Raw genomic sequence first — 131434 nt, forward strand, 5'->3', positions numbered from 1 at the left:
CTGGCAAAACACAGTAGTATTCCTTTCTTGTTGACCTCATTTTCCCTTTCCTTCTAGCAGAGTTGTGTGAAAATGTTTCTGATCTGAAGGCACCTTTTGAACTCCCGTTGCTGTCACCACTCTAAAGGAGGCAGAAATCAATGAAGCAGAGAAAGTACTGTGGGCACAGCAATCAGCAGCCACATTCTCCATTACACCCATGCTTTTTGCAGGCTTGTCCCTCAAGCACAGAATGTTGCACCATGTTCTTACCAGGTTTTCATGAAATAATGGTAGAAAGGGGTGTCCATCAAGAAAAAGCCTCTATGAAGAAGGCAAATGATACATAGCTGACATGTGAATCATATTTCCTGGCTGCAGAGCTATAGATTTTCTGATGTGCAGCCAGGTCCATGTCCATCTTCTCTGTAACTCCTGTTTCACCCCAGACATCCTGTCTGCTCTTTCCTGTCTCCAAGGACGACAACAGTTCTCTTGGATTTCAGAGATTTCATATGCTAACTGGACGTAATGATTTCCTCTGTGAATTCTGGCACACATGAATGTTAATTAGTTGCAAACTTTGTAAATATACTCTTAAAAGTAAATGATTGTAGTCAGCATAAAAGACATCAAGAACTTAGGGGAAATTTTCCATATATAATCAACAAAAGAATGATTTTATGGTTGTGGAACTAGAGAAAGGCTCAGACGCTGGTTTAGGCTCCAGCTTTGCTGCTGGCTCCCTGTTCAACCTTAGCTGAGTAATTCACTGTCTTTCACTGCAGAATTACTGCTTTTTTCTTTCCTTTTCACTCTCCTGTTTTGTCCTGATTTCTCATATTAGAAAAACCTTAACTTTATAATTGTTTTAATGCGCGTTTGTAAAGCTTGAATGTGAGAGGACGCTGAGGTGCAGCTGTGTTACCCATAATTACTTTGTCAGTCTTATGCTTCACTTGACAAGAAAGACAGTGCTGCAGAGCACCCAGTTAGGCTCTGGTTTGATTTGGGTTATTTTTAGCTCTTCAACAGGCTTGGAATAGCAAGAGTCAGCAGAAGCATGTAAGCAAGAAGAAAAAAACTTTCTGAGGATGTCTGCCCACCTTGTCTGCTGCAACAAAAAGATCATAGCTTCAAGGGGAAGTTGTGTTTGACCACTTGACAAACTGCTACGATGAGATGAGTGGCTTGTTAGGAGGGGCACAGAGCAGTGGATGTTGCCAACTTAGACTTCAGTAGGGTTTCTGATACCGTCTGGATCTACAGACAGGGAGGTGGATTGAAAATTGCCTGAACTGCTCTGGTTGGAGCCAGAGGGTGGTGACCAGTGGGAGAAAAGTCTAGCAGGAGGCAAATAACTAGTGTTGTGACTAATGGTATAACCCAGAGAACAACAGTGGGGTGTATATTTTCTTAACATTTCCATTAATGATCTGGATGGTGGAGCAGAGCGTACTCTCAGGTTTGCAGATTGCACCAAACTAGGAGAAGTGACTGATAAATTGCCTTTTCTGCCATCCAGAGGAACCTTGACAGGCTGGAGTGTTAGACTAGCAATGACCTCATGAAGTTCAACAAGAAGTGCCAAGTACTGCACTTGGGGAGGGACAACCCCAGGTACCAACCTATGATGGGGACCAGACAGCTGGAAAGCAGTTTGGGAGAATAAGACCTGGGGATGCTGGCAGACACCAGGTTGAACATGAGCCAGAATGGGCCTTCTCAGCAAGGAAACCTGATGTCCTGGGCTGCCTTGGGCAGAGCACTGTCAGCAGGTCACAGGAGGGGATCCTTTCCCTCCACTCAGTCCTGGTGAGGCCACACCTGCAGTGCTGAGTCCCATGCTGGGCACCCCAGTACAAGAGAGACAGGGAGTTACTGGAGAGAGCCCAACAAGGGGCCACAAAGGTGATGAAGGGATGGAAGCATCTCTTCCGGCAGGAAAGGCTGAGAGAGCTGGCATTGCTCAGCCTGGAGAAGGCTCTGAGGGATTTTATCAATACATATGAGTAGCATAAGGGAAAGTACAAAGCAGATGGAGCCAGAGTCCTCCCAGGGACAAAAGAGGCAACAGGCACAAATTGAAACACAGAAGTTTTCTCCAGACATTGGGAAGCACGTTTTTTTACTGTGAGGATGATTGAGCACTGACGCAGGCTGCTGAGAGGGGTTATGAGGTTTCCATCAGGTGGAGATTTTCAACAGTCATCTGGGAAAGGTTTTGGGCAATCAGCTCTAGCTGTCCCTGCTGGAGGAGGAGGAGGTTGAACCAGGTGGTCTCTGGAGGTCACTTCAAACCTTTCTGTGACTGTGAAAGGCTGTGAAACAGAACAATCTCTGACAATGCTTATATCATCTATCAGCAAAGATCCTGTAACAACAAAGTCAGAGAATCTGCTTTGTTGTTGACAAAAGCAGAGCCTTCTTTCAAAAACCAAAAACACAGTTACAAGAAAGGGTTAATGCAGGAATGGTGACATGTTCTTATTTATGAACCTGAAGCTCTGGAAATGGAAGAAACTTTTGCACTTTGTCACTGCAGTGTTGTTCCCCATAAGACACTCCACCATGGTACACCTCTTCCAAATTTAAATCTTCTGGTTCATATACTTCTAAACCATTTATTACAAAACTATTTTACATCACAAGTCACTAAGATTTTTTTTTTGTCACTTTTTATCTTAATCAATGTACTTTAAACCTGTGAAACCAATAATGTCCTGGTTCCAGTGATACACAGGGGCATGGGAGGCCAGTCTTGGGAACAATCTTTATAGCAACTTTCAGTTAAAGTCTGGTTATTAAGGAGCAAGGTGAGGAGATGAGCAGTGCAGATTCCTGCTTCAGAAATCTGAGGAATAAGGGTGGTGCAGGGCAGAGGGGAGGCATGACAGTGTTGTTTGGGGTGGCAGAAGGCAGAGGAAATCATAGCAATGTTTTTGTGCTTCCAGACAGGACTTCCACACAGCTTAAAAGGCCATCCAGAGAAATTCTGCCCCCAATTTTATTGTTAAATAAGTTTACCTGGCTGCTGGGTATTTGAGTTAAATGAGTGCTTCCCACTGATACTCCCACTACCCCCTGCCTGCCAGGAACTACAGACCTTTCCTAGGCCTATGAATTAAACTAGGGAAGAAATGAACTGAATTAGTGATGTAAAGCAGGATCTATTCAGCAAATCAGCTCTGTGATCTGGAGCAAAAGATCTGAGGTGGCTCGACAAACTGGCCTCCACTTTGGTAACCATATAACCATGATTTCTGAGTGATGGTAAAGCCCTGGAATGCCTCACCATGTTCTCTTCAGGTACAATTCTTTCTGACTGTCTTGAACACCAGAAATATTATGTAATAAATGTACCTGGAATACTGCATGGACAGTTGAAGATGTGTCAAAACTGACGTATTTTCAGACTTTTCCTCTACCATTTTGGCATGAAACGATGTCTATCACTCAAGAAAATTATATTTAAATAACCATTAGAAATAATTTTAGAAAGGAAATGCAGTTAACTTTTGTATTTACATTTTAAAAAACAGATCTTGAATTAACTTTTAAAAAAGAAGTTAGCATAATAACCAAGTTTAGTTTTCACTTGAGCTCAGACATGCAGGTGGATACTGACTTTTCAGGGGATAAATCTTCATGTCCTGAAAAGACACCTGTTCTCAGCAAAACCATCTGGAAATACCTGCACTTATTTTAACTTCAATTTTTCCTAGTTATCTAAAAAGATCACACTGTACTTGCTTAAACAAAACATTGAAAAATGCAGTTGTCATCCATTCTATTCCTCCTGTAGCTGAACACTTTGTTTTATAATAAATGGTGACATTAGTTCATATCATGTGATTAAAAAGGATTCATCACACATTAGAGCCCATAATCACAGCCTATAGTCTCATTTTAACATTTCTCACTGGCATATCCTACTTGACCCTGCTTACTGCAGCACTTCTATTATGCTGTCTAAAAGGACAAGAGGACTGAACAGAAACAAAAATGCAGGGGTGAACATTGCTTTCACACTCACAGCTATGTGTTCAGTACTGTTATAGCTCTCAATGAATAGAAGAAATCTGGAGTCTGGCCAACGCCGCTCGATAGAAATCTCCATCTTCCAAAAAAAATGTCCTGATGTGTTTAAAATAAAGTGACCAGCTAAACCAGTGAGCAAGAACTTTCTTTCACAGAACTACAGGACACCACTGAAGAAAACCTGGTTTAATATTGTATCAGCTTCATGCTTTATGCCCTATCACTGTTTAGTAGTGTATTTATTTTCTTGGCACACCGGTAAAGTATGATGAGGATAAATCTCAAAAGGCTGAAGGTTACTGATTAAGTCTTTCTGTCTAGGTTTGTAGTAATGCAACATTGATGTATTGCTTAGGGGACAAATCAAGATACAATAAAGCAAAAATGCACCTTTGTGGGTCAATTTTGTAACAGATGGTAACAAATAACAACATGAAAATCGTTTTCATGTTTTCAGTGATACGAACAACTAAACCAGATCTTTCTTGGTTTAGCTCTTTCTTTTTGCTATCTTTCAAGAGATCGGCATATCAAACCAATGTGAAAATAAAAGGCAGTGCGGTGCTGTCTGAAGCTGAGAAAAGAGTTTAGCTAGAGCTGAACCATGGGCAGGTTTGTGCTGAGGGTGCCTGGGGTGGGCAGAGGGGCAGAGAGGCTGCTGCTGGCACTGGAGCTCTCCCTGCTGTGGGACAGGGAAGGAGGGTTTTCCTCCAGCCCACAGGATTGGTGCCACAGCCTGTTTGCCTTGTGTTGCACCAAGAGCTTCCAGATGGAAGTATGGTGAGGAAGCCCAAGCTCAAAAGAGATCCCAGCCTGAGGTTTAGCTTGGACATTTTTGCTTCTCTGCTACTTTCACTTAGTTATCATTATTTGTCATGTCCACACTGCTTTGCTGTGGGCTCTGCCACCCACCTGCTTGAGATGGGGCTGGCTTGGGGCACTGTGGGCACTGTTTTCCTGGTGCCTCAGGGCTGGGGATTTTGTCTTGATTTGTTTTATTTAGCATATTTAGAATAGCCTTACAGCAGCAGGTCCGAAAGAAAGCTGTAAGCTGAGCACATAGTGTGGCACAGCGGTGAGGCAGCAGACATCCTCCTGCCCTCGTACCCTGCTTCTGGGCATCCCTCTGCACCTTCCTGAGCTACACCTCTGGCTCAGCCAATTCAACTCATCTTCTGAACCAAATCTTCTCCAGCTTTGCTGAAGTTCAGGCGCTCAGTGATGGCCAGTGTCTACCCAATAGCATTTCCCCTTCCTGAGGGAAAAAATCCCAATCAATCTAAATCACAGCACCTCGGTTTCTTCATTTTAAAACTCTATGCCATGGCCTATTGCTCCTCTCTCAATTGTGATTTCTTCTGTGATGAAGAGACAGTCTGTCCTAGCGGCCTCTTTTTCACTTGGCAAAAGCAAGGTAGGCTTGGGCTTTCCCCAGATCTCTCACAGCCATCAAAAAATGTTGTGTACAAACACCCTTGTGTAAAAAAAACCACATGTTTCTCCACATGTTCAAAGTATTTTACATCTCCCATGGGGGAAATTGCTCAGGTTTTCAAATTTAAACAAAATCATATCTCCTCATTTTGCAGAGACTGGTTATCTTGCCAGGGACTTTTTTTCCACATTGTTTAACATATTTTTCATCATATCTTCTAAAGTTCATTTTTCAGGACTGCCTTAGGTGGATCTCTTTTAATCTTCCAGCGTGGCTGATGATATGCTGCCTTTGCATAGTTTTCACAGTCCTCTTTCATTTCAGCTCTCCTCCTGCCTGGATCCAGTCCCTTTGGCTGGTTAGCTGCTGTCCCATTTTGCTCACACCTGGGCCATGGAGCATGCGTGGGGTAACACGTGAATAGGTGTGAGAATCAGCGTGACCATTCCTGCAGCTATCAGAGGTTCCCTTCCCATGGGAAAGGAACCTACTCACCAAACCCAGATCCTTTTGCAGGCTACCACAGAGATCTGCTGTTTCTTCCAGAACCCATCCCCCACTGGTGCTATTTTACCACTGAATCAGCATTTTTTCAGCAAAGGTAATAGTTAAATGCTCATTTCCAGCACTTACAGTGAGGTAATTACTGTACTATCCACCCTCCTTATACCCTGTAGCAGCTAGGTGACTAAGGGGAATTTTGTTACTTTGGTTTTCTGGTTTTGATTTGGTTTGCTCATAGCCATATAGAAAAGCCCCAGTGCAGCCAGCACAGGAAACTCATGCTCACAGGGGCTATGACAGCAACCAGATGAGATACAGCTGTCAACACAGAAATAATCCTCTAACAACCCTCCATGATAGTGGTACTGAACAAGTTATATTGCTTTAAAAAGGAGTCTGTGCAGCAGTGGGAGAAGATGTTGGAAAAACTATTTTAACTTTAGTACAATAGTGTTTGATCCCAATATCTGTGGTTAATGCTTATTTTTGTACCATATAGTGCTTAGTACAAATGCCAGAGATAAATGTGGCTTTGTATTAACTCCCTACATCTGTGACTAATAAGTCCTGTGCCAGTTAGAGCTTCCTTATTTACCTATAACGGTGATTAATATGGACTGGCAGATGATTTAGTTTTGAAAACAAAGATTGTGTGCCAAAGCAAAAAATGATAAGAAAAGTGCAACCTAACCACATATCTGAGATATTCTTAAGGAGAAAAGATTCATTAGAAGATCTGGAACCATGAAAAGGAAATTTAGGGAATGGGATGATCCCAAACAACCACCAAAGACCTTCAAGAGATCCCTACTCATATTCAAGTAAGTCCCCAGATAAAATTAGCATGTATGTATGCATTCAGGAAATGTAATGAATATGTAATAGAAATGCAGAGAATATGTATAGGTTTCATGAATATAACCTGGTCTGTTAGGCTGCTGGGTGTGCATACTAGGTGGAGTGGTGCCCATGCACCAAATGGTCTCCAAGAGGACTTGGTCTCCAAAATGTCTTCTTCCATGCAGAGGGATTCAATGATGAAATCATTGCTGCTTGGTTCAGTCCTCCTCTACACCGAGTACCCACGCACCTGGTGGCTGGGTTTGGCTGCAGGCCTCCTGCAGAGCTCTGCTGCTTCATTTCATTTCTCGCTTGTATGTCAAATTAGAAAGAAAAATGTGCAGTGTAAAATTCCCACCACTCTCCAACTGTTTTTTAATCAGATATTTTTGTTTCAATTTATCTGGTTAACACTGGCTTTGTCTTGCCCTGCTTTATTATAGCACATCAATGTGCCTGGAAACCAGCAGCACTGAAAACAAAGTTCAGGGAAGTAAGAGAGTCGAAATTAGATAATTATTGTCCCCATCATTCTTAAATGAAATAGATTTTTTTTCTTGAAAACTTGCTTGTTAACAGCACTACGTCATTATTGTATCTAATTTCACTTTAATATGAAACTCTCTGGGACCTGCATTGTCCATGTTCCTGAGTTTTCACAGTTAACAAAAATGTGGTTACACCAAGCTTTCATTGTATGTGGTGTCAGTGATGCGCTGCGGGCTTTGTTGGGCACTGGCTGTGCACGCGACCACGTGACTGTCTCAGACACCTCACACAATGGCATAAAAAGGCTCTCGTCTTGTCAGCAACACCAAATTTGTTGAAAAAACTTCAAACAATTGTCTTCTGTTGGAAGAGCACATATTTTACTAAAAGCTCTGATATACCATTTGTCTTTTAATGCTTTTTTTGCCTCAGTGAGAAACATGCAATGGCTGCACTGTGGTCTGCCTTCCTTCATGCATCACCAGCTAATTCAGCTGGCACTGCCAGTGAGATACTTTTACAGCACTGAACAACTAAAAATTATGATTACAATTACTACAAATTATGGGTGAGCATAATATAAACTACCTGCCTGCTGACATATATTGTTTCTTCAGATGACAGACAAACTTCTAACTCAAGACATATGGAAGTCAAACCTGGTAGAGAGTACAGAAGTATACAGCAAACTGTTAATGTTCCCTTTTACAGGGAAAAAACCTGATTTAATTCTTATTGTAACTGAGAAACAGAATCACTGTAATATGCCTGCAGATCTATGTACGAAGCTCATGGAAGACATTGTCACTGTTCTCCTTTCCTGCAGCCACCAGTGGTTCAGGACCTCTCAGCAGCAGGTGATACAGATTAAAAAGGCTAAAAGATATGTAGCATTTTTGTATTTAAGAAATCCATTTTGGCATTGGGAAAAATGTGAGTAGTACACAAAATGCTTAGTTTGAAAACACAACTTTTTTTTAAAAGAAAAAGTTGATTTGTCTCAGGTGTGGTATACATGCTCAGAATTCACTAACAATTGTGATCCCAGTGGGAGAAACTGTTTAGAATCATAGAATCATGGAATAGTTTGGTTGCTCAGAGCCCCACCTAACCCGACTGTGAATCTTTTCAGCAATGAGCTATCATTCACCTCTCTGGGTAACCTGTTCCAGTGTTTCACCACCCCATCATAAAAAATGTCTTCCTTATATCTAATCTGAATCTACTCTCTCTTAAATAAAAAGCATTAGCCTTGTCCTATCACTACAGGCTGCTAAAAAAATTTGTTCCCACCTTTCTAATAAGCCCCCTTACACTCTGCTTAAAAGCCTTCTCTTCTCCAGGCTGAACAACATCAGCTCTCGCAGTCTTTCCTTAAAGGAGAAGTGGTCCAGCCATGAGCATCTTTGTAGTTCTTCTCTGGACTTGCTTCAACAGGTCCATGCCTTTCCTGTGCTGAGGACCCCAGAGATGAATGCAAACCCAGTTGCTCATGGGCGGAAAATGAGGCATGAAAAGATTGGTTTTCTATGTCTGATCTCCCTGCTACACCTAAATAAGGTTGTTCTCAGAAGTTGAAATACTGTCCTGATAAAAACTTTGGGTTCTCTTGAATTGGACCCAATCACCAGGTAGCTTGCTGGGCATCTTGGGTTAACTCCTCCCTTTGACCCTGGCAATTCTTCACCTTTCTTAACCACAGACAGAGAAATTACAGGACCTTTTATAGAGTCCAAACCATGACTTAGTCACTTATAGTCACTGTATAAATTTCCAGAGCCAGTAAAGCTGTTTCAAAGGTCTTCACTTGCGTGTTGGTTACCCCCCTGAAACAGGAAGTTTGGCTCTACTGATTGCTCTAGCAACAGTTCAGCAGCAACCATCATGAAGTAGAAATGATGGGCTATAAATGCCCATCTTCAACACCTTTTCAAAGAAAAAGCAACCCCAGCCCTTGAAGGTTTCCTAGAAATCTCCCTAGTACCTGTTTTCTGAAAGATACAGTTTGGGAAGCTGAAATGCTGATTCCCCCTAGGAAGTTGAGAATGACACAAAAGCAGGTTGCAGCAGAGCTTCCAGAGCTGCATTCAAATGAGCCAGCTTATGCCAAATTCCCTGTCCCTCCCATGCAGGGTCTGCCAGGACCACCACAGTTAGGGCAGCTGGCAGGGTTCTGCCAGAGGCACGAAGACCAGAACTGGTGCAGCTGCCGCTGCCTCACCTCTTGCAACTGGGACATTTCCAGCAGGACATGGGAATTTCTCTATTAATGAGAAACAACAGAAGCCAAACACCAAAGCAAACACTAAACTGGGCTGGTGTTTCCCAGGACAGGCACATCTGGTAGCAGGAGCAGCACCTCAGCCCCCAGCCTCCTCCACCAGACCACCTGCAGCCCCCACTAGTGCATCTCTAGTACGTGGCGGCAGTGAGAATGACAACACTGAGAAATCTTCTTCTTCCTGGTAATTTTCATCTCAGAAGATGACAGCAGCAAGACACAACTCCCCCTTAACTTGGGAACCCGCTTCCCTATGCTGATAACAATTGTGCCTTCAGGAAGGCAGAGCACAAAACAACTCATAGACGATCTTGTTTCCTTGAGGCTCTTTTTGCTCACCTGTTTCTCCCTGCCCTGCAGAAATCTGTCCCAGGATGCTGCTGAAGGAGTAGAAGGAAGAAAGAATACTTGCTTCAAGCAAACAAACAGTTGCTTTCTTGCATTAAAAAAACAAAACAAAAACTACACAATTCTTCTGTGACCATGAAAATTCTGATGCAAAAATACATCCATCCTTATATAGAAGACTTAGCAGTGTTCCTCCTCTCCAAGATCCCATCCTCCCATCCCAATGGATTTCTGCACAGTAACAAAATACTGTAAAGGAGGCATTGCTCTTCTTGTTGGTTTTTATTTCTTTTGCTAAACAGTTTGTTCTAACACCCCTTGCTATTCACTTCCTCCCTACAGAGCTCAAGTAGTCCAAATTGTTCAGCCTTGCCCCCAGAAGATCCTTTTCACACCTTTGCTGTGCTCAGGTCCTTAGTAAATTCAGTAACTTGCACTAGATCTTGTTAAACTGATTGCAGAGCCACCTAGAATTTCAGAAGCACAGAATTTTCTGAGTTAGAAAGGACTCACAAGGTCCATCTTTAAGAGTCCAGCTCTTCAGTGAATGGCCCATACAGAGATCAAACACATGACAATGGCATTATTAGCACCATTCTCTAACCAACTGAGCTAATCCCTGGTATTTCACAGGATTCTCTCTTGTTCTGGCAACACACTGAGACTTAACTCACCACTGGCCTGTAGTTCTAGAGATTTAGATGATGTGAGGAGCTACTTTGAACCTCCTCCTCCCTCACTTTGTGGGACTCTCCAGTTGAAGCTGGAGTAGAAACCACATTGTATCTTGACAAGACACCAAAGATATAAATGAGAATATTCTCCCTTGAGGGTGAGGACACTTTTTAAAAATACTCCAAAATACACGTTGGACATCACCTCTGGGGATGAGGTGGAATTTTATTGTAAGAAATACTTTCTGCCTGAAGGTCCTCAGGGATGACTGCTTCAGTAGGAGCTATCCAAGATACAGGAAGATGTATATGAACAAGTCTGTCCATTGCTAAAGGTGCCTGGGCATCTCTAACCAACCTGAACTGAATGGACACACTAGTAGAGAATTTAAAGGCCTTTTCAATGCCAAAAGATTGCTCTTCCTCCTATTCTTTTTCAAACTTAGTATTTTCTTGTTTATTATGCTTTACAACTTTCACCTTTAATCCCTGTTGGTCACTGATACAGTCAGAACTCATCAGAGGTGAAAGGAACAAAAAAGATTTTTTTTCTTAAATTAACAGAAAACAGATTATAAATCCTCCTGTATTTATTCTTTTTATTGCCACAATAGAGTTGTTACATAATGATGTGGATGTCACATATAGGGCTGGAGAAAAGGCAAACAGAAAATACCTTAAGATATAATAAGGCTGGAAGATTTTTGGAATTAGTTTTTTTCCAGAGGTACTGAGGCTAATGATTTTGCAGTGATGGTGAGCCCTTTCCTGTCTTAGTGACACAGCTTTATCCTGAGCTAAAAAGTTCTCTCTTCACTTCCAAGCAGGGTATTTTAAAAATGTTAATTAAAGATTAGAAATCTGGTATGCAAATATGACACATATTGCCTTGTATAATGCATGCTGAAAGCAGAAATAACCTTCATGACTGGAAGTAATCTTCATGACTTACTCAGCTTACTCAGCTAACTGACTTACTCAGCTAACATAATAAGAAATAAAATAATTTTTTGTATTTTAAGCTGGTAAAGCATTTCCAGCATTTTGGCACAAATGAAATGTCCGCAGTTTGAACTGCACAGATGACAAGGATGTTCCCATTCCTTTGCCTAAAAGAACACAGAGGATTCATGTTTTATGAACCAGAATTTCAGTATAAAAGCAAAATAGAGTAGGTACTTAGAAGTACCTAAGCACAATGTACGTGACACAACCCGCTACTGCTTTGAACACTTCCTTCTCCTGTGATTGTGAACCAGGAACAATTATTTCAATGAATAAATCAACGAACACATTAAATAAAGGAAGAAGATGCTAATAACCCTAACTCTACTTGTACTGGGCAGAAGACCCATCCTTAAGGAGTTCTGAGAGAAACCAAAGCAGTGTGCTCCTGCCTGGGGGAAGACCAAGCCACGAAAACTTTTTTTTTTTTTTTAAATATACCAACTGAAACTCAGGAACAGGTATAACTCAAAGAAGGAGCTGGTTTAATGTTAGGTTTTGTTCTTTCCAGACCTCTCAAGTCCAAACTACTGCCCTTCCTGCTTGGCATCCATGGGCTTTGCCTTCCAAAGCTTTCACCTCCCACAGAGCTGTAGGCACACAGGGACAGAGGGACACACATTTTCAGTATCTGCACTTCTGTCAAACTCTTGCTAATTTGGGCCAAGGCAGACAATACATAGTAAAGATTACACCTGGGAACAGTTCTAGGAGGCTTTCAGCTCTCACATCAGGTAGGAAAACAGCAGCTTTGCTGATGCCTTGACATTGTCCCCTGCCCCAAGGCAGGGTGGCAGCCAGAAATGGTCCTCACGAAGTGCCACACACCACCTCTCCAGGAAACACACATTTCAGAGAAAGCAAAACACAGATCATGTTCATGTCTCACTCACACTCACATTCCTGGAATTTGAAAAAGTAGTTGAGTAAGAAATCAAAATTTAGCTTGACCTTATTTTCTTTTTCTGTTTACTTTTTGTGAGCATCTGCAGAAATTGCTCTGCTCAGAAGTGTTTTCAGGACTGACAGTGGTTTGCCTGGGTAAAACCATGCTTCATGAGGGGAGCAGCAGAATCTGGGCATTCATGTCATAGCTCTTCCAAGCTATAAAAAACAAGAGGGCTACTCAGTGGCTCCTGGCCAGTAGCCACCTCTCACATCCTCCTGCCAGCAACAGAGGAAATGGTTGATGGTGTCCTTGAAGGATTTTTCCAAGAACTCTCTTATCTTCAGAGATTTTCTTCTTTCATTTCACACACCAAGCAAAACAAAACTGAACCAAAACAACTACAAATAAAGGCGGGGGGTGGGGGGAAGCACACTGGAGATAGAAAAACATGTCATGAAACAATCAGTAGAAGCTGCAATACCTCATCAGTACCTGGGTCACAGAGAGTTAACAGCATCCTTCCCTACTCAAATTATGCATTTGCAAATGTGTCATGCACGGCTGCTGTATCTTTATTCCATAAAGACAACCAGTTCTTGGGTGAGGAAACAACTTTCCAGATATATGTACTTGGAAACACCAACACACCGATTTCCTGAAAATAAAACTCACCAGACTAAACCCTTTTAAATACATACCTCTTTTCCACATTCACCACACATACAGGAACTACTGACTGAAAAGCTTTGAGCCAGACTACTGGGGAAGCTGTAACATGTGTACGAAGCTCAGAAGGCCTCATCAGAAAGTACATGTTAAACCTGCAGCTTTTAAACTCTGGTAGTTCTTCGAAGTGGACACAGTCAACCTTTTCTGTCCTGTTTCCCTGTGCCACAAACACCATAAAGCAAAAAAACCTTTTTGAGTTTCACATGCTGATTCCAAGTGCTGTGGCTCATGCGCTGAGGCTTTTGGGTTTCAACACTTCAAATTCAAAAGCAGCCAGAGGAGAGCTTTATTTCTCACTTGAAAAATGGGAAATTGCCACACATAACTGAGCCCTTGGGGATAGCAGGCCATACTTACAACCCTCATGAGACATGAAAACGCTGTGGTTCGGCTCTAATCCTAAACAAAGGGGAGCTGAAAAGTCAATGCTTGTAAAACATCATTAACCTTTGGCATTATCATCCAGAGACTCATTTCACCTATGATGGCCAAATACCCTCTTACATCTCAGTAACCTAAATTCCCATTCCACTTAACTCTGCAACATACTCAGTGCTGCATATAATGTGTATTATATAATGCACAAAATGAGTGCAATGAACTGAGAATGGATGAAAATTTAAACACTGAGGATGTTTAAAAAAAATGGAAATTAAAATATTTAACTGCCATTTCTAACAGTAACAGACAAAATGTGAAAGTGGAACAGAAAAAAACACTCCTATATAATAAAAAAGGTCAGCAAAAATGGGTATGGGATAAGTTCCTACCACTACTCATGCCTTTTTCTCTTCCATCTCACACACTGCCTTCCTTGTGGGACTGCAAAGTTTATGGACCATCTCTCCTGTTTCCCCCACCTACTCATATAGCCTCTCATGAGACAGTATCATAGATACTAGGAAAATAAATTTGGCTGCACTGTAGAGTCCCACTGTGAGTACTTTAAAGGTAATTAATATTGTACACGGTGAAATTATTTCACAACCACAACCTTTTGTTCAATGAAAATCAACTGTTGTAATTTATGCTTAGTTCTCTAATTATAGAAAGCTGCATTACTCTCATTGACTGAACACAGCCACAGATAAAAGAGATGACTAACAAAGTAAACTTATTTTTTGAAAAGTGCATGATTTTTTCACTTTTTCTCACACTGAACTACATTTTCCATGTAATATTCTTACTTCTGCTGTCTATCTTTCTCAGTGTCTTAATGCCATTACTTCACCTGGGAATTGTTCAAAACTTGATCTGACAGCAAGGAGATGCAGAACACATGTTGGCACGACTGGAGAAGTTAAGAAAACCCCGCCAGGACTGGAGTGCAGGGCTGTGTGTGGACAGAGTGGTGTAGTCCCCACATTGCATTTCTCAGGTAATTTCTGCCAGAGCTCACAGGGATGCCCCTCCACAGCCAGGCTGCCACTTCACACCCTCTTAAGGAGGAAAGTGAGGGCAGGTTTCTTAGACACATCACTACCTGAAAGCTGTGTGCCTCTGTGTAGAACAGAGCCTTATATTTTGTCCTGCACAGCATATAATTCCTTGACATCAACCTTAGTCTACTCCAGCTGCTGACAGTTCTGCCAAAGGAGGAAAAAAAAAAAAAAAGGATTTGCCCTGAACTCCTAATTATTATAAAATTGCATATCTTTATTTTTTCAGAACTAATTTTATTGCATTTCGCATCACCATTCAAATTTAGGAATAAAATGCATACATCAAACCATGATGCAGACTTGACTGCAATATCTCTGCAGTTTACAACGTTCAATCTGAACACATGAACCACTCAAAAAACATTATTGCTGATGATGGAATAGCTCCATCTTCTGGAATAAAAGTTATTTTCTTGACAACCATCTTTGTATTTCCAACATGGATCTATATGCAAAAATGTCTATTTCAAAACCCAACTTAGATATTTTTACTGATGGCAGATGAATCTTGGGTAGAAAATTGAAGGAATTTACAACAATAATGTGGTTTCTGATGAAATTTAAGCATTAATTATTCCTCCTGGTGCTGAAAATGTCTACAGATTGTTCAACCTGCCATACTAAAGACTGACCTTACTATTTAAGAAATAGCTGTAAACTTATTTTGAGAACAAGAATTTAAAATCCTTGCTTAACACAAAACACTCAATACATATACTTAACTTTCAGCTTTATATTAAAGGTTTGCAGTTCTACAATAATATGCTTGTGATTAAGCACTGTTACAATCAGGGAACAACTGAAGCCTCTGCTGAAGTCCCCAAAGTCTGAAATACAGAGAAGGGGCTGCAAGAGATCCTTACTGCTATTTATCAAAACACTTCAAGTTATGTTTAAACTAAATATTTCAAAATTCATTTTATGCAGGTAATTAGTAATGAACCCCATATTTAAATTTAACTTATGGTCAAGTCAGGTGTTAAAACAGCTGGAGAGACCAGAACAAAACAATGACTACAATTCCTGATTTCAACCCTTTTATGTATCATGGGCATATTCTATGGCTGCTGTTTGAAAAAAACAAGTGTCAATGAACTAAGTTCTTAAGTATTCACTCACAAAGGGAAAGGTGCATTGAAGCTGTTGGTGATCTACTCACTGGTGCTGTGTTGTACTTCTTGATTTCATAGGGAGGGTAATGCAACCAGAAAGAAATGAAAAATTAAACCTGTACATTTCCATCTCCATTTGGAATAGTGGTATATCTAAAATTAATACATACTCACACACACCAGAATAGCAGAAATTTAAATAAACTTGTTTAACAAAACAAAGCAACTGAAGCTTTATTTATCTATATAGAAAGATGCATCCTTATGTGCATTCTTTTAAGCTAAGGAAAATGAAAAAGCCATGCAGCCCTTGCAAGAAATAAATCCTCAGGTGGTAAGATATATATACATAGAAAATTTCTCCTTTAGCAGATGAATCCTCTCAACAGATAGTTAATGCCATTTAGGAAAGACTTAAGTTTATGAGTACTTTATATAGTAGAATATTCTACTACAATTTTTCAGTACAATAGCAAAACCATTGCTTGAACCACCATATTGTTTGCATCAGTTAAATAAGAGCAAGTAACAAAACTTGAGCAGTTAAACATGTTTCTGGAAATCAGACTACTTAAGTAAAGTAAGCACAAGGAAAAGATATAGAGCAAAGGAAAGGATTTTTTTCTTCGAAAAAAATTATCTTTCAGCTTGTTGCAACTTCACATCTCATATGGCTTTTGAATGGAGGCATTAGTTAAAAGAATATTCCCACCCATAGTCAAGTATTGACTGTATTTAAATACAGCAATGCAAGGACAAACAGAAGTTAAAAATTTAGCATACCATATTACTTCATGTAATATGGCATAGAACCCCTTTCTATAAGGCTACAAAGGACAAATTTACATTAATATGAGGTACTGGCATTAATGATTGGAAAAGTAAAGATGAAAAAAGGATTATTCAGCATTGTCATCAGACATCTCTTTTTTTTTCCCTTTTTCTTTTTTTTTCCTTTTTTATTTTTTTGAGGGGCTTTTGGTTTTTTTAAGTTTTCTTTTTTACAAAATACGTGTCTTGATGACCACATGCTCTAAGCTTATATTCATTTATTTTTACATATATATTTTATTTGTAGGGGCAATTGAGAGAGTCACAAATAACGAAAGGACACTAAGGTTTTAATAAGGGCAACAAAAAATTGTTTTCACCAGAATAGATTCACATTACAGTACACCAATATTGACAGCATTCTCTTTTGTCTATTTTTGGTACATAAGATGGAATCTCTCTACATAACCTTATAAGGCTTCAGTAACTAAAAAGTAAAAAACCTATTAGTTTACAATTCATTTAAAAATTTTGAAAGACACAGCAAGTTCTAAACTTTAGTAGTGCTACCCATACACAACCATCCGGTTCAAGAAGTCATTAAAAGAGCCTCCTCCAAGGGAGCATCCAACAGCAGAGTTGTGCAACATGGATGTATCTTACTACAAGGGGAAAAAAAATTACACATGGCACATTCTCATTTATATTTTGCAATGTAAAAAGTTACAAACATACCTAGTCAAATAAATAATAAAAAAAGAATCTGAAATGTGTTTGTTATGTATCCTAAAACCATTACGCAGAATAATGGAGAATTTCACTCACAAACTATTTACATGGTAATACCCGGGTGAGGGTACACACTGCTACAAAACTCATAAAACGAAGGGTAAACTTGAAATGTTTTCCATAGTAAAGGTCTAGCAGCATGACTATATCTAATGCTGTTTGTTTTCTTGACAGTTTTTGGAAGTTTGTTTTAATCTATGTCTTCATCCAGTTCATAATTGTCTTTATCATAAATATCTTTTACTAAAAGAACCCGTACGAGCATATTTTCCAAAGTGTTGCGGTCCAGTGAAGTGGCAGTGTACCAGATGGGGCTCTCTGCAGACACAGAGCACTCTGGCTGCAGATAGAACATGTCTGTCCTCTGATTCAGATTCTGTGGGCTACAAGGAAGAAAACACAGGGGGTTAGAAACACAGCCTCACAGGACGAAATGGTACATTAGCAGCTCCGAAATCCTGCACAAAAAAATTTCTAACTGTAGCTAGGCAAGTTACAAAAAAACCCCCAAAAACCCACAAAAACAAACAAACAAACAAACAAAACAACCACAAAAAAACCCAAAACGAAAAGAATAATGTGGAGAAATGTGGTCTTGTTGCTAGAAGGAGACATGCCAGGCCTGGCCCAAACCCAGCCAGTCCCACATGCTCAGAGTCCCAGATGTCTGGGACTAAGAAAGCATGCAAGAGACCACAGACTCTTCAAAAATCTTCAGATCCAGGTCTTGCTAAAGGAAGTACTTTCCATGATTTGCAAAGAGGCCCAACACTAATTACAACACCAATTACATCAATAATTGCTCACACAATCATTGGCTGACATGCCTACCTCTGAATGTAGAGCCTGGGGTTCCCTTGAAAAGTCAAGGATGGTAGTTCTGAGATGCACAGAAATGTAAGCAGCTAAAATCCCTCCTCCTGCTATTTTATTTAAAAGGTTGGTTGTTATAAATCTTAATCCCTTAATTCCTTACTCGCTATGTTATGGAGTTAGATGCAGCTCAGAAACATCCTCTAAGAAACTAGAGAAGACTTCTTTCAGGAAATTCTAGCAGTTCATCCATTTAGGCAAGTCTCAGAAGAGAATTATCAATTCTGGATGAGCAAGTGATCACTCAAGCTTCCTCCTTCACAAATACTGCAGACTTCAGAAGTCAACTCTATTTCATCTTTCTTCAGTAAAAATAAGGATTTTTACCAGCTCACCTTTCCAAATTGGTTAGTAAGATTTCACGTGTTGCTCTTCACCTGCTGGGGTGATTGTTGGAATTGTTTTGATCTCATGTAAATCAAACTAAGAGTCAGATAAGTAAGATATGGTTGTTTTAAATAGTCTAATAATTTAAATATTTTAACCTCCTCCCTACTTTGTAGGAACAAGCAAGCACAGAATCACAGAATTAATTAAGTTGGAAAAGACCTCTGGGATCACTGAGTCCAACCTGTGGCCCAACACCCCCATGCCAACCAGACCACAGCACTGAGTGTCTTGTCCAGTCTGAAAACACCTCCAGGGATGGCTACTCCACCACCTCCATGGGCAGCCCATTTCAATGTCTTATCACCCCTCCTATGGAGAAATTCTTCCCTAATGTCCAACCTAAACCCCCATCTGCAGTTTGAGACTATAATGAGACAATAATAAAGTATTCCATAGCTGTGAATGAAAGCATCCTGAAATTTCTGCTACAGCTGTCCACTGGTTGCCAAGTATATTTCAAACAGCTGGCATTACCTAGAATTTTACAATAGTTTTTACAGTGTTAAGTATTCCATTAAAATTATTTCAACAAAGTTAGAAGCAGAACCAGGAGAAAGAGTGTGCTCCTTTAGTTAACAATGGTGACTAAAATCTGCAAGACAGCATGGCTTGAACCTACATCATAACTAATGCTCCAAATAGGTTTAAGAGCATTCTTTTCCCCAAAGTTGAGATGTTTCTCCTAAAGAAAAAAACTTATGTGGCGTCTCCCCCAGTGACTGTGTAACTCAGTCCAAAAATCCAACTTAGACTTTTTTATGACAAATCCTCTCCAAATCATGAAAGCAGAGAAAGTGAAGGGAGAATCTCCCTGCAATGACTAGGATCAACTGAGTTTATGAAAAACAGGTGGTTGCATTAACAGGCCACAAGCTACTCTTTACTTGTTTCTCTCTTTAACACCACATGCTCGTACTTCTGGTGATGCTGTGTGTGAGCTCTTCACCTTTAAGACTATGATGCTGTTTCGTAACACACGCTGAGTCTCATACTTAATTTATTGTGTTGTATATACAAGGTGATTTTACTTCTTTGGTATCACTTGCCCACATTTCCCTTAGAGTTACAAAAAATCTACATTAAAATCAGTCACTTGAATGGCTGTTACAATTAAGGAAAAGTACTTTCCAAGAAATCTTGTTTTCAAGCTTCCAAACTATTTGGGTAGTAAATTAATTTTTTTAAGAGTTGCCTAAGCTTTTTTTTTTTTATGTAATAATATCTGCTTCCTTTCTTCCTGCACAATTAATTGTGGAGATTGGAAAGAAACAAGTTATTTCTAAATAGTGGGCTACTGCCAGTAGTAGTTTTCCTACTACAAAATATTTTAAACATGCTTCCACAGTGGGTACCTCAAAAGTATCTACATTTCAGATGCCTGGTAACTTATAATGAAGCAGATCCATTGTCTTAATTCCCAATTGTGAAGAGATGGGGACCTCACAAATAAAACCCTCAGCAGCAAAACCCACCAGATCCCTTGCTGGCAATTCTCTGCAGAGATGCTTGGTATTCCCAAGTAAGGAAATTGAATTGTATCGTCATTCCCAGATGGAGCCCTTGACAGTTAGCACTGAAGTACTCCACTGCTCCCACACTTTATGCACATCTTGTCCAGATACAGAACTGGAGATTTCAATACTTTCATTTAGATATTTTTCAGAAGATTTCAATCCGTTCCCTTTGCTTGAGCACATTTCATGTTGCATCAAAACAGTTCCTTTCTGGACCTGGCTTACTCTAGACTCCGTGTTACCCTGTATCACACTTACCTTTTAGACAGATAGCATTCAAACATTTTCACAGGGCATCTAGCTGGATCAGATGTGTTTTCAATCTGTTCAAATACTGGCACATCATCTTCATGTTTCCTTTTTCCAGTAGCAATTTTATCTTTAAGAAGAAAATAAACAACATCTAAGCTATAACTTGAAGTTATTTTACATTTTTCAGTAAAATTCCCCATAAGCAGCCCACCAAGTACCACATGGCAGTCACCACAACTGTGCAAACCTGCAAACTGGAAATGCCACCCACAGCAAAATCACAGCATTTCACAAGGAAACTAGTGGGCTCAAATTAACTCGGAGACCCTGCAGTCCCCATGGACCACACTTTCCAATTAGAGTTTTGAGAGCTGAGAGCTGCTAGATTTTGTATGCAAAGGCAGAGCTCTGGCTCCTGGCCAGGTCCCAGATGTCCCTCATCAGTGCCATGTGGATGTTCCTACAACACTAATTTTGAACTGCCATAGTACCTTCATTATCTGCTCTGCACAGGGAAGACACTTGATATCGAAGACAAGCTTTGCTTTCCATTGTTAGAGGATTTTTCTTCCACTGTCTAAAAACAGTGCCAAAAGAAAGTCTTAAGTGCTGCTCCACTGTTTTCAGGCCAAAATATTTAGTGTTAAAGTAGAACAGAGTATTCAAAAGAGCAACAGGTGAATGCGATCCTAGCTGTTTAATCCTCCAAAGATAATCTTCTTCAACTCGAGAGAATATTGATCCTTGGAAAAAAAAGAATAGTAGAGAAAATGCACTGGATTAGCCCATAAACTGTCGAGGTGCAAAAAAAAAAAAAAAATTAATGAGAAAAATGAGAAATGAGAAAATGATCATGACAGAAGCCACTGATGAACTTTATTTGTATGTTCATGCTCCCCAAACCCATGTGTTAAAGACACTCACTGAGACTGTCAATGGGAAATATCAGTACAGGCAATTTCAGAGAGCATACGTTTCTGTTTAATTAAAACAGCATTGCTGACATGCAGCTCTTTCATGCTATTTCATAGAAATTATCATCCAATGGAGTAACCTTAATTCCATCATAAAAGGAATCTTTTTGAGTTCATTTTATTCTGCTCAGGTTAAGGCCTCCAAATATCCTACCTTCTTCTTTCTTATTACTAATGGGTATCTCACTTGGAAAGCACTCCTGGACCATAGCAGGATATAGAAAGGCCCAGCACAGAGGCTCCCTGGGCAGTACTGAGAGAAGCCAACATTGAGAAGAGAAAGGAAAGGGTCTGGCAAGGACAAGCCCTTACTCAAGAAAGGATTGTAAGAAAGATGGAAGAACATTTGATTCTGCAGTTCAGCACCAACATTGGTCTGCTAGGAAAAATTTGCTTTCTCCATGAATTGATGATCCCTCTGAGCAGAAGACTGCCAGTAAAATTCAGGTGAGAAATTCTAAAATACATCACTTGTTAGCCCAACCTACATAATGTGCAATGCCTGTCTCCTTCCATCTGGGAAAAAAAAGGGGCAAAAAGAATAAGTTCAGCTCAGGTAAAAACTACCGGTCAAAGAGCTTTTTTTAACTTTCTCTCCTAAAGATGGATAGTCAATTTTAACAGACAGTGGCAAAAACAACTCTTGTAGCATGGATTAGCCAAAACCAAGACAAATAAAAACAGGCAGTTTTAAACTAAATCTTAGAAGACATCTCTGTAATTCTTCATCAACTACTACTGCAATGCGTAACATGTATATATACATACATACACACACACACACACACACACACACACATACATATATATATATATATATATGCATGCTTAAGAATACATAACTATTAAGAGATGAAAAACATACATGACCAAAAAGAAAATTACCATCTGGAAGTATGCTTGGTTGCCAACTTCGAAGGATTTTATTTAATTCCTGTTCAAACGTCTGGTAGATTGGATCAATAAATATGTTGTCTTTTCGATTACTTCTATATAAATACTACAGAAAAGAGAGAGATACAGTATTTACAATTCCAGATTAGAACAACTCCTGTGCTACAGGTTTCTTTTTTTTTTTTAATTGTGTAAGCATTGTACTGAAAAAAAAGTATCTAAAAATAAAGCTATACTTTCCAATATATAGCAGGTAACAGTTACTTCCAATATAATTGTATGTTGTAAATTTCTAACTGGATATGAATCATAGTTTAATTACAACTAACATTTTTCTCTAATATTTCTTGTGTGCAACATTGTATCTGTGAATGGGGAGCCATTAAAAAAACCTCAAACCACAAAAAACTAATTTATCTTTTCCTCCACCTAGGCCTTCAAAAAAAAAAACCAAAACCAATGCACATGTAGCAAGAGTCTGCCCTTTTAAATATGAACTCCAGACAGTGACAAAACCATCATTAATACAAAAATGGGAGAAAAAATCCCACTCATATATTTGTAATAATAATAATATACAGTGCAAGAAAGATGATAGGATGGTGAAGGTGCTGGCCTATTCTGCAACCTAATCATCTCACCCCTCTTGACCTTACAGACAGAAATTCTTCTGAACCTTTACCAAGAATTAATGGCTGAGGACTACTCTTTGATATTATCCTCCCTGGAGACATTTCTAAGAAAGGAAGGATTGGCTTCATAAATTTTCCACTTCAGCGTTATCTTTGCAAGAACACGCCTGTTAGCGAATACAATAAAAGTGACAGACAAAAACCACTTGCTTCTGGAAATGGCATCTAATTCTGTACCCATGCTTGAAATCACACTGAACACAGCACTCACTTATAAAAGGTGGTCACAGTTCAGTACATCCTGGCTTCCTTATCTTTGCACTTTATTTTATAATAAGGGAATATGAATGAATACACTTCCTACAGGTTTCCAGCAACATTTTCATTTAGATAACAATTTATAAGTTTAACTAGTTCCTCAAAGCACAATATTCCCCCACATATACTTGTTTCTACATACACCAGTTTTGATTTTATACAGCAATTCTAAGTCAGATAATACAGCTTACTATAAGCTTCATGGTGTTCGCCCCTCCATTCCCTGGCACATTTTTCCACTGTGTATTTTTCTCTGGTTCGCATTAAACACTCACACTGAACACTGACAGTGAAAATGAAGACCGAGAACTTGTTCAAAACCAGTCCACACATAAGCCTGTGAGAACTCAACTAAAAATACTTCTTCCTGATTCACAGTAAGTGTTGACTAAACCCTGGCATCCCCAGTAGAAGTCTGAAGCTCCCTAGACCACCAGCACCGCAGAGTCTGTAGAAGGATGACGTTGTGTTGCAGGGCAGACTCCAACCTGTCATCCAAACCTGCAAATCTTCATTCCCAAACTACAATGCCATGCTCTGCTGCTCCATAAACCCTACAGGGGCAGGATGAGCACAAGGCATTCCCACCTGAGATGAACTCTACTGTGCAGCGCACAGGAAGGAACTGGATGTGTCCCTGAATCCCACAGTGGAGGAGAACAGGCTGCATCGCTGCCCACAGCGATTTTGTCTGACCTTCAGACAAACGTCTGCCAAACTCCATCAGCCTGCCCAAACAATCTCATTACCAGACATAAAAAAACCAAGGAAAATCCTCAAACCAGATCCCAATAATACTAATTTAAGAATGAAGGCCATGATGCAACAAAGGAGCACTCACTGCAGGCTAACATCTTCCTTTAGATGAACCCTCTCCACCAGACGCCTGCCTGACCATGCAGCAGTCTTTATTTCTAAGTGTGACAGTCTTCAGGATCACCACTTCAGAGTTACCAAAACCATTATTGAACCACTTTTGTCTGAAAGCAGAACAATTACAGCTGCAAATAAACCTGAACTGAGAAACCGCACCCTCAAACTCAGGGACCAGTTTCCTGGAACAGATTTTACAGTGCTTCCTTTAGGAAAAAGTTATTTTACAAAATTTAAAAAAAAAAACAAACCACCAAGAAAACAACCAGCTGAGGACTTGCAGACTCCTGGGCTCAAACCACATTCTCTCCATGAGGAAAAGCTCCAACCTGCATGTGTATTTAGCCACAATGAGTGCAGTAACGCTGGTGGAAGGGGAATATACTTTTTTACTAGCCTATGGTTTCTACATTCTCTTCCTTTGAAGAGAAACTTACTGTAAGATAGAAAAATATTGATGATCCTTGGCCCAACTGTATCCTTAAATGGCATAATTTATTCTCCTCTGACCTTTCATGCAGTAGCAGACAATTTATTCTCTTTCAGGGTCGCAAACGACTAAGCAAATTCTAGAAGGCAATGCAATTTTATTGCACATTGTGACAACTACATTGCATTTAAGCTTGCTTAAACATGTTTCTTCAGAAGGGTGCTACACCCCCAAATATTTGCCATTAGCACACAGATGATGGCTGCAGCCCTTCACAGGTCATGTTTCTGTCCCTCACTTGCTGCCTGCCTTTGTGAAATGCAAATTCATCAGAACACAGCAGATCTTCCTACCAGTCTAGCCAACAAACCAGGCCTGTTCACATTGCCTGAATTAAATACTGGACACTAAGTATAAGCAGTAAAATTACAGTAAAATGACCACATGTTGCTCCACTAATGTTCCAGCACTGTGTATGTGTACTAGGCCTCATGATAACTGTGGTTGCCATATAAATTATGCTTCTGAAGAGCTGAAAAAAAGATGTTTTATACGTAACTAGCTTTCATGACTGACAAAATAGACCATGTCAAAGGTACAAAGAGAAAGATTAAAACAAATATTATTTGGGTTCCATTTTATAAACACATACTTCCCTCTGTGTACTGTTTATCTACTTAACATGAGCATTTTCAATTCAACAGAAAGGTACAGAGAGACAGTGTATCATGCAAGTGCAGAAGCAGAAAGCTAGCTGAATTTGAAACACGCCTTGTAGCAATATTGACTAAAAAGCCACTGACTAAAATCAATGTTTGCTTCTCAAGTTTCAATGATGAGGCAAAGATAGCAACTAACTTCATTTTTGCACACATGCAACACAGGAAAATTACTATTTCACTATTTATTTTTAAAATATTTCAATTAAAAAAATTTGTTACTTGATTCAAGTCCTCTGCCTAAGCAGAACCGCAAACACTGTGAGCAGCTTTCCACATCATACACATATTTTATTGCCTTTTAACTTGAATGAAATTTTCTGTGCTCTCAGCTCTGAATACTGCTTATTTTACCTATGTTTTGCCTTGTGTAGCAAAAATTAAGACAGCCTTGCCTGCTTAAAAGATAAGCTGTGGAACAGCTTCTCTAGTGAGAGGTTATTGCCTTCAGATACTTTTCATCTAACCTCCTTCCTATCTTACTGTGTGTAAGACAGTCAATATAGCAGTTTCCTGCACTCTATCCTACCTGTCCACAGTCTGCAATACTCAGTAAATTAGATCCTCCCCAAAAGACACATAATTGAGGTTGTTTCCTCTATATGCTAAGGAACTGAATTAGCAAAACGCGTAGAGATCGTGCCTTGTTTCATTCTGTTTTTACACTGAACGTCTTTAGCAAACAAAATGAAGCAGAGCATTTGGAAAGACTGTAGTTTTTGACTGGGTTAATTACTTGCTTTAACCCAGCAAGAAACTTACAATTATTACAATATACCAATTTGTGTCTGAGTTTCCAGGATGGGTCTGCAAGCTCATTTCCTACACAGACAGCTTTCTACAATGTGATTACACAGCAGTCTGATGACAGCCATGTATTGAGAGTAGCTCCTAGCCAGTAAATCCATGTTGTCTCCACTCTTCTACTGAAATGGGTTACAGTCAAATCAGCAGCTCCATTTCCCATCTCTACAGCCTCTACTAACCTCCTGAATTCCAAGACACAGATAATAGATGCTGTCAGGTGCATAGTTCTCTCCATTAGGCCTTCGAATTTCATTGACAAAATGTGTCAACCCATAGTTTAACTCAGCTGAAGTATGTGATAATAGATCTTCCTTTAATTTCACAGACTTTACTGTAAAATAGAGAAGAAATGCTACATTATACAACAGAATTGTCACACAGTGAAGGTGGGATGGGGTATTTTTTGACTGGAAACTGGCTTGATATCCTCTCCATTAACCAATGAATGAGACTAAAATGTACTAAGCAGTTAAAATGTTAAGTCTGTATTAAAACAATCAAGGCTCCCATGGTAAAGTCTAGTTAACCAAACGCAGTAACACCTGCTAACAAATGTACTGTCATGCACAGCTCAGGATGACACAGAGGCAGCCCAAGATGCTGAAGTGAAGCCAGTGGTGTACAGGGACACCTTCAAGGAAAATGGCGGTTTCCAAAGATCCAAGAACACAACACAAGGGCGCTGAGACACGTGTGGGAGCTGAAGAACAGCAGGAGTAGCAGCAATTCCCCTTTTCCCTCACAGTACAAATGTGTACAGAGAGGAGAGCTGCAGGAAGAGCAGAACGGCTCCAGGGGATCAAAGGCCACCTTGTGCCAGAGCTCCACAGCCAGGTGATGCCAGCCTCAGAGGAAGATCTCCTCACAGGACAAAGAGTAGGAGGGTGTCCCTCCTTTGCCATTTAGAAGCCCAGAAATGGTGTGAACTCTGAAGTGAGTTAGAATATGAGGAAAAACAGGTTGCAAATAAAAAATCAAAATGGTCACAGAAAATCAGAATAGCCAAGAAGGTGCTGTCCTAGCTTTCATCAGAAGTGTGAGACCCAGAATTTTGAACCAAACAGGAAAAAAGAGGAAAAAAAAGAGTTTGGCAACTCTGTAGTAAAATAATCTCAGTCAAGAGATCTCAGTCAACATTAAGGACATGAGAAAAATTCTATCAAAAATTCCAGCTGAGAATCACACAAGGATGCCAATTTTCCCTGGCAGGTCAGAATCTGGATGCCAGATTTTTGGAAATACTTACTTGATTTGAGTTCCTCTAACTCTGGAAGCTCCTCATCTAAATACCGAGACTTTACCCAGTGCTTCCACGCATTTACCCCGTAGGCGTATTTGAACGGAAAGCTGCACTCGGAGTTTTCAGAGCTGTCATCGTGCGACTGGTACTCAGACACGGCTTTTCTCTTCACGCCCTGCCATGGGAACACAGAGGTCAACACCACCAGCACTCACACCAGCAGGGACACAGAACCTGGCACAGCCAGCTGCAGGCCCAAGTGCACACTGAACCTCAGTGCACCCCCAGAAAATCAGCGTGTTAACACACGGGGAATTAAAGATGCGACAGATCTGTGTCACTCTGGCAACTCATAGGCTCAAACGAACCCACCAATGGAAAAGCCAGCACTGGTTCCAGATTACAGCATGCCCAGCAGTGGATATGTGGATAATGTCCAGAGGACAATAGCAAAAGCTTAGACTCCAGATTTGATACTAGAAAGACCCATCTATTATTAGAAAGCTTTAGTAGAAGTTGGCTGGTTCTTCGAAAGCTGCAGTATCTACTGCAGTTATTGGAACAAAACCATTTCAGCTTTGTGCCAGGAATAGGAAACTATTTCTTGGTAGTGTACTTCTAAATAAAAGATTATGGCTAATTTGTATCCAATGTCTAAACTAAGACTGACTAAAAATAAAATCTGGGAAAATTACAAGCAAATAAAAAAATTTTTCAACTCTTTTATAAAGGAAATGCTGTGGCTCACATTCAAAACCATGGTAGTGCCAATGTTTTTCCATCTTACCATCAAATTAAATCAAGACACCTTTGTTCAAAGTAGAATTTAAAAGCATTGCTAAGAATACAGTAGGTATATACAGAGTGGTACATTTCATCAACTGTTCTGCCACTCTGAAGCAAAAACAGGACCAGAATTTACAAATCACACTCTTATCAAATCCAACAATTATCTGCAACAAACATACCACTGAAATAATTTTATTACTTGAAATGTATAACTTATGTCATAAAGATAGGATATCAGGTATGAGTAGACAGTAACATGCTGAAAATCAGTATGAGAACGAAAAAAAACCCCGGATATTATTTTCTACATACATTTTATGCTTTTCTTGATATTTTTAATACCATGAAAAAATTACCTTCTTTTTGGACCGAGGCCTTGGCTGTTCCTCATATTCTTCCCCAAAAACAGGAGGTAACAAAAACTCATTTTCTGTATCAAGCTCCTCAGTTGCTGAAAATACATTAACAGAAACTTATTTCTAAACATCTTTTAAGTAACACTGCTTTGAAAAAAAAACCAATTAGCTATATTGGTGTGCCTTAACATAAGCCATCCAAAAGAGCACACAAATAAACATAACCAAACACTGGATTTTGGTACAAGGAAACAAACCTATTTTTATCTTCAAACTGAGACAAAGCTGTCAAACAGTTTAGTTCTAAGTAAGTTTCAGAGGACACAAGGCTCAACATTTCAAGTATTATCTTAAGTTGCTAAGGCAGAATGTCTTACTGTAGACTCTTACATAATGTTTTCTGCCCAGGCTGTCTTTGGTATCAAAAATTCTTAGGTATGAGAATGAGCAGCTATGACTGGAAAAAATACAAATTAACTTAGTACGTGCAGTTTTGTTCATGTATTTAGAGTATTTCTATTCATGTTCTGTTATTTCTTGTACCACATTACACTTGGTTAAAAATATTAAGAATCGGAAAGCAAACTCCTTCAGTGAAACTGGTTTTAGTCTGTATTTACACAAGTGGTGGAGGTGTAGCTCATGATAGATATTACAGTTAAGTTTGGCGAGCAGATGTATGGCAATACATCAAAATATTGTTTATTTAACACTTCAGGGGTATGATTGAGGACTCTACTTCAGGCGACATTGAGGAATGAGAAAATATATGAATGGATTTAATGTTACAAGTCTCACCTACTTTATTGAAGATGGTTCATCCCTCATTTAGCCATCAAAGAATGTTTTCACTCAAAATTGAACGCTCTTCTGATAATCTGATTTCACCACCTTACTTCTCACAACAGCTTTCCAACTGGTGCAGATGAAATAGCACTTACATGTAGAGATTTCAGAACTCTGCCCCAGACTCAAAAGCAGTCCTTTTAATACCACAAAGAATCTTCTCTCAGAAGCACTTTAGTGTAATCAATGTCTCTTACAGACTGCTGCTATTTACTACTCCAATTTGCTTATTTATTTTCTTCTGTGGTTCTTCTTTCTCACGTACCCAGCTTTGCTTACTTGGAGGATTAAAAACCTAGTATGCACCTGACTAGTAACCATCCCAAGATTAAGGTCAGAATAACCCCCAGGCTTTCTCTTTAAATTAGGCATAGAGCAAACTGGGCATCTACTGCAGATGTATCTACAACACAGCACAAAAGGAGCCTGTCAGCTCCTACAGAACCTGCCCAGGTGAGGCATGAGAGTCATGTGTTCAAGAGAAGCTGTGTAACAGGGACAGTAACTACAGCCAGAAGCCTTCTTGGATCTTGGATTGACTGGGGTATGGTGTAAAGAAACAGGCACTGTATCCTGCATTCCGTAGAGTGGTAGAAGTTGTACCATATAGCATCAAGGGTTTCTTTCAAGAAAGGTCTCAAAACAGTGATTTTTTTTCCTGCTAATTCAAATAACGCTACCATTTCAAATGCAGGTACAGACATCACCGAGATATTAAAAGGTAATACAAGTGGTGTGCAGCATGCCAACTTGCAATTTTCTAACAAACTTGAGTGGGAAGTTGACCCTTCAGTGATTTCTTCTCTAAACCATGAAAATACCTGGTGATAGAAGAATGCATTCATTATGTTTTCCATGACATATGCCATCTGAGTCTTTGAGCCTTCAAAATAACTCTCCTAAATCCATGTTCAAAACAAATGATGCAGCCAAGTTCTTTGCAAATGGTTAACTTCCCCTACTCTTTGCACTGTTTTGAATACTGTGCTTAGAAAGATGGAAGAACTCATCCAGAAGTCCCCCATCTTACAAAGGCATGGCAAAGTTTTACCTAATAGTCAGTCAGGTGGATCCTGCAATCAAATAAAGCTCCTCTGAAAGGATGATTAAACAAGGTACAATGGCTGCCCACAATGTCACAGTATTTACTAAAATCACAGAAGGATTACCTCTAGGAAAGTCTATTTCAATATCAAGGTCTGGCTCGTATGGAACATCAGGCAAGCTTGTCCGTGACTCTGAGTTTAGGAGATTTGAGTCAACTATCACACCTGTTTAAAAGAAAGGGAAAAACACATGGATTAGCCAAATGGTGCAGATCTGTAACTGAGAAGAAGCTGAGTTGTTCTAAAACTGATTGCTCTGCTCATTACCATCCTACATTTTCTTGCTCTTGAGATCTCAGATTTACTTCTCCAACCTGATTTCCTTCAAACATGAAAGATTCTTACTAGCCCACTGCTCTTCTCCATGAAGGTGAGTCACCAAAGCACATGTATAGAAAATCAAATACTGGTGAACCTGGATCATATCAACCAATCCCAGAACTCAAACAATCTTGACAAACCTAACTATTTATTTTCCTACCTGATCCTGTCTCAACAGAACAGACTTTCAAGTCTGCTTTTCTAGGATCTGTTTCTCAAATAAGGCATGCAGGCAGGGAGAAACAAAGCTTGAACTCTCTCCAGCTTCTGGCAAACACTGATTGCTCCAAACTCAGTTTTCTGGAAGCGCACAAGCTCTGATCCTGTCTGCTCATTTAGCTAGCTGTACTTCACAAAAGAGAGCAAGGAACTGAAAATGACAACCTTGCAGTGCTACCAGAAATGCGCAGTTTTAGTAGAAGAATGGCAATAGGCTGGAATACAGTAAGCCTCCTTAGACTGCAGCTCCACTGGCCTCCTATATAATGAGGCACAAAGTGTAAGTTGATGTAATTTGTCGACAACCTTTTAGAAATCTGTTGAAAGAGCTTGGAAAAAACCTTCAAAATTTCATCTGAGTGAAGGCAAATTTTTCTGGAAAGATACAGAAGAGACTTGAAGATTTGGGCAAGCAGAGCCAGGAAAGAAGAGCAAAGAGAAGTGGCACTGAGAAACTAAAACTACAAAGTATGTGGGACTTCTTGACCTTCAGATATAAATTTTTAGTATGGGAATAATATGTTGGCTGTTGCCCAGTAGTGCTTACTCTAAATCATGGGCTTTTCAGTTTCCCATGCTTTGCCAGAGTGCACAAGAAGCTGAGAGGGAGCATGTCCAGAACAGATGAGCTGAAGTGTCCAAAGGGGTATCCCCACACCACACAGTGCTCAGTATGTAACCGAGGAAAATTGGCTGGGAACCAGCAATTGCTACTCAGGAACAGGCTGGGCGTGGGTCAGCGGATGGTGAGCACCTGTATGGTGCATCACTTACTTAGTTTTCTTGTGCTTTATTCTTCTCTCTCCTCTCTTTTAATTGTATTTACTAGTATATTTTTTATTCCATTTTATTTTGTTTCAATTACTAAACCATTCTTGTCTCACAAGGTTTACTTTTTTTTCTTCCAAGTCTCTTCCCCACCAGGTGCGAGCGTTAGGGTAAGCAAGTGGCTGTGTGGTACTTAGTTGCAATCTGATGCTAAAGTACAATGCAACTTTAATAACACCTCAATGACAGCATCGAACTTCCCCTAAAATACAAAACAAAACCAAATCCTCCTTGTCACAAACATCCCCCAGCACTCCAAGCAGTCAAAAACTCATCAAGAAACTCACTGGCCACATCAGAAGCTTCAGCTTTTCCAACATGTTCAGGTACCACCCCTGACAAGTTCAGTAGCTCAGCTTCCAGAGGATCTGAGGGGACTTTTCCCCTCAGCTCTTCTATTGCTGCAAGGATTTTCTCAGTGCTATCCAGAGTAGTGGGCAAAAAAACTGGAACTGGTACCTGTGCAGACAAGGAGGCAGAGATAATTAGAAAAGAAAAAAAATGTCACAACAAAGCAACCAACAACCATAAAAAATTTCATATTCTTCTTCTAAAAGACAGGGTTGATACAGATTAGAAGCAAGTCATTCTAATGTGAGCTAACAAAAAATGCTGACAGGTTAAAAATCCAATATGAAGGAGCTGGGAAGAGAAGGGAAAGGAGGAAAGGATACAGGAAAAAAAAAAAAAAAAAAGACAAAATATAGCTGGTCAAAGAAAGAAAATAAGTGCCTTTGGAACTCCAAATCTGTCTGCTTATAACCTCAGACTAACACTTTGGACAAACCAGCATCTTGTTTTAGTGGCTTGTTTTTTCCTGCTGTTTTTCCCACTCCACCCACTCCCACTTTCCCAACACAACCTTTTCAACTTCCTTATTACAAGAATAAAGCTTGCTGTTAAAGGCTTATTCAGCATATTCAGCAAAAGCAGAAGTATCACTCAGAACTGTTCCTAAAAAGCTCAGTGGCACAAGATTTTCACACTGGAAGAAGGCAGACAGGTCCTAAAGAACAATCAGGGAATGCAAGTGCCACTCACTGCCAGATCCTAATGCTTTTTCTATAAGTACTGCTGCAGCACCCTGCAATCCTTTACATGGACCAGAAGGAAAACAACCAGCAACACAAGGTGGTCCCACACAAGCATGTGAATGGATGCCAATTTTAAAATGAAGCTGAAGTCTCACTTACAGGAACAGGAACCGTGGTAGGAACAGGAACGTTTTGACTATACATGTTCATAGGCACCGGAACGTAGACTGGTACAGGAATAGGCACTGGGACATACTCTTTTTTCCACTCATCTTCTATTAAAAAAAAAAGGAAAAAGGCAAATACTGCCAGGTATTTAAATATATTTTACACCTGCCATTTAGTGAAAAAAAAAAAAAAATCAGAATATTTGCAATATGTTAAAAGACAGTAAAAGTTAAGAAAAAGCTGCAATGAGGAAATTAGCTCTAACACGGTTCAGGAGTTACCTGTCTGACAAGATTTTGTCTGCATATGAGGTTTACAGTACGTGGCTTTCGTCATTGTCAAAGGCTTGCAAAGAACTGCCTTGTTCTTCATTTCTCTGTTAGGTGTTGGAGAAGGTGGTGGAGCTGAGCCCTGCAGACACGCAAATACAAGAAGGTGCTGTTATACCACCCTAATTCCAACACAAAGTCCTTGACTTAATGTATCAGCTGACACTTTTCATAAATGAGGTACTGAAGAGGAAGCACACAGAATCACAACACAACAGCACCAACTACTATTCTATAATTGCAAGCTATTCTACATTCCTCATATCAAGCTGCCACTGCCAGGATCATAACAGGAGGGTTAGCACTTCTGGCTCATTTTCCTTTTTTTTTTTTAATTGAAGGTACCATAAAGATTTTTTTTACATGCTTATTTAAGTGAAGGCACCATTTAAGCAATTTTGTAACACAAAAGGTTATTTTAGCTGTAAAAAGAATTCATTATAAGCAGCATGAACACACTTTAGGCTCAAGATATAAACTTCTTGAATTATGCTATAGTCCAAAGATCACTTTTTAAAAAAAAAAAAAAAAACTCTGAATAATAATGCTCTGAACACTTTTTTATTACCTAAAGTATGAACTTCGGGCTCCCCCTGCTGGCTCTACAGCAGTGACAACAAATACCTGGGAACATCCCATAATGTTCAATTGCATTCTTACAGTCAAGAAGTAAAAAACCCTCTTGTTTTCTAGACAAGGTTTTTGTACCCTAGAACCTCTTCTAGAACCTGATTTGAGAAACAAACTCTCAGCTCTATTTGGTCATATGTAGGAAGACTAGCCCCATATGTCCTTTTAGATATGGAAGGAAAGCCCAGTCCAAAGAACAACTCTAACAGGTGCACACTCCCTAAAATGTATAAAAAAAATACTGTCACACATAGCTTTGACACAGTCTTTAAAAATTTATGGACTGAATTAGCATCATGAAACATAAAATACTAAAAGTTTTTAACATGACATCTTAGCTTGTCTGTTGTCTCTAGTAGTTACCTAAACAATTTTCTGTGTTTTTCATAAATATATTTATATTGTCATCAAAATCTTTCACTTAAACCTAGGATTTATCTTTAATGCATATTTGCATTTAAAAGACAAGTCTCTCAGACCTTCCATACAAACAAATCAAAACAAAACTAAGTTTCAAACAAAATACACTAAGCTAACTGAAAACAATATTAATAGTAGTATATTTGACAAGCTAAGAAAAACTGAAACTCAGAATGAAGGCTGCTGCTCCACTGATTATCCCCACCCTTTCAGACAGCAATCCTGCAAAAGGCTATGCTTCCCTACTCTGCAGCAAAGTCAATCAGACCTTGAGCACCTAGAGAATTCTACTCTTGGGAAGGATAAAATTTAAGACCTGAAGATTTATTTTCAGCTTTTTAAAGCTGAGCTACCACCTTAATATTCCAGCAGTGAAATTCTCTTCCTTTTCTATACTCAATAAATTCATCTAATCAGTCTAAACATGTGAATAAGATACACGGTTTGTTGATTAACTTTTAAGCAACATTTATAGGCACTATAGATGGAAAACACATGGTTGATGATTTAATTTCCCAGAAGACACTGAAAAGAAACTATGAATATTTGAAATTTTTATTTCACCTACAGATGTGAAAGAGACTAAAAAGCTTCATGAATTTAGCTTAGGATCATTCAAAGACACTAATTTTTAGTTTTTAATAGCATCCCTCTAATTCACCAGGATATCACATTTTAAGTACATCTAATTATGTTTGTATATATATGTATATATAAATATATATAAAAAGAGAGAGAGAGAGAGAGAGAGAGAGGGAGAGAGGGTTAAATATATCAGTGTGTTAAATATATGTACTTACTGTTACTTTTGTCCGGGGGGTTTGACAGCCCTGATCTAAAAGTACAAAAAAACATTTTTAGAATTTTTTTTCCCTTTTTCAAAATCAAAGCAAATTTCAGTAATCAACTCAAAAGAACACCTGTCACCAATACAACATTAAATCAAGAGAACTCATTAGTACCATATTGCAGGTGAGAACTGCACATAAGTCTTTCTCTTCATGGACATTTCCTTACTGATCTCCCTCAATACTCCAGTATTGACCCTTACACAAAAGCAAATGATAAATCAGTGCTCTAGCCAGATGTGAATACAGCCTCCTTCAGAAAAGTAAACACCAAAATGTCCAACCATGAAAATGGATATACAAAGAAGCTGAGTTGCCATAACTGCATTAATTTAAAAGCTGGTTTGAGTTTTGCCTGACTTGCCATTTAAACCACAAACATGTATTCAGTGCTCATCAGCAAATTTACACACTACCTACTGCCAACAGAAAGGGAAAAAAAAGCAATGTATTCTTCTTATCTAGATACTTTCATTTTATTCTCATTCTCATTTCCATTTCATTTATTTCCTTTAATTCCATTTCTTTTTTTCATTCCTAGTGCATCTGTTCTCTGTAACCAAAAGGCATTTTGAAAAGTGTTTTCACACAGCAAGTAAGGACAAACTGGAGCACAACGAAAGAGGAAAACACTTTCTGTTCCCATGATGATACAGCACTAAAATTACACTTAACCCAGAACAGCTCAATGTCGTCTCTCATGATAACACAGAAAAAAGGATAATCTCTAATGCAGTTTATTACGACAAATAAATAATTCATGCAGCTTTCAATTTTTCATTTAAAAGAAGCATCTGGCTTGACACTTCCCAGCCCTGAAGCAGCACATACCATAGTGCAGGTTCTCAGGTCCTTTCTGGGTGGCCAGATTGGGCTCGTTCTGTTGACAGTAGAAGCGGAGCAAACAGTGCTGATCGCAGAAATGCTTCATCTCGCCGCGCCACTGCACCTTCTCTTTGAGGGCTCCTTGTGACTTACAACAGTCACACCGTACAGCCTTAATGCAAAGGAAGAGGTTCACATTTTTAAACAGGCCTTGGGAAAAAATTATTTCTATACTTTAAAAGGCTACATTTTTAAGAGTATCAAAGATTCAGTACCACTACACAATTAAGTCTCGCTCATGTACAATAGTTAAGCTATCTTCTTTTGTTATGGGTTATGGGTTAGAATCTAGAATAAATCTGGGTTTTTCTATTGATTTTTCACCTTGTAAAAAAAACCAAAAATTGCTCACTTCTAAACAGTCATCAAAAAAAGAATTTTGTTCATTAATTTTAATTACTTTTGTTGAAGCTTTCTACAAAACAAGAGCAGAAAGTGGCAGACTCTTTAATTATATTACTGAACTGAGGACAATACAAATCACCTTTATCACTCCAAACTCTGGGAGGATTTTTTTGTTTTAAAAGGAATCAAAAGTTCTAAAAAGTTTTAAAAAGTCACCAAAAGAATCACTTCTCTAGGTATCAAATGAGCATAATTTTTTTTTATATTCCCATTATTTTAGTTGTTTAGCAACAATTTTAGATTCCAATTCTTTAGTTCATCCAAGTTTCTCTATGATTTATAAACAACAATTTCTCTCAAAAAAAGAGGACTCCCCAAAATTTAGTTAGTACATAACTCAAACATTCAAGTAACCTAACTTTCATGAACCTGCATGTTATTTTCCTAAGGCATCACGAAGACAGACAACACTTTGCTCCAAAATACATTCTACTGCATTTTATCTGCCACGCTATGAATTATTATCTGAACAGTGGTAGCCTCAATTTCACATCTTCAAGTAAGCAAATAATTGTTTGCACTACTGTTTGCCTCGATATTGTTTGCAACCTCCATCCTAAAGCTGACCTAAAAAAAATTAAAAACTTTAAAGATGCTTAGGAATCCAAAATAAGTCAACCTAATAATATAGCCAGGAAAGGAAGAGGGAAGTTATAATATATACAACACAAAACATTAATACATAAAACCATACACAACATTGCAGTTATGCACAAGGCTCTGATGGCTTAAAAAAACAAAACAAAACAAAACAAAGTCCAACTGTAGTTTTTGTGACTCCAAAAAAGTATGAACAGGCCAATTAGCTCAAATTAATTCAAATTTTAAAAATAATTAAATGTTTAGTTTCTTCTCTGTACTTGAACAGTGTGGCACCATTCTCTGGCAGTGTAAGAAATTAAGCTCTCAGTTGTAATTTGCAAGTATTTAAAGATGATACATAGACTAACTTCTAACAGTATAACCAGCTTTAAATTGGGAGCAATTAAAGCTGCAGCTTCAAGATCCCCTCACACTGAGCACCAGGTGGCCCTGGAAGAGCAGGTATTTCTCTTCCCTCTTCTCTGTGCAGGTTAGCAGCAGCAGTGCTTATGCACCTGTAGGGCACACAAGGTCAGAGACCTTACAGAACTGCATTATCCCCAACCTCCCTCAGTTCCTGTTATATTTGTCACTTGGACTTTGCACTGATACTGATCCACAGTTCCTTTTGCAGATCATCTCAGTGGGACAAAAGAGCAAGTAAGTTGTATTCTTAGAAGGGAGTGGGGAAGAAGATAAAATGTAGAGTGTTGCCAAAATAGTGCAGATTTAATCAGTTCAGGAAAGTTGTGAATTCACACCTTTAAGGCAAAAGAAACTTCCAAAGCCACCAAATGACTGAAATACCAGTAGGGAAAAAAAAAAAGTATAATTCACTCTAAATTTAAATCTCAAACCCACCTAACACTGATTAAGAATGACAGCTGACTCACGTACAGAAAAGCCCATCTATTCTGACCTGCTGCATGCTGCTTGACTATCAAAGCACCACTTTCTGCTCATTTTTTTTTCCTTCAAAGAAAGAAAAAGGGGTCAAATCTTGTCAAATCCAGCAACTACAGCCTTCCTACTGCAGGGCCTGTTGTGATAGGACAAGGAGAAATGGTTTTAAATTGGAGGGTCAACTTAGATTACATATAAGAAAGGTCACCTTAGATTAGATAGGAGTAGTTTTTTAGAATGAAGGTGAAACACTGGAACATATTGCCCAGAGAGGTTATAGATAGGTAAGCTTTTACGGTCAGGTTGGATGGGACTTCAAGCAACCTGATCTCACTGAAGAAGTCCCTGCTCATTGCAGAGGCATTGGGACGAACTAGGCAGCCTTTTAAAAGGTCCCCTTCCAACCCAACTATTCTGTGATTCTTCCATTCCTGCAACTGTTCTCTCCCTCTCCTGGTTTTCTTTTTCATTTAGGTTTTTGAGTAAGTGTGTTATTGTCTCTCCTGGATTTCTACTAAATTATTTAGTTATCACTATTCCTAAGGAAACCTAGGATTCTTTTACAGCGATACTTCACTTCTCATCTCTACATTTGCTACACTTTAATTCTACTATTTCCATAATGCTGCTTACAGTCACTGTTATACATGGTTCCATGCACTGAAGTTTCCTGCTAACTGCTTGTTCACCATTTCCCTGACCATCAAATTTATTCAAAGTGAAAATTAATTAACAATTTTTGTGACATTTCATGATTTTTCCTTCCTTCCTTTTTTCTTTTGTTTTCACCTGGGGTACTGGCACTAAATGTTAACTGAATCTCCAAAATACCTGCTTCAAGTCTTCTTATCCGTGTTCCACAAAGCCCATCTCTGCTTGTGATGCTTGCACTGCAAAGTCCTGTGCCAATCACAACTGCTTTTTGGTACATTTCTTTTCCCATTACTTCAACATGTTCAAATGGGCATGGTGATTAGTATAAATCACTAATGTTTACCCCAAATTTGGGTTAAAGAATAAAATTTTCATATGTGGGGCTTTTATTTACATTTTTAATCCCTCCATCACCTGTTCCTAATGTTCTCCAACGGTATGGACTACTATTAACTTGACCTAATCTTAGCTGTCTATTCCAGCTTCAACTGCAGTAAACAGGAAGCAAAAGATGTTCCCAGAGAGTGAGTGATTATAAGAGAAAGGAGATCAACTGTTCTGAAAGAGTACTTACTGGAGGTTGAGGTGTCTAACTAGAGAACGGCTGAATTCTGACAAGAGAAATTCCACAAGGCTGTCTTTGCTGTCTTTACCATTTTGATTAAATGCTGGCTCCACTTTCAGATTTTACCACTGCTGACAATCATTGCTGAGCTCACTGGCCACAGTAATTTTTCTTTTCCTTGGACTGTAGTTCCCCACCTCCTACTTACTCTTTGCTGAAGACACCTGAGCCCCACTGAATACAGAGTCAGCACTGCATGTGCTGAGTCTAATCAATTCTCCACTGTAGCCTTGCATGACCTGTGTGCACTTCAGCTCTAGTACTGTCATCAGTGTTTCTCAGTGTGTATTTAAAGAAACAGATTTCTGTGCTGTTCTCAGAACTGTATACTCTTTTTCAAGGTAATTTCAATGCTCTAATGTAACGCCAAATGACTGAAACTGTCATCGAACATCAGGCTGCTAAATGATCTACATTGACATTTCCCAGGCATTTTCTGGATTAACATCCAATCCATTGCAAGCAAGTTTACAGAAGGAGCTCTAAAAACTTAGGGAGCTAACCTCAAGACACCTAAAATTTTGCCTCTTGTCTCAGAAGTGCACAGAACCCACACTGTAGAAATTCTGGCACCAAATAGTAACTGCAGCTGTTGCCCAACAGATGATCAGGACTAAAACTATTCTTTTACATTTCACTCCCTCATGTTAGGTTTAAAGGACTCTTATCTAGGTAAGTTTAATGAACTGTTAATACTTCTAGATAAGCTGCTGTGCTTCTACCATTGCTAATTTCTTTTGGCTTTCTGAGAAGAGAATTTTGGCATTCAGGGAAGTGCTCCCATAATAATACTTCATTATTTTATAAGGTTACCATGTTTCCAGATAATACTACATGAGAAAGATGTGTCCATAAAAAAAAGTAGACAAAGAAGATGGAGACAAACACTTGTTTAATGAACACAATGATGGTGTTAAAACATTACTATGTTATTACTACTTATTTCTCCTCATGTATACATTCACTGAAACTCCAAAAAAAACCACTGAACATTGCATAAATGAGACAAAGCTCATACATAAGTAACTATTCTTTTAAGAAGCTAACAGACAAAACAGCTAATGAAATACAAATTCAGATAATGGTCCTTATCTATTCTATGTTTCTATGTTTTGATCATTGTGTATTTGGGGTAGGTAACAATATGAGCTAACAAAGCACTACAAAATCCAAGGTATCTGTAGTGACTTCCATGAAGTAGGAGAAGTTACCAGCAAGGATATAAAAAAATAAAAAAAGAAAATTTTAGCAAAAGACCCAATTTTCCAAAACCTATTTTAAGTCTTTCCCATGTAATAAATCTCAAGCTTTTTAAACCAAAACACAATTGTATTAAGGCTTTAAGAAGCACTTGAAAAAAAATACAATCAACAATTCTTCATAAGGAACACAAGTTCCACTAACAAGTGTAAGATTCAAAAAGTCAAAATATCTAACACTTCTACATCATCAAAAGTATCAAAAGTCGCTAGTTACCAGCAAATCTGTTTAAACTGTCTTTTTATGACAGCAGATCTAACATTTCTGTAACACAGTACCAACATCATTTAAGCAGTCTTCATGGGCCAGTTATTACCTTATCCCATGAATCAGGATAATCAGAGGTCTGAGTTTTCAAGTAGTTCTCAAAGCTGAATCACAGTACAAGCTTCCACAGAAGCTCAGCTACATGAAAGTAGTTTGGTATGCACACCTACAGACTATATTCTTTGCTGAATCACCGAAAGATTTCTAAAGCACACCAAAGATTTAAGTTCTCTATTAGAAGGCACTTTTTTCACAGGGATAAATTTCATCCCACACCCCAAGTTTTAAGGCATATAGATAGATTAAATATTATTGTGTAAAGTTAATATTTCAGTTAAGAACTTTGCAGCCAAGCTTTGTCACTCTATTTTCATATGAGACAAAAGAAACACATTGTGGCCTTCAGTAGTTTTCTTTTAGGAATGTCTAACAGGACCCTACATACATTATTCAAAATAAAGAATTTACAATGTTTGGCTGTAACATTTCTGGAATCAGACATTCCAAAATATCAGATATGTCTTCATATTCAGTTCTTTTATGGTGGGTAGATCATCTTGAATTACAGGACTTGTATCTAGCCCTCTAACATTTCAAGTTTTTACTGCCTTCCAGGCTGTGTGCAGAGTTTTGGTACGGTGATGAATTTCGTACTGTCTTTTTTGCAACTGCATCCACAGTGTAGTTCTTGTTTTGAAATTATCAGTGTAGCTTTCCAGGGCGTTCACAACAGAGATCAAATATTTTATCCATGGCACTAATCGCAGGTTAAGCCCAGTCCAATTTCATCTTTTCCTTTCAAAAAATGTAAACAAAAAAGCTCTTATTGTGAAGTCTTTGTTGGTTGTGCTTCACAAGGCAGTTAAGTTTCCAGAGATTTAGAAATAGATGCCATCTGTTTGATTTAAACTTTTATTAGAAATCCACTTGATCTTGCTTTTTCCTTTGGCATCCTTTCCAATGGGAAATACTGAACAACCAAAGCCTCTGCAGTTCAAACTGTGGGAGAAGGGAAAAGGCAAAAAAGGAGGCAAAAACAGGAACAAGAAAAACTCTGCTAATGTCAGTGAACTCAAGGTATCCAGCTGCTAACAGCGTTTTCAACATTCTGAATACACATTTAAGAAGTTTTGACAAGAAACACGTGGTATCAAGTGAGAAAAAACTGGAATTGTAAAGTAACAAATATACAAAGTAACTTTTTTTTCTGTAACTCAAGACTTCCTTGCCAAACAAATTAATAAAATCAGAAAACAGAAATGCTGCTCTAAGTACTATGAAAACTCAAATGATGAAATTAATACATTTGCTAATTCTATAGCAAATGCTTTGCTGAAGTAAGCCATATTTGCTGGACAGTCCTTGATATATCCTCACATGTGCATTTTTGGTTTTTTTAACTGTGGAGCTCTCGTCAAAAATTCTGAGTTACTTGCCTTGTAGTACCAGTCCTGAAATTTTTTACAGCACTCTTCACTGCAGAAATCTCTCACTACACCATCAAGTTCCTTAGTTGCTCCCTTTTTGCACAGCTGTGAGCAGTAATTACAAGTAACACATCTCAGTCCTAACCGTCTTGCAAAGTCTTGTTTATATAGCAGCTTGCAGCCTGGAAACAGATTTTAAACATTAGGAACAAAGTAATTTTTACAGAGAGATAGCACATTTAAGAGTTAAATATCGAAAATTAAATGAATACAACAACAGCTAACAACTGGGGCTTCAGACAAATTCAGGTGGCACAGTAAGGCTATATTTCAAGACATTTTTACCCAAATACCTTCCCTACACAACTCTATGGTATCCTGTCATGCCTGCATCTTTTTCAAAACCCTTCCTGAACCTTTGTTTATCAAAGCCCTGAATAAACAAACAAGAAAAAACCCCGTAATTTTCTTTTAATATAAACCCATGCAAAAGCATTGACTTGGAGTTACATTGCTCAGGTACACATCCTCAAAATGCTAGAGATCCAGACAACACTATCTACTACAGAAATACCTATCTTCATAAATCAACTTAATTTTATTACTACCTTTATTTATATTAATAAAACATGCCACCTAAGATAATTCATTAATATTTAAGAACACTAATATGTACAAGATGACCTAAGAACTGAGGGATTTCTTAAAAAATGTAACTACAAAGCGAGAAATGGTCAGCAGTCAGAATTATGCAATGACAGGAAACTACACATGAAATTTGTTAAGAGTTTGCATGTAATTAATATTTAATTTTATTTTTTTTTCACATTGGGATGGAGGTGTTAGTTGTTTTGGTTGGAGGTTGGTTGTTTTCTGTTGGTTTGGGGTTTTTCTGTTTGTTTGTTTTGGGGTTTTTTTGCTTTGTTTTGTTTTGGGGCGAGGGTTTTTTGGTTTTGTTTTTTCTTTTTCATTTACTATACAGTCATAGTTTCAAGGTTGCCATAATGACAGCTATAGTCTTCCATAATCTGACCTTCCTTGAAGCAAACTAGAAAATATATTCTAACACATCAAATGTGTTAAAGGATGAATACTGTAGCTATTATATAGGCTATTTTCAAAATGTATTTAAATGACCTCAAATCCTGTGCCACTCAGCTGAAGCCTAAATCATATACTGCATACCTCTGTAATTGTCCTGATTTCATGGGAGAGAACAGAATGAGAAGATGAAGTAACTGTCCATATTGAACACTGGAGGGACAAGATAACATTTACACAGACCTTTAATCTAAGGTACTGCACCTGTTTTTATGATCTACCAAATATCACAGTACCACCAAAGACCAGAACTCAAGTCTTCCAAATCTCCACTCTGCTAGGACATATATATAATCTAACAGATGCAGACTTCTGTACCTCTGATAAGTTATGAAACTCAGTATGTAACATACATGCTGTTCTTCCTCTGCCATACAGAATATGAAACTACTGTGATGTATTCAGTAATTTCAATTATGTTACTTCTGCTGTTGTTTATTAGGATAGAATTCATATGTGTGAAACTGAGATACTATTTTTAAATCACTAAAAGCACAAGAATGCAAATGGAAGATGCAGCAAACTGAATCTTCCAAAAACAAAAGGTTATTGAGGAACTTTAACTTGCAATGCAACAAGCTTTGTTAACAAATTGAATTTGCTACTAATGTCAAAACAGTACATTTATAGAATATTGTACAAGTAAGATTCTGTAGGTAATTTGGTTTAAAGTGTTTTTTTGGGCTGTTGTTTTTGTTTGTTCTTTCAGTTTCTTCTTTAACAACAGAATAAAGAACATTATTAGCACAGATGGAAAGTCTCATATCCAGCAACCATCCTTACAGTGCAACTAATTTGGACTTTAAATACATTATTTTGAAGGAAATAACAATCCTAAAGATAACAGAGTGTGCAAGCTATTAGTTAAAAATACCAATTAAAAGCAAAATTTCCTGTTAGTATCTTTTCCTGCTGGCTATATCTCTCATTATTGCATGGAGCATCATATTCTTTCCACTTATTTGAAATTCCAGAGGCATCTTAGCATCACTATGTATCCTCCTCTTCAGCTGTCTCTTACAAAAGCCACCCAATGCTGCATAACCCTTTAAAAACTATAGACAACTAGTACTCCTCTACTACCAACCAGGCAACCTATGTTCACCTGGCTAAATAAGTTTACAAAAAGGAATGGACAAAATTTACATTTTTCTTGGCTGCTGAACTACAGGCAAGAAAGTTGAAGACAATGCTGCTGTTTTATTAAATAAGTTACCAGGTAAGAAATTTTCCACTCTACAGTCAAACATCTCCCACATCTCTGTGACTCATAGAAAATAATGATCAGTGAACATTAAGTAAGGGGAAACAAAAAGTCAAAAATTCCACCCCTTAAGACCTAAATGCCTGGAACACATGGGGTTTTTTATAGATGACTGACTGAAGGGCTTCTTGCTGAAGGAGGCCTCTACAAAAGATAAAAACACATTTTTACAAAACTTTATAGACATTGACAGCAGATTGTTACAACCCTGAAGACTGCTGAAGTAGAATCTTTACAAAGCCTTTCTTTTGCAGCATCTTGAGCAAGATTCTACAGATTTGTCTGAAACTCTTTTATGTGTTTGTACTAGGTAACTTAATCCACAGAGCCAAGGAAAATTTGGTTTAGCTTCAAGATCTTGTGACTTCAAAGAGAGAAACCCAAATGCCTTTCTTAGGTCCTTAGTAGTCTGCAATCCAGGATACATATTCTTATTACAATGCTATGGTTCCGACTGAAAGAGTAAGACTTCTTTGCATGGGAAAAGGTATTTGCCTTTGTCAAAACAGATTCTAAGTTCTAACAACTTGGTCTTCTCTTGCACAAGAGAAATCCTCAATCAGTGTAACAGTAACACCCATGCTGGCTATGTAGACCACGGAATGGGCTTTGTTGGGGATAAGTAATACAAAAAGCACTGAATGTCTGACCTTTCTAATATCAGCACTAAAATCCTGAGGGGTTGTTCAGCCTAGCTCCCCTGGGGACTTAGGGTTCATGAGTATAAGCACTGCCTAAAACAGAGAGCTGACAGTTCCAACATTTTGAACAAAAAAATCTGAGTAAACTCCTATGTACCTCAAGATTTCTCCTACACCACCAGACCCACAAGTTACAGTGTGATCAGATGGAAACCTCTACTGCTTTAAAGTGCCTCTGAGAGAAAGCAACTCCTTGAAAGAAATTATAAGCATGGGTTATTTGGCTCAAGCTACACCAGTCATTAAGTATGGTCATTATTGAAGTTGTAACACCATCCCACACACTGGCTGTCTCAGAAAGACCACTAAGGACCATTTACAGAAGTATCTTGAACTCAAAATCTGAATCAAACAAAAACCAAGTAGGTATCTGCTAACTTAACATACATCCTTAATTACGCTATTGCAATTTTGGCTTCCAAGCAAAGCCCAACAAAAAACCCATCCCTTAAGACCCCTGAATTTTGGTTCCCCACATAAATGGTAGAGAGAAAACAAAGATCTGAGCACATACAAGGGAAGATTGCTGACAATACAACACCCAGGCAATTCCTCAAAACCTTTAATTCAGGGAAGTTCCAGTTTAAGAGAGCTTTCCTTCTCTTGGCAGATCCAAGAACTGCCAGGTTCAGCTGTGCAGAGTTGGCAGAAAACCTGCTTCACTTGACTGACTGCAGACTCCGTACAAGCTACTAAGAACATGATCTTATTCTATCAGCAGTACCCGCTTCAGGTACTGCTGTACATTTCTAGATCAAGTAGTGTGTAAAAAGGAATGCTGAACCAGAAATAATCCCAAGTCCTCAACACCAGTCCCTTTTACCACAGGAACTAATATCTTTATAGAAAGTAATTGTTCTATCCTAAAAAAAATGGTTTTTTACCTCTGAAAGGCTGTCCTTGCTAAACTACCTTTTTCCTTCAAGCAACGTCCAGGACTTGCTGTTCTCCCATCTCATAATAACCTTAACTGTTACCTGTTCTAGAGAAGAATAACAACAGGCATGTAGCATCACAAGCTACGTCTTAGAAGCTTTCTGGAGCTATGTCCCATGCAGATCTTTCTGTTCTATCTCCCTCCATACCGATTCACATACAAAACCTCTTCCATACCCACACTGCTATCACTCGGTGTCTCTGGATTCATAATAAACATTATTATTTTTAGGAAAACAGATGGACGCAATGTATCCAAATTCTGGGTCCTGCTTGGATTACTGTGAAAGTAGACCCTACCCTCTTCTGTGTACAGAGAAGTTGTGTATACCCCTTTGTGATATTAAGTACTATCTCCTTCAATTCTCCTCCCTCCCACTCCAATCCAGTTACTCAGGTTTTGCTTATTCTTAAATCTTTCCAGGTTGATAATTCTTTTATGTAAATTAACATCTTTATAAGTTTCTTTCTTGTGCTCATAATCTCAGCACATTAAATTGCATCACCCTTTATCTGCAAGAGTCAATGTTGCCTTTGCTCAAAGAACTACCTCAAACCTCTTTAAAAGACACAACAGTGGAATTAACATTGAAGAATGAAAATCTAACAAGGACCACTGGTGTCGAACAATGCACAGGATTTCACTTGATGAACTTTACTGTGTTACAAATTATCTCTCCACAAATAAAGACAAAAATTTCAACACTCAATACCTGTACAAAAAAAATAAATTATAGTACTTGAACACTATCAATGTTCTCACTCTACAAAGGGGAAGGAAGATAAACAATCTCTTCCACATACAATAACACTGTCAGAAATATCAAAATCCAGATTAACGATTTAAAACTGTCAAGTAATTTCAGAAGAGATGCATCCAAGAAGGACTAATTGGAAACTATATCTACAATGAGACTCTTCCACAAGTGGAATACCACAAGAAGAAACTGCCCAGCTCTTCCATGTGCATTTGTCTAGGAGGTGCAGAACTATGCTTTCCTTCAGCATATCCAAGAGCCTTCACTTGGTGGATCTGTAGCAAGGGAGCCTGTTAAATACCCCCTAAGTGACTTGTCAGAATTGAGTATCCTGTCCCTTTTACTTTATTTTTAAAAGAAAAAAAGATCATTTTAGCTTTTACAGTAACAAAATTTGTTTGGAATAGTCATCTGTGACTCAAAGATTAAAAACCAGACTACTCAATGAGATGACATGGCCTGAACAGCCATGGCCATGACCATGGCCTCTGGGCCATCAGAGTTCCCTAAAAAACTGTCAAGGCTCAGAGAAATGCCAGGAATGTCCCATTCCAACTTCTATCCATAGCAGTCAAAGGAGATCATAGTGTCTCAGAATAGCTCACGCACCTCTAAATACCTCCAACATTCACTTCTACTTTTCTACTAACCCAGTTTGTAGGAAAGGATTATCTTCCAGTAGTAACAACATGACTCTTGAAATTGTGAATGAGTATTTTTAAAGATCATGCATTTTGCAGTATTTAAGACATGTTCTGCTTTTTACTTGTCCCCTTTTGCCAGAATATCCCAACTCAGCGCCAAACAACGCTTCAAATGAAAGCCACAAGGACACTGACATTTCAGGTTACAATTTATCTCAAGAGGGACACTGCCAAAAGAAGTAGTCATGAGCAAAACCAAACTAGGCACCATAGGAAGATAACAATACTTGCACATGGCAGGCCTCTATCAAGAGCTGTAGAAAGGACTTAACAGCTCTGTGAAGCACAAATCCAAAAGTGTGTAAAAGGGTGATTTCCTACTGTCTTCAAAAATTTCTATATGCTAGACCAAATTCTGTACATTTTATTTTTTAAAGCAGTATTGGTGCCTCTAAAAAAGATAGTTGCTAATGCAAACAATTAAAAAAGCTGTGTTTGAACAGTTCCTGTAGCTCTCACTTTAAAAATAATGAGACTGAACATCAGGAACAAAGAGATTCACACAAGGTTGATGGCAACTCCCTTTGTCTAGGGGAACCCAGCAGCTCAGCACAGCAGGGCCAGTGCACCAACTCTTCCTTGGCCCATCCACCACAGAAGCCCAGCAGCCATAACTATAACCAAGTCTTAGCAACACCTCATATAACACATATTTACATAATTTTTTTGCCATTTCTAACAACAGTAATTGCTATAAATATCAGGTAGTACCCTAATTGATTGTGAAATACTGGCATGTAAGCACCTGTATAAAACTTAACACACTTGTGTTTAGGCTATCTCAGTATCTATAATATTTTCATACAAATCTAAAAATTAATCAACTGATCATTTAATAGTATACTTTACCAAACTATCCACTGTGCAGTACTGGTTGGGAAAATCCCATTTTAAAATCTACAGTGCTTTAACTGAATGCACACCTTTCCTAGAGGAAGGTACAATTACTTAACTTCCTAAATTTATTCTTCCACTTGTTGACTCTACAGTACTTTAAGAGGTTATCTCTACTTAGATGAAACATCAGAGACTTTTTCAGAGAAAACTCAATGTCTGCATTGAGTTTCATTTGCAGAAACTGTAATTCCCAGAAATTTATTCTCAGGCTATCAGGGTGATAGTACATTTGCTAGTTTGACAGCCGTCTTTCATCTGTATTATCCATTTGAAAGTAATTCCCAAGCACCAGATAACTGAGTTACTCCAACAGCTTAATGACCTTCTCCTTCCTAGAAGAAGACTACCAGATACGAATCAGTGTTATTAAAATTTGCATTATAAAATTATTAAGCCTGTGCTGTTTAAGTCATAACACTTAGTTCTACCGGAAAGATTAATTAAATAAGTCTATAAATAAAATTATGGTGATAACATAAAACAGTTTCATTATTGGATTGCCAAAGATTCTCCCAGATTCTCAAAAAGAATATATACTAATAAAAACAAAAAAAACCTACCCCACTCCCAAAATACCCCAAACCCAGTAACTTAAAGATTTCCTCAGGATTAAAAACTTGTACAGCCTATCCTCAATTGTCACTCATTCAACTACAGATTCATAAAAATCCACAAGCTACTTTTTACTTTAGCATACATAATATATATATTTTTTTTAATTTAGATACAGATATTTTGGAATGCAGCATTCTAGTGCCAAAACACCAGGACAGCCTCAGCACCAGTGGAACAGATTAAACTCCTCCATCTAATCTGTTCAGGCTGTAATTCTCCACATAGCATCTGATTTTTGGACAAAGACAGAAGAAACATGCTATATTCCATGAAAGAATTAATAACCATCTTTAGCACAAAATCTAGGCCAGTTTAGTCTATTTCTAGTAGACTAGTAGACTAGTCAGTAGTTTCATCTACTTCCTGCACGTTTTTACGTGTCTCAAGAGAAACATATTAAGAAACAGAGCTGGAATAAAACTGCACATCAGAAATATTGATCCAAGAGAGTTTAATGTGGGTGCCAAGATTTGTGTGTAAATATATATGCATGTGTGAAAAAACCCCTCAGGTATGAAGAATGTGAGCAATGATGACATCTTCAGAACTTCAGCTGGGCAGCTGTAAGCAGTCAAGAGATATCTGTGGTTGGTCTTATGTATGCTTTCCCATCAGTTTGCTTCAAGATGAACAAGTAAGTACAAGTAATTTGCACAAATTTCAACAGGTGTTTAACTTCTGATTTTATCTAGGAGCCTTTCATAAACACTCCCCTGAAAATTCCCCACATTTTCCTTTGAGAGTTCAATTATTCCCAAAAATGCCAGCAGCTTTTGTGACTGAGTATCTCTGGCTCCTCCTTCTCAAACATTGTCTTCTGATGAAGAATAATTGCATGCTCAAAAAAATAATCTGTGTTGGTGAGGTTCCTTGAACAATCTGCAAAATCAAAACCAGGATGGCCTCCACATCCAACAAGTATTTTGTATTTGTACTGGCTTTGTTATTTCACAATCAGTTGGACAGATATCTGAAAATAGGCTTTGAAATTAAGGACAAACCAGTGATGTTTAGGTGCCTGGAAAAGGGGGAAGAAAAATCTATCACATCTGATGATGGAACTTCTATTTGATGACCTCCAAAAGTCCACCAAAAGTCCTATCCCTTTCCAACCCACATCAGACTATTAATTAGTCTATCCACTATTAGTCATTATTATAGTCATCCACTATTCTTGGATTGCACTATTTCTGCAGCCATTGATGACAATTGATGGTTTTCCTTCAAAATAAATGGTCTAGGGTTCCTTCAGAGTTTCTATCCATGTCATTGGTTTATTTGCAACAGGAACACAATCAGCTCTTTGTCATACGCATCACCAAGCAGACCTCAGCTACAGCTGGCAGGTATGCACTGTATTCATTCAAGTTATGATCTACTTAATGGTGATTTTCACTATCCTCTCTCTATTACTCAGTGCCTCAGAGCATCACAGTAAGCTGATAAACTTTGTCTTTATGGGAACATTTTGCACATCCACACTCATAAATATAGCATTTGCTCTCGAGCTGGCAGTCCAGCACCTGCAAACTCAAGACCCACACTAAGACATCTGGCAACAGATTCCCCCCCACTTAGTATCTGTTTTTATACAGGAGAGAATGGTTTTCTTTTTCTCCCTCAAATTTTCTAATAGGAAATACAAGTCCTCACTTATTTCAAGCCTCCTCATACAGAAATAATGACGGCAGTGGTGGCATTATGAATCCTACTAATTTCATTGCAACAGCCACCCGGCTTTAAAATGAGGGAGTCAAATATTCACAGTAACAGAAGCACCTACTTTAATCTCCAGAAGAGTATCTTGCTCGTTTGAATGTATTCTGTGGAATTGTTTCAATCACAGAAATAATTTCTAGCTAGAGGTTGCTGAGCAATGCAATCATACACTGCAAGGCTGGGCCTTAATCTGTTTTTTACTCTCCAGCTATCACTTTGCAGGCCAGAACACCACACTCCATTCTTCAGAAACAAAAGACTGCAGACTCCCAAACTGTAAGGGAATGGCATGGAGGGAAGACTGCCTTCAGCCCTGCATTCCAACCCTCTCCAGCTTAACAGGATCCTCCTACAAGTAAACTCCCATATCTAGTACTTAATCTGCCTGAAAGCAGAGATTTTCCACAGATCTTATCAAATGACATTGGAAGTGCTGCTGTTATAACTAAAGAAAAAAATATTCACCGTATTTGTGACTGACAGCTCATCCAAATTTGTAGCTGAACTTTTAAGATCATGATTAAATACCAGTATCAAAGGAGAGCTCACCAGAAGTGGAAAGGATAGGTCCTTCTTAAAAATCTATTTGGCTATTTCTATTAAAACCATGCTTTAAAGCAACTTAAAAGAATCATAGGCACATAGAGTTCCCTTTTAGTTTGTTTTCTTTTGGAAAATTCAAGTAATCAGTTAAGCAAATTGCAGTGACAGTAATCAACACACAGGAACAGGCATCATTCAAGTTATTGCTTAAGTAACCATTCTAAGCCAACACAGAACTTCTACTGTTGCACTTAATTTAGAACATACTAATCAAAAAGAAAGCTTGGTGTTAATGTTGTACATGCACTACTGCATACATATTTTAAAAAGAATGTATAATGTTTTGTGCATATGTATATGTGCAATGTACACACATATGTGTATGTATTTATATACCCACACACTGAAAAGTGTTACCCTTAACCTGGACTAAGTGGTAAAAAGCTCTAAAGGCAGCTCAGATAAATTAAAAAGTAGCAGCACTAATAATAACAGGTACAGTCACTTCAATAATAGTAATGAAGAGACTTCTGATTTAGCCTCAAGTACAACAGAATGAGTTGTTGCCTTAAATTTTAACGTTATATATAAATAAAGTAAGTCAACCACAGTAGAACAATGACCAGTCCCTCAGGAAAAATACAAATATATACATACCTTCACTGCAAAAGGGTCTTTTGATACCAGAGAAATTCACTGTTTCATGGAGCGTTTTCTCTTCCTGACAGTATTCACAGTATGTAACTATGCAGTGCAGTTTCTTATAATCATCAGAACATGCTCTGCTGCAGAACTGATACACTTTGTTCTAAACGCAAAGTTGCAAAACATTGTGAATAAGGTTAATGGATAAAATCTTAAAGTCTAACTAATGCAACTTGAAATAATAGTTGCCATTAAGACAACTTACAAAGTAAACTGAAATGTGAACATGTAATTTAGAGTATGACTTCTAATGCTAAACATTTACAAATCCCAGTTAAGCTGACAGTGCTACAAATACTAGTAATTTCACATGAAAACACTGAACAGAAAATATGCTACTCAATCTCAGCATATCCTCTTTAGATACTTCCTCAGTTCATAAAGAAGTGTAATAATGTTCTATCATATCTACAATAACTGAAGATGAAACCAGATTTCAGACTTACAGCTGATCTGAGAAAATATTTTTTTTAAAATTCCACAGATACTATTTATGAACAAAGACTTCTGCTTTTATCCATACTGAAATTAAATTATATTCTACAGAACCAGGTAGATTTTAAGTGAACTTTTAATAAGAAGCTGCTTCAATACCTTATAAAATAGCTAGAAAAACCATATTAAAGTTCTAAGTTTAAACTTTTAAACACATCATCATTCTAATAATAACACCAGCATCACCCCTTACCTCCCATTCCAGTACTTCTGGTTTTGAACAGAAAGAACTTTTGCAATAATTACATTTCAACTGAATATCACTGGGAGAGACGAACTGACCATTTGTTGAAGTCTGAACACTGAGAGTCTGAAAAACATAAATACATATACATACATCACTAAAAAAAACAAAGTTACTTTTAAAACATGGGGTTTTTTTCAATTAAGCTTGCAGTGTTTGAGAATTTAGTAGTTTATTTATAAACTCAAGAGCATTTCTGGCAAAAGCACAGCAGGTCAGTTCGTTACCTTAATTCCTTTTCCCTTGTCATCCCAGGTTTTCCAGTTTTGAATCTTTACCCTTACTTCCACCAGAATTACTTTAAATCTCATATTTTTACCTTACCTTTCTTATGCCTTTTATTTAAGGGTAAATACATTTTTTGTAAAAATGAATAAAAAGTATCCCCAAACTGATCACTTTTGTTAATCACAAAACATATCTTTTCAGATAAATACATTCCACAGCTTGTATTATTTTGGTGACAAAGACCAACAAACAAATATTTTCAAAGCCAAACCCCACCAAGGCAGACTATCAACATCTTACGAAAGCATAGCACTTGAAAATACAACTACTAAAATAAAAAGCTTTCAGCCAGAAACCTCACATCCACTCAGATTAAGAAAAAACTAGCTAACAGTCCTTAGTAGTCTCAATCCCATGGCAGAGAGATTTAATTATTCATATAGCCAGCCCCTAAACAATCCAGGTATTTAAAACTGAGAAAAATACTATAGATTGCATGTCTAGGTATGAGAATTTAATTCTGCAACAGAGTAATTTCTTTGATGCACTTCTGAGGCAATCAGTAGATAGGAGGACTCAGTTATACAGTACCTGTATCTTTCAGTATGTCTTATATGTGCCAACAGAATAGAATAGTGTGGTTTTGCATATTCCCTGATTAAGCACAAACTATTGGTGTATTATAAATATAACGTATTATATTGTATTATATTGTATTATATTATATTAATAGATAGATGTGATTATATATATAAATGTGAATCAGCAGTAATCACAGACACTTGAAGACTCCAGGACAAACTTCCTACATCTTTCCTCTCAACAAACTTTCCCACACTATTTGCAGCAAAACAAATATATTTAAAGACAAATCCTCTTTAGACAATTTTGTTACTACCTCTCCACTGTGTAACAGTGAAAATTCAAAACATTTCTGTTACAGGATATTTTTCTTCAGACTCTCATGTTAGTAAGGGTTTACCTACACTAAAAAGTAAATAAAAAACTCTGCTGAGACTTATTGCTGATAGAAACCCTGATCTATGTGGGGTGGTACTGCTGAGTGCTAGATGGCAGTGCAAACAGTATCATTTTATGCAGAGGCATTTATTCTGTGTCAAGACTTGGCAGACATTAAGTAGTCATGCATATTTCCCAATCACAGGCAGGACATGAGAACCAAATGCCAGGCAGCAGGAAGAACACACATGTACTTCCATGGCCCATTGGCCTATAACAACGTTTTATATATAACTTCTACAATTTTTTTTTGATGCCTACACACAATATAATCATATTTCTCCCATTATATCCAGAAAATGTCCCTGTGACTGAGCAAGGTTTGCTTCACTTTGGCTGCTTTAAATAGCTGAAGACTTGCAAGGCTTGACACATGCTGCTGTGTGGCTTACAGAAGCCTTTGAAGCTCTCACCGAAAACAAGAAGAAATCAAGAATATCCAGCACCTCCAGTTCAGGAGTGAAGGAAATGTAAAGAACTAGCAGATGTGTATAGAAATTTCTGTACTTGTACAGAAATACTGAAGACATAGGGAGGAATGAAGATGAAATACACCAAGTGGTCATCAAATGAAAAGCAACCCTTATCTTTCATGCCAGTAGTTATCTTCAGATATAGGATCCAAACACCCTGTTGTGAGGCCTACAAGTTAAAATTAAAACTCAGCTTTTCGTTGTTTTCTGAGTCATAGTCACCTTCTTTTATTTCTTTCAATTACTGTTTACTGGGGTAGAAATTCAGACTCATAAAGTCTATGGGGCTGGTAATGGAAAATAACAAAAAGCTAGAGAAGTGAGAACAACACTGATGTTCAAGACTATTTAAAATCAGAATTTGTTTTAAAGGAAATTTACGCATAACTATAGATTAAACAAATCTAAGTTATTAAGCATTATTGCTTCTAAAAAATAGCCCAAAAGCAATATTTTTTTTATTATGAGCTCCTCTGGTTATTTTTTTTTCAGAAAAATCTGTAAAGAACTGCATTCATATTACTGAAAGTTCTAAACCAAGCAGAATATGGTTTTTAAATCAAGTTAATCACATTTGTTTGTATGCTTCTTTAAAGTTTCAATTATCCTGCTTACAATTAAGGACAGCTTCTGCATAATATTTTGAGCCAAGATGACACACGTGTAGTATTTTCACCATCTTGCTTTGCTTCTAATTTACAACGTACTTAAAAATACCTTTAGGAATTATTTGGGAGCATTATTACACACAAACAGTAATAAAACAAAAAAGATCATAAATCCATTAAAATCCTAAAACCAGTCACCCTGAACACAAACTTTTATCTATGCTATGTCATATCAAAGGCATCTTTGAAGTCATGTACTTATGTTTGTTCTTTTGAGAGCCTGCCCTGAAAAACAAGAGCATGGGAAGTGCAAGCAAAGCAAAAAATAAAAAATAAATAAAAAAAATATATATATATATAATTGTAAAGCCCTTTTCAGCCTTCAGTGCAACCAGCTCAAACTTGCTTTAAGTTGCCAGTTTAATAATGAACACTAGGCAGGCATAGCCCAGGATCTTCTCCAAAGACCACCAGAGCAGCCCAGCTTCTGGCCTGCCCCTGCCATGGCAGCCTATGTGACAGGGGGTTATCCTTGCTCACACCAACATGAAATCAAATTGTGGATACATTTCTGTACCTAAGTGTACATGTGGAAGAGCTAGTAGGCAGCCAGACTGAGGTTAGGTCTTTTTTCCAGCTGAGGAAAAAAAAAACCCCTTTGAAAGAATCAAGTTGTTCTGAATGTGTATGAGAGAAGCACTTATGAGGAATCTTCTACATGCTGTCATTCACCAGGACTGTTCCACAAGCGAAAACAAGGGCACTAAATAAAATAGGGAAGGAAACAAACATTTCCCTTGCACTCATGCACACACACACACCCCTTCCAGTCTGGCCATGAAAGCCTCAAATATTTTTAATATTCTCAAATTTAGAAGAGTATTTGTCTGTGTGCACACATGTGTGCAAAAGAAAGAGAGATGTAATGTATATAGCCAAGAACACTTCCAGGCACCATCACAATGGTGAAAGAGAACAGCATTAGTGAAAAACCAGAGAAGAGTATCCTGCTAAAAACCATTGTAGTTTTAATTCTTACCCATATTGGTCCTACAATTCTCCAGATACATCCATAAATTGGAAGCAAAACCCAAATCAGTTAAAGCTTTAGCATGAATTTTGCACAGACTTGCGTTTTGCCAGATAGCTGGCACTGTCAGACACTTAGGCAGCTGCTAACTTTGGGAAGACACTTGTGTTACAGCCTCCATGTTCACAATAAATAATCAGTAGTTTATTTTTCCCTTAACAGCAAGACCTTCAACTGACCCAGTAAAAGTCCCAGTATTGATACTGATTTAAAACAATACACCTTGGGAACAGCTCATTTTTAACTCTGCAATAACGTCCTCCAAGACAGAGTGTGGAAGACAAGACTCAGTCCCACTGTTCTACCACCAACCACCAAACAAAAACCACATAAAGCAGGCTGTTCTCTCTCTCTTACTTTCTTACAAGATCAAATGCTCTTACAGGCTGGCTGCTCAAAGGAGAATGTAGATATGGACATAAACTGTACAACATGCAGTTCAGCTGAATCTTTCCAATATTTCAATACATTAAAAGAACAACTAGCTAGAAACAAAAGGTTATTTTTAAGACACAATTTTAATCAATTCTGAAGTTCTGTAAAACAAACTTATTTGTTTGTAAACCAAAAGTACCAAAATACTTGCAAGGAGGGAGGAAACACAGACCTGAAATAGCAATTATTCTGTTCTGAGAGGCATAACCCTTAAAGAAAAAAGTCTAGGAAGAACAGGCACAGCACGAAAAAGGGATGAATATGAAGCCAGAAAATTAAAACAAGAGTTATCTCCAATAGTAAACACTGAAAAATATGGTGCACCATAGTAAATCGACTATTTTTTCAATTTAGGTTCAATACCTTACGTGTCATTTAGGTACAAGAGAAGCCTCAAGGGAACACTTACAGTCCACTGCTCACATTGCGGTATACCATCCTTTCCACCTATATAGATGGGTGGAATACTGAATGAATAGAACAAAGAAGCTGTTCTCATACACTGAACTCTAGCCTTATGGTGAATACATTTTATTCTTCTATACATGACTATACAAAAACTATCAAAAGTTAAAATCCAACAGTGCTGGCTGAGCAAACTGTAAGCAAGTGACAACCTACTCATTCTTGGTCTTTACTGAGAACTCAGAGACTGCAAGGCTGCTTCAATTCAACTCCACTGTAAGACTGACAGGAGATCTACATACAGCACTGAGACTGCAATAGAAGCACGAGCACTAGGACTCGGTGAGACCACAAACCCACAACCAGCATTAAATGATCTGGCAGTTCTATTCAATAATGTTGCTTAATGTTGACTTATGTGCAAATCCAAGAAGGCCCAGGTTGAATTTGTCATTACCTGGCTGTACTTGTTCCGAGAGCTCTTGGGGATGCAATTAATTGTAAAATTATATACATTAAAATAGATCTTAAATGAGCTTGCAAGAAGTATTACAGGTCTATCATTACATACTAACAATACACAGTATTTTGTTAATCAGTTCCACTGACAGACACCTACCAAACTGATTGTGATGGAAACACAGACCATGGCTACATGATAGACTCCTACCCAGGGTATATTAAAGAAAACCAATTTGCTGTCCAGTTGACAGAAAACAGCAAAGTTCAATGATAAATGGGAAAACCCTGTGCGGGTGTAACTCTTCAACAACACATGAGGAAACAATTACCAATTATCCATCACAAATCTCAGAAAAATATTTTTACATACAAAAATTGAAACATAGTCTTTAAAAATATCCTTTGATCACCAAGAGACTAATGTCTGTGACACATTTCACTTATGCTTTAACCTTAATTCATACTAATAATATGACATTTTCAACAAGCAGAGCAGCCTCATTCAGAGTGCATGTCATCAGCCCTGCAACCCCAAGTTTCTGGCCATAATTTTAACAGCAAGTTTTGTCCATAAATGAAATGGCTGAGGCTCTAATCTTTGACTTCAGAAGGAATCACTTTTCTCCATGGCAATTCTTTGTTAGTTACACATTGAAAATGAGAATTTTGTTATTGTGTTTAGTACAAAAGAGGCTAAATTTGTTAATCTTCAATGCAAAACAACAAGGCTCGCATCCATGAAGAGGCTAAGGTGGTAAAAATAAGATGAGCAGTGATACAGCTTTGTGTTTTCTAATAAAAAGCAGAAATTGATTATTATCCAATTTTATAAGTTTAAGACAGCTGCTAGTGTTATCATTATGAAACAGCACTTTGATCACTGAAATTGTTATGAGCCAGGAACACCTACTGCATTAATTATAACTCTCAAGCACGTATATACAAGCAAGTTAGTTTAATATTCAAATACTTAACACAAACATAGGCACACAAATATTTAGGGAGGAAAAGATTTAACACAACAGCTAACCTGAAATTTAGCTACACAACTGGAACTGCAAAAGTTGTACAGTTTTCCATCAGGCATTGTGGCTTGATATTGAGGTAAAGAGTTTCGCTTACAAAAGTGGCAAATAATTTCCATACCTAAAAGAAAAATGTAGTTTACAAACAAAATAAACAGAAAATAATAGGAAAAAAATGAGTATTACAGGTGAGCCCTTTTCAGGTTTTAATGTAGAAAACTAAGATTAGTCTGTTTTCCAGTCAGCTTCTACAATTCACACAAAACAAAAGAAATTACAGAAGTTTAGATAAGTACTTTCACTAAAGATTAGTACTAAATATGAAGACACCTTCTTCCATAAAATTCACTGGAGCATTTTCAACTTCAAGTTGAGATCTGCTTTGCATACTGAAGAACACATGTTTCATTTACTGGATCAAAAACTTCACCTAGAGAATATCTATATGCATTCTAACTACCTCCCTCCTTATCCATCTCCTGCTTGACTGGAAAAAAAAAAAAAAAAAAAAATTCCAGGGTGGGATTCACATGAGAATTGAGAGAATATGAATTCATATGCAAAAAACCTGCATTATCATCCTGTGACACATCAGAGCACACTATGCTCTAGCATTTTTTTCACAGGAAGCCTTAAGACAGTTGAAAAGTCTTTCTGATGTCACAAAAAAAGGCCAGTGAGGAAAATTAATCCTCACAGGTCCATTTACTGGTGTTCAACATAAGATGTTTTTGTCTTTTTAATGAAGTTAAAAACTATAAAGTCACATCTGCACAGACTAACTGTAAAATAAACACACCCACCCCCAGTGTTCAAACTTTTTTAAAAGTCTACTCTTAGCAGTGATGAAAACCCATCACCCTTTTCACTTACTTTGTGATTTAGCATATTTTGATTTGTGTGTGTTCATGCATGCAGTTGAGCAGTATGGCTCCATATATCCATTAGGTCCTATGCACTGAGTCATGTGAAAAAAACTGCACTGAGCTCTGCAGCCAGTACAAGATGTTAATTGGCCACATTTCTAAAACGTAAAACAAAGCAAAAGAATGTGTTAGTTAAAACTATGCTTAGCTTTTGACTTAAATTATGGTCAAAAACAAAAAAAAACCCCACCAAAAACCACAAAGAAAACAAAAAAAGTTTTATTTCTGTCATCTGCTTCCTCATCAGATCCTGCCTGTATTAACTCCCCTCATCATCCTCTAAAGAGCATTCAGCACTATGGGCGAGTCTTTTACTCCTGGGAAAAAGCCAGCTAAAACTAACATTCTGTGTAAAGACACACACACACCCCTTCAAAAAACTCCAACCAAAACATCCCAATTCCATCCCAAATCCCACTGTCTGCAAACTGAACTGTGGTAAGAGTATGCAACAAGTAGTGCTGAGTTGAAGAGTTTGAAAAAAAATCTATTCCTCTCTCCTTGTTGATGGGACAATGGTTGTAAGAAAAGGAACAGGAATCTGACATGGCTAATGTGCTTCACAGAATGGGTAAGCTTAGAAAAGACCTTTGGTCCAACTTCCCTGTTCAAGCAGGGTCTTCCTAGAGCACATTGAACAGGACTGCATCCCAGATGGTTCATGAATATCTCCAATGAGGGAGACTCCCTAACTTCTCTGGGCCATCTGTTCCATTGTGCAGTCACCTGCACAGCAAAGAAGTTATGAAGAATTAATAAACTTCGGGGCTATAAAAAAATTGTATCTCCAATCCTCCAGGCAGGAGGAACACACTGCAGAGTTTCTATGCTGAACTGTGACTCCATGAACCTGATAACAGACTCGATTTTGACATCTCTCAACACAGCAGTCAGTCCATCAACAGTTTTCCACAGAATGGAACAAACGTTCTATAAAAAGCACAGAAAGAGCTACACAGAGCAGAAATACCAATGACATCGTCAACATACAAAATCAGTAATTCTGATGTGCTACGTGTATTACATATGCCAGTGTTAAGCAAGTAGCTCAAGCACAATAAAGCAAGTTTCAGAAAAAAATATCTAGACACCTTCTCTGCCCATAGAAATAGTATCATAGTTTCGACAGTGATAAAGAAAATTCCTCATCAAAAATGATGGGCCTCCTACAAGACAGACTCTCACCTTATTAAGTATTAGAAAATCATCACACAGACACTTAACATCTCTTCCCCTCTAAAGAAATTATTTTGGCACTCTCTCCCGCTTTCCCTATTCTCAATGATGCAAAGGGCAAGAAAAGGCAAAGCTTGTTTCATAGGTGCTTCACTTTGCTCGGAGTGAGACAAGCTTCAGAGGGTATCTTTGCTCTTCCCATTTTTCAGTACCCAAATTTGAAGACTAGTTAAATGCAGGCTTACAGACAGCTAGAGAAGAAATTTATGGGTTTATAATGTCATCTTTCCTATACTAAGAGCATCCACACAAAAACATACAAATCCACATGCCTGTGACAGAAATTTAAAGTAGCACCTTGCAGAGACCAGTAAAATTTCTACACAGCTTCAAAATTTCCACATGCTGTTTTCATGAAACCTTTGCTAGGGATTTCCTCCAAAAAGGAGTACCTGTCAAGATATCAAACTCCTACCTAGAAGAGAGTATAAAATACGACTCTGGGATATTTCCTATTATTTTAATTTTTTTCCATTTGCCTTTGAACATGTTACTTGGGACATCATTATCTTCCTAATCAGCCACAATATTGACAAAATTCACATGTAATACAAGACCAAAATGTAGTAGCTATATTGTTCTGTGAGTTGGAGCTACTCCGCTGCTATACATTCATCTCCTCTGGCAGGCTAAGAAACAAAAGCAAAGCATAAAAAAAAAATTCTGAGTTATATTACTAATAATACAGGAGGCTACAATTTACAAAGGACTTGATTTCTTGGAACGTGCTTAATGGATAAACACCATAAAAAAATCTGCTTGCATAAATAGCCTTGGTAGATCCAGAATAAACCAAAATGAAAATCTAGAAGCATTGATGCAAACATGCTGGCTAACAATTGAGAGTATTCAACAATATAATCAGAAAACAATGCACAGGCAAATGAAACTTTCACAAGTTCCATACCCAAAACAGAAATCCAACCAAGGATACAGTGGCTTCAAGAGACAGCAAGATGAAAATTTTAATAAATGAATTTATAGTTTTAATAAATGAATATATAGGGCATTATGGAAAAAAAATTCATTGTCAGCAAACTACATGTTTCTACAAAAATTCCTTGAAAGCAGAAATAGCTTTTGCTAACCAGCATCTCAAATACTTCATCATTTAGGTGTTATCAAGAAAGGACCATACACATAAAGAACAGTGCGACAGCATGTCAATCATTTCTGAATTTCATACATCTTGAAAGTTGTTTAGTGACTTCACCCCATCCCTTCCAGATTTAAAAGCGAGAATTTTTTTTTATTGCTGTCTTGTAATAATTTAGCAAACCTAGATCTAATTTATCAATACTACAAGGAATAAAAATTTCCAAAAAACACACCAACTGTGCAGAAGATTCAGTGGGTAGGAGCAAAGCTGTAATAACAAAACTCTCATTTTATTCTTCTAATAACAACTAAAAAGAATGCTTCAGCATTTCTGCATTATTAGAAATTTAAACATATTGTTACACAAGTGAAGACAGGGCATGGTAGAAGAAAATTAGAAGGCCCAAACCTTCTTTAAATGTATCACTCCTAAAATGTGGCAATCATCATCTCCCTCAAGCTAAACACCTTTCTTGCATTTTTATTACTCTTTCTAGCACTCCCTAAACTTCCAAGTTCAAATATTAAAACCATTCAAAAAACCCCAAGAAGTACCACACTATTATTAAAAAATTAATGCATACCTGAAAGTATTCAACCAGTATTATACATGTGTCTCAAACATTTATTTTTTAACAGTCTAATTCAACGACTTCCTCCATTGACAACATCAACAGAGAGCCTCACTGTATCTCTAATGTTTTTGAATATAATGAACACATAATGCAAACCAAGAATTTTTTTCTGTTCATGTTAAATTTCCAGATGAGACTATCAAGTTTCTCAGCTAACCTACATTACACTACTCTAAAATTCCTCACAACATAATCTCTTTCACCTTTAAGACTCTGCAGTATTAACGTCATTCTCCAGAAAAAAATAACATTTGAGAATCCTTTCTCTCGAAGTACCCTTCTAGCTGCCATAAACAAACAGAAGATTCACTAAAATTAAGGAAAGTTACAGTAATACAGAGGATCAAAGAGCATTCTTATGAGTTAAGGACTTTTGGCCTGGCAACAAGATAGCTTAGGAGAATAATGACAGAACCAAAAATGGTACTATGTAGGGTACTATGGATCAACTGCTCAGTGTATTTTCTAATATTAACAACTATGCAAAATCATATGAATATCAACAAATTTGAAAATAAACGGGAGACAGCTCTTCATGTAATGAACAGCAGAACCTCTTAGCAGAGGTAGTCATGGATGGAAAAACTGTATGCATTCACAAGGAGACTGGACAAGCACTGATTAGAGAGGTTTGCCAAAAATAGCATACAGGAACATTGCATCAAGTTCAAGGGATGCCCTGACCTCTAGAGAGTCAGAAGGTGAGAGAATGCTCAGAGGAAAATATCCTAAATTCCTGCCCTGGTCTTACTCTTCCATGCACACCCACTGACATCACTGCAAGAGTTTCAATCCCTGATGAGAACTGTAACAGCTTTCTCAGGTTCTTACTACAGAACACATTTAATTTAATATTTTAACCATCCTCAAAGGAAGAGTAAGTGTTTAGAAAAGAAATTAAGGAAAACATAAAGCTGTGTCAATGTTGTTGATAGTTTATGGCAGGACACAGATGTTCTTCACTGGCAGAAGAAAACCAGAACAAAATACAAAAATCTTCACTAGTGACCAAGTAAAGAGCAAAAATTGCAAAACTTCCTGAGTCTTTATTTTAAACATCACTCCTTCCTTCTTTGATTAAGAAGAGCAAAATCACAGAATCGTATGGACTGGAGGAGACCTCCGGAGGTCAAGTGCAGCCTCCTGCACAAAGCAGGTCCAAAGGTGTTTGCTTGCTTGGGATCTTGTCCAGTCAAATCTGAGCATCTCCAAGGACAAGCACTCCAAAACCCCTCAGGAGGATTTTACCATCCTTATAGGAGGAAAAAACCAAACCAAAACACACAAAAATCAAACAAACTACAACAATAAAAACCAAAACCAAACCACCTTTGTCCTTATATAAGTTTCCCCTTGTTTTCAAATTGTGTCTCTTGCCTTTATTCCTTCCACTATGCAACTCATCTTAGAGGTCAACTTTGTCTTCTGTCTCCTCCCATTAGATCACTCATCCTCCTTTACGCTTCTCAGGGCTGAACAAAGTAACCACTCCTAAGCCTGTCCTACAATGTCAGGTACTCCAGACATCTAAGTATCTTGATAGCTCTCCACTGAACTTCCATCATTATGACAATGCCTCTCATTCTGTCAAATCCAAAACTGGTCATTGTACTCCAGATGCAGTCTCAAGAACAGAAGGATGGGGAGAAAGCATGGGGCACTAAAATCACCTCCTCTGTCCTGCTGGCTGCAGTCCTGTTAATATAGCAATAGGTCGCCCACACAAGCTGGGGAGTCCCCATCCTTGGGGATATTCAAAAACTCAAATGGGTGTGGTCCTGAAGGGCCTGCTCCAGGTGACCCTCTTTGAGCTGGGGGTGGACAAGATGACCTCCAGAGGTTAGGTATTTTAGGAGACAACACAGCACCCAGCTGGCCATCTCTGCTGCAAGGACACACTCCTAATCCCAGTTCAGTTTCTCCACTAGGACACCAAAGTCTTCTTCTCCAAAGCTGCTTTCCTGGCAATTATCTTCCATTTCAGATAAAGTATTAGCTTCATCTTGTGCTCCCCGTAATATTTCAACAGTAGAGAAAAATGCCTCGACAAAACCTGCCCAGTCAAACTAGCCTCAACTTCAAGTTTCCTCCAAAGATGAAAATAACACAAAACCAATGTGCTAGAGAAATCATCAGTCATTTTCCTCCCATGTGCAAATTCACATCTACAGCATCCTATGCATCTACATGCATTCACGGACTGTAATTTCAAGTAAAATGGAAGTTAAAACACAACCAAATTAGTAAAGAAAGCAGTATCAATTTCTCAATACAAATAAACTAAACTAATCCTGAAGTGAAATTTCAAGAGAATAAAGGCCCAGTGCCCTCTGAGGGGAAGCACAGTAGTCTGACTACACCTCTCCTTCACTACTCCACCTAGAATCTGCACTGAGATAATGTAATTTTAGCTAGATCTCATTGCATGTTTGACCTCTTGCAAAGCCTAAAGTCTATGATTGATAAAGAAACCTGAATATTCCTCTCATTATATTTCATTCTAAACTAATTTATTCTTTCATGACTTGTTTGTACATTACAGACTTAATTCTAGGTCTATTTCATGATAGGTATCTCATGAGAAATAACAGACATTAAACAATGTGATATGAAAACTCTTGCAAGTCACTAGTTCTAGATACATTTCAAATATTCCTTCCGTTCACTAGGATAGTGTTCAACTCAAATGGGCAACTACAAAAGCAGCTATCAAAATGCAAGATGAAGCAGATGAATGTGACATATTCCAGAATTGTTTCAACAAAAATACTAATTCTTGGAAATAAAATTCACTTAGAGGGTTTTTGAGGATTCTTGCCACTAAAAGCAACTATTGTTTTAGAAGGAATCTTGACCTTCCTTTATATCTTACTGAAAGGATCACATAAGCTGAAGTGTACAGCACTTGTTACATATATCATACACCAAGAATAAAAATCAAACTCCAAAATAAATGTCAGAGCAATACCATAACTTCAGGGCATATTAGAATCCTCATTTCTGTTAGCAACTGAAACTAATGAAAGGCTCTGTTCTTCAACCTTCTAGCTGCAAAAGTACTTCAATAAAGCCATTACTGCCTTGAATCTAGGCATCTGTGCTAGACACTTTCATTCCTGACTGAAAAAAAAAGCACTACCATCTGCTTCATCTGCCTTGACGAGGCTAAGAGAGCATTATGAAGGACAAACTCACAGTGTAAGAGAGCATTCTTGCTACAACTTCTCCCATACAAGGGCCAGTTACCAGAAAATATCAGAACAGCAGCTGATTGCTACAATGCTATGTAGTAGCCCAAAGATTTGCTTCCAGTTAAAGGAAATGCTTTGTAGTTAAAACTCCACAGTAAAACAGGTTGTTAAATACTTCTCAATCCAGGCTAACCTTCCTGGTAGCTTTATGGAATAAGAGGTTTGGATTAGAATTAAGAAAAACACCAGGAAATTCCAGGACAGAAACATAGTACTGTGTTCAAAAAGAAAAAAAGAAAGAAGACAACATTTTCTGTAAGCAGAAAAGCAGATACATTTGCTACATGGAATTCTATGATAACAGAGATCCCTAAGGAAGGTAATCAAGAAAACAGTTGCTAAACTACTTCAGATTCATTTGAAAGGATGGCCTGATGAATCCAGAGGCAACATGCATGTCTAAGAAAAGAAACAGGTATCAGCAGAGTCTGTAACAGCAAAGAAAGAAGAAACTGTATAATTTATTTACTCCTAAAATAATGCATCCAAATAACCTCTCCACCATGAGTAACAACTGTAAACTCTTCCTCAAAAGCATTTGCCCAAGTCCTAAAAGCAGAAGATAAAGCTATTGCTTCTGTGGGCCTTGAACAGCAAGTGATTTATGTTTACATTGCATCAGCTGAACTCTACAAACAGTGAGATAGATAACTTGTCCAGTACTTTTCCTTGGCATCTCCAACTGCCAGTGTTGTGTCTTTTTACTGGTTTTGTTTCCACTCTCAAAACACTTGTCTTCCTGTCTCTGAGAAAAGCAGAGCTGAAAATACCTGCCTCAAAATGCAAGTTACTTCTACATTAACTGAATGTTTCAGCTGTTTCTGTTCTGCCTTTTCTCTCTTCCCCTCAACCCCACCCAGGTTATTACTCCAGGTACACCAGTGTATGGATGTGCGTATATCCATCGTAACTATGATACCCAGTCATGCCACCTCCTTGCTTCTTCTTTCCAAGAAGCTCCTGTGCTCCCACAAAAACCATACCTCAGATTGGACTGCCCTGTGTAGTTTTCTTCAGAACTACAAAGCCATTTCTGATGGATCCATCAATTTTTTCTTCTAAAATATCTACATAATAGTATTCTGAACAGTTATGATAAACTATATTCAGATGTCTAAGGCATCTGGTAACACAGTTTTTATTGAAGAGCAGCAAATTCTAAGGTTAGAAAACAGACATTTGAAGAAGAAATGGCAAAATAAATGGTTCCAGAAAGCAGGACTAAATAAACAGCAAAAGAAAAGGTAGAACAGTATAATTTCTAGGACTCAATTTGCATCACAGATCCAAGAAACTTAGTATCGTAACACCAAGAGGTCTCAAAAAAACTCCCCATATAACTAAGCAGGAAGAAAGAAGAAATTATGTCTTGGTTGATAAAGATTTCTTTCTTTTAACCATGTTAAATGGGACAAAAAGCATCTAGCTTTGTAGAACTGTGCACAGTATGAGACAACAGCATTATCAGAGATTACTTAAAACCAAACTGAGTATTACCTGAACTAAACAGAAGTGGTTCACTATATGAGGAAGAAACTCCACTATTAAACCACAGTTTGATCTGTCAGAAACCACAGAACTTCTCCTTAAAAGTGACCACAATTTAAAACAGAAAAAGTATTTCTAACATTTCAATGTAAGTGGGCTGTTCAACTCTAACAATTACTGACTTTGTCAAAGGTATTCACTCTTGAAACAGACACTTGGAAATGAGAGTTTATAAAACAGTAACAACAGCAGGAAGTGGTAGATTTTGTAGTTCATTGTATTATCAAGATAAAAAGGAAGACAGGAAGGACATGCTGTCTTAATAGGAAAGAAGCACAGAAAAAAACCCAGACACTGCATGGGACAAGACAAAGTCAAAAACCCTAGATGCTTCCACTGAAGTGTTAAGTGACAGGACATTCTATCACATTTGTGATATTAAATATCACATTGGTGATATTTAAATCAGTAGATAACAATACACTTTTTGAGGCTAAGTACAAACTCTATGTAAGCAATTAATTGTTAGCGGCAGAACTGATATGCTTATTATTGTATACAGTAAAGGCTCTTAAACCCCTGCAGAGTGATAAAATAGACAAATGAGTTTAAGAGGTTTCACAAAAGCAGTTCCTTGGCAAGGAGCAGAAAGTGAACAAGGAAGCACGAATGCCTAGGGTGTTTTTTTCTATTGCTTGTAAGTGAATAGCTTAGGGACATGGCATAGCCTTGTTAGTCTTGAAGCATGTTCAGTACTAAGTCTTCATCTGATCAACAAATAACCAAATGTACTTTTATTCAGTATTGAAAAATTTTTCATTAGATGATGCAAGCATTGTCTCCAACTAGAAAAACTCGTTTGGCTTGCATTTATTCAGTAGCACTTCAGTCCAGAGCTATCAAAAAGCCTCTGAAGAAATATCTAGAGCTCCTTTCCCACCCCATCCTCCTTTTTGGAAGTAGATGAAGACCACCACTTTAAGAAGCCCCCAAAGCAAGCCAACCCCAGGTCATATTTTAAGAAGAACTTTAGTTACAGAAGCAAAGTAAAAAAAGAAAAGGAACATTTTTAACCAGCAAGGCATTAAATACTTTCTTGGTAGAATCAAGAACACCATGGACTGATCAAGCAAGAAGTAAAACACTTTTTAAAGCAGACACAGACGCTGCATTAGCTTAGTTGGAAAAGCTTGAAATTAAAAGGCGTGGTTGGTTGAACAAGTTAAGTCACAAAGTAATAGGATATTCTACTTGTTTCTTAAAACAAGGTTGTCAAGCCTGTAGCAAAATCCAGCAAACCAGGACACAAACAGGGGAACTACTTTGAAAAGAAAGTTAACTAACTGTGTGGAGACAGAAAACATTCAATAGTAGCAGAAACAAAAATACTGAAATAACCTAGGTATGTGCAGCATGTGATGAACATCTTTATGGCAGGCAAATTTGAGGTTATGTCCAATGTACTGCACAGATAATTTTCAAGTGAATCACTGAAGTAATTTTTTTAATGCCTACATTTTCATTTTAACTGTACAAAATACCTGTTCAAGAAATAAGGTATTTCAGTATTTGTAAAATAAAAGACAATTTTAGCCAGCTCACAGATATAATTTATATATATATGAATATATATATGAATATATATCTCCAGCTATAATTTTATTCTCTTCTACTGTGCTTTTGTTTAGTTTTCTATTTTGTTGTGGGTCATTCTTTAAGTTCCTCTTGACCCTCCATACGTGAAGAGTTTGAACCTCAGTGCAACTGTTAAGAGTGTATAATCTAGCAATAATAGCAATCTTCACGTTTTAAATAGATTAAACACTTCCAATAAGAGTTTTGTTTTCACATTTTACCTAAATTGTCATACTTATTTTTTGTCATACTTAGTTTTTGAGAAATTATTTTATCATTGTTTTATCTTTTATTAAAAACCTTGATTTGCCTTTAGCTGTCTTCACAAATGGCTGTTTTGTCAAAGAAATTAACTTACTCTTGCATATAACTACAGTGAGCATTGGTTAATGTTATTTATAAAAAATGTGCCTAATTATTCTTTTTAACCATTTCAGAAATCATTATTTTTCTTAACTTTTTAATACTAAAAGACACCTAAGCTTTGCAATCACTTCAAGTTTTAGGAAAGAAAGAACAACGTCTCAGAAAATCAAGATACATAATGCAATACTAAAGATTATGTATGTCTCATTTTTAACGCAAGTTCTGAAACTGGTACATAAGACAGTTGAGAAAAAAACTACTCTATCCCAGGAATAACACTTTTTCTTATTCCCAGGACAGTCTAAAGCAGAGGAAAAACACCCTTTGCAGCAGATGGATTACTTGCAGTAATCTAATTACTTGTCGTTTTGAGAGCCACTAATTTTTATTACCCACAATTTAATTTTTTTATTCCAATAAAATATGAAAAAAAGTCCATGATGAGTTTTGAAAAATTAGGTGTTCAAATCAGTGTAACATTTATTTTTAAAAATTGTAATTAAGTATAGAGATAGGTACAAGTAATAAGGAGTTTTCATTTATTACTACTACAGATGTATAGCAATATTGATACGTGTATGACATTTACAATATAAACTGCTTAATACAAAACTCATACCAGCAAGACCTATTTATTTTACAACTCTTTGTAAGAAAACATTTGCTAAAACTCTTGTGTGACACACAATAATCAGTTGTACAACACAATGCAGGAATCAAATAACATTAATTTTTTTGTGTTTATTTCTTTCATTAGGTTTATTTCAGTATGCAATAATGACTCTCCCAAAATCTCTCCTTCCACAGCTCTCCTTTAAAGCAAGATCTAGTCATTTCCAAGGAAACACCGTTACAACTGAACAGAACAACCCATAATTTACCAATAGTGGCCCACCGAGTTGTCAGTGACATTTTCCAGTCTAAACTTCTTTTCTAAAAAAAACGGAACTCCTTGAACTTTCTCAACTCAAAACACCTAAATAAACTTCAAACCTAAATATTATATCAACTAAATATTCTCAAGTATTTGTGTCCTGAGCAACTTTGGACACCTATAGCATACACTAGAAGAACTTCCACTTTTATGGTTTGATTTTCGTATACTCATAGAACCACAGAATGGTCTGGGTTGGAAGATCATCTAGTTTCAAACCCCTTTCCCTCTGTCAGGGACACCTTCCACTAGACCAGGCTGCTCAGGGCACCATTCAACCTGGCCTTGAACACTTCCACAATTTCTCTGGGCAACATGTTCCACTGCCTCACTACCCTGTAAAAATTTTTTCATAATATCTAATCTAAACCTAATATCTTTAAATCTAAACCCATTTCCCCTTGTCCCATCACTATGTGCTCTTGTAAACAATCTTGTCCTGTCATTCCTGTAAGTTCCCTTCAGTTACTGGAAGCTCACAATTAGGTCAGCCTGAAGCCTTCTACTTTCCAGACTGAACAACCCCAACTCTCTCAGTTCTTCCTCATAGGAGAGGTTCTCCCTCCCTCACTGTCCCCCCTCTGTACTAACTCCAGTAGGTCCCCATCCTCCCTGTGCTGGGACCCCAGAGCTGCTGCAGCCCTGCAGGTGGGGTCTGAGCAGAGCAGAGGGTCAGAATCCCCTCCCTGGCCCTGCTGCCCACGCTGCTCTGGATGCAGCCCAGGACACCTTTGGCTTTCTGGGCTGGGAGTGCACACTGACAGCTCATGGCCAGCCTCTCACCCACCAGCACCACCAAGTCCTTCTCTGCTCTCCATCTGTTTAATTCCCCAGCCTTTATAGGAACTGGAGGATGTCCTAAGCTAGGTGCAGCACCTTGCAACTTGGTATTTATCCTTAATCTGGACTTCTCTGAAGCCTTTGAAATGGTTGAGATTCCCATGCAGTCACATCAAGCTTGTCCAGTCCCTCTGGATTGCATCGCATCATTCAGGTGTGCCACTGCATCCTCAGCTTGGTGTCATTTGCAAACTTGATGTGGATGCACTTGGTGCCTTTGTCTGTTCCTTAATGAAGATATGAAAAAAAACCCATACAAATACTGACCCCTGAGGGACACCACTTGTCACCAATGTTTATCAGGACTCTGAACTACTGACCACTGCCATCCGGATGCAACCATCCAACCAATTCCTAATACATCTAACAGTCCACCTGTTGAATCCATCACTTTCAAATTTGGAGAGAAGAACATTGTGGGGGGACCACGTCAAAAGCTTTACAAAACTCCAGATAAACAAAATCTACAGTCCCTGGATAAGGTCCTCTGGTGTGGTTACTCCTTAACAGAAAGCCACTTGGTTGGTCACGCAGGGCTTTCCCTTAAGAGCTTCTCTTAATAATACACGAACTCCTCACGCTCCGTGAATATTTGAAACCTACCAGTTAAGAACTACACTTAATCACCATTCCAAAACAGATGCACACAACACTCAAATTAAGTTTCTCATAGCCTATTATAATTGCACAGTACCACATATTTTGATAATGGAATTAGGAACTGGCTTGTGTAAAATCTGCTGTCAGATGTGAATGAACTGAAACAATGTCTGAATTTTAAAGGTTCTCACAATAATGCGCCAACTTGACACTACTTGTGAAGATCCTTGCTACTGCAAACTGCTCCTCCTCCCTAAATTAAACCAGAACATACAACTTACTTCTCATTTTCAAATACATATCTAAACACAAAATACAACAGTATGCCAGCAAGTATTTTGTCATTAAAGTACAAATTTATCATTCAACCTCAAAATTCCATGTTCATTTCATAAATCCATGTGCAGTGTAAGTTATACTGGATGTGTGGAAATGTCTCATGTTCAAAGTTAATCTCCTGCACACTTTTGTTTCTTCAACATACAGTATTCAACGTTTCTTCCAAGTCTTTCCATGGCTTCTGGGCATGCCTACGTTTTTAGCAGCTTGAAAACCTATCCTGTCCCTTTTGGTACCACTGTGGCAAAAAAATAATGCTTATGTTACGTTTCTAGTTAGACTGTTTGCATACGCACGTTTCCAGCTTTGCTCTTCACACACAGCACATACACAGGAACGGCCATCTCCACAAACATCAGAGCTCAGCATCCAGTGGGAAAATATAAGCACACGATGCAACATTAAAGAAATTTACAACACAGCACTGCAATGCCTCTTCTCTTGGACCACTGCTTTTTTAAAAATGGGAAGAGATGAAGAATGAGCCCCAAGCAATGTGCAGCACTGGGGCCACTCACATACATATTCAAGTGTGCAATTCAAAACAAATTTCTTGCTAGTAGAACAGCACTGTCAGAACACTACCCATAATAAACTCAGGGCAGAACATACCAAGCAAAAGAACCCAAATAATAGAACTCCCCAAATCCCCATATTCTATATCCTCCCCTGAAATATTTAATATTTCAGAGCTATCCTATTATACTATAAATACTATGATTAACATTTAAACCTTCTCGCCAGCATTAGCAAAAGTTCAGAGCTAAGCTGGCTCAGCAAAATGTATGGGACATCAGCATCAGATTTCTTGATTAGGAATTATTTTTAAACACAATTACTATCATCTTAACAGTCTTAAATGAAAAACAAACCGAGTAAATAAAATGAAAGCACAAAATTTAACAGATGGAAGGATGAAAGTAACAATTTTTTTAATCCTGTATTGTGATGATGGAAATGAGACATAGTGCAAGTACACAGCCAAACTGTAAACAGTTAGAGCCTTCTCACAGCAATGTCCAATCTGTATTTTCTGCATATTTTTTAATGTTTCAACTGCATATAAGTGAGCTTTTATATAAAAACCCCCAGTAAACAGTAAAAAGGTCCATTACAGATTTTTTTCTCACTAGCATTAATGTCATTTTTAGAAGTCATTGTTACTTATGTCTTCTTAGGAGAAGTAAACCCATGCTATAAGTAACAGGATAAATTTAGAAACTATTAAGGTTTATTTAATTTTAATTTATAGGTAAAGAAGTCATTACCTGTTTGTATTCACCAACGCAGTTCTGACAGCAGAATCTTTTCTGCTGACCATCAATAGTAAGGACATTGTTTCCAGCTCCTTTACTGGGCAAATACTCCCCACAATGCTCACAGCAATTCATTATTAAACCATTTGCCATCCTGTATCTATTGAAGCAATGATCACTGCACAGCTTATGAGTCATATTTTTAAAGCTAACTTCGTGACGAATCTAAAAAATAAAAATAAAAAAGTATTCTATCACTAGACAATGACAAAGTTGCCTGAAACTAGAAGACCAGCCAGAAGTCTTACATTCAAATAACTATAACCTGAAATGACCATGAAATACACAAACAGAAAGGGATGTTTCTATTGTCTCCAAAGTTCTAGGAAAACTCTTGGACTCATCTACCCTTTAGCCTAGAAGGAGAGACCAGAGGGAAGGATGTAGTAATTGCATATGACAGCAGAAGGCCAATTTATGCGATTTTATAAAATGGTCAATTTACAGGTAAAGAACCTGGCATATGAAGATTGGCCAGACAATATGCTGTGTAAAGCAGTAGCCTGAACTATGCTAGTCTCAGTAATCAAGAAGGCATCAAGAATAAATACATGCATTCACGAGAATTTAAAATTATTCCACAGATCTCTAGAACCATCTGCATTACCTTTCAAAACATACAGTAAAAAAATAGGTAATACGGTGGATTTTGACATTTTTTCATCAGCAATTCTTTTATGTGAGAGATCTGAGTTATAATTACAAAAATCTGTACCTAATAGAACACATTATCAGCAAAAAGCACTTCAGGTTTCTGAAACAAATATCAGCCTCAATATTTTCCAATATCTCCAAATACTTAAGATTTCATATTTTCTTCTTTTCAGTGATTGTATTTCAGTATATAAGCTATTAATATGTCATTTTTGAGAAAGACAAAAAACAGTCAACCAGACCTCAGTTAGTTTACCACAGATTGTGCATCTTGATTTATTCAAGGCTCCTTTAGAGGGATTCTGTTTATCTTCATAGAAGGATAAACATGATGTACTGCAAAACTCCTGGAAAGACTCACTTGAATCTACTTGAGCAACAATGGTACCTTTCATTGTTGTTATATCTCTGAAATACAAAACAAAAACAAAAATGCATGTGCTTATGTATAAATACTAAATAAATATATAAACAATAAAACCTTGTGACATGTGAAGTTCATTCTTTCTTTCAAGGCTTACATTTCAAAGCAGTTTTTTTAGTGTACAGTTGTTAGTCACAGGATGAATACTAAGTCTGATAATATTTTTACAATTACTGTAAGTAAGTCTTTACTGTGTAAACCCCTATTTTTTTTCTTTAGCTTTGAGTTATTTCTTCCCTTTAAATCATTCTAGAGCTAAGCAGTATTAATGCACCATTAGATGTAGTTATGGCAAACTCAATTTTATACAAAATCTAACACAGGAAATTTGAACTAGCAATTTTATAATGGCCTTTCCTTTTACACAAAAGCTATATGTAAGTTCCATATGAAAAATTCAGATTTATAATAAAAAGAAATGGTCTTTATTTATAGGTACCTCCACCATTTCTAGTATTTATCTCAGGACAGGAAGAGAAAAAGTTGTTTTCTCCTATTTCTCAAACCTATAAACAACCAAAAAAGCTTTGAACTCCACTACAAGCATGCCTAGAAATTCTATCAGTCAAAATTTACAAAAGTTAATTCCATCATTCCTTTAAAAAGTTCCAAAGCATCTGAACAGTTCATGCAGTTGCCCATGAAACTGTGCCAATTTAATGTCTTAAACCAGAAAACCACCAATAAAAGTAACATGAAATCCAACAAACCTTGTTCTAATCAGACTTACACTAACCCAAACTAATACACACCATATATTAAAAGAAATAAGGAGAGGAAATAAAAGCCTCCTCTCCTTTGCCTTCCAAGCAAAAAAACCCCACAGAAATCTAAAATGTATTCTTGACATATAGGAAACGCTATTGGGCAGTAGATAGAAAAAAACTGATTAGGCACATCTGAATCACCAGTTGGAAAACACATGCCCCACACACTCATACCTATAAGCTTTAAAACTAAAAAACAAAGGGAAAGCAGGGAAAATGTAAAGTGTCCCTCAACACACTTTCTTGAAAATAAACTTGTACAGCCCCACTACAGACACTTGCAAGTTTGCCTTCTTCCATCAAGTGGAAGTCAGCAGAGTGTGACTTACCCTTTGGAGAACTACTAAGCTTTGTGTCAGGGAGTGCTATCATTCCTGTTCTGCAAAACAAAGGCAGAGCAGAGCTCCTGCCCTGAAGAGCTTGCTATTTATGTAGCTACAGAAGAGCTCAGAGGAATGCAAGAAAAGGGATTCATAATAAGATACCTAGGAATTTTGAGTTTTTCTGTTGGGTTATACAGAAGAACAGTGCCACAGAGGAACAATTTAGTACATATACTAATTTCTGTTTCACTGTGATTGAGTAAAAACTTCATAGTGGTGAAAAAGCAAAGACTAACATCACCTCAAAAATTGTCAAAGGTGACTCCACAAAGATCCTTTTTAACCTCAAAAGCTAGAAATAAGGTGTTTTCCTCATAACTCAAAAACAAAGCCTCTTCATTTAGGACAGTTTTGTACGTAGTCTCTTGCAATACACAGCTTAGCTATCTCCAAAGTGGCAAGTGAGCATGGCTCTAGCCATGATTTCAGTCAGAAAAGATTTGTCTAATCTTCATCTTGACAGATCATACAACTAGCTGAATATGGTAGTCACCAGATTATGTCTACAAACATAATAGTGTATAAACACATAAGCCAATAAAAAAGCAAAGATTACTTTTAACTAGCCCTGTAGACAGGAGGATTCAGAAAATTTGAGCTCTTACACCTATTTTAAAAAAGCTAGAATAATTTACATTTTCTAGGTTTGCAGGATACTAAGGTATGAATATGCAGGATATATCAATGTTTCCTACAGGTTATTTTTACTGAGTCCCAAAGGAAAAAAAAAAGACCAATAGCTTGCATCTGAATTAGCCATTAATCCAGCACACTGGACAGTGATATAAAAGGTTTTTTTCACTGGTTTAAATCTGTGATTGAGCAAAGACCACACTCTCTGGAGCACACACTAACAAAGGCAGTCTTTATTGCAAGCCTTCTTTAGTTCAGCAAAAATTCATCCTTTAACCAGTGTCATTGCAGCATGTACCAGACTGAGAATATGAAAAAGTACAAAAGCTCAGGACACCGTTCACTGAAAGAAAGACAGTACAGTCCGTCTGTACACTTAACATTACAAGAAAACAATTACAGAAGACTTCTCTTTGGCACTTTCAAGTATGGCAAATCATGTAAAACTACAACTTAAACCTAATTAGTAATTTAGAATAAGGCACTTATAGCTATGCTTGTTACTCCCTCTGTACTGCCCACTTATCTTCAGCTACAGAACTGCCAGTTGCCCCACTTACAGGGAAAATCTAAGGCTTTTCCTATCCCCGTATGACCAAGAGTGGAAGAACTCCCATGTTTCTTCCAGCTTCTTGCAAGTATGACTCTCTCATCCTTTTATAGCCTCTTGATTTTACATGTTCATCTATCAAAGTAAGTGCTTTCTATCCAACACATGGTCCACTTTTTTCCATAAAGGACTTCATAGAAGTATATCTTGTCACAAGGTATGCCACAACTTGGACACCTTGTCTTTAAAAAAAAATAGCATCAGTTCTTTCTAATGTATCGGCTTTCAACAAAACAATATCCCATACTCTGTATTCAAAAGCTGGTACTATTTTGTTAGACACAGTGAATTCAACATTTCCAAACACTAAAGCAATATAAAGCACTTCTATAGTCAGATTTTTATATCATTAATGGAGCAACGCTTATGCATGCTTAAGAATCTTAAGTAGCACTGAATTTAGGTGATGGAGTAAAACAAAATAAACTCACTTTCTGCACATGACACAAAGTTTCTTTGGAGTGGGTTTGTGTGAAAACGATGAGAGGCAGCTAGTGGAACAGAAAAGGTGAGCTGATCCTTTCCGCTGATACGCAGTCTGTCCCTTTTGTAAAGGCTTTTTGCAGTTTGCACATGTGACTTTAACCTGCTTAGAAGGCTGCTGCTGGGCAGAAGGCTGGAAAATTTGCTTAGGAAGTGATGCTACAGGTGACAAGGAATCCACACCTGGTTGCTTCTGATTCCTAGGAAAGGAAGCTGACTGGGATATCCAAGAATCTTCAAGACAAAAAATCCAAACAGACAGGTAAATCAAGAGACACATATGTAATGTACAGAACAGTATTCATGGATGTATGACCATGAAATAATTTTTCTGTGGGAATCACCACAGAAGAAAGATATTTTAAATTCAGGTTTATTGTAAAAAATCCTGTTTGATGGTACCACTCTCCATTGCTATAAAGCTTCAAAACATGGACAAATTTCTTGATGGCCCCAACCTACATCTAGTAACAGGATTTGTAGATTTCAATTCACTTGCACTGAAATTGCAAGTTGGCAATCTTATCTTCAGACAAAGAAAACTGCAATTAAAAAAAAAGAGACCAACAGACAACACAGAATTTCTAAATCAATGTTTGAGACAAACTCTGTAAATTTAGATCTGAAATTTTCTTTAGTTATTTTGTTCTAAAGCTTTAACAAGCATAACGTGTGCAGCCTCGGTGATAAACCCTAGAACTGGCTCCTAGTCCAGGCTGCAGCCAGAGAACTATACTGTGTAGCAGTGAACGTACAAAGTCATGAGGGATATGTCTTCCTCAGTAGAAATCAATGAACCTAGAAAACAATATTTTGTTAACTTCTGGCAGTACGTAGATCCATGTCCCCATGTTTCCAACTCCAGTTTTCATTCTGTATTTTTGGAAAATAAACTACCACGGTACAAAGTCATCTTTGCCCAATCTTTTGTAGCACAACCTCCTATATGTGTAACTCACATAACAAGAATATAAGCAGAACATTTTTCCTGAAAGAAATACATCTATAAAGATTGTTTGTTAAATTACATCCTCCTGATCTTGGTCTGGAGCAGAAGATACAGTTCTGGTGGAGGGGGGAAGAAATCCCCAAACAAAATGTCATTTCTATGCTTTTCTCTCGAATTTAAGCTTTCATTTAAAGTGATTGTCGTCAGAATTTAGAAATGTTTACCTTCTGAAGGCTGTCACTTCTAATACATTCCTTAAGCATGAATTAAAACTGAATAGAATCAATTTTGCACTATAAAAAACATTTGCACAAATTTTCAATAGTGTGTGTGGCAGTTATACCAAATACTGTGACAGCACTTGGGACTTACCCAGCCTTGAATGTCCTACTGCAGTGATTCAGAGTATTTCTGGAGTGTTATTACAACCAATACCCAAATATAAGAAAGATTATTTTAAATTCTATGACTTCAGATAACAAAAGCATTAACCTACAGACATGACCATCTGCCCATACCTTATTCTTAAAGGACATTATTTTGGTCCATAATCTTTCATTAAATAGAAGGAACCCTTTCCTCCTATTTTTCTGCATTTCTTTCTTTCCCCAAAGGATTTTATTAACAACATATTCTGATGCATAGCTTTAAAATCCATTTAGGGACAAAGTTCCAAAATCACTTGTTAGTACAAGAAACAACATACATTCCTTAGCAGGTATAAGATAATTTTCTGGTGTGATTTTTTAGCTGTCAAGGATGTCCTACTACTCAGGCATTTAAGACAAGCTAGAAATTTACCTGTTGTAGTGCTTGAGGGTAAATAGAAGAGCTGCAATTAAGAGGTGATGGGAAAAGGACACAAAACAAAACACATTTTTCTTTAAAGCATTGAAGATGTTTCTCTTTAAAGGCATGAATATCCTTACTGACAAACTAAGACAAGCTACCAGAGTGTTTAGAATTAAAATCAAGTGCCCTCTTCAAACTTTTTTATACTTCTACTACTTCTAATATACTAATATCCTGGTAGAACCTTAACATCCTGAAACATTTTGAGATTCTCATCTTTTATTTTTTATTTTTCATTTTATTATTCTCATCTTTTAGATTTCAAATGAAAGCACATTTCTTACCACATCAGAAATGCACAGCACATGCTATAGAGCTACATCTGCTTGTAATTCCAATAGCACTCAACTGCCACTCATGAAAACTTGAGTTTGCTACTCATTTAGGTTTAAAACTTTCATCACAACTAATACCTAATTAAGGTAGGTAGTAATATCTCATTAAGGTTATTTCAATTATTCCTTATTTTCTTAAGGCCTCAGATAACCTTCCTCTGTATTTTGTTGCATTTCTTCTTCCACAAACATACCAGAAGAACATATAAAACATTTTCTTTTACTTTTTCCATATCCCAGTTTCATAGATACCCCTTTTTATGGGTATTTTTACGAATATTATTATCTAGAAATGCCTTTAAGAAAAGGCAATTTTATATTATGCCTTTTCTTCACATCACACTTATCAGCCATGTTATCTCCTTCGCTTTAAGCTCTCTACAAAGAATCGGTAAAATCCAGTTTTCATGTCCTTGAACTGAGGTGTATCACACTTTCTTAGTTAATTCCTGGTGAGTTTTCATACCTCACTGCCTTATGTCTTCATCCTTCAGGTTCCTACCTGCAATTCTGTAATGGCCAAGTTTATGAGACTATACAGTTTCATGTTCAACTACTTCTTAATGTTGCGGCTTTTCAGGTTGCTCCCCTTCTTTCTTGCTCATTCCTGCTCCAAAGTGCTTTAAAATAATTCTTTCCTGTCATTTATACCATTTATTTGCAGAGTCATCTTGCAAAAATTTTATCTTTTTTAAAAAGCTGAAAAAGTGTGTCAGTACAACTTGGGGCAGAGGTAGGGAAGAAGACAGTACTGAAGTTTTACAGAGGCATGCAGCTCTTGAAACATATTGAGCTACATACATTTGCATTAATAACCTGGTTCAGGTCAGGGCAATTGTAAACGGCATCCTCAATTTACTAGGCATTGGCTGTTTCTCTGGAGCATTTCTGAAGCACAAAAACTAGATTCCATTGAGAGAAACAAAACCTGAATTCCACTCCAAAGTACATCTACATGGACTTCATCTACCTGGACCTCTCCCAAGACGTTCCCCACAATGTTCTTGCTGCTGAATCAGAGACACATATATTTGATGGATAAGGAATTGGCTGGATGACTGCACCCCAAGAATTACAGTTCATGGTTCAATGTCTAAGCGGAAACCAGTAACAAGCTGTGTCCCTCAAATCTGTACCAGGACTGATATTATTTTTTTTCAGCAATACAGAGAGTGAGATTAAGCAGCTCTCCAGCAAGTTTACTGGTGATACCAGGCTGAATGGTGCAACTGACAAACCAGAGGGGATAGTATGCCATCCAGACGGATCTTGACAGCCTGGATGAATGAGCCCATGGAAAACTGAGAGCTCAACAAGGCCAAGTGCAATATCACTCAGGGCAATCCTCAATATCAGTACAAACTGGGGGCTGAATGGATTGAGGGCAGCCCTGTGGAGAAGGACTGTGGGGGACTGGTAGATGGAAAATTGGACATGAGCCAGCAACCTGTGCTTACAGACCAAAAAGTCACTCATATCCTGGTCTGTGGTGATTCTGTCCCTCTTCTCTGCTCTGCTGAGACCTCACATGGAATACTGTATCTAGCTCTGAGGTCCTCCGTACAAGACAGAAATGGGCCTGTTAAAGCAGGCACAGACAGAAGAAGAGAGTTACAGAAGTGTCAGAAAGCTTGAACATCTCTCCTGTGAAGACAGGCAAAGAGTTTGGAGTTGCTCTGTCTGGAGAAGAGAAGGCTGGGGAGACCATATTGCAGTCTTTCAACATATAAAGGGGGGGTTACAGAAAAAGATGTAGTGAGTTCTGTCAACAAGACCTGTAGTAACAGGACAACAGGCAGTACCTTTAAACGGAAAGAGCATAAGTTTACATTGGACACGAGATATAATTCTTTTACAATGAAGGTGGCAAGACACAGGAACAGGTTACCCAGAGAAGCTATGGATGCCCCAACCTTGAGTGTTCCAGGTCAGGCTGGATGGGGCTTTGAGCAACCTCATCCAGTGAAAGATTGTCCCTGCCATGGCAGGGTGGTTGGATGAGGTGACCTTTAAATGCCCTTTCCAATCCAAACCATTCTAGGTACTCCAGGTACATTCGTAGGTACTCCAATGGGGACATCAGACCCTAAATTAACGTGATGGACAGAAGTGTCTCTTGTTATGCACCTACTGCTTCATATAAAGGCGAGGTGCCTACTCAAGGAGAACAGACTAACACTGATCCAGAAGAAATCTTCCAAACCACATATATAATCACAGAATCATTTCAGTTGGAAAATATGCTTCAGATCATCAAATCCAATCACTACCCCAGCACTCCCACACTAAACCATGTCCCTGAGTGCCACATCTACACCCCTTTTAAATATCTCCAGGGTTGGAGACTGCTTTCTTGGGCAGCCTGTTCCCATACTTAATAATTCTTTTGGTGAAGACATGTTTCCTAATATATTATGCCACTGAGCATACATTATTCTAGTCACAGACAAGGTAGTGATGGGCATGAAGGGAATTAATTCTTTCATACATATTAACCTAAAAGACTAAGCAGCATCACTGCCAAAAATACATTAATCAAAAATTTATAATCAATTTATTTTCACCCTTTAAGTAAACATTCAAAATTGCAACTTACCAGGATTATGATGAGTCACAGATTCTCCATTTTGAAATACATCTCCAGCCACGTTCATTCTACCAGGATTGAAAGGTCCTACACCAGTCTTGGTCTGTGAAGTCAAAGATGGGGTGTATGTTTGCAAATTAACACCAAAATTATCTGACTGCAGTCCGTTAGATACATCTCCCAAGCTGGCATTCTGCAGTGATGTTACATGTGTAATCATTAGGTTCATGTCACGCACATCAGCATCATTTTCTAAATGACCATCACTGACAGAGCTCATAGCACCTGTTTCTAATGTAGTAACATTAGCAATCTGAATTTCAGAGTCTGGTTCTGTGGTTATACCACTATTACCTATTCCTGAATTTACCTTACTTCTTGAAAAACTGGAAGGTGAGAATTCCATTTCGTTGGTTCTATTTTTACACTCTGGAAGTCTTCGTTCATTAAAACTGGAAGCATTCTTCTCTTGTCCTTGATTTGTTTCAATGTCTTCTTCATCATCAATAATAATAGTTTCACTTATACTCCCCTTTCGAGAATTTAAGTCTTTTGGAGAAGGAAGCATTTTGCAATCATTTCCTTTAAGTTCTTCATTTTTAGATGATGTAAATGCAGTGTTCCTTTGGTCTGCTACCAGCGACGTAGAATTTTGTGGAGGTTGTATAGGTTCGATAAAAACAACATCGTCATCATCTTCTATAGGTGAGTTTTGGAATTTATTAGATCTAGAAACTAAGGAACTTGGTGGACCTCCAAATGTATTTCCTACATTTGCAAGACCTGCTGCCATGGTGGTATTCCCTAGCAGACCAGGAGTATGTTCAGACAAGTCTAATCCTCCCAGAGGACTCGTGTCCATTCCAGATCTGATGTTTGAAGAAAAACATAAAGCAAGAAAAAAAAAAAAAAAAAAACAACACGTCCAATTTCAGAGTAAGACACAACTTTCCAGTAACAGTTCTTAAAAATAACTACAGAATTAATAGTTCCAGCTTTTACTTTATTTTCTTCCTGAGATAACATGAAGGAAAATTAAGTTTTTCTATGCTCTTCTTTGAATGTCTTAACATCCATTTCCTTTCTAACCTTATACTAGCAAAAAATATACAATTGCTGCACATCACAATGTTCTATCACTACATCCAGGAAACAGAATTTTCAGTGCTATTTATTACATGATCCTGATCTCTCGGTTCCTTTCCCACCCAACATACACAAGAAATGACCTTCTAACACTGCTTTTGCTAGACAGCAAAGCAAGATTAAGATTTAGGCACACAAAGAAAAACTGAATTCCTATTAAATTTCAGCCCTATTAGGAATGTCAATGAATTTGAAATTCAACTGATTTTCCCCCAATCCCACACTGCCAAAAAGCTCTTTAGGTAGCCACAAGATGACTGGAACAAATAAGGAAGAGATATATTGGAAACCCTTGCACACGACAGGAATAGATATATTACTGAGCAGCAAAAGTGGACAGCAACCTCTCTCATTTGTAGCCACTACAGACTGGCAGCTCATTTGAAGTCCTGACTTATCTCATACTCCTGCAACTTTCAGTGACTTTGTCTTATTTCTTTGAAGAGCAAGTAGTATTTATTCAGAATACTTCCCAATGCCTACTTAGCCTGGAGTGACCCGTTTGCTTTCAGTAATTGTTCAGTTTGGGGAATCTGTTCTTCATAACTGTCAATTCAACAACGAATTAAAAATTATAAAAGTCAACCTGGATATAATCAAAGCTAAAAGACCTAACATGGCTCTAAAAAACATCCACAGTAAAGATCAGTAAGTTAAATCAATCTTGATATAATACCACAAGAAAAATACAGACATAATTACAATTTTGGTACATCTTGGAGTATATTCTGATGTGTGACATCACTAAGTTTGTGTGGAAGAAGTAGCTATCTGTGCTTTTTTATAAAATCTTTATACAGGAAGGTAAATACAAGAAGTAGAAATACCCTGCTCATCTATACTTACCCATCCAGAAATCCACAGCAATCTGTTTACCTTAATAAGTCGCTCCAAGAACTTTTATTTTCTTTCCTGTGGGTAAACTGCTCTTGTACCAGCTTGCTGCCTTTCACAAAAGTACTGTGGTCTGAAACAGGGTTAAAATAAACATTAGCTAACCAACATGATTTCCTCATATCAAGCATCATCTGCTGGCTATGTTCCTTAAACTGACTTTCTTCTAAATTTACAGTTTAAGTTCAAACCTGACTTTCAGCACTATGATTGTACAGTAAGAGAAATGTGAGTCTATTCAATCCCTGCTGTGAATAAAGCAGCAGGAATACTGTTTGAGATCTTCTACTCTATCACATCACATTTCCAGAAGACTTTTTAGAGGGAAAAATACACCGTGTTTGGTAAGAGACAGACATGTATAACTGCAATTGAGTAATCAAACGTTAGAGTTAAGAAGTAGATCTGTAATAGAATATTAAAGAAATAAATGATTCAAATAAACTGAGCAATTGAGGAAAAAAAAAAATCTTAGCAGCTGTATTTCCTTCTTTTTTATCAGGTCAACTTCCTTGCTGCCTGTAGCAGAATACACAATAAAATTAAAATATAAAAGGAAAACTATAGGACATAAAATCAGGCCTACAATGCAATATAAACCTTCCACTGCTAAGATTTTTCAACTTGAATATATGCACTTGCAGTGATACTTAGCACAGCTTCAGGCATCCATAGACTGTATTAACACATGTGATCATTCACAAGAGACTGAAAATGTTCAAAGTGTCTATTTATTCTTCAGGTTTTATAATGGTCATTAGGTTTTCCAGACTTGGCAGCATTTCTAAAAGATAAATCATCAACTTGTGTAGTTATCTACTGTTTGAGGACAGCCCCCAAAATCCCCAGACAGTAAAGATGCCCAGAGGAATAAAGCTCAAATATTTTTCTACACATTTACACTATTCAAGCCCTGCTGTCCATTAACTGAGCAGGAGCAGAGAGAGCAGGACAAGGACCAAACAGTAAAGCTGTGAACCAGATTAATCCTAGAAGAAAGGCAACCACCTTTTAATTCCTTCCTATGTTAGCCTTACAGCCAAATGCCATTACGTAATAGCATTTGAACCACAATAAATGTAACATTGAAATGGAATGAAAGAAGGTTTCTCACCAAAAAAAAATACTGTATTATGAATGTAGTTGGTTTGTACCTCCCTGGAAATCAGTCAGTTACACTGAAGATTAATTTAATCCAATATTCTCTTTCACTTTTACTTTTTCCTCTAGGGTTGAATAATTTAAAGCCAGATTTTTATGCATTTCAGATTTTGCTGAAAAGAATTAATTCAATTTTTAAAGTTTCACTTGTTTATTCTATATATTTTCTTTCTTTACAAGGACATAAGCATCCAAAACAAATAAAGCTTTTAATAAAGTTTTAAATACACTTGAACAGATGTGAACAGAGAAAAAAATGAGACTATACCAAGACTATATCCCCGGCCTGACTCAAAACCTTAATGATTCCTATTTTCACAAATCCTTAGTAGAAAGACAGACTTGGGCTATATTACAGTACTTGCACATAACATGTAGCAAAGTTAAGACTCAAAATATGTATCTTTTTGCCTAAATCTATTTACTTTTTCCACAAAGCTCTTAGGTTTTAATGAGCTGTACCATTAAGTATAAAAAAAAAGAAAAAAATGTGTTTAATTACTAGTGCAAAATAACACATAAGCAAAATCTGCATCTATTTCCCTGCAAATAGCTCTCACCTCTCAACAAGAGAATTGCCCATAAAATGTGCAAAATTAGGTAGCTTGTTTTCTAAAAGTAGGAGTAACAAGAAGAAACACAAAAAATCACGTGGGCAATGTCACAGTCAGTATTTCTAAATGAAAAACTACAAAAAAAAAAAAGTGAATTAGTGGAAAAAAAAAATAAAAATGTTTAGAATGGAAAACTAGGAAAAACTCACACCCCCGAACTGGCAAAAGCAGAAGATGCTTTACAATAGAAATACAGTTGTTAGAAACCTGTGAGATTGATTAGACTGATCACTGGATGAATTGCTGAGATTCAGGTTGAAAAAACTAAACTGAAACAGAAAAAAACCCAACCAACTAATAAACAAACCTCCAACAACAACTACTACTACTACTAATAACAACAACAACCAAACACCTCAAACAAAAAAATCTCAACCAACCAATAACAAAAAAACCAACCCACAAACTACTGAGACCTAGTTCACAGAAAATGCATGTTCAATACTGCTGAAGAACAAGCTCAAGGCTTTGTGGTGGTACACAGACACCAGAATCACAGCTGGACAGAAACAGAAGCACTACCAATATTCAATAGCCCTTCCTGAACCAGGTGTTGTGAGCCCCTCTTAATTTAAGCTACATCACTGACCTATTTAAGTCTTCACAATGAAATGAATTACGATCCCATAGCTTTGTTCAAGGCTTAAATGCTGGAAGAAATAAGAGACAAAATGCAGGCACTTCTTTAGAATGATGACAACTACCACAGCTCTTAAGACAGCTAAGTAATAATTGTAGGGTCAGTTCCACTGATGAATGAGTTAAATTTATCATGAATTGCAGAAACCCAGGTGAGATGTATGACTACCTCAAAAAAACCAAAACCAAATTCTGCTTTAAGAAAAGCAGAAACTGGAATTTAAATGCCTTTACCAAGTCCCATTAATAACATGTGGAATGCAGGTGACAGAAGATCAAAGTCACAGTTATGTACACTTGGAGCAAAAACACAAAAATCAAAAGGAGTCACTGAAATCTGGCTAAAACTACAGTTCCACCAAAACAGGGCACTGGAAACAGACACCAAAAGTAGAACCAGCATGTACACATGCTTCCATATAAAGACTGTAAGCAAAACAAAAAGGAAAAACTTGAAAGACTTTGGAGATAATGCATAACTGAGATCTTCAAATGTGAACAGATTAACAAAATTTAGGAGACAGTATCCTAAGACACAAATATAGGAACAAAAAGGGGCTTATTTGCCTCAGCAAAAGAATATTACTTTCTGCTAGGAAACCACAGTATCACAACCAAAATATTTACCTCAAGAGATATTGGGCTACATTTAAATTCCAAATCCCAAGCAGAAACAACAGCAGAAATGGTATACTATCAATCACTTCCACTCAACAGTGAGACCATAGGTGAGATAATGGGAATGAGACTGCAAAGTAATAACTGAAGATTTTAACTACTGTTGTGCAAACTAGGGGGGGGAAAGCAAAATCACCCTACCACCAAATGATGGGAAAAATTTTTACAACACAGCCAAATTCAATCACCTAGAGAACTCTCTGATTAAAAAGCAAGTCCTAGTCTAACTGAGCCACACAACATAGTTGAAGATGGAATTATCCAGATAGCACTCCATAAAAGCATATTTAAATTCCCAGGGGAATTAAAAAATAAAAATACAAAAAACCTCATTACTTCAACATCTGGTTTCAGAAAGAACCTTTGTGGGAGGAAAAGAAATAGAGCAGCTAGACCAAAAAGCTTGAAAGCACGAAGGCCGTTTAAAAACTCACTGTATTATGCACACAACCAGCCCAAAGGCTCCAAAAACCCAATAAAGAGTTCTATCGGGAAGTCTCTGACCTAAAAAGGTGCTGGAATTGTACTGGGGGGATGTTTTATATACATTTCATACACCTTTTGGCTAGAGACAGGCTACTGACCTAGCAACTACTAAGCTACTGTCAGAGCAACAGTTTGTCTAAAATCCCAATTCTTGTCAATTTTACAATCAGTAAAATTTTCCTGAAGTAAAGGAGCATCCACGGTGCTTGAACGAGAAAACACAGAATAAATTCTTTGCACTGATACTCAGTAAGGAAAAGATCAGGAAATATCACATCTATGCTCTCTTTCTCTGGGTCAGGTCAGAGGAAAAATGTTGATCGAAGTGCTAATACAAGAGGATTTTGGAACAAATCACTAGGGCCATGTGGCAGTCACTTCAGATTTCTAAAGGCAGTCAGCAATTTTTTATTTCAGTATCTGCAACCAATTACTTAAGCAGAAGGCAAGAACAATTACTCAGATTACAGTCTTATCTCTTTCACTAAATATATTGATAGAAACTACAGCTGAATAAATATAGCAAAAAAAAACGTGGGGGAGGGGAGTAACATGAATTTTGCAATGAAAATATAATGTCTCACAGGACTACTGCCGAAATTTTTTGAAGAGTTCACATACTTTTTGACCAGCCCTGATTGAACTGGTATATCCCACTGAAGTCTTCCAAAAGGCATTCAAACACTGCACACAGTGAATACTGCCATGGAAATTATCTATAATAAAGATTTTGAGAAGAGGTTCTCTGGTGGATTCAATTATTTAAAGACAAAAATATAATGTATTGTTTGTTGTTATCACAATAATTGTTACCAGGGGTTCCAAAATAAAATGACACAGATCAACATATATAAGTCAGCCAAAGAGATAGTGACTCCCAAAATGAGTGCTTCCTAATCATACAAACTTACTCACAGCAGCTGAAAACACAAACATTATAAAGCATAATGGTAGGCAAAATCACTAGTGATAAATGCAAGGTAATGAACGGAGTGGGGGAAGAATACACAACATTTAAGATCAGAGTTGCAACTCTCATGTTTTCAAATTGAAGCTACTCAATCATCAACAACCAAAGAGGGAAAAAAAAAAAATCACAGAGCACATTTGTTACTACAAAAAAACCCATACCTCACCAGCATCTTGTTTATCATGAGATGTCCAGATCACTCACTTTTCAGAGAAAGGGAAAAATAAGTAAGTCACATGAACAATTTATTCTCATGGAGAACACTTATCATTGACAGGAAAACAACTCAAGGAAGATAGTACATCTGAAAGAATAAAAGGAGTTACCTAAAGTCTTAAAAGAACAAGAAGGAGCCAAATTAAATAATTAACAAGCTTTGATAATCTGTTGTGCATTAAAACATTTTCTTCTTGATTGGGAGTCACTGCTGTGACTACAGAAGGCTAGAGAGGTTAGAAATGCAACCAGTTCAAACAAGGATTGGGCAAACATGAAATAAATACATTGAAATTACTTAAACACAGTGGTTCAAATGAAATACAAAATTCTTGTCCAACCAGCTGAAAACCAGAATACATCTGTAGAAAAATCAGGCTATAACTGAAAAGCTTCTATTCTTAGACACCACTGCTGCAATGCAAACAAGTTATCCAATTGTCTATTTGCCTAGTACAACAATTACCCTAACGTAGTAGAGTAATAGTGATCTTCTTACATACAAAAGAAGTATCACTAGCCTCATGGAAGTTCTACCCATTTACCCAAAAAATCTAAATTCCAGCCTATGGCTCTCAAAATGACTTTAGCTGAGGGATGGGTGCCAATATTTTGGTAAAAGGTTGAAGACTATCTAAACATGTCCCAATGTTCTCGAGGCTATCCAGTTCTAATGATCACTTCCTGACCCTGACAATCATTTGACCATAATATCATCAACATTTAATTCCTTAATTCAGATACTTCCTAAAATCCTACCCTTATTACAGAAAATCACTTGTTATCATTTGACTTTCCTTATGTCTGATGATCACAAGCTCAGTAAAGACTATTGGCAAAGCAGCTATCAAGAAGCTCTCTAGCTTAATGTCTTGCTACAGCTCAGGAGCACTCAATCCCTACACAACCAGATGCAACCCACATAGCACAGCTTTCTTGGGGTATGGAACCCCAGTGGCTGGCTGAATGTATGCCACAGTTCACCCCAAAAACAACGTGAACCACTCAATGAAAATCACCTAAAAGCAGCACTTTCTCACTTCAACTGAAGCAAACTAGCAACCAAACTATACCCACATATCAGAAGTGAAAAGTGCTAGAAAAACCACAAGTAGCACAACATTTTTAAAGGGTTGTAATTTAAGCCAGCTTTAAGCTAAATCTGCATGCTACTACTGCAGTCTCAATTTGGGCATAATGAATGATACATACCGTGTATGGAGAGACTCCTACTTATGTAAATAAACTCCAAGTTAGAGACAAAGCAGTTGCAGGACCTTTATGACTCACCAGACGTAAAACCCTTACCACAGGCAAACATATAAGCTGTTTTGCTTTGTGGATTTTTTTTCCTCCTTATATACTTCCTGAGGGATACTCAGGCATCAGCCTTAGCTTTTTATGTTCAGATACGCCTTGGAAGCTCTGATTTACTGTTAACTTTTACATCTCCAACAAACTTTTCAACACTTCTGAAGGTCTGCCTAGTTACCAGGTCCACAGTCTCATTGTTATGCTATCATGTGGCACAGCTGTTTCTGCAACCACACACATAACCAGACAAAAGAGACTTTCCTGCTGGAATCCTTTCCAGCCAGATCAGTTTCCCATATGAAAAATTTCTGTGCAAGAACACTACAGCTGTGCCTGAACATATCAAGGTTGGTGCCACAGCTCTGAACTTCAGCACAGAGATCATTTCAGCAGACAGGACAGTCATGACAAGCTGATGGCCGTAGACAGAAATGGAACAAATTCTGACAGCAACTACCACATAAAACACTCCAACATGCATGTGTGCACCAACAACACAGCAAGCAGTGACAGGCTAAATATTAAAAGAGGTCAGACTGAATTTTACAATGTGTATATCCACTGGCCACACTGAGTAGTGTAGCTGAAGCAGGCAAGGCTCTAAGCAAGCCTCAGATATTACATTATGGCCACAATGACTCAACTATTTGATCTGCCAGTTTCACACACAAATCATGCTAATGAGTTCAACAGGAATACTTGCATATTTTAGGCTAACCTCAAGTGCAAGTATTCACAACATCAAAGTAAAACAAATTACTATACGAGCTAATTAAAGAGCCTGAATAATGTTTAACACAAATCCATCAATGTATTTATATTGCTGGTGTTTTAGACCATGGGTAAAAGCTTTCAGGAACAGGATACTAAGTTTAGGTTCACAAATCAAATTTATCTATTTATCTGAGTACCATCATTACAAAAGACTGGTATATCTCATTATTTCAGTTTTGAGACACTACTTCAGAATTTATTTTCCAGTAGATTTGAAGCTGCTTCAAATTTAATTATTTCCTCTGATTTTCAAGGAAGCTGCATGGATTAAAGAAATTAGCTGACTAGAAGTCATTATGTAAGACTCAAAATGTGTTTGTCATGCAGATTTCAGAGAATTCAACAAAAAAGCATATGAAAAGACCTGTAATCCAGCAGAGACAGCAACTAAGAACAGTTAATGGGCAAGATCTATTTAGTGAAATATTTTAAAGCAAGTCAGTAAATTTTGGTTTTATTCACAAGAGTAACTATTTACACACAGCTAAAGCTTACCGAAAACATGCAAACTTTGGTATCTTCTAAGCATGTTAACTGAACTGCAAACACCACTGTTACATGCAAATGCTGACATCTGTTTTCCAGCTGATGCTTCCAAGAATATTTGAATAATTTTACTTAACACAGCCTCTTCTTTGAGTCTTCCTGCTCAATGAATGCTAAGAAATACCTCCTTGCATGCACAAACAATCAAAATACAGAGTCAACCTCAAACTTAATTCTGTGAAGGGGAATCCAAAACAAGCACCAGTAATTCTCAAAACTACTAATCAAAGAATGAGCAGCACTTGGCATAGGAATTCATGGCAAATCAAAATTATAATGCTGACCAGCACTGTTTTAAGGCAGCCATACTGACATGTCTCTCCTCCTTATCCACACACTTTCTATGTATTTCATGGCTGTTTAATCTTGGAAAGACACCGATCAGCAAGAACACAGCACCATTTCTAGCCTTAAAAGCCATTATGTGTAATGCGGTAGACGGTAAATTTTATCTACTCCTCAAGCAGCAAGCTGCTGCTTAAGGATGTTCTTTATTATAAATGGAATAGAAAGGTGAAACAAGACAGAGAAAAAAAGGACCCACAATAAATGCTTATCTATTACTTATGTCTAAATGTGTATCTATTTCCAGAAAATAGGTAACACAAGACCCACAGCAACAGACTTGAAAGATGGCTAAGTGGAAAGGGAATACAGAAACCGTAGAGAAACACTATGTTAAAGATACAGAAACAGGAAAAGGACATGTAAAATCCTGAAAAATAAATAGAAAGTGGCATTAATACAGCATGTAAAAAGGGCAAGTTGTCATTTGATGTATCTTAACTTTAAAAATTGCAACACTTAATAGGAAAAACAAATACTGAGTGGCTAGATGAGAAACAGTAAATTTATTTAGATGTCAGGCCTGGGCAGTAGAACACAGGCCATTGGTGTCAGTGTGTCACAGCACACATTTCAAAAATATGCCTTACCCTTGCTCCACAGGGAGCAATGAAGATTAACCAAGAATTCAAATTCAAATCTATGAAGTCCCTAGCTTTTGCTGGCATTTCAAAAAAACCTGGTACACATAATCTTTCAAACTTGTCAAGTTACAAGAAACTGGGTGTACAGCCAATCATACATAAACCAAGCAAATATGAACAAGCAACTAGAGACAGGAAACAACAGAAATCTCAATTCCAGTGTTTGGTTATCTTGGCTATTTACAATTGTTTCCCCTGTTGCTACTTATGCCTATTACCTGCCATTCTACCGACAGGCATCTTGGAGAAGAGCTTTGCTTTGTCTTCTCTGTGTTTTCCCACTAATTAGCTGAAGACAGCAGTAACCTGTCCCTTCAGCCTTCTCTTTAGACTGAACTCTTTCTCAGCTTTTCCTGCTTTGTTATGTGTTCAAATGCTCAAGTCTTACAATGGGCTTACTCCAGAATATCGTATTTTCATTAGGATGGAGTCTAACCAAAACCAGACTAAACACTGTAGATGTGTTCTCCCAGTATCAGACAGTGCAGAACAATCACTTTCCTTAAACTGCTGGCTACCACCTTGCTTATTTCAGTCCCATATGCTGTTTACATTCATCCTGCTAAGGTGCACTACTCATGTTTAACTTGCTTCTCACCAGGACTCGCCAAAACTGTCTCCTATCCTATTAGTGCCCAGACTGTACTACTCCCAAACATTCTGGAAATGAAGACACTTTTTAACTAACAAGATGGACATTTAACATTATTCTTCATTAATTGGCTTCCTCTTAATTGGTTGGGAATTTTTAATTTTTATTTTAAACTAGCATTCAGTCAACACTCATCTATGTACAACCCACAAACAAGTAGCCCTGCATGGGTAACTGGTATCCACCATGCCTAATGGCACACCACTTCTCATGCTTGATTGCACCAATCTTTTTGACTAATGCTTCTAAAATACTTCATTTTTGCATATGCTTAGAAAGAGGAAAAACTGTCATGCCAAAGTGTGCAAATGAACAAGCCTGCAGACAGACCATTTTCCTTGCCTTTAGCATAACTAACATTAGGCTAACAGCCTGAACCAGATTTTTCATCCCTGAGAAATAATCAAGTATTGGCTTAGAACCTAGAATTTTGGGCCTGGTATGGACAAGCTTCTTCAACACAATTCACTTGCAGTGATTAGTATTCAATGCATCAAGTAATTCAGAACAAAGAAAACCGAATTTAAAAGAGTAAGTTAATATTATGCTGTATGTAGGAGGGAAACCCATGTAGACCAAGACCAAGTAAACAGACAATGAAGCAACAGTATAACAAGGAAAAAAAAACGTATCACCACAAACAAAATGAGATGGAAAAAGAAGTGGGAGAAAATAAAAAGAAAAAAAAAAACAGCCACAAAATAGTTCAAGTTCTGTATGAGGTAAGGTTGACTGGAAACGGAATCCAAGGCAAGAATAGATCTGGTCAGCAAGGCAAGTATGATAGGTTTTCACAGCTGCACTGGCTGGCTGGCTGGCTGCAAGTTACATTATGCAATCAAGACTCCAGGTTATCCAACTGTTTTTAAATTGTAAAAGGTAGTCTTATTTTTAAGTAAGATGCATATTGTATTTGTTAAGGCCACAGTTCCACAGCTACAAACCACATCCAGTCCTGGACAGGACTACTGTGGTTTTCAATTCCTAGTCCTTTCCCCTTTTCTTCCTAGAAAAATCCTGTTTAAGGATTCTAACAGCCAGTCCATCATAGGAGCCAAGATGGTAGAAAGCTGAAAAAAAGAGCAAATACTCCACACCTACATAACTCCTCACCCCCAAATTTCATTGTGATGATTCATAGACCTAAATTCACTCGCAAAATTAAAAACACAAAACAATCAAAAAAGCCAGAAAAGGCTTATGTTGGTACAAATACGAAAGGACAATGACAAACCTACGTTTTTGACAAATCTAGTCTGGTTTAAATGGTCATACAACCAAGGATATATACATTAAATTTAAACCCATGAAAAACATATACAGTAGTATTTAAGCCAGTATTTTGTCTTTTGAATCCACATATGCAACTGGAAGTATATTCTAAGCCTTAAAAAAAAATAAAAATCTATTAACTTTCCCAGCAGGAAGCTTTTCAAATCCTCTATATATATCCTTTTGCCTAAAAAGAAGAAAATGATGCCTCAATAAGCTATTCCAACTCCTAGTTATTGTACTTGCTGAAAGGCTACACGTTGATCCCTGTTTCATTTTGTACTGCTTAGGCAATAACTGACACTCAGAAATTCAGCCTTTAACACCGGGGATGGAAAGGGAGATGGAGGAAGTACACCCTATTATCTAATGTTATTGGGTACAGTCTCTCCTAGATCAGGATTAAGTCACACCCTAATCTAGTCTCTTTTAATTGAGAAATAGACTGAGTTTCTGAAGTCTGTTAATAGAAAGCATGTTTTCTGCTCCTTCACAAGTAATTCTTGTGTATCTTCACCAAACTTCATGGTTCTTTTAAATTACTAAAAAAGCTGAATTTAGTTCAGATCATTACAGTACTATACACAATATTAGTCAGACTATCTCAGTATTTCTATTTGTTAATTCTTTGCAGAGAAGTATACATAGCGATGGTCAAACACAGTGATGATGGCAAATATCCAACTTTTGCTTCTGGTAAAAAATAAATCACCTTTGTTGTGCTCTCCATTTTCATTCATTTCTAAATTGTGGGTTTTTTTATTACATGGATTATAAAGGACTTCTTACCTAGCCTCTCTAGATACTACTTAGCTTCCTTAATGAGGCATCACCTGCCAGAACAAAATATCATTTCCCGAATTAACATTTTTTTCAAAAAACATAACCACCCTAACAAGCAAAACTACTACTAATAATAGTAATTATTACAGTAAACAAAATCCGAAACAATGCACATGTGCAAACACTTGTTATAAATTCAAAAGACGTCTGGTAAATTCTGACATCATAATAAGAATTCTTAAACATTTATAGATTGGTATATTAACAATCAATTGTTGCTCAAATTAAATGATGATGTTATTTCAGGTATAACAGAACACTATGTTTTCTTCCCCTTTCCACAGGGACATGCAAAAAAAAACCCCACAACAACAAAAAAACCCCAACAAAAATAAAAAACTACGAAAAAACACCAAAAAAGAAAGAAAAAAAGACACCAATACCACACCCATAGGACTCAACTGTTATCACAGACTCCCAGGAGCCAAAGCTGTAGACCACATCATGCTAGCCACTGTGCAAACACAAAGTACAACTGTTCAAAGAGCAAACAATCTAAACATAAGGGGCAACAGATGGAAAGAGACAAAAATGAGAATACAAGGAAACAGCACCACCATAAACAATGGTTACAATTAGTTCTTGTTCTAAGGATGGTGTGTTTGCGTCCCAGGGTGACAGGAAAGGTAGTGGTTTGGGATTGTTTTCAGCAGGCTTTATTTCCTAAAGCCAGCTTCTTTTGCATTAACAGGTTGCAACTGCTTGCTTGTAAGGGTGCACACACAGAACTTCTTCAAGCATGAGGAGCATCACAGGAGAATGGATGAAATTGTTTAACTGCCCATGATGTCTCTTCCTAAACAGCACTTACAATCTCATTAACAACAAAAAGCCAGATAGTACCCTTCACAGTTAAATCCCAACATTAGATTACAGGTAAGTAAAACCTGTTGGTTTTACCACCATAAAATGCAAAAAGACTGGACAGTCAAAAGAGAAGTCCAGGAAAGCACTCTGGTATACAATTATGAATCCATATCAACAGAACAGGATCATTCTTACCACATCTGTTAAGAAAAATGGTTACCACACAACACAGAGATCAAAGGCACGGTATGAGATGTACTCAAGTGATTTATTAACACAGCTAAATAACAAACACTTAATTGCTGATTAACAGTTAAGACACCACTTATTATGCGGGAGAAATCCACAAACTTGCTTAGAAGAGTGTGCGCTATGTCTAAAACCAGGGCTGGATTATGGACTTTAACCCAAGATCTCATGACACTGCTGTCTATAAGCAACAGCACAGAGAGTTTTCCTTTGCAGTAGCAGCCTCAGCTAAAGGTCAGACACCCACAAAGAAAGTCAAAAGCACACACAGAGATTTAGATAGTTTAGAGGGCAGCAAGTCTGGAAGAGAGAGACTTGAAGGTCATCCATACAAGCAGGACAGCTGAGTTTATGAATGAGATGAACAAGAAGACTTTTAGAGAAATCTGATGTAGTACTAGAAGTAAATACCAAGCTGCAAAGATCTTACACAGGTCTAAGGAAAAGGAACTTCAAAAACAAGTAAGGTTTTCACCAAGGTTACTTTCAATGGGAGGGGAAAACAAAAAGCAAAAGAAGCACAGTTACATTTTGAGTTAACTCAAATGAATTAACTTTTTTTAATGTTCAGTATGGTATGGTTGCATTGCACAGAAGAGCCTAAAGAAAGGTAAGATACCAATACACTTCCAACAAAAGCGTTCAGGAGGAAAACAAACACGTCCAAGTGTCCTGGACTGACTGTGAGCTGTAAACAGCCCTCAATTAGTAAAATCTGGCATAACCCATACAATTCTATGTGCACAATTTTCTATCTTCTTCAATGCCATTTTTCACAGCAAAAGATTAGAGGAAACTAAATGTAGAAACCCAAAACACAACCTCTTTCATAATGCCACTGATCTCTCCTGAAGATCTGGCCCAGCAAAACGTCCATCAGTAGCTCTGGTTCAAGTACCCAAGCAGCTGATGTCCCCATTAGTGCCCCACTGATGCCCCATCAAATGGCAGCATGTGCCCAAGCATACATCCCTACTTTGTACAAACTAATCCATGGGGGAAAGGTGGAACTGAGATGACATCCTGCTTAGCATGTGTTGGGGATAAAACTGATGAGCAGGGACTATACCTGAACAGACTTCTGTACAGCACTAGGTACACAAATGTCAGTATTACAGCCTTTGGAAGCTACGGTGATGCTAACTGAAGGATTCAGATAGCCTTCTAAGGGTTAAATCAGCTGTACAATAAAGTTCATTGTACTTTGTACCCCTTAAATAAAGAAGTAACATATTACATGTTACATTTTTAGAGACCCAAACACAGTTTTGCACAACAGCAAACACAATTAAGTAGTCTCACCTCAGACAAACTTAAAAATCCCAAACAAACCCATCAAAATCCTCCTGAGCTAGTGACACTCAGTAGGGCTGGCTAGAGCACTGACAATGCCTGAGTGTTTCAAATCAGTACTGCAGCTACTCTGTTCAGATCACTGAACACTTGCTTCTGCACCCCACCTCTGTGATGAGTCCCTGCTATCTCTAGAAGATTATTCTCTAATAGCTGATGGTGAGAAAGGGGCAGAGAAAGAAGTCATGGTAAAGCTAATCCCAAAAAATTTAAGAGACATGGACAAAAATTAAGCATTTAAGCATGAGGACAAACTTACAAAGCACAAATGCTCTCTGAATCAAGAGCAATTTGAAAAATATGTTGTGGCAATCTTGTCATTGGAAACTGTCATTTGAACACAAACATTACTGATCTCTGTATATTTTACTTACGTTGGACTAATAAAATCTGTATTATAACGACTGATTGAAATAATTTTGTTTTGATAGCAAACTTCTTGAAGCAAGAAAACAACTTCCATCATTAACACATCCAGTCCATGAGATACCTCAGGTGAAGGCATGAGAAACCCTCTGTGGACCATGTCCATAAAGGACAGTCACTGATTTCATCCATTGTAATATAATCAAACTCTTTGTGTGTCCTATTGAACTCTGGTGGCATTGAGTTTCACAGAAGACATATAAAAATTATAATTTCTGGAAGTTCATAGAAAAGAAAAACTTTAAATTGTCAAAATCATTTCAGTATAACTAAGTGGCATTGAAATCATAGAATCATTTAGGTTAAAAAACACTTAGGATCAAGTCCAATCATTGAACTGACATCACCATGTTCACCACTAAACAATGTCCCCAAGTTTCATACCCACACATCTTTTAATTACTTCCAGGGATGGCAACTCCACCACTTTCCTGGGCAGCATGTTTCTATGCTTGACACCCTCCCAGAGACAAAAAAATCCCAAATATCCAATCTGAACCTCCGCTGGTGCAACTTAAGGCCATCTTGTCCTGTCTTGTTGCCTGGAAGAAGAGGCTGACCCCCACCTGGCTGCACCCTCCTTTCAGGCAGTTCCAGAGAGTGATGAGGTTCCCCCTGAGGCTCCTTTTCTCCAGGCTAAACACCCCCAGCTCCCTCAGCTGCTCCTCACAGCACTTGTGCCCCAGAGCCTTCCCCAGCTCCGCTGCCCTTCTCTGGACACGCTCCAGCCCCTCAATGTCTTTCTTGCACTGAGGGGCCCAGAACTGAGCACAGCATTTGAGGTGTGGCCTCAGCAGTGCCGAGTCCAGGGGGACGGTCACTGCCCTGCTCCTGCTGGCCACACCACTGCTGATCCAGGCCAGGGTGCCATCGGCCTTCTTGGCCACCTGGGCATACACGGGATTGTATACAACCAAGCCAACCACAGCAGCAAAGAATGCTGCTTAACCATCTGAGTAGGAGGTAAGGGATGGAGAATTACACGACAACAGAGACACAAAGCTTGTTCATGCATTAGAAACCACAGAAACACCTGAGAACAGTCACAGATGAATGGGCACTTCTCTCCCAAAATAGGTGGCAGGATTAATAGTCCCAATGAAGTGCTTTTACACCAATACATACAGCATGGGTAACAAAAAGGAGGAGCTGGAATCCAGTGTGCAGCTAGAAAACTGTGATATTAAAATCAATATAGTAAAAGTCCTAACTGAGGAGACCATAACATGCAGCTGCATTCCAGAAGTCTCACACTTCTTCCTTCTACCAAACATTTATTTTAGAAGTCTAAAACACACTATCTGACAAACTTCCAAATCTTGGCCCAAAATGAAGAATGGGTCCAAAATGAAGAAACTAAATTGAGTAAATCGTTCATACACCAAGTTGGTATCTACTGGTATCTGTGCCAGCAGCACACAGGGCAAGCTATAAATATGGAAGACAAACTAAGCTTCATCTGAACTCTAATGTGTGAGTAACCCAGTTAGCCACATCAAGCATTCAGCTATTAAGATTAAATCACTGAAACAAAGTTGAAGAAGGTGAAAAGGAAACACTTTCAGCTGCAGATTCACAATTTCAGTGGACACAGAACTCCACTGCAACTTAGGGGGCTTTTAAGGCCCTCATAAGGCAAATATAACCTCAACCTTCTCAGACAGGACACATGAGTAGTCTTTTGAACTCTTGTCAACTCAAATTTCAATTCCTTTCCACAAATTGGTTGTGTTCATTGTCAACTGTGATGGAAAAAATAAATAGTTCTCCATGAACAGTGAATTTTCTGTTAATAACAATTCTTGATACAAGTTCTTAACGAACTCCCTACACTGCTTTTGTTGCAGGGTGTATCAATTGAGTACAAACTCAAACAATGTGACAGAACTTCAGTAATTCTGCACTTAAGTCCTCAAAACCAAATTGAAAACTTCTCAAACAACACAAGATGATTCATGATGCTGCAGGACCAAAGAAACACAAACCCAAACCAAACAACCCCAGCAAAAATCTGAAAGACACTGTACCAGCTTTGTACCACATCCATCTGTATACTTGAACAAGCTCTATAAAAGACAAAGAAACTTGCTTTTTACAGCCACTTTGACACTCTTGTTGATGCAAATCCCTCTTAGCATGTCGTTACAGGGTAAGCAACAGTAGAATGTAATCACGTATTTTAGGTCTAAGAGGATTAATAACAACAATATAAAGCAAATTTAGTATATAATAAAGTGAATTTATTGCTCTAATTAAGACAGTCCTCTATTAAAACAAGTTACTTTGTTTAACCACCTAATAAGGTGGCTGATGAGTTTGGTTCCTAAAGATGACCTTGCAGCACTAAGCATCAAATACATTCCCTCCCAGAACAGCATGGTCCTATCACATGCCATAAGAAGGCTGTACCATCATCACAGCTGGAGGAGGACAATGTGCCACCTACCAGGATGCTTTTGTGGAAGACATTTACTGAGCCTTAGCAAGTTTTACTAAATCTTAGCTATATGGCTGTTCTTGGCAGTATTCTCATCTTTTCGGAAGCAGCCACACAAAGCTGCAATAATTTTTGCCAAACCAGCTCCAGTACACAACAGTCCCCGCTCCTTCCAAAGCATTATTTGCCTTGATTGCTCCTAGAAGTAACTTTTTTTGACATGAAGGATCATCAGAAAAAACAGAACAGCTGTTAGACTGGAATGCATAGCAAATCAGAAATAAAATTAGATGGTAGCCTTGCCTCCAAGATATGGGAAGAGTTAAAAAAATTATTATTAAAATTTTTAAACTGCTGTAGCAAGTCAAGGGTTGGAACAGACCACTTTATTAATGATAACATGCCATGCAAACTCTTACAACTCCTTGATGTGGTTCGTAATTTTAGATGCTCAGAATAAATCCAGATCTGATGTCCTCATTGTAAGCAGTGAGGTTTTGCAGCGAACCACTCATTCTTTGTATACGTAAGCCACCAAAAAGTGACAAAGAAAGTTGTGAGCTTTGCAAATCTGGACAATCTACCATATAAAACGGCAGGGGGACAGAAATAAAACTGAAAAAAAAAATTCAAGATACGAGTGGTGTGGAAAACTGCACCACCTGAATCCGTGGTGTACACCCAATCAAGGGACCCAGAACGCAAGAGAGGCGCTGCCTTTTTGTTTTGTTCTCGGGCTGCACGTTCCCAGCGGAGCCGCCGCGCTGCCCGCCGGCGCCTCTGGCGGCACAGCCCGCGCACCGCGCCCGGGCCCACCGCGGCAGCTGCCGAGCCTCGCCCCGCGCGCTCTCGCAGCCTCACTTGCTCCTTCGCTGCACTACCTGGCCATTTCGGAATCCCCCATGCAGCTGAAAAACAGCCCCAATACTAACAAGGGCAAAAAACAGAGTCAAGTTACATCCCAGTCCTACCCACAGGGATTGGCAACCAGCTTCTCCTTAGCCAACCTAACACCCAACAGAGATCAAAATCTGCTCTGAAAATCCCACACAGACAAAACACCGAAAATGCTCGCTATTGAGAACCTGTGGGTCTCCCCAGTGACCTCCACCTTTTCCGGGAAGGGGCAAAACGGATGGCTCAGAAGCCCAGCCAAGGAACCCAACAAAACCACCCAAACAAATCTGTGGGTGTAGAGAACCAGTCTGAATGCACAAAGAGTCGATGAAGTGCGCTTCTCCATCGAAAACCCCTGGGTGATTTTAAATCTCCCATGCCTCTTCTTAGCTTCGAGATGATACGCGGGACACGCTATTCGAGCAATGGGAGGGGGAAAAAAAAAATTCAAGATGGCTGAAGGTGTCTGGTCACGGATTTTCATACACGCTCCAGAACTCTAGAGGGCACCCGAAATATGCCCTCCTCCTCCCTCCCTCCCGAGCCGGGTAACGTGAGCAGCGGCAGCAGCCCGTCGTCTGCCTGCCGGAGTTGGAACTGCAGGAGCGATGTCTGCAGCAGCAGCGCCCACCCCGAGGAGGAGCCGCCTCACAGCCATTACTGGGGCTTCGCCCCAGGGCAGCTGCTGCTGGACCCAGGAATTTCCCAACCCAGCCCTGGAGGGACCTCATTCCACCCCTGCCCGCGGAGAATACGGGGTGGAAGGAATAGTTCAAGCCCGCCGTAAGCAGGTCTAGCAAAGGCAGAAATAGATACACAAATAACATTCACAATGGAGCTCCCTCTCCTTGTTGGTCGCTGCCAAGGCTGCACCAAACTGGGCTGGAGCCTAAGGGAAAGACACGGGGTTAACAGGGGGCAGCGAGGATCAGGCAGCGCCCCCAAGGAGCGTTTCCATCGCCTGGCCAGGGCAGGTACTGCCTGCATCACTCACCACTTCCCTCTAATCCCAATCTTTCTAAATAAATAAATAAAAAAACAAACAAATAAATTCACTGCCCTCCCCGGGGGCGGTGGGGTACTCTTCACGGCACACCCACGCCGTTTGTCCCCGCTGAAGGAAGGAGGAGCCGCAGCGGGGGCTCCTACCGCGAGTGTGGGGGACAGAGGCAGCGCTGGCACCCACGGCGGGGAGCAGCGAGTGTTACCTGCGAACTTGCCCTATCAGCCCTGAACCGGCGCCCGGGGGCCCGCGGGGCCCTCAGCAGCAGCGCCCCGGCGCCGGGCGAGCGCTCGCGGCCCCCGGCCGCTCGCTCAGCAGTTGCCCCTGGTCTCGGGTTTGCCCCCCTGCAGTCGGCCAGCAGCACTACCGCCTCCAGTCCGCCATTAGAGGGACCCAGCCGAACAATACGGGAGGGGAGCAGCGGCGGCGGCAGAAGCCGCGGAGCGCCGGGCAGGGGAGGGGAGAGAAGGGGAGGGACGCACCGGCGGGGGGGCGGCGAGGGCGGTGGATGGGGGAGGCACCGGGGCAGAACAACAGCCGAGGCCCCGGCGGGGAAGGGAGGGAGAGAGTTAAAATAGGAGGCGCTAGAGCAGACCCGGCCCTTCCCCCAAATGCCCCTGCCCCCCCCTTCGGGGCTGCCCCCGAGCGCCCCCCATTTACCCCCACCGGCCCCATCCGCGGCGCAATGGTTATGCGCGGAACTGCCCCCGGTGCCGCCCGCACACCCGCCGCCAGAGGTGGCGGCGCGGCAGCGGCACCGCGGGGTACTTCGCCCGGGTAGCTGGGAGGCACGGCGGCTGCTTTCCCATCCCCGCCCTGGGGGCAGCTGAGCACCGCCAGTCCCCCGCCAGCCCGCCCCGGTGAGGCGCAGCGCCCCGCGCCCCCGCCTTACCCGGCTCCCCTCCGCCTGCGGGCACGGACCCCCCCCGCGGGGGAAGCACGCACTCTGCGCTACTCCGCCGGTGCCTCAACTCTAACTCGGTCCAGTCCCGGGCGAAGCGCAGCTGCTGGCGAAGGGGAGGAGGAACCGGGCCAAGGGAGCTCGGGGAGATCCGCCTCCCTGCCCCGGCATTGGCTTTCCCAGAGGGCGGGCTCTGGCGCTGGGCTAACCGAGTGGGTGCGCCGCCCATCCATCAGAGCCGCCCGCAGCCGGTTGACCCTATAAACTGCCAATCTTCCTCCTGGCCATGCTTGGGGTTCTTCCCACTTTGATCCATCAGGTTTGAGGAACCCGGATCGCTGCCCACCGACCGGCTCGTTACCCATGCCCGAGGGTTGCGCTGGCGCTCCCCGCGCCGCTCTTTGACAGCGGCAACTTGCAGAAGTTCTCGGTGCCGCCGAGCCGGCTGCGCCCCGCCGGCCGCGGGCAGGGTGCGTTGGCCGTCCCGGCCGTGCGCTCGGTCCCTGCGGGCGCCACCGTTCCGGCCGTGGGGCGCGGGCTCGCCTCTCCGGCTCTGTCACTGAGCTATAGGGGCTGGCAGTGCTTCTCCGAGGGTTCCCACTCCGCTCCTTCCCTCCCCTCGCCAGGGCTATGAACCTGGGGCCATTCCTATGGTGGACAGAGCATAGCTAATGGAAGCGTTCCCAGAGGGAAAAGGGAGAGTTCACGTCTCCTAGGGAGGGCGCCTGGCCCCGCAGCCTGCCCCGCCAAGCAGCGCCTCCTCAGCCGAGGACGCCTTAGTGCCCCCGCCCGCCGGGGGGAGGGCGCCATATCAGCCGCCGACATGGCTCCTGGAGGAGGAGGTGGTGGTGGTGGTGGAGTTGGTGGTGGCAGTGGTGGTGGCGTCCTCCATTTTGTCGGAAGCCGCCGCGGGGAGCTTGGTACCAATTCGAACCAACGTGAGGCGCAGCGGGGCGTCCATTTGAAGAGCCTCCGTCCGGCTTCCCCGCGGGAGAAGGAGCCGGGTGCCCTCGGCAATGCCACAGGGTGGGGATGAGCGCTCCAGCCAGGCGCCGGGAGCCAACTCTCCGCCCGCCCTTCGCCAAAATGGAGGATGCGCGCTTCCCTTGCGCGGCTCCTTCCCCCGCGCTGGCCATGGCACCAGCGCCCGCTCCTTCGAGGACCAGGGGCGCGCAGCCGCCTGTCTGGCGCACTGGTCCGCTCTGCCCCGTTCACCCATCCTCCTCTGCCCAGAAGAGGGAGAGAGAGAGCGCAATAGCCGCCCTGCCTCTTCTACCCGGGATCAGTCCGTGTCAACCACGCGGATCAGCGTCCCCCGGCGAGAGAGAGCCTCTTGTGAACGCAAGGAGCTAGGTTTCAGCAGCTGGCGCCATTTCCAGTCGGGGGCTGGAGCCTCCCGCGGGATCGGCCTGAGGGACAGCCTTCCTGACGGGCGGCGCAAGGGTCATTGAAGGCATGTTTCCTCTCTCTAGCTTTGATGTGTTTGGCTAGTAATTTTCATGTGTGGGAGAAACGAGAATTTTTCTATTATCCATTGTCACAACAATGCATCTAATTTCTTCCTAATGATGACACCCGGGGACACAGGCTCCAGTCAACAACTCAAGCCAAAAGCTTATCCGGCACTGTTACTGTGTGTTGTCGAGTGGAATTAATGTAGGTTTGGTTTTGGTGTTTTTTTTTCAAGACATACTTCTCATCAGATGGAGCTTGGAAGGGCTACTTGGTGTGGAGGGACAGAGTTCCCTCAGGGCTGGCAGCATCTTGCTCATGCCTGCAAAAAAATATGTGAGCTGGTGGTAAAACAGCTCTAATACAACCATGGCCAAGGAGGAAAGTGCCATGGAGATGCACCATCACCCATTTTGAAGGTCTCAAAGTTTCCCTAGAAATTGAAATACATTTGATCTGCAGTATCACACTATCAAACTAATTATGTAACCAGAAAACTGTTGAAATTTCAACATTAAATCCCATTCATTCCATCGAGTCAGGTGGCTCCTGACCGTCTTCATCATTAGCCTGGAATATCTTCTACCTTGGTAAAACTCAAAGCCATTTTAAGTTGTCCTCCATATTACGTATTTGTCAACATTCCTAGTCATATGTCTCAGGAAGATGTCTTTTGTTCTACAACAGTGCTTATTCATAAGCATTTAAGTTCACATGGAGTTCAGAAAGAAATTCAAGAAGACTTAAATACTATCAATGGATGGTAGAAAGCAAATGTTTTTCTAATTAAGAACACATTAAGAGAAGTCTATCACTCTTAGTAGTCATTAAAAAAGTGGCTGGAGAATACTTTTCACCTTGCCACTGCCCTAGCAAGAGACATTACCTAACAGTGTTATCTAGGACTGTTACGTAGCAATAGAACATCTTCATTAATGTTTTAGATTATGCAGCTCAATCAAAATGTAATGGTTTTGCTTGGACTTTTGAAACCGTATGAAATATGTTTATATATTATAATACAATATAATATATGTATTTATAAGTTTATAACTGCGGAGAACTGTTGTCCCCCTATAGACATGTAACCTTAGTTTGAAATTTGTATGTTGAAATATAGTCAAAAATAATTAAATAGACCATGATTTTTGTCTTATCTTTTCAACGGACATCAGGGAAAAGGACAAAAAGTTCAGGCACCCATATAAATTCCTCTTCCTCTATAGAACCATGTATAATTCAGATTACTTTTAAGAATAATTCATATAGAGTAATTCTTTTTATGGTTTGAAATAGTTAGCATTAGCTCAAACACTAAGCAGCAAAATCTGTTCATGAGCACCAGAGAACTGAAGCATATGTATTTATAGGCTTCACACCACTGCTTTCATGGACAGGCCTGATGTCAGTAACCTTACTAGAAAATGTCAAATGTATTGACTGGGAGTAGATAAATTCAACAAAACTGAGCCAACAGTTTGTTCATCAACTCACAAAAAGAGTGACATCCTCCTTTGCGTCATGGAGGAATATTTTCTTAAAAAGTAGTCAACTGTATTTGAACTGAGAAGGAGTAATCTGATAAATTTTGAAAAGTTTATGTTTGAGCAGAAATCTTAAAAGCACTTAGCAAGCCAACCTTCAAGTGATGCATATTGTATTGTAAGAACAGGCTGAACATAGTTTAAAGCTACCTCCTGCTGTCAGCATTACTTATCTATGATAAAGAATAGTGGCATTTGTTCCAGGCTTAGAACAACTTTTCTTTTTTCCCCCCTACCATTTCTTCCAGTATTTCTCTTTCTTTTCTGTCCTTAATCTCACTTCTTTATCTACTTATCCTCAGTCCCTCTTGGCCATGACAAAGAAGAAAGATGTGAACAAACTGTATAGGTTGATGGAACATGTGTTCTCATGGTCATGGCATAATGGATTTCTGGTCTGCTAGTGTTTGCTCAACACAACTTCAAGAAATAGTAGTGGATATAAAATAAATTAAAAGCACAAAATCAAAACAAAAGAAAGCAGAATCTTAAAACACCTATAATCAGTAAGAACTTCATAATTTTGGTTTTATTATCTACCTCTATCGATATTATGATTTTTGAGTTTCATCAGGCATAGCAGCTGTTCTTTGTAATCTAAAGCTCTTAATGAGAAGATACTTAGGAAAAAAACTCCTTACTATGAGGGTGGTGAGGCTCTGGAACAGGTTTCCCAGGGAAGCTGTGGATACCCCCTGTCTGGCCATGTTCAAGGCCAGGTTGCATGGGGCTTTGAGCAACCTGGTCTAGTGGAAGGTGTTCCTGAACATACTACAGAGGTCGGAACCAGATGTCTTCAAGGTCCCCTTCCAACCCAAATCAATCTATGATTCCATGATATCATATCTGTGTGTTTGTAGTCTACGTAATAGAACCCATAGATTTTTTTTTTAAATTGCAAAAAAATGCTTTGTACAGAACATTACCTGTGGTTTTCATTATGGTTGTTGAACTACATACACATTTTGTAATATTTATAAATAGATTACTATGTATCTATAAGCAGATTTTAATCAGCTGTTTAATTTGCAGTTTATTTACCCAAAAGCGATTGTTCTAAAGGTTAAATAAGGAGACAATATATCCCATCCTATAAGATTATCAGTCATTGCCTAATATAATATGCTTTCAAATGACCTTTATGCCACATCCCTTGTTTAAGTTTTGAAACAGTAAGCAACAACTTCTGATCTGAGCAACTTCCCCACAGAAGACATTCCAAAATTGAAAGGATCAGAATGTAATACCTACCAATTGCTCTTCTGAAATAATTTTAAGAGGGTTTACAAATATCAACATAATCTTTACTTGCAAAGTAATTTTTATTAATTTTTAAACATTTGAGGGTTTTAGTTGGATAAATCTCTTGTCTTAATGAGAAATGGTATTACAAAACAGAAGATAGGATCTTAAAACTGACAGAGATTTCTTAGGTCACTGAGTCCACTATCCTGCTATTAGAGGAAACTGTGTCATATAATCCCTTGCAGAAACTTTTCAAGCCCCATCTTATAGTAGCCTGATATGTTTACCCCCTACTTCTGTTGCAAATCTGTTCCAGAACTTCATTGTTTTGGTGGTTAGAAACCTCCTTCTAATTTTCAGATTAAATTTATTCAAGAATCCATTTGTTTTTGTGCCAATATTCATCCTTCGGCTTAAATAGCTCTTCTCCCTCCCTGGTGTTTAGCCCTGATGTATTTATAGACAGCCATCATATTCCCTCTCAGCCTTCCTTTTGCTAAACTAAATACAGATTTTTTAGTCTCTTCTTGCTCAACAGATCTTCAGTCCACTGGTCATTCTTCTAGGCTTTATTTCTACTCATCTGAGTCTGAACTCGCCTGTCTGAATGTGAATTCAAATTCCCATAATAATCCATTTTAGGTTAAATTACTACATTGCGCAGTAGATCAATATTTCCATATTTCCATAACATATTACAGTCTTTGGTCTGTAGTTGCCTTTTTGTGTAAGTACATTAGATAGCCACCATCTATTCTACTGGTACCTATCTTCTTTTCTACTACTCAGTTACTGGGAAAGTTCTCCATTTACAGCAAAATTTTTGTTAGCCTCCAAGTACATGACCTTACATTTTGCATTATAGCAGTGTGGTTTGTCATCATTGTGGTAATCATCAAGGTCATTCATTGTTTTCTCGTACAGCATCCCACTGCAGCTTTGTTGATGCTACTGCCTAGTTTTGTGAAACCAGCCACTGCAATAAACTTATTTTTCTCTTCTTTGCCAAACAATAAGATCAATCCCAAGACTAACTCCCAGATAAATCTACTAGAAGACATTATTCATTTTGGTACTCTCCTGTTTGATACCACCTGCTGCCATTTCCTTCATTCTGCTCTGATAAATATCACCTTATTTCTGTGATTCTCAATGTATAGCAAAACTCTTCTGCTACTCAGTCCCTCTTTCCCCAAAAGCACTTTACTTAATGATCCTTTTCATGAACTGTCTTAGCACCTGCCCCTTTAAGAAAGGACAAATAATTTTCATTTCTAACTTCTGAGCTCTGCCATTCAGCTGACTTGATTAACTAGATCACAGTTTATTAAAATTTGTCTTATGAAATCAAGGGCTTTAGATATAGACTCACTTTATCTTCTTTCCATACAATTTACACAACATCAACTTTTAGGATCATTTTTTACTACCATTTTTTCTATACTGTCCTGTTCTCAAACTGTAAGTCCAAGTCTAAAATAGCATGATTTCGTGTTGGGTTTGTGACATCTTGCTGAGAAAAGCTGTCAGCTATGACACTCAGCTATTTTTGGGGCCCCGCCACCATTAATATAATTTGCTCTCCAACCCACTAAATCAATTAAGTTAAAAAAAAGGGCAAATAGCTTTTTGCCACCTTAATGAGTTGAAGTGACTTAAGTGTCAGCCAGGTACCAAAGACTCCACAAAAAGAGCACAGAAGAGTGTGCAGCCTGAAGGAGGAGAGGATGACTCCATTTCAGCAGGAGGGAGCTGTTGCATGAACCTAGCTTCTCATCTTACCATAACCTATCTTTGGAGCAGCATCTGTGTATGTATTCCTATATATAAAGAAAATTCCCTATTCTTTCTAAATCCTATTTCTTTCTAGATTTTTACTTGTGGATCTCAAAAACTATTTGATCACAAGTATTAATCAAGTGCTGAATTTGCTTAGTTAAACCTTTTCTAGTTTCCTAAACAAGATCTTTCTACTTAAGAGGTTGAAGATCTCCTCCTGTGGGGTGTGTAAGAACAGTTCTGAATGAAAGAGCTTCTATATGTACCTTCACCTTTGTTTCTTCCCATTAAATCTGGCTTATGATATTCCTTTTTTCATCCTGGTATTTCTCATACTGAATAACTTGAATAAGATCATGGTCCATGGTTTCACCACAGGCAAGTTGCTGTATGTTAAAGCTGCTGCCAAAAGTAGTAGTCCTGTCCTCTTCTCAGTAACTAGCTATTAATTTATGTCACCTTTCTATGGTGACACAAGCATTCTTGCAGCTAAAAATTGGCCAATTTTCAGTTGGACCAACATGTTGATCTTTCTGCATGTGCAGTCAGATGAGTGATAGTGCCTGATAAGGGAATGCAGTAGGAAGCGTAGGGAAATAATGTGTATCCCAATTTTGAAACAGCAATATAAGTCTGCAGAAATTGAAGTGATGCTACATATATATAAAAGAATGAGTAGTTTTTGGCTGATGACCTGGCTTCCCTTTATCTCAGTAAGATCCACAATGTAGTTTTTAATTGGTTATTAGCATTGTTTAGAACTGAGAGAAAAAAGCAAACTTGTAAAATATGAAATTACCAAGTGAATTTTATTTCATAATGCTTAAATTTGGTCAGTTTTTAAAACATTCTTTAATATATTTATTGTAATAAATTTAATTTAAAAATCAAATTATTAAAATCATAATAAGATTATCTTACTGCAAATCATTGTAATGATAGTTTGGCAATATTTTGATATGTACTTCATAGACAAAAACTGGAAAAAACAGTAATTTTTTTATTAACTTTTTCAAAGAAAAGCCATTTTTCTTCAGTTTCATTTAGTGTCTGAGCCTGTTCTAGCAATGAACAAATTTGCTTTTTTAGGCAACACTTGTCCTTTCCTGTTGGATGAGGACTGTGCCATAGTCAACAGGACCATCAGGTTGGATTAATGCACTGCTCCTTTATATTCTAAAAGGCCATTTGGAAATATTAGTTAGGGTGGAACATAGGGCATTTTCTAGAGAACCTTTCCACGATGGCTTTGTTAAACTGAAAGGTGGATGGGTGAATATTCTAAACAGCAGACTCCCTTCCTTGCCAGGAGACTATGTCCTGCACAGAGCCTTGCACATGGGAAGACTGCAGCTCTACTTCCCACAAAGAGAAGATTTTGTGATGACACTCTCATATGACTCCTGACTGACTTGACCATTTCTGCCTTTAAAAATACTACAGTCTTGGACTTGGGCTTGTGATGAGAAAACCAAAATTCTTGCTCTTTAAACACATCATCATGGTGCAGCCTCTTTTTCACATGCACAGTTTTTTCATCCTTGTTTGTAATAACAATGCTTTATCCTCAATTTCAGACCCCTCACTAGTACACCGTCATCCCCAGAGCTGAATCTGTTGTGATCTTTTTATTTTTGTCATCTTTCAACAGTCCATAATTTCCTTTTAACTTTCTCGTCTCTGAAGGTACCTTCCCTCAATCCCTTGCTCTTACTCTAAAACTCTAATTTCTTTCACAAACTTTTCTTCATTTAGTTCTAAACCATTCTTGCTCATCATAAATGTGTTATACATGAAAATGTAATTGAAACAATAAAAACTTTGCAAAGTGTATTGCCTACAGGTTAGGAAGTGCAACATTCCCTACATCCCCATGCAACATCAGTTCTAAAAGGCCAGTTCTTAAAATCACAACGAATTTGTGACATGGCTTTTAGGAACTTCCTTCTCTGCTCTCTGGATTTGCTGTTTCCTATCCTTGTGTCCCACTTCCTATGTTCAGCTCAACGGGCTGCTCCTTGTCCCACTTTGTCAGCTTATGGTGATTCAGGCTCAAAAATCCCCACCCTGTGATCTTACCCTCAAGCTGCATTAGTACAAATTCAGATTGGATGTTAAAAAGTTCTTCAATGAGAGGGTAGTCAAGCACTGGAACAAGCTCTAAAGGGAAGTGCTTCTGGCCCCAAGACTGTAGGTGTTCAAGAACACCTATTTGAACAATAGTCTCAGATACATGATTTAACTTTTAAGTTGTCCTGTGTGCAGTCAGGAGTTGAACTTTATGATCCTCATGGGTTGCATAGAATATCCAACTCAGGATATTCTGTGATTTCATAGTTCCTTTGACATCTATCACTAGCACATGACAGCTTCACAAACATTAATGCATTTATCCCATTTTATACACAGAGAGCATACAATTAGTGTCAAAAATATGTGTTATTTGGCTGCCTGTTTTGGATGGCTGCATTTGTCAAGGATATAGCATTTATTTCTACACTTTATTTGGCAATTACATCTGACATCAACTTTGTTTGCAGTTGAAAAGTCTTCACAGCATGGGGCTGAGTGCCCAGAAAGTGAAAAATACCTATTTCTCATCACCTGTCCCAAAACTGAATTAAATGAGATTCAGCCATTGAAACAAGACAAGAAGATAATCCAGTTGTTCAGGAAATAGTCTTCTGTCCAAAGAACACACTTTTTCTTCATGAAACCAAATGCCTCAGTCACTGTACTGTGTAGTTTTTGTACTAGAAATGGTAAATACAAAGAGTCATACAATCAGCAGGCTACTTCACATCTTATTGTGAGCTCTAGATATCTTGTGTACTGAAATAAGTAAGAAATGCCCTGTGGTTCAAACAGAATGTGATCTCTCACAGATAAAGGACTGTATCTTCCAGGAGTTTGAATTAAGTCTTCACAAGTAACCTGAATTTGAATGCTCTCTGTTTTCTGAATGTTTTAATGTCTGTATTTTTAAAACTTCCCAAATTACTTTTAGGAGTTAACTAATCCAGAAAAACAACCATCAGAAATTCTGTCGTGTTAAAGTAAATTTACATCCCTGGGGCTCATCCAAAAAGTTCAAAACTCACAAGTTTATAGAACAAATCCTGGTGGCATAAGCCAGTAGCAAATGAAAGCAGGAAAAAAATACAATCCATGAATTCTGTGTAGCTTGATCATTTGGGAGAGACAAGGTAAAATGTTAGGTTGTCTCTTTACCTTAGGAATCCTGGGTCCTGAGCTGTGTTCAAAAAGACCATACATTCCCCTTTCTTCTGCACCACTACCTGCCCTGCAGCCTGTCTCAGTCTTCCATTTTCTCACATCTTAATTTCCAGTTTGAAGATGCGCATCCTGGCACAGTTGAGGCTTATATCCTAGTCCCCGATTTCTTGAAACATCGTTCCAATGCCAATTCTTTCCTAATCTCAGTAATCATTCAGTCCCTTCAAGCATATCTTCTCACGTTTATGTATTCCAGCACCGTTTCCCTGCTCTCAGTTCTTGGCATTCGGGAATAATGACAGAATTTGGATCTCAGACTGGAGCATGTGTATGTAATCAAGAATTTATCAGTCACAAGCTAACTTGTGCAAACAGAAAATTTTCAAACTTACAGGAACATAAAAACATAAAAGCAGTCAAACCAAAGGTTTGTTTAGCCCAAGATCCCATCTCTCACTGTGGCCAGTGGTGGACATCTAGAGAACAGCAGAAGACAGCAGCACATTGATACCTCCCAAATACTGTCCCAGCTTCCATCTTATCACTTTTGCAAATATAGGTCAGTGAATAGAAATCAAGAGGGAGGGAGGGAGGAAACAACAGGTTGCATATGTTGTCATGGATCATAGCTGTTAAATACATTGGTTTCAAGGTTTCTTTTAGAACAAATAGGACATTTTTGTGGATTTCAATGAGCTCTGCCCCATGGCTTTTTGTTAACATTATGTCACATTTTAAAGATATGGGATTTTCAAGATGCCTAACCTTGACCATATTATCAAAACAACCCACCCAGCCCAAAGTCATTGTTCTGCTGGAGAACAGTTGATCCACTAAGGTAAGTGGCTTGTTTTCCTACTCAATTAGATACCAATTAATCGCTAGACAAGGAATCATAGAATAGAATAATGGAATATCCTGTGTTGGAAGGGGCCCACAAGAATCATCTAGTCCAACTCCTGGCCATTGTGGAAAATGAACTGACTGGTTGTGTCAAAATAGAGATGCTGTGAGACAGTGGAGAATTGATGAGGCTGATTCAGCAAAACCACAAGCTTGGCCACTTGCTCACCTGGGCTTGAGCAAGGCTTAACAACCGAATGGTGCCTGGGCTGAAGGAGGGGCCCCTCAGCCTGATGATGTCTCAGTGAAGTGCAGAAGAGCACCCACGTCCCTGTGCCAGCCCTCAGCCTCACTGCCCCTTCACCATGCACAACAAGCCTTGGTTTAGATCTGCTCCTCTGAGGAGACAACGATGGCAGTAAAGACCTGGTGAAGGTGTGATGGCCACCACTGATGACTCAGCCGTGTGGAGGAGCACACTGAAGTACCACGGGTCTGTGATGTGTTTATTTCAGCCACAAGATAGGTAGCTCAGTTTGATGAAGGTAACCAAAGACCCTCATTAGTCCCTTGTTTATATACTAAATACCACACCCACCAATATGAAAATAAGAAAACAGATGTCCCCCCACCCCACATCTACGATGGCGGCAACAGGAAGCCAATGATTTTTAACTATTGTCGTTCATCCATTTGCCCAAGAAGAATAAAACAGATATTTGAAATTCTCCACTATGGAAGGACAAGATTACAACCCCACTCTGCAGACAAGTCGATGTGCTTGCCCCTTTCCTCTCCTCAAGACAGGCACAACTCTGTGGTAAGATTTGCATCTCTGACTGCATTGGACCTTACCTGGGAACACTTGTACACAGAGCTATGCACTGATATTTTGTAGTCTAGTGCAGTTATTAGCAATCCAAGAGAATCTATGACCTATTTTTTCAGTAAACTACACTATTTGTGAAGCTGTGCTTGTGAAAGTTCTTATTCAACATGACCAGATTTATAGTGTTGAATTGGTAAACTACATTATTCCTGAATCTGTGATTTGTGAATGTTCTTGCTGAATGCAACCAGACTTTAGTGCTTAATTTGTCATAAATCAGTAATTAAGCTCAGTGCACCAAGCCTCTCTGAGCTCTAGGGACTAGTTGGAATGCAAAATTTTTTTTTTTTGCATTCTGAGTTTTCTGCCAAATTTCATATACTTACTTCAATAACTCTGCACAGGACATCCCTAAGAATCACACCATATGCCTGTGAGCATTTTTCAAACAATTCTTCAACTCTGTCAGGCTTGGTGCTGTGATGACTTCCCCGGGGAGCCTATTCCAGTGCCCAAACATCCTCTGGGTGAAAACCTTTTCCTGATGTCCAGCTCAAACCTCCCCTGACACCGCTTCATGCAGTTCCCTTAATTTCTATCACTGGTCACCAGAGAGAAAGAGATTGGCACTGTGAGCAGGTCTCCCCTCAGTCTCAGGTGGGGGTAGAACTTTGATGTAGCACATAAAAAAGGAAGATTAAAACCATGTAACCTACAGGAGAAAGTTTCATTTGAACTTAAAATATTATTTCTGATAAATCCCTTTATTACAATGCCAAATACCACAAATTTTAACTCTCTGCAGTATAGAGATCTTTAGTGGAATGGAAGAATGTCAACAGATATTGAAAAAATTGAGTATGAGACTCACTCTCTAACTACGTTGGTAAAACAGAAGTAAGAGTGTGGAACAAGTAAAGCTGTGAACACACCTATGAGAAAAGATCCTAGGCTGGAAGCTGCTCTAGAAAGATGCTTCAACACACACAATGTAAAATGGCTGGAGATAATTAGCGCAAAATCCCCATTATGAAGACCTATTCATCAGGAAATGACTAGGGAATCAGAGAGCAGAAATTAATGTAATCATGTACTTCATGCAATCTGGGAATGGGAAAGAAACGAGTTTCAGAGTTTTCTTGCGCTATACCTGATAGGCTACCGATAATAGCAGCAAAATTTACGATGGCATAATTTACAGAAACTCTTGCTTTAGCTTTTGTGGGGACTCAAGAGATGAGAAGTCACTTTCCACTGTACATAGGTGTAGCACATGTGATCCAGTAAGGCATTTATAAAATTTAATTGGAGGTCTTCCTTTTGACTGTAAGCTACTATGTTAATGCTGTTAATCTGTAAGGACATGTCACTCTCATAAAAAGATACCATCTTTCAGTAAGAGAGTGCAAGGAACAAATAGACATTTTAATATTTCTACATGCAAACTTATCAGCTGGGAAGAAATTTTACCATCTTTAGAGTCCGGGTGCGCTGTTCTGGCCAGTCACAGTGAAATAGGATTCTTCAGCACAGTCTTGTAGGCAAGAGGGCCATTATAACCCTTAAATGTATAAAGAATATTGTATTAAGAGGCTGTAGGGAAGTTTTATTACAGCTGTACTTGCCAAAGTTGTGGACTAGTACTAAAGCGACCATTGACTGTTTAGGGTAGTTGGTTTGCTAATTGTAAACCCAACCCAACTTTTGGATGTCATGAAGCCAATCCGTAGTGACAGACACCACTGTACTAAGAAGCTCAGTTGATTTTAGCTTTGTACAAATCCTAACTTTCCTTAACATTTCTTCCCTAGGAAACTTAAGTTTGGTAGAACCAGAGCACCTTGTTCTTTGCTTAAATGTGGAGGTCAGATAGAACAAAAAGAAGAAAAAAAAAAGACACAGGCTGCACTGGAACTACTTATCAAGCCTTTGTATGGGTTACTCATCACTATAAATGTTTTAATAGTTATTTTCCCCTAAACTTGTACTATAATTCACATGGGAAATAATTCTGAGAAAGTCTTTATTATGTTGTTTTGGCACCCAAAGGTCTATTCTAGAATCAATCAGCAGAGGAGAGACAACATCCCTTCCTGCCTTCTGTCAATAAAGCCATTCTGGATATCCTTTTTTTTCCAATAATAGGCCCCAGGTAGTTTAGCTAGAATTAAGAAGACAAATGGAAAAATGTCCTCTGACACTTAAAATACATGTGATCTAATGAGTTCTTCAGAGAAAGACTGATGAGTATCATGCTACTGTTTATTTAGATGTGATTGTCATAAGTAGATGGTACATCAAGTAAAGTTCACAATGTGGACCTGTTAAAGAAGACTTAAGATCACTTTCTTGTTCTGCTATAAAAGAAAAAATAAGGTTTTTTATATTCCTCAGAACATGTATCTTTTTATTTCTTTGGAAATAAGTGGGATTTTGTCAAGAAAAAACTGACTGTGTTACCAGGTTTTCATCTGGAGAAAACAAATCAACACCCAAAGTTGCTGGGAAATCCACTGACTAAACAGAGGTATTGTATTTCCCTCTAAGCAGCTTTGTGTTGCTGGTTTTGTTGTTTGTAGCAATTACTAATTTTGGAGAGCTTTTCAAGCATGATTAAATTCTAAGAGAAAGATAGCAGGAAAAAACTTGTGCTTTATTTACAAAGAGCAGTTAATAACAGTTGACCAGTTATTTCTCCTGAATTGGGTTGCATTTCTTAATTCTAATTTTCCTGCAATGACAAACATCAAGGGGATTAATTTTCTTTACAGTTACCTAGATGCAAGTTCAGATAGATATTTTAAATTAATAATTACATTGTTGTCAATGTCTATATTTACTAGAGAAAATAATCTGATTCAGACATTTTTGTGTGGATTAATGGGTGCATTAAGAATTCACTGAAGTTCTGTATCAAGTCTGTCACTGCTGTGAATATCATAATCACAATAACCAATGTGATGTGTCACAAAAACCAAATCCAATGTGATGCTTTCAGAATTAAAATGAAACTATTTTACTAGAAATAGAAGCAGAGAAGTAAACAGGAATTTGTGTAACACAAATGAAATTAATGTCAAAACCTTTATTTGTTTATTCTAAGATATGCACTTTTGTAAAAAACATTTCTTGGTGTATGGAATAGAATTTCAAAGTGGTTTAATTTTCTTTCTTTCACTGATTCAGGGGTGGGTTCAGAACCTTCACAGAATTCCTACCCTTCCCAATTCCCTCAGTTCTAAAAACTCTAAAGGTTTTTCTCAGGTATCGATCACTTTTAAGTTTCAGACTAAATGTGATCAATGTAAAAAAATAGAGAGAAACTACAGTGTTTTCCTGTTGTAGTGTTTTTACTTTCCAATTGTCACTAAGAAGCTGATGTACTGAATATTCCCAGTTATATATCAGCTGAGGTAGCAGTTTTCTTGTGTTTGGCATTGGCCCAGGGAACTGAGATTACTCTTCTTTGCTATAAAATGAAGGAATTATGTACTATTTGATAAAAAGTGATTGTGAAATATTCAACCGTGTTCATCACTTACAAAAATACTCCGGAGGAAAAAGGGAATTAGCTAACCTTCTAGAAAAGATCACTATGAAATTTTCTGCACAGCACAGGCTTTTTAAATGCAGGAGTGGAATATTTCTAACCCAGTGTATCTTGCATTATAGAGAAAGAAACATGAAAGTTAAGTGTTTGGACAGTACTCATTTTAAATGCAAGGTTAATAATACTGCCTTGAGATTAACCTTCTTTCTCCAAAATACTCAATGTCTTTTACTTACTAGCTGTTGACAAGCTTTATTCCAAGATGAGTCTAGCCGAAGTCAGCGGATGCTGAGAGCAGAATTTTGAAATCATATATATTATATTTTAATAGCTGCAAATATTTCCACCTACTATTTCTCAACAAGCCGTAGAACATGCAAACAGGCCACAGCAAAACCCATAGGTTTTCATTGCAAGAAAACACTGAACTCCGGAAGGCAGAGCTGACAAAGGATTTAACACATCAAGTAGTCAGTCAAGTGCCCACTGACAAAGTTAAAAAGAACCAAAGAATGTTCTAGTGCATGCAGAGGGCTGGTGTGAATTGGTCAAAAACAAGTGCCACTAACGGAGTGACAGGGAAATAATACAGTAGCAGAAAGCAGATCTCAAGAATACCATTAAGTGCTCAAGAACAAAAGCCAGGAGCATGATTACAGCCTAAATGCAAAGATAAGCAAAGAATTACAGTGCTCATTAAATGTATGGGGTGGATCTCCTGCAAAAAAAAACAGAGCTCTAGGATCAGCTTCTAACTTGTCCACTTGTGAGGACTTGAGGTGATCAGCTAAGGAGCTGTTAGCCCAGAAAATGACTCCCAGAGCAATCTCACAGGAGGACACAATAGGATGTGAGCCTTAACACATCGATGTGACTTGGATTTCTCAGTGGCACAAGTGAGCACCTCTCAGCTCCACAATGTATTTTGCAGCTGAGCATGGTTTTACAGGGAACAGAGTAAAGAGTTTAAAACCGAACAAAGTAGAAATTCTACTGTGGACTTGTGGCAATATTTCCACTTGAATATAAGGAAGAACTTTTTTACTGTGCAGGTGACCAAGCCCTGTAACAGATTGCCCAGAGTGGTTGTGGAGTCTCTCTCACTGAGACTGATATTCAAGAACAATTCTCTATTATGTGCTCTAGGATGACCCTGCTTGAGCACAGAGGTTGCACCAGATGACCCATTGTGGTCCCTTTCAACCTTACCTATTTTGTGATTCTGTGAATATCACTTAAAAGTGATAATAATTCCATAATGAAAAGCTGGTTTTAGAGGTTTTGACTACGTAGTATGATTTGCTGAAGTTTGTTTCTAAGAATTTTAGTCATTGGAGCAAATGAAATGTTAAACAGTAAGGAAGAAGTGAGCTGGTCTCAGCAGACCAAAGTTTTCGGTTGTCATTACATTTTTGTAATCTGAAATGATCCTTTAACATCATAGTACATGTTTGCAAATAACTTGTCATCCTCCTCTAGAGGAGGAGACAAGTAAAGTAATATTTTTAAATAACTAAGGATGATATTGAATGCTTTTATATTTTTAACTCTTTACCTATGTAGAACACAACCATTTTTACATTGATAAAATGTTCTGAGAACTGGAAAAGTGTCACCAGTATGGGTATGGAAAGCAACTTACTTCACCAGAGGTATCATCTACAAATTTTAATGTTCAGTATTGGAGACAGCTCCTTTGTTGAGTGACAGCTGCATCCACATGGACTCTTATCCACTGTGTGACAGAAACAGTGCACCTCAGCAGGGTGCGAATCTGAGACTGGGTGGGAAGCTGGGTGGGGTTCAACACGGACTTTCTACTCTTCTTTGTAATTGAAAAAGGGATACCTGGAATGTCAAGTTTCCCATTAGAGAAACAAATGTTTTCAAAGACTTGATGAAAAAGAGATAAGAAGTAATGACCAGCAAAGTAGTGGACTTCTCACTACTATTTGTATCAGCCATGGTAGGTGAGATTATCAAGATACACAGCTAGAAGTGTCTCATCTGTTGTGTATGGCACAAACGGAATCCCGTGGAAACAAAGGGATGCAACATGAAATCAAAAGTGTGATAGTGCTGGCTATGATGTTATTGTAGTGAGAAAAAGGACTTGCTTACGTGAACAACTTACTCCATCATTATTTGCTTAAAATTACAGTTTAGAATGTACCAGAGATAGTGTGAAGTACCAGAACAGTTAGTTATTCCTGGCAAACTTAGCACTGTGAGTAGTAAAAATGACAGTCATTATAGAAGTAGTGTAGTATCTTCTGCAAATATAAAATCAAGGAGAATGACATCAGCAATAAATGTAAAAGAAACTATCTGACACCTTTGGGAATGGCTAATTACCCTGCAGAAGTCTGTGCACACTGAGCGATCAGAAAGGGTCAGCATGTGACAGTGTGCCAGCTCTGTTTAGAACATCAGACAAATATTCTGGCACTCTTCAGATACTGATCAGAGAATTAATAACGAATTCCATTTCAACTACTGTGCTGTATATTTAGGTGCAAAAGGTCTAAAATATTCTTTAAATATTCTATGTAATGAACTGTAAATTGTGGAAGTAATAAGGCCCTCAAAGAAAAATTCCCTGAGCAGACAATAAGTTACAATGGCTCAGTTCACATATGAATAGTTCTAGCTGCTTTTTGAGGAAATGGTATCAAAGAGACACATCAGCCTCTCACTCTCCTGCCATGAATGGATTAGTGAAATGATTCATTCAGCCATTTGAGAAAGCAATCTGTGCTCCATTCCTGCATGGTATTAAGCTAGCTAGCTCAAGCTAGTTACCACAACACAATAATCTTCTGTCTGTAGAAAGGCACTCTGGCACTATCCTTTGTAAGACATAAATTAAGACCTCAACAGGATTTCCTAATCCTTAATGTACAGGATACTGAATAAATATTATGACTGAATAATTACAACTGAAAACATCAGAGCTTTCATGTTACAAAAAAAAAAAAAAAAGTAAAATTTTGAAGCATTTGGAAAGGTGGAGTAATTAGAATAGAAAGTGATCCCATCCTCTGCTTCACTAAACTGAAATCTCATAGAACTAATTAGGTTGTGAAGAAGACATGGGATGTTAAGGCTCAAAGAGATCTCTCAAGGTCATGTAGCCCATTGCTTTGGCCAAATGCAAAATGAATTCTATCTTTATCATTCCCAACATGCTCTTTAAAACTTCAGTTAGCTTGGTTTTAAACGACCTCTACGGCCTCATGAGTTTTATTCCAACATTTCAACACCTTCAACATTCAAAAGTTTTTTCTAACATCTAATTTGAATATTTCTTCCTTTTTCAGAACATATAAAAACAGACTATATTCCTAATTTCTTCCAGTCTCTACTCTCTACAACTCAAGTCATTCTTTCGGTTTTCTCTGGACTCTTGCTAGTTGATACAGAACCTTGCTCAGAGCCACAAACTGGACATGGCATTGCCTTAGATGAGTCTTCAGAGCCATATAATGTGTGTCTATTTCCTTTGTCGAGCAGACTGTACTACTGTCCATCCACTCCACAGGAGTCTCACATCCGTCTTTGCAGAACAGTCACCTGAGCACTTTATTGTTCTCCATTCTATATTTGATTATTTTTGCCTGAAGGTAGCATCTTTTCTCTGTTGAATTTAATATTTTTTTTTCCTTCAGATGATTTCTCTGATTTACTTTTTTGAATACTAATCCTGACTAAACACAACTAAAATCTCTCCCATATTTGGGCAAAGTTGAGGTTTCTGTTTAACTACTCAGATGCCTTTTGAAATAGGGAAGAATACTGAATCCTGTACTTGCAGGACTCCAGTTAATACACTATCCAAACAGTCAATAAAAACTCTATTAGGGCAGATTTGCATTACAGTAGTTTCATCCAGGTCATCTTTCTCCAAGTTATTTACCAGGCTCTCATATACAGGAATATCAAACCCATTACTTAAGTCAGTATACAAAACATCAACCAGTTCTCCATCTGTAAAACCAATTAATATGACACAGAAAACAATTTAACTAGCTTGCTATGATTTGTTTTATGCTAGCCATAACTTTTGTTCTTCCTGATTCTTACAAGTCATTTGTTCCAGCGTTCTTACAGGAAAAGACTGATTGGTTTATAATTTTGTTATTTATCTTTTCCCATTTTAAATTTTTTCCCTTTTCTAATCTCTCAGTACTTTTTAGAATTTGTCAAAGCTAGCTGCTAACTACTTCACCCACATCCTAGACAGAGATTTCTTAGGCTCAGACAGTTTGAGAGTTCAAACACAATTTATATTACATACAATTACATACAATCCAAAGTATTTTCTAGTCTGCTCATGCTTATTCTTGGCTGAATACTTACTCCTTTAGCAATAGGTCTTGTGTTACCATCTGATTGCAACTAACCTTGATGGTAGAACCTGATGCAAAAAAAAAAAAAAAAGGCATTAAACTATCAGATCTGTTAATAACTTTCTTATGTATTGTTCAGTGTCCAGTTATTTTCTTAGCATGGTATTGCTAATGTATTTAAATATTTTTTGTGAGTCTTGTCCTCTCTGATTTTTCTACCTTTATATTTATGATATTATATTTTAATTTCTGGTAATTTGACCTATTTTGCACTTTCTCTGTGTTTCTTTGTTGTTTAAGAACTCATGGTTTAACCAGGTTGGTCTCTTTGTACATTTCCTGTCTTTCTTACACAATGAAACAGTTTGCATTTGTGTACATACATTATTGAGGAACTGGTATCATGCCCTAATTTCTGCCTACTTTTACTTCCCAAATGTCTGGAATTCCTATTTTCTATTTTCTTCTTCCAAGGTGTTCTCCTAACTTCACATTTTCAACCAGTTCCTTAGTTGGTGAAAAGTATCCTATAGGATATTCCTTCAAGGTTCTTTCTCCTGATGCATCAACAGTTTTTCACTGTCTGGACAGTCTGTGTCCCATTGTGTTTTTTCCCAACTAATAAAAAGCCTAATTAATAATCTACATCATTATCAAATAGTTGCTCTTAACCATCTGTCTACATGACCACAATTAGTTACAACTTTTGGTTTGCTGGTCTGTGATAGGTTCCCACAGTGGTAACACCCATACTTCCTTTATTCTTTGTCCAGAGATCTTCAGTATAAGATGCCCTTCTACCATCTGCAGCTCATAGCAAAGATAAGTCTTTGCTTATTTCATTATCTATGTCATTTAACAACAGGTTTTACACCATTCTAGTTCCCTGAAAAATAATACAATCTGTTGCTCCGATTTTATGAGCATTTGAATAACGGATTAGGATTTAAAGGTCTTTAGACATAGTTGTATTTAAGTGGAGAAGTGAAAAAAGGGGGTGTTCATCTTCTAAACATCAGGTGAAGACTGAAGATTCACGACTGCTTGCATAAGCATGAACTGTCAGGGATTCTGTTTAATTTAAGATATCCTCATCATCCTGTAAATTTTTATCCTGCAAAGATTCAGAGGATTCCCTAATCCTTCTAATGCTATAGTAGGGGTTAGCAAATTCTCAGGTTAAAAGACGTTTCTGACTAATCCCAGTGCACCATGCATAAATTTGTGTGGCGTCATCTCCTAGCCCTTGAAGAAGTCTATGGACAGAGGTATATCATGACAGGGGACTCCCGTTCCGCTGTGGGTTCTCTGCTGGAGTAGTGGTGACAGGACCTGCCTTCTCCACTATCCTGGCAAGTAGAATCCTCGAGTATCCTGAATTGGAAGGAACACACAAGGATCATTGAAGTCTAACTGCTGGCCCCAACAGGTCACGCCCAAGAATCACACACGTGCCTGAGCGCCCTCTGTTATCTACTCCCAGACGGGCCTCAGGGGATGACTCTGCTCAGAAACAATGAAGTGCCTAAAGGAATCCTCATCTCCCTTCAGAGCAGAAGCAAGAGCAGGAAGAGGTATGCATAGATAGTACTCCTTTGTAGCTGAGCTATTCATGTGCCTTAGTCTGGAAGAAATCATCTGTAAATCCTTTTGTCCACATAGTTCTTTCACTAAGTGGTTGTTTCCTCTCTCAGCTCACACTTCTTGTTTAGGTTTAGAGATTACACACCTTCAGACAGTCACACCTAATTTATGATTGCAGTGTTTCCTACAGAAACACATGACTGGAAATTAGCTTTTTAAGTTTTAAATACAACTCGGAGGGTTTTTTAAAGAAGATTTTTGCAGGAGTTATACAGCAGGCACTAGGATGTAATATCTATGTTTTAATCCTACCCTAGATAAAGTTAGCTCTCAATATCCCAGAAAAACTCTGAAATGCATTATTCAGATCAGGTAGGTTTTCTATCATGGTCTTAGGCTAAGAATGAGATTCTAAGATAGATATTGAATAATCAACTGACTTTCAAATGTGACACCTGATAGTTCCTAATGAGCTTACTGGTAGCTCTTAATTATTGTTGCCAATAAAAGCAAACTATGCATTTAGAAAAATAAATATGGATAGAAGATACTAATTGAAATGTCCATTAGAAAACCAGCAGTTTTTAAGGAGCTATAGGGCAAGTATACAATCAGTTACCACACACCAAAAACTTCTCTTGTACCCTAAGATTACATAATGAACTTTCTATATACCATATTCTATTATGAGAAGGAAATTTTACTTGAAACTGTCCCTATTTAAGTAATTTTCACAGTGCACTATCTCAGAAGCATTCTGGCTTCTTTAATCTTTCTCAGACTTTATATGGTGCAGCTGGAATTGTTACTCAGGTGCTTTAGTTAAAACCAAACCAAACCACACCATGCAAATTAAATACAATAGGTAATTACTGAAGACATGTGTCCTCTGCTTGATTGTCAGTGGAGGTAGAGAGCAGACCCAACTTCTGACCTTTAAAGACATTCTGCACAGAAAGAGGTGCTAGGCTTCCTGAAGTTAGCACCTCTCTTTGGAGAGTTTGCAAACTTCTGTGCAAGTGACAGCAAAGAAAAACCTGCACAAAACTTGACCTTGACTAATGCATTTCTACACATGTGCCAGCTATTCACTACATAGAGGCAATCTGATATTAGCATGTCAGGTTCTTCTCAGGGGTGTAATTTTTATCAATGTAATTAATCTTTAGTTATCTTCAGGCAGCCTTGCTCTCTTCTTCCCAGTCACCCTAGACAGGAGGTGGTCCATCTTCGGCATTAGCACAGCCTTGTCATTCTTGTGGTACCTTGCTGTCATTCTCCACTTTGAGGACCAAAGTATTGCATCACAAACATTGAGGCCAGGTGATGCAAAGTCCTGAGCTCACAAAACCTACTCCGAAATATCAAATATATAAAAAATGTGAAGGTGGTCCTAGAGAATTTGATATTGGATCAGCTATTATCAAGCTACTTTTGACTTCTTGCTGAATCAAACATACTTTGGCCTCCTATAGACAGTATGAAAAATTATAGCCTTTATAAAAGAGACTTATCAAATGCTATGGTAGTGTGATGGAAATGCAGTGCTTTGTTCATGCTTGATCTATACAAATCTGAACTGGAAGGTGATCCACTATGCACAAATTTGGAACCAGGTCTGAGGCTTCTCCTGGTAAAAGGAAACACTCCAGTGAATGATCAGTACACTTATTGCACTCATTATAATTACATATAATTTTTCTTAGTTACAGTTCTGTTTAGGTAAAACATCCCTTTCACTGTTTTTCCCAGGACTTTTAAGGGTAGAAGATAAGACAGAAATAGATCCTTCTGAACTAGTGGATCTAGATACTACAAGGTATTTGTCTCTCACACTATTGTGGCTTTATAACTTGGATATTTTGTGTTGAAGGAGTTTTAAACCATATGTAAGTGCTGCACAACATTAGGGTTGTTTCTCCATCATCTGGAATTCAGAACTAGTCTGTCCAACTTTTTGAGTCAAATTAACTAAAATAAAAAATACAGGCAATTTTGATGAAACCTTAATTGTTCTGACAACAGTTATGCAACAATAGCAGTACAGTTTCCATTGGTAAGATTGAACCAATTAGATTGCATATTTAGCTACAGTAAAAAACAGTGTATTCTAGTGAAATAATCACGAAAATAGGAGACATGCCCCAGCTTCAGCTGAGTAAATGAAGATGCAATATTTTGCCACTTAAAAGTCAAGTAAGTAACCACAGTTTTCACTTTACAGTTACTCCCAGTCAGTGTCTGGAAGGTGAGTAGAAATAGATCTGTAATTGTGTAACTAAAAAGAAATGTGTAACTTTAAAAAATACATTGTCTGCAACACCTGGTATTTGGGATACTAGGTACATTTACCATGGTATCTTTGTAGGTAGATAGATAGTTTTGTGACTGGTTCCATACAGATCTTTAAACTAGCTCAACTGGGACAAATGCAAAGGCAGGACACACACTCCCACAAAAACAACAGCAGCTCCAGTCTTCAAGAAAAAACAGGCTGATGAATGTTCTTCCTTCATCATTATTTTACTGTGCAGCACAACTAGCTGACTGTGTAATGATGATCTCCAAACCACTTTTTAATGTAATTCCTGTCATTCTACATCAAATAACTTTGCATATCAAGAAGGCCTCTGTAATCTTTGAAGGCAATTTTTTACTGAGACTTCATTCAAGCTTGATCTCTATATGCCATTCACCCATTCATTTAAGCTACCCTGGAGAGCAAGTTTCTATTGCTTTCCACAAGTTTAGAGAAAGAAGAAGAGTTATCTTTGATGGCCTTACTGTATTTCTTTGTATAATATAAGCCTTTTCCACACTGCTGCAATGTGCTTGGTTTTCCTCTCTGTACTATTTATTCCTCTGATCCTCAAACATATGTTGGAAGAAGTAGCAGATTCATACCATAATATGGAATATATATTTTTAATTCTTGAATAACCAAAACTTTTATCACACTCCCAAAATTATTTGCATCTGAGGGTGCTGGGATAGGCTTCCCTGGAGTGATTCTGAAATACACAAAGAATGTTTTATAACAGTAAACACAGTGCTTCTCACAGGCAACTCTTCTGTAGGTTAAACATTCACACTGTCTGGATGGACTGCAGTCTGTGTTCACAGATTTATATGTATTTTTCACCCATTCTGCACAGTATGGTCTTCTGAAAGTTCACTTGTCAAGAAACAGTTTTGCTAAGTATAAAGTGTGAAATCTGGCAATAAAGTTTTAAATTAAACCCAGCATTTTTTCAGCCCACATTCTGGCAACTGCTGTCTTCTTCAACAGTATCAATTTCTAGCCAGTATTATGTGCCATGTCCACCACCAATTTTTCAGAGCAACATACTCACAGCTACTGAGATACCAGGTATCACAAGGCAACAGGATGGGCAGGGATGAGTATAACACCTCTGTTAAAGATGAGGTGAATGTGACCCCAAAGAAAGCATAATTGAAAAAGAAGGAGTAAAATGACATTATTGTCTTTCAAATGTATTTCCCATTGGATAAGTGTCTTGTAAGACTAAATACACCTGAGCGGATCCTGGCCAAGTAGCCATTAAGGTAAGTGATGTTCAGTCCTGTTGGCAGAAGGGATTCTGTCTTGGGGGACCTTTCTCAGCCCTGACATTTCCAGGTGTGAACAGATGGATCAGTGTAGACTGAACCTCTTTACTACATGTATCAAAAAAGATGATATAATTTTGAGTATTTAAGTGCTCTCTTCTTGAGTACAAATCAGTTACAGGATTGTGTAAATCAATTACTTAGCCAACAAGTTAAAACTGATTGTGTTGGAAGTTATCTATACCATGTGTAGCCTTAAACCCTAACTTTTGTCCTAATATGGAATCAAGGTGGATCATTTTTCACTGTTGAGAACCACTGGGACCTCCAGTACTGTATTCTTCCAACATCATATACGGGGCTGTGCTCCATCTATGACCATTTTCCAGTACTCCCAGAGGTGAAAACGCCCTCCACAGAGGGCAAAGCCACAGTGCACCAGCACATTCTTTAAAATAGCATCCATCAAAAGGAATGAAGCCAATTTTGTCCCCAGGCATTTTGACAGTTTTGTGACCCTTGGATGGGCTGGGCCTGCCCCTGTGGTAGGGTGGTGAGCTCAGTTCGTCGGGAGAAACAGCACAGACCTGGAAAATGGCAGAACAAAACAAATCAGCCTGCACTCTCAGGAAGAACAGGACATGCTGGCATTGTGGAAGGGATCAATTATTCATTAGGTTCCTCACAGGTGACTTTATGTACTGCCTCTGCTAAGCCTCCAGTTATAGCAGAAAATAAAGTAATTAAGCAAGGAGTTTGATTATTTGTGCTAAACAAGTATTTTAAAAGGCAGCCTATGGTAGCATATTTGTTAAAAGATGAGAGATTAAGATAAGAGAGATGCAATGATAGGAGGCTGAGGCTATAGGGATGTAGAATAAAAGAGAGGATTGCCATATACATAACAAAAAGTGTGTTTTTCACACATTAAAGGAATTTCCACTTCAACCTGGTCACTTCCTGCAAGTGCAGCTTGATCTCTTTCTGTTTGCATAACCCAGCTCTTTCTCACAGCTCAATCTGCTGCTTGCTCAAATACAGCAAATTTTTGTGCTGATTGAAGCATTTTTTCCTTTTAACACTGTTCATCCTTCTGTCTTTTATGGGAACATTCACTGAAGTGAATGGTGTGGAGGATACTAGTGTACAACCCATGCCAGAGATAATAGCTTCAGCCGTCAGTGTATTTTGGTATTTTGACCAACCATCTCCCCATCATCCAAGCACTCTGTCTCAGGCATCTCTCACAAACAGCAGAAGCATGAAGAAATGATGGTGATGTTGCCATGCTGTTGAATGAAGACTTTCATCCTGCCAGTGCACTTGCACTGCAGGTTGGCACATCCTAGTTCCTCACATTGCTCATGCATCTTCTTTATTCTTTCCTTCCATGTAAGGCCAGAATATGTTGCATTTGGTTTTCTATCATCTGTGTTCTAGACTTGGCCTTATTTGTCTTGATGAGTGGGCTGGATGTCACTGTTCTCCAGTTAGTTTCCTTTCTGTTCCTATTATTGACCTATTATTGATATATTGATTATTGAAGGATCTGTAGCTTCCTTATATTACCCATATGACAATGCAACTTGGAAAGGTTGCTTTTCTTCATTGTAATAAAGTAATGGTTGTACTCACCAAACGCTTGTGTGTCCCTAATATCAGGTCTTTTTCTCTTGCTATCACAGAAAATCTCCTTTGCATTATCTTCTCTTAATTTAAACATCCTCTTCATCATTTTTTTTCTATTCTTAATTGAAAACAGGAAATCTGTTCTTTAATCAGTCAACTGGTTACCAAACCAAAGCTAATCAGTGCTAATCAGTTTAGTCCCTGAAATAATACACCTCGATGGTTCAAAATTGATTAACAGCACTTCAAGTCTCAACTTCTGATATTCAGTCTTATAGCTGTCTGTAAGGCAAATTTTACCTGTGCTCAGATTCTTTCCAGTGCAAAACCATTTACAGTCCACTGCAATGCATGGTAGTACCTTGTGCAAGTGTGGCCACCAGCCAAATTTAGGTGACATAGTTCAGGACCAAACCATATAAAGATCCCACTTGATTAAATAAGAAAGCAAAAGTAAAAATAAATACAAGGAGGTTATTAATTTTTTTTTTTTTTTGAGCCATGAGAAATACTGAGAAAGAATATTTTTTTTGACACAGAGAGCTCTGGTATAAGTAATCAGGTTGTTGAGATATTATAAGCAAACTTCTCTCACCAGGCCCATTTTCTATACACAGGCTCAGAGAGAGCTCAAGATCCCTTCACACTTGGACCCTGACCAGTCTATTCTCTCCTCCCTTTCCATCAAACTGGCCTCTCTATTTTAGGGCTTCACTGAAACCTGATGTGTCTTAGAAAGCGTGTGCACATGTCTGAGGATGCGCTCCTCATTGTGTTCTGCACTCATCATACTCAGGATAGTGTGCCATGATTGGGCTAGTTTGAGAAAAAGTATCTCAAGTGTTCTGGTTGCTTCCTGTTCTCCACTGAGTATCCACCAAGTAAGTTCACCTGCAAAAATGAAAAAAAAAAAACTGAATTAGTGACTTCTTGTGACCTTATCATCTCAGGTTTGATTGTGTCCAGAGGAACTGGACACAGGACATTCCAGAACCCTGAGTTCCAGGTGCTTCTGCATCATCACAGTTTTTTCAAATGTCGTGCCATTTCCCATATATACTAACAGAGGCATTCATCCCTAGCCTATCTAGGCTCAGAACGTGGGTCCCACTGTGCAAACACTTTAGGTGGCTGGGTTTGCTTGTGATCTTCTTTGTATATTGTACATGGAAAAAGAGGTTGCATGCAGGATGCCTCTGTAAGCACCAGGTGATCAGGTGAGCAGATTTGCAGAGTTGTTGTATGGGTATCTGGCTTTAAGGTTGTTTTTTTTTTTTTTTTTTTCTTTCTAGTCCTGTTCCTACAAGCAGTACATTTGGTCCTTTGTCTTATTAAAAAAAAAAATGACCATAGTGTCCCAATTTTTCTCAGAATTGGAACATCTAATGAACATCACTTGCTTTGGGGATTTGTCCTACTCACATTTCTGCCATAGGATAACTGGGATTCTGTGTGTGATAACACACTAGTAATCTTGGGAATTTATACTTGAAGAATTTCCTTCATTTGAGAATTCAGAGTGCTTAAAAGTTAATTCATATTACATTACATTACTCATGTGAAGTAAGTAAACATTATCCCCAGTGCAGAGATACTATGAAGATCAAGACTTTGTAGGCTGTATGTCTCACAGACACCTGTATAAACAATGGCATTATTTTTGAAGGAAGTAAATACTTAATGCTTCTACTGCTTTTAGCCTCTAGCTTTTATCACCTGCTTTGGAAAATACTGACTTAAATAAATTGTGCTGCATCACAGAATGTTCTGTTAAATGTGTTCACATCATGCATCTGCCTTTGGTCTGACATTCAAACAGAAATCCTTCTTTAGTTCTCTTTACAGTCCTTAATATTAGGAAAAAATATACCAGGAAAAAAAACCAAAACACAAACCACCACAACCCAAACCAAAAAGATATATGTATCTTATCTAAGCAGATATGATATACTGTTGTCTTAAATTTCTCTATGGGATAGTACAATTTCTAACAGATTTCTTTATTGCTGGGCAGCAAAGCAATCTTGCTATGCTACAGATTTAACCAGTGACTCCCAGGAACTGTCACAGTGTGTGGAGCACCCCCAGGACCTGTGGGAGCAACTTATTCCAGCCTGTGACTAATCAGTCACTGGTGCAGGGAGCCACTCAAGGGAGCAGTTCCCTGCTACATGGCTTAAATGAGATTCCATCAGGGATAGAAGCTGGCTGGCTGCAGGAGAGTTGTTTTGAAGTGCAAGAGGTTTTCTCTGAGATCCCACTATCGTTGCAAGGCTGCCTGACCTTCAGGCATGTACAGCAGTTTACTGTGTTTGCTGAATGAGCTAAATTGCCCTTGCATTTACTTTGGGATTGGATCTTGCTTGAGAGATTATCTGGGGAGCCTGTGGCCTTCTTTATTCTGGTCTGAAAAGAGATAAAATGGACTATGCCACTCCACTTTGGACTACGACTTTAGGCAAAAAAGTGGGTCTATATTTAAAGTTTTTGCTCAAATTTTATTGTTTATTTTGCTATCATGATTCAGTGTGTTACAGTTATCAACTACCTCCTTGGTCGCTGAGCTATTTCCTTGAAAAAGTAACTTTATCTTAATCTAAAGATGAGTTGGGGGCAAGAAATATGCTCAGGTCTCATTTAC

The 131434-nt window shown here is 38.4% G+C and overlaps 1 protein-coding gene across 10 annotated transcripts; it reads right to left on the minus strand.

Annotated features, from left to right (window-relative positions):
• Nucleotides 1-15953: 15953 nt before the first annotated feature.
• Nucleotides 15954-103307, minus strand: ZMYM2 (zinc finger MYM-type containing 2). 10 transcript variants are annotated; one of them, XM_014251115.2, is made up of 25 exons: nt 103174-103226; nt 83908-84028; nt 82286-82784; nt 81925-82018; nt 77141-77426; nt 74135-74300; nt 73191-73403; nt 59448-59598; nt 58580-58695; nt 52778-52894; nt 52042-52192; nt 42156-42328; nt 35970-36135; nt 35091-35125; nt 33193-33322; nt 32903-33018; nt 31997-32168; nt 30405-30506; nt 28390-28484; nt 27251-27419; nt 26184-26335; nt 22217-22331; nt 20849-21100; nt 20364-20484; nt 15954-17711 (listed from the first exon to the last, which is right to left on the minus strand). In XM_014251115.2, exons 3-25 carry the CDS (start codon nt 82775-82777, stop codon nt 17519-17521), a joined length of 3777 nt encoding a protein of 1258 aa, XP_014106590.2. In that variant the 5' UTR covers nt 82778-82784; nt 83908-84028; nt 103174-103226; the 3' UTR covers nt 15954-17518. The 10 variants fall into 10 exon arrangements, with proteins under 10 accessions (XP_014106590.2, XP_087907092.1, XP_087907096.1 ...); XM_088050966.1 differs by having other exon boundaries at nt 32903-33048; XM_088050970.1 differs by having other exon boundaries at nt 81925-82784; nt 83938-84028; nt 103174-103307.
• Between the last annotated feature and the right edge of the window lie 28127 nt (nt 103308-131434).

This window comes from Pseudopodoces humilis, chromosome 2 (assembly GCF_049639895.1).
Source record: "Pseudopodoces humilis isolate 2021_Gansu_Grassland_sample_001 chromosome 2, ASM4963989v1, whole genome shotgun sequence".
NCBI classification, from domain to species: Eukaryota; Metazoa; Chordata; class Aves; order Passeriformes; family Paridae; genus Pseudopodoces; species Pseudopodoces humilis.

Coding starts and splice junctions, on each gene's coding strand:
- ZMYM2 (XM_088050969.1), bottom strand. CDS start 82,777: ATGGACACGAGTCCTCTGGGAGGATTAGACTTGTCTGAACATACTCCT. Junction 32,169..32,902: donor CTACCACGGTTCCTGTTCCT/GTAAGTGAGACT, acceptor TTGTCTGCACAG/GTACCAGTTCCAGTTTTTTT. Junction 20,485..20,848: donor GTGCAGAGCAGATAATGAAG/GTACTATGGCAG, acceptor TTCTTCTTAAAG/ATAAAATTGCTACTGGAAAA.